The 136,220-nt window shown below is 54.9% G+C and overlaps 4 protein-coding genes and 1 long non-coding RNA gene across 40 annotated transcripts; 1 reads left to right on the top strand and 4 right to left on the bottom strand.

Moving 5' to 3' along the window:
- Window positions 1-1,700: 1,700 nt before the first annotated feature.
- Window positions 1,701-68,191, bottom strand: CACNA1G (calcium voltage-gated channel subunit alpha1 G). Of its 17 annotated transcripts, XM_055387643.2 has the most exons (38): window positions 67,186-68,191; window positions 59,909-60,020; window positions 59,597-59,730; window positions 59,092-59,189; window positions 56,849-57,008; window positions 56,032-56,332; window positions 55,773-55,865; window positions 52,561-53,344; window positions 50,323-50,699; window positions 38,158-38,309; window positions 37,158-37,343; window positions 36,925-37,039; window positions 36,686-36,841; window positions 33,723-33,791; window positions 32,138-32,222; window positions 31,861-32,054; window positions 28,929-29,360; window positions 27,962-28,062; window positions 27,613-27,736; window positions 25,900-25,968; window positions 25,589-25,773; window positions 24,508-24,634; window positions 22,767-22,892; window positions 21,801-21,890; window positions 20,770-20,962; window positions 18,859-18,912; window positions 13,282-13,433; window positions 12,412-12,521; window positions 11,218-11,351; window positions 10,861-10,931; window positions 10,664-10,742; window positions 10,447-10,568; window positions 9,782-10,135; window positions 8,950-9,093; window positions 6,970-7,104; window positions 4,696-4,864; window positions 4,242-4,411; window positions 1,701-2,756 (listed from the first exon to the last, which is right to left on the bottom strand). In XM_055387643.2, the coding sequence occupies exons 1-38, from the start codon at window positions 67,425-67,427 to the stop codon at window positions 2,022-2,024; spliced, it is 7,134 nt and encodes a 2,377-aa protein (XP_055243618.1). In that variant the 5' UTR covers window positions 67,428-68,191; the 3' UTR covers window positions 1,701-2,021. The 17 variants fall into 17 exon arrangements, with proteins under 17 accessions (XP_055243618.1, XP_055243619.1, XP_063562339.1 ...); XM_055387644.2 differs by lacking the exon at window positions 18,859-18,912 and having other exon boundaries at window positions 20,749-20,962; XM_063706269.1 differs by lacking the exon at window positions 6,970-7,104 and having other exon boundaries at window positions 67,186-68,190.
- A 4,873-nt stretch (window positions 68,192-73,064) lies between these two features.
- Window positions 73,065-81,794, bottom strand: SPATA20 (spermatogenesis associated 20). 4 transcript variants are annotated; one of them, XM_055387652.2, is made up of 17 exons: window positions 81,593-81,794; window positions 81,111-81,158; window positions 80,425-80,595; window positions 80,260-80,324; window positions 79,914-80,068; window positions 79,692-79,835; window positions 79,391-79,592; window positions 78,763-78,893; window positions 78,566-78,670; window positions 78,270-78,344; window positions 77,963-78,172; window positions 77,690-77,882; window positions 77,201-77,369; window positions 76,699-76,910; window positions 74,449-74,648; window positions 73,605-73,685; window positions 73,065-73,425 (listed from the first exon to the last, which is right to left on the bottom strand). In XM_055387652.2, the coding sequence occupies exons 1-17, from the start codon at window positions 81,667-81,669 to the stop codon at window positions 73,255-73,257; spliced, it is 2,409 nt and encodes an 802-aa protein (XP_055243627.2). In that variant the 5' UTR covers window positions 81,670-81,794; the 3' UTR covers window positions 73,065-73,254. The 4 variants fall into 4 exon arrangements, with proteins under 4 accessions (XP_055243627.2, XP_063562344.1, XP_055243628.2 ...); XM_063706274.1 differs by having other exon boundaries at window positions 81,111-81,213; window positions 81,593-81,722; XM_055387653.2 differs by lacking the exon at window positions 81,111-81,158 and having other exon boundaries at window positions 81,593-81,779.
- A 4,279-nt stretch (window positions 81,795-86,073) lies between these two features.
- On the bottom strand, window positions 86,074-92,347 carry EPN3 (epsin 3). 2 transcript variants are annotated; one of them, XM_055387660.2, is made up of 9 exons: window positions 91,786-92,347; window positions 90,704-90,822; window positions 89,937-90,017; window positions 89,586-89,714; window positions 88,567-88,654; window positions 87,840-88,109; window positions 87,569-87,673; window positions 87,208-87,438; window positions 86,074-87,058 (listed from the first exon to the last, which is right to left on the bottom strand). In XM_055387660.2, exons 1-9 carry the CDS (start codon window positions 92,345-92,347, stop codon window positions 86,727-86,729), a joined length of 1,917 nt encoding a protein of 638 aa, XP_055243635.2. In that variant the 3' UTR covers window positions 86,074-86,726. The 2 variants fall into 2 exon arrangements, with proteins under 2 accessions (XP_055243635.2, XP_055243636.2); XM_055387661.2 differs by lacking the exon at window positions 89,937-90,017.
- On the top strand, window positions 87,671-94,250 carry LOC129533705 (uncharacterized). Of its 3 annotated transcripts, XR_010133778.1 has the most exons (5): window positions 87,671-87,842; window positions 88,165-88,447; window positions 88,764-88,859; window positions 89,633-90,310; window positions 90,734-94,250. It is a non-coding gene; the product is annotated as an uncharacterized lncRNA (long non-coding RNA). The 3 variants fall into 3 exon arrangements; XR_008680036.2 differs by lacking the exon at window positions 87,671-87,842 and having other exon boundaries at window positions 88,106-88,447; window positions 89,633-90,978; window positions 91,403-94,250; XR_008680035.2 differs by lacking the exon at window positions 87,671-87,842 and having other exon boundaries at window positions 88,106-88,447.
- A 3,110-nt stretch (window positions 94,251-97,360) lies between these two features.
- Window positions 97,361-120,667, bottom strand: MYCBPAP (MYCBP associated protein). Of its 14 annotated transcripts, none has more exons than XM_055387664.2 (20): window positions 120,181-120,517; window positions 114,011-114,115; window positions 112,260-112,387; window positions 111,485-111,644; window positions 111,239-111,342; window positions 110,215-110,398; window positions 109,849-109,964; window positions 109,149-109,296; window positions 107,710-107,825; window positions 107,504-107,619; window positions 106,852-106,960; window positions 105,790-105,979; window positions 105,134-105,321; window positions 103,889-104,035; window positions 102,637-103,023; window positions 101,480-101,601; window positions 100,618-100,733; window positions 100,048-100,193; window positions 99,703-99,870; window positions 97,361-97,535 (listed from the first exon to the last, which is right to left on the bottom strand). In XM_055387664.2, the coding sequence occupies exons 1-20, from the start codon at window positions 120,272-120,274 to the stop codon at window positions 97,434-97,436; spliced, it is 2,946 nt and encodes a 981-aa protein (XP_055243639.2). In that variant the 5' UTR covers window positions 120,275-120,517; the 3' UTR covers window positions 97,361-97,433. The 14 variants fall into 14 exon arrangements, 12 of the variants coding, with proteins under 12 accessions (XP_055243639.2, XP_055243648.2, XP_055243638.2 ...); XM_055387673.2 differs by having other exon boundaries at window positions 99,703-99,873; window positions 111,440-111,644; window positions 120,181-120,373; XM_055387663.2 differs by having other exon boundaries at window positions 99,703-99,873; window positions 120,181-120,366.
- Window positions 120,668-136,220: the final 15,553 nt, after the last annotated feature.

Raw genomic sequence — 136,220 nt, forward strand, 5'->3', positions numbered from 1 at the left:
GAAAAGCTCTCACCCAGCTTAGAAGACAATGCTGGACAACACCTCCAGGTCCACTCGTCCAGCAGCCTGGTGCCCCCAGCTCCCAGTTGACCGGATCAGACGGTTTGTGAGCGAGTGTTGCCACTGAGGTTTCAAAAACCCAATCCAATCCTGGGGTTTGAAGGCCCTGGGGGCGAGGGGAGGGGGCTGTTCAAGGGAGTGGGATTGGGACAGATGTTTGGGAGGTGGCTAGGTGACAGGCTGGCTGGACCCATGGTCACCACCTCTTGGCACCAAGATTTCAGACAAGAGAATATTGTCTGCAGTAGCACCAGACAGGTGGCCTGGGCCATGCCACTCCCCCTCTTCCTGTCTGCCTGCCCCTGGCCACCTTCACACCTCCCTCCTCCACTGGCTCCCGCTAGGCAGGCAGCAGCAGCAGTGCATGTAAACATCTTGAGCGCTCGCTCATCACTGCCCAGGGGGCCAGCTCCCCACTCAGCACCTGGCCTCCGACCCTACCACCTCCGCCAGGAGGTTGCCTCTGGACGCCCAGCCCTGGACTCTCATCCTCAGGAAGCACAGCCCACTCCGTTTACACGGTTTAATTCCATTGCGGGCAGGTGGACGAGGTCCCCATCGGACAGTGCCTGTAATGCCAGTCAGCTAAGCCCGCCCCCAAGGCAGGAGGCTGAAGTCCAGACAGCTCAGGTCACGCATCCAGCCAGAAGTGTGGCAAATCCGTGCTGAAGCTTCAGGAAGGAAAACCCAGAAACACTTCCCCCCTCCCCCACCAACCCACAGATCCAGATCTGCAGCCTCTGAGGCAACCTCCCCCAGCCTCAGTCGGCCCCATTAACCAAAACAGCTTCATTATGCCAATTTCCAGCTTTCAATGTGCGGCTGATAGCTGTCAGCAGAAATAAGAGTTAATCTGGAATTACTCCCATTCACTGAGCTGCCTAGCTAGAGGAAGCTGTAAAGCTTTGATAGCAGCAGAAGAGACCCTGCCTCCCCAGCCTGCACCAGGCGGAGGGGCTTCTCCTCTCCTTCACGGCTGGGGAGGGCAGGCTAGAGGTGCAGCCTTCCAGAGCAAGGGGTTCAGGTTCTCTCACTCTCAGACACACACATCTCTCACACTCATATACACACACGCACTCATATACACAAACACATACACACTCATACACACACAAAGAGGCAGCCCTGAAGCTTCCCTCCCCACCGCCCACTCCCCATCTCCAGGATCTCTCTCTCATCAATGCCATCTGGACATGCCTAACTCTCCATCCCTTTTGCTTTTACTCTGGACCGTGATTAGCTTTTTATTTAGGAAAATTACTTTATTTTTTATATATATATAGATAGATAGATATGTATGTATGTATATATAAAAAGGTTCCATTTCATTTGTAAAATCTCATTTTTTCTTTTTCTTTTTTTTTCCCTACAGAAAATGATGACGAGGTTAAAGGAAAAAATAAGTTACATTACAGTTTCCAAAATGGTTCTCGCTCTCCGCTGAAGATGGGCCACCGTTGGGGCTGCAATGTGCTCGCGGTCCCAGCTTGTGCTTTGCAAGAAGAGGGAATATAACTAGACTGTTATTTTAGGTTAAAATAGCCAAGAGACAGACGCCTTCGCCTCAAAAATATTCTGAGACACATAAAAGTAGAAGGAAACAAGTCTCTTCAGTCACAAAATGTCGTACATCCCGCATATACTAGATTCAATTAATTTAATAAAATAGAATATACATAGAGATTCTGCACAAACGTATTGCTTTCTCCCAACAGCTCCTGGTGTCGGGAACCTCAGCTGCACCGGGCCTCTCCTTCTGCCTGGAGCCAGAGTTGCCAGGGCTGCTGCTTTTAACTCTCTTCGGAAGTTCTGCTTGCAGGTACCCAGAGCCACTGAGGCAGGGAGGAGCGCCTCCGCCTCCTTGGTGTCTATATGGAACTTTTGTCAGGAATATAGCCCAGGAGGAGGAGCTAGGACTTGGCACCCAGTGGAGAAAGGTGAGTGGGAAAGTGGGGCAGGACTCAGGGGTCCAGGTCTGCTGGGTCAGAGGATAAACCGGAGAGACTCAGCACATCTTTCTTTGGGGAGGGCGAGGCAGCCATGCTGTCAGGGGGGCCAGAGGCCAAGGGATCCTTGGAGTCGCTGGACGGAGCCCTCCTCCGGAGGCAGATGCCAGGGCTGGGCGGGGGCCGAGGACCTTGGCTCTCGGGGGGGTCTATGGTGATACTAGGCGGGCTGAGTTTTTTCTTGGGCCGGCTCCCAGGCCCCCCAAGAGGCTGGCCCCCGAGGTTAGAAGGGTCTGTGCCCAGGTGGGGTTGGGAGCCGCTGTCCAGGCAGCTGACGGCAATAGAGTGTCTCCTCTGCTCATCCAGCCAGGACGTGGGCCGGCGCTGGCAGCTCTGGGCCTCCACGCTGTAGCACTTCTTCAGGTCCCGTGGGGATGGGGGCTCCTCCTGGCCGCCAGGGGGCAGGAGGTCTCCTGAAATCCAGCTCAGCTCCGTGTCCAACTCTAAGCTGCTTCTGGTCTCTGGAGGGCCCTTGCCCCAGTTGGGTTCTGGGCCTGGGCAAGGGGCTGGCGGGGTCATGTGCTTGGAGATCTTGCTGTGGCTGCGGGAGTGCTGCTGTGCCTGGGTACTTGACTGGCCCCAGAAAGAGTAGGCCCGGGCCAGGGGCGGGGAGGGCCCACTCACCTCTGCCAGCAGGTCTTCCCGGCTGCCCAGACCCTGAACGTCCAAGGAGTCAGTCCTTATTGCTGCCTATATGGGGTGGGGGAGGGCTCAGCCCAGCAGTCTCCTCTCCAGCATGGACTAGCCCTCCTGTCAAGCTGGCTGTGCCCCCCGCCCACCACCACCAGGCACAGCAGGACTATCCTAAGCAGAGGTCCTGGTAGCCGCTCTTACTAGTAGATAGGGGTCATTGCAGCCTGACCTCTGTTGTCCACCATGCCTCCTCTCTCCCCACTAAACCCTGTCTTCCCTCCCCCACGCTCTGGTCTCCCCTAAGCCTGCAAGAATCGCTCTCTCTGCAGCCCCTGCCTCCTGGGATATGAGAGAAGCCAGGCCATCTCTGCTCACTGAGCTGGCTCCTTCACGCCTCCCCGCCTCTGCCTAGACTTCCCCTTTGGCTCTGAATACCCTTCCTGATTGGCAAGAATCCCTCGATTTTACGGACTCAGGTTCTCTGTGACACAGTGTGTGACAGTCTCCGTCCCCAAGTAAAACCGACCCCTTTTTCTTCTGTGTCCCTGCTGCCCTCCACACATGGGTGTCTGGCAGCTGTGAGCTGAGGCTGCAATGATCTGATGGCAGGTATGTCTCCACTGTTAGACTGTGAGCTTCAGGGGGCAGGGGCTGTGTCCCCGGTGCCTGGCACACAGAGGCTGCTTAGTGACTATTTGCAGAATGAATAAGGACTGTGCCTGCTCCCCCAAGCATGTGGGATTGAGATTCTCATGTGTCCACGCTCATGCCTCAGGACACACACATGGCATGGGCTGTGGCCTTATCACAGGTGGGCTCTGGGGCCGGGCGCGGTGGCTCACGCCTGTAATCCCGGCACTTTGGGTGGCCGAGGCGGCCAGATCATCTGAGGTCGGGAGCTCGAGCTCAGCCTGACCAACATGGAGAAACCCCATCTCTACTAAAAATACAAAATTATCCAGGCATGGTGGCGCATGCCTGTAATCCCAGCTACTCGGGAGGCTGATGCAGGAGAATCGCTTGAACCCAGGAGGCGGAGGTTGCGGGGAGCCGAGATTGTGCCATTGCACTCCAGCCTGGGCAACAAGAGCGAAACTCAAAAAAAAAAAAAAAAAAGAATGGGGGCTCTGGAAGGTGGGCCCTAGGCTTGGCCAAAAGTGAAGACACTTAAAACCTGCCTTGTGCCCCACAGCTCAGTCCAAAGTGGGGAGAAGAATTGGGAGGCAGCTCTGGTTGGTGAGGAAGGAAAGACCAGCGACTGGGGTTCTACCTCCGACCAGATAGGCATGACCCTGGGCAAGCACTACCCCTTCTGGTCTCCAGGCCTCCTCAGTGGAACAAGGAACTGGGTGCAAATTTCAAGAAGGCAGAGACCACTTCTGCTTTGCCCAGTACTGTGTCCCTGGTATCTGCAACTGAGCCTGGCACATCACTGGCACACAATAAATATTTGCTGGAAGAATGAAAGTGTCAACACAGGTCATCACCAGCAGCAAAGGGTCCAGCCCCCAGGCCTGTGCCTGCCTTTCCACATCTGCTCACCTGGCGCCTGAGTGGCCTCTGAGCCAAAGGGGAGCGTCCTGGTGGGGGCAGTTTGGGGATGGTGCCCCAGGTTGGGGCGCTGTGGGGCTGGAGCAGATGAGGTGCATCTTTGGGAAGCTGCAGGATGTAGCTGGTATCTGCTGGCTGGGAGTGAACGGACAAGACAGAGCCTGTGGAGGGAGGGAAGCGGGGGAGGGGTGGGGGGAGAGAATGGAGCTGGAGGGTTCAGGGGAGCAGGTTCTCACCTGAGCCCTCCCTTCCACTCTCTCCCCCTCATCAGGGCCTCTACCCTTACCCCCTGGACTCAAAGCCATTCCCCCAGGCTGGAGGCTCCCCTGAGGTCAGAGAGACCTCTTTGGCTGCCTCAGTTCCCCATCCCCTCAGATCAGGACTGGCTTAGGCCAGGATGGAATCTCCCTGTGTGAGCCAAATTGGCCTGCTCTAGCCCTGGTACCTGACTGAGCTTTGGGGAGCCCCCAGCCCCTGTGTCCCAGGGGCCCCTCGGCAGTGCTCCCATGCCGACACATGTAGCTGTCATTGGGCAGAGAGTGCGTTCGGCTGACCCCAGACTTCCGCACAGTCAGTAAGTCTGGTCCTGGCAGCTCCGTGGGGTGGGGCTGCATCTGCAAAAGGAACAGGGGAGGGAGGTGGAGGAAGAGGGTGTGTCTGGGTTTGGTAACTGAGGCAGCGCTGACAATAGAAAGCAGCAGCGCCCCCCGCCCAGCCCTCACCCCCGTGCCCTCCCAGGACAAGGTAGAGATGGGCATGAGCATGGCTGGGGAGAGGGGCAGACACATGGATGAGCCCTCCACACGCGGGGAGGAAGCAGGTAGGAGGGGGTCTGGGCAGCCGGGAGAGTCTGCAGGCCCTGCCCCCCACCCCCTGCAAAACTGCACACATTGTATCACCTTTAAGCTCCCACTGTGGTGGTGGAGGGGTGGGGAGGTATCCAGAGAAGGGAGAGCAGCCCCCAGCCCCCAGCCCTGCAGGTGGCTCACAAGCTGATTCTAAAGGCCCCATTTAGAGGCTCTGAAGGGAGTCCCGGTGTCCACAGGGATGGGCTGGGGCCCTGACCCAGAGCAGCTCAGGGGAGGATTAAAAGCTAACAGCAGGCCAGGCACAGTGGCTGGTGGCTCAGGCCTGTAATCCCAGCACTTTGGGAGGCCAAGGTGGGCAGATCGCTTGAGCTCAGGAGTTTGAGACCAGCCTGGGCAACATGGCAAAACCCCATTTCCAAAAAAAAAAAAAAAAATTAGCTGGATATGGTGGCGTGGCACCTGTAATCCCAGCTACTCCAGAGGCTGAGGTGGGAGGATTGCTTGAGCCCGGGGGGTCAAAGCTATAGTGAGCTGGGATCATATCACTGCACTCCAGCCTAGGCAACAGAGTGAGACCCTGTCTCAAAAAAAAAAAAAAAAAAAAAAAAAAAAAAGCCAACAGCAGCCCCTACAACCCTGTGCTGTCGGTGGGGGAGGTGAGGGGGAGAGGACCCTCCCAAGGAGCAGGGACCAGGCAGCTCAGGAGAGCTTGCAGGTTGCAGGCTGTTCATCCAGTTCTTACAGCAGCCCCAGGTCCCAGCACAGGGCCTGGGTTGGGTTCAGGTGGGTTGAATGGCAGATGACCACCAGAGGCATGTCACAGCTAGCTCCCTGACCTCCACTTTAACCAATAACTCTGGCAGGTGAGGGTGGAGGCCAAATTCAGCTGCTCCCTTAGTGGACAGACTCGGGGTGGGAGTGGGGTTGTTGCTCTGTTTCAGAGAAGGGAGGTACTCAGCCTTGGACTCCAGCATGAGGGAGCCTAGTTTGTTCTCAAGAGGTTTCTCCATCACTCTGTGACCCCCTTCCCCCTGAACCCTTCACCCCTTGTTCCCAGGGAGGCTGTAGGGGTCCTGTCGCCATGCAGGCCCAGCCAGTTAAATAGCCCCAGCAGGCCTGAGGATGGCTAAGTTGGAGGACAATCTTATTTTGCTTCCCCTCTCAGCCCCAGGCTCCACTACTGCCAGCCACCTAAGACCCCTAGGGACACCCCAGCCGGTGGTCCAGTCCCTGCCTCAGCTGGGCCCTCCTCTGACAACAGGAGGGGAACAGTGGAGAGGAGGGGGCTGCTCACAGTCAGAAGGGACGGGAGCTGGAGAAGGTAAAGGGTAGGGAAGCTATCAGAGCACAGAGAAGCCCCTTTCACCCCACTGAGTTTGGTGAAGACGCAGGGACACACGGGGACAGTGACGGAGGAGACAGGAACAGCGCTCCAAGTGAAGAAGGGCATGGCAGTGGTGGCAGAGATGCGGCTCTCACCCACCACGTGGTGTGAAGGTCTCATGTTGTGGGGGGGTGGGGTGGGGTGGGGAGGAGGGGGCAGGGACAGGGAGGGCTGGCTTGCACAGGGCTCCAAATTCATAGATTGACTCTGATGACACCTGTTTTGGGCCGTGTCACTCCTGGGTGTCTGGATTCACTTTTTCATAATGGCTGCCGCTGCTCCTATACCCTTCAGGGCAAGGCCCCAATTTAAACTTATCTAATCTCTTTGTCCCCAGTGGGGAACCTGAAGACCTTGTGCCAGCAAAGCGTGGGCCACCGAGGTCCTGATAGTTGATGCCTCTGGGTGGAGCCTGGCAGCAAACTGAGAGGAGGCAGCCCCAGGACCCTCCCTGGGCCGATCTGGAGCCCTGCAGCCAGCCCAGCCCAGGGGGTGGCCGGGAGCAGTGAGGGCAGTGTGTATGTACATTGCTCTCCAGGGCACTAAGTAAGAGTGTGTGCATGTCATCAGGCAAAGAGTCATCCGTCAGAGCTAGAGAGCAGGACGGTTCAGACACAATCTCTGACGTCAGAGACAGAGCCTCCATCTCAGCTAGAGGGATCTAGACAGGGAGAGAGATGATCAGGCATGAGAAACCAGGACAGCGCACACGCGCGTGCACACACAGACACGCGCTCTCTCTCAGTCCCCACTTCCCCCTTTTCACGAAGCACGGGGGGGTGGGAAACAAGGCATCCCTTCTCTCTCCCCACCCTTTCCCCAAACAAGCTGACAATGCCTCCCCGCACCCACTTCAACCCCCTGCTCTGATCAGAGAGGCTGCGGCAGGCACTGAAGAGCCAGAGCAAACACTGACAAAGCGAGGAGACACAGAAACGCATTCTAAAGATACCCCAGGAGCCTCCCCAGCCCCTCCCACACTACCACCGCCCAGGGAGGGAGCGGGAGGACCGAGGGCTTTCGACTCTCAAAAAGATGATACCAAAAAAAAAAAAAAAAAAAAAAATGAAGAAAGGCCAGCAAAGCACTGTCTCTCCTCCCGGCACAGACAGAGCGGCACGGGGGGCGCCGGGGACAATGCCGCCAATCTGACGGCTGTTTTCTGCCTATTCTCTCGGCTTCCAACAGCCTGGCAGGACTTGGCCTGCCCCCAGATTCTGGCTTCTCCCCTCGTGGGCCCTCCTCCGCCTGCCTGCAGCCCGCCCGCCCTCTCCAACTTGGGCTCTGGGAGATGTTCTCCTCCCGTTAGCCTGAAGTGGGCGCACTCGGGTGGGCTGCCACACCATCTGGCTGGCTCACCTGGGACCCAGGGGGTGCCTCAGTGCCCACAGGATGCTAGGGGGCAGTTGGACCGTCCCTCCCAGAACCCCATCACCTTCCCATCGTGTCCTCTTCTCCCACAGCCTTTCCCTGTGAGCCTCTTTCAGGAAGGGGAGGCCTCGGAAAGGGACTCACTTTCCCACTGATCATTCTAGGTCATTGCCAGATCTGAGACTGAATCCCAACAAGAGGCAAGGTCCCTTCCCACATGAGGATCACTGTCCATTTTTTTGGGATCAGGCTAAAGGCTTCCTAAGAACCTGCCTGCCCCACCACCCAAAAGGGCCTCTGGAGGACTCGGCTTTTCTATCTGCAGCTGACACCTGTCTCCACTCTGGGTCTGCAGCCTCTCACCTAGGTGGAGGGAGGGTGGGGCCCTCTCTCACATGGTAGTGGGTCGTGGTGAGGCGATCAAGGGGAGGGGAGGAGGGCAGGAACAGCCCAGAAAGCAGAAGACCTGGAATTAAATGGGACTGGGGGAGAGGGCCATGTGGCGCTGTGGGAAGGGGCTGGGCTTGGGCAGGAAGCCAAGTCCTATTTCACACCAAGTTCTCAAAATCCACTCCCAGCTGGAGCCTTCTATCTCTCTCAGGACAGAAATCAGTGGCTCCTGACAGCACTCACCATGCCCAGTGGGCTCCATGGCTTAAAAAGCCACCAAACTGAGGACTGGCAAGTGTGTGCTGGACATGAGCAGATAGAGAGACTGCAGCTTGGCAGCGGGCTCCCTGGCCACCTACACTGTCTCTGGAGGCCTTCCTCCCTGGATCTGATACCTCCTTCCCTCTACCCCGTAAGGTCCCCCTGCTAACTTATCTTCTGCCCCATCCCCCCTTTTCTCTTCCAGATTCTTACAAATCCCGTCTCCCCTCCCCAAGCTCCTCCTCCACACACCCTTCTCATCAGAGGGGCAATCTCAGCAGCCCTGACTTCCAGCTCTTTTCTGGAGGTGATCTCCGTCTAGAAGAACCCGTGACTGCCTCTTGCACTCAACTGAGGCCCCAAGGCTGCACTTTCTACAGATACCCAGTGGGCAGGAACACTCCCAGCTTCCCCAGAAGCATGGCACAGCGTGGCACAGCCCAGCACGGTCAGGGGAGAGGGCACAGCACAGGGGCACAGTAACCTGTGGGTCGGAGCCTCCCAGGCTGGGGGCAGAAGGGAAGGCAGAGGGCTGGCCCCCTGGGCCTGCCAGCTCGTCCATCAGCTTCAGCTCCCACTCCAGGGAGCCCTGGATCAGCAGGGATATGGTGTCAAACAGCTGCCTGTCCTGGGGAGCCAGCCCGTAAGGGGAGCCGGAGAGGCAGGGGAGCAGGGGTCAGAGGGCAGTGATGGGAAGTGTCGTGGAAGGGGATTGACAAGAGACACAGAGGAGAAAGAGGTGATACCCAGACAACACACATGCACATGTGCACACACACAAAAACACACACACACAAACACACACAAACAGCAACAAAGAGACAAAGAGGAGGGGGTGGGGAAGAGGGAAGGCGAAGGAGGAAGGAGAGATGGGAGATGGAAAATGAGTAGAGCCCACGGCGGGGGGAGAGAGAGAGAGCGGTAAAGAGAAGATAAAAGGATGGAGAGATGGAAGAGAATCAGGCAGGTTAAAGGGTGGGTAGGAGAGAGATTTGGCAGTTGGGCAAGGGTAAGAAAGAAACAGGAAGGAAACAGAAAACTTAGCCTTGAACCTATGAGTCAGGAAGGGGAGGCCAGACCAGGCTGGAGGAGCAGGGCATGGCTAAGCTGGCCCGTCTGCTGGGGTGGCCCTGTGGGGTGAGTGTGGGCAGCCATCCCTGGGGAGGGGCAGTGACTGCTCGCTCAGCATCCAGGAGGGCGGGAGGCTCCAGGAGGAGCCTAGGGTTTGCGTGCTGCCCACTTGGCTCCCGCCCACCACCCTCCACACCCTTCTCCTGCCCCAGCTCCTCTCACAGCTGGGGTGGGTGTCTGCTCACCGTGGGGTGCTCCAGGGAAAAGTGGGAGGCTGATCTCGCATGGGCCGCTGGGTGCAGAGCCCCAGGCTTGGGGCTGTCGGGGCTGTCGGGGCCCTCGACCCCAGGCCAGAGGAAGGGGCTGCCCAGTGGCGAGTGGGGCTGGGGGCTGAGGGTCTTCATCTCCAGCTCCAGCTCAGCCTCCAGCTCAGCCTCCTCCTTGGCCTCCTTGTTGCTCTCCTCCAGGTGCTTCATCAGCACGGCGATCACCACGTTGACTAGCACGAACTGGGCCGTCAGCACGAAGGACACAAAGTAGATAGGCGAGATGACCGTGTTGTAGCAGGTGGACTCCTGGTCACAGTCCCGGAGGGTGTCCTGGGGAGGGTGGAATAGAGGGGTGAGGCTGGGGAGGACAGTTGTTGGAGCTGTTGTGGAAAATCAGGTCACTGGTGTCACAGAGCATTGGAGGATGGGAAGGAAGGGGAGGAGGAGGGAGTGTTTGGGGGCAGAGGAGCACTACAAGTGTGAGTCAGAGCATGTTCCTGGGAGAGGGAGTTCCAGAGTGTTCTAGCACGGGGGAGAGAAGGTCACAAGCTTTTATTTGTGGCCAATTCATCTTCCCAAGGAATCCTAGCTCAGGAAGTGGGGCTGCCTCCCTGGAGCCTAGGCCAACCCTGGGCCCTTACCTTCATAATGCCATTCCAATTGTCACCTGTGGAGACTCGGAAGAGGGTTAGGAAGGCCATGCCAAAGTTCCGAAAGGTGGCATGACGGCCCAGGCCCTCACAGGGGTGTGTCTCGTCACACTCTGGGGGAGGAGGGAAAGGGGGAGAGGCCCATGTTAGTCCAGGAGCCCCCTGGTCTCCAGCCCTGGCTCCTCCACCCTCCCCTACCCCAACTCACCCAGGTCTCCAAAGAGCTCCACGCCCAGAGCTGCAAAGATGAAAAACAACAACATGAAGAGAAGTCCCAGGTTCCCCACCTGGAAAAAAGGAGAAGAAATAGAAACGATGCCGCTGGGTCTCCCAGTCAGCTTCTCTGAGCCCCTTCCCTCTGGAAAGCACCTCCCCCTCCCCAGAGGCCCCCCACCTTCCGGCTACCTGGGGCAGGGCCTGCATCACCGTGTCCAGCAGCGCCCGCATGCCCACAGCCATCTTCAGCAGCTTCAGCACTGCAGAACAGGACAACGTCATGAGCTGGCCTCTTTGGGTCCCCGGCCAGACAGCTGGCAGAGTCAGGACCAGGGCTGGGCTGGGGCTGCTGGGATGGCCATCTCCGGGCCAGCCAGGTTGCATCCCCATCCTCAGCCCTGTCTGCAGCTCCCTTGGCAGAAGCTGGGAGAAAGACCCATGGGAACCCACAGCTGCCCAGGCCTTCACCAGCCACAAAGCCGACCCTTGCTCTCTCTCCCTGGGCTGGTCACCCTAGGAGGGCAGGTGCGTGGGCTGGGCACCAACCTCGGGCAATGCGCAGCACCCTCATGATGCGGATGATGGTGGGGTTGATGGGCAGAGAGGCGTTGACCTCAATTTCCTCCAGCGTGATGCCCATGATGGATAGCAGCACAATGGCCAGGTCCAGCTGGTTCCACCTGGAAAGCCCAGAATACAGCTCCCTGAGTTGGGGGAGGGGGTTCCTGAAGGAGGGGGCAGTCGTGGCACAGAAAGACAGGGCTTGAAAGGAGGGCAGACATCAGCGGGTCCAGCCTCCCATCCCACAGAGAAGAGGCGTGCCTTATCTAAGGCCACACAGCCAACTGGTGGCACGAGTAGGACTAGGACTTTAGCTCAAAAGCCTCTGCTTTTCATTTGTATTCGTTTGCTTTTTTTTTTTTAATTTAGCACTTACATGGTGTTCACTATGCACCAGGCACTTTTAAGAGCTTTACAAATAGGAACTCACACCTGCAGTCCCAACATTTTGGGAGTCTGAGGTGGGAAGATCACTTGAGCTCAGGAGTTCGAGAACAGCCTGGGCAACATAGTGAGACCCTGTATCTACTAAAAATAAAAGTAAAAAATAATTAGCTGCGTGTGGCAGTGGGTGCCTGTAGTCCCAGCTACCTGGGAGACTGAGGTGAAAGGACAGCTTGAACTCAGGAGGTCAAGGCTGCTGTGAGCCATGACTGAGCTGCTGCACTCCAGCCTGGGCATCAGAAAACAAAACAAAACAAAACAAAACAAAACAAAAAACACCCTCAAAACCAAATAGGAATTCATAATCTCACAGCTCTGTGATGTGGATACTATTCTTTTCTCTCATTTTACAAATGAGGAAACTGAGGCACAGAGAGGTTAAGTAACTTACCCAAGGCCACCAGCTACTAAGTGGTGAGACCAGGATTCAAATCCAGTTCAGGCAGTCTGGCTCCAGGCTCTGTGCTCTTAAGCCCCAGGCTAGGTCACACTGATTTCTAGCTGCCAGCATCCCCCAGGCCCTGTCTTGTCAAATTCTCTCCATGCCTTCCCATCTCCTGGTCCTGGAGACCATGCCTTCCCATCCCCTAGTCCCCTACGTCAGCCACAGGGTGGGGGCTGAACCTCAGGAATTAAGAAAAGTCTTAGACACTAGGTCTTCCTGGGTATTTCCCCAAGAGACTCATTCCTTTCTATCTCTACGCAAGTCCCCGAGACCCCCCTCTTCTCCGTTACCTGTCCTGGAAGAACCGACGGAAACCAAAGGCCACAAGTTTGAAAACTGACTCCAAGACAAAGATGACAGTGAAGATGTAGTTGCAGATCTTCAGAGCCTCATCTAGAATCTGGCAAGGATGGGGGCAAGATGCAGGGTCCCTTAAGGCCCAGGGCTGGGGCTTGTCCCCCCGCCCCTCCATCATACCGCCCAGGTCTGACAGGCAGGGGAACTCCAAGGAGACCTGTCTTCTCTGTTCCCATCATGATGGCTGGCCATTAGCCACCACCCCAGAAGGGAGTAGGGTACTTATTCACATGAATGAATCAACCTTATGCTAAAGGATCTTTCTCCTTGGGAGATGGTGAGGAGATCACATGAGAATGTACTAGATGACACGGCATGCCAGGACTGGAAGGGGCCTTGTGCATTACAAATTCAACCCCCTCACTGGATGGATGGGGAAACCGAGGGCTGGAAGGCAGCCAAGGGAGGCTGACTGGAGAAGTGGCAAGGTCACAGGTGAGCTTTGGAGCTGGACGTTCGCTAGAATCTCAACTCCAGAAGGGCAGGCATCCATCTGCCTTTTTACCCTCAAAGATCCAGAGCACAGCTCATAGTAGACACTCAACATTTGCTGGTTGAAGAAACCAGGTCCTCCACTCCCTTTCTGTGTGACCTTGGCCACATCAACTAACATCTCTGAGCCTCAGTGTCCTCATCTATAAAACAAAGATGATACCCACCTCCAAGGGGCACAAGAGGAACCCATGTAGTGTGCCTAGCACTTGCTTGGCACAGAGGTACCCTGGCTCAGGCTGTGTTAACCTTGCCCAGAGGTTCCGCAGCTGGAGGTGGGGGGGCCAGATGGCTGGTCCACTCGCTCCTACCTGGGGCTGCTGGTAGTGCTCCATGGCCATGGTGACCACGTTCAGCCCGATGACACCTGTGATGAAGAGATCCAGGTAGTGGCTGGTGCACAAGTGGTGGACGAGGAGCCGGAAGCGGGAGTAGTCGGAGTAGTAAGGTTTGCACTGGGCTTCTGATGGGGCAGGGGGAAGAGCAGAGCAAGTGTCAGGCCCCTGCCCCCCGCACCCCTCCACCCCCAGTCCCTCACAGCCACCAGCCTCTAACGCCAGAACTGAAACATTCCATAATCATCACCATCCTCGCCCTCCCCACGCTGCCCCTTGGTGGGGGCAGCCGTCTGGGCGTGTCCCCCTCCAAGCATCTGTTGTACTGGCTGCAGTTGAGGGCAGGATGGATCAGGACATGCAGAGCCCCCCACCTACATTAGACGCCAGGTGAGCCCCCTCCCCTAGGCAGCCTCCAAAATCCACCAGCCCCTCATAACACCCTCGACTCAGTGTTCCGCAGCAAGGCCAGATCGATACGATGAAAAACAACTGGTCTCCTCAGGCTCAGAGGACGCTCCATCAACGGGGAGGCAAAGGCTTTTGCTCCTTCACCAAGCTCAGCCCCTCGGGGGAGCAGAGGAGATTACACAGAGCTGGGATTTGGAGATAAAACCGGAGATTGGAAATTGGACATCTTCTTGGCTGGCTGCACTGACCCACCCAGAGGGCCTCCAGAAGGCAGGGCCTGGGCCTCCTGTACCCTCATGTCAGTGAGGGCAAGAGGGGAGGCCTTGGGGCTCTGCTCCATCCCAGACTCAAGCTGGGAGGGCCCCACCTGTTGGACTCACCCAGTTTCTAATGAGGCACTGCCCAGCCTGCTCCTGGGTGTTTGGGCAGCCTTAGACTGCAGGCCGGGCTGGAAGCACTGTCTGAGATCTGTCAGAGGCATAATATTTCTCTCGTAATTAGTGAACCACTTAGTTATGAAAATCATGGAGCCAGAAGGTTGGGCTGCCAAGGAGGCAGAATAAATCTGGGGGCAGGAGATTTCAGGGGGGCCCTCTTCCAGGTGCTGAGGAAGGGCCAGGCCAAGTTAGGGCACATGTTCTCGGGAGGAAGTTGACAGATTGGTCTCCCACGAAGCCACAAAGAAGGAAGAGGTTTTTCATGGGGAGGTGTGTGGCAGCCTCAGGTCCCAGACAGCCCTTCCCCATCTCAGGAGGTCTAGGGGGAAGCCAGCCAGTGAGGGCTGCCGCCTCTGAGGCCTGAGCCAGGGGGTAGCTGGCTTAGGGGCAGCAGGAAGCTTTGGGCCCAGGCCAGCTCAGATGTAACTGTCCTTTCCCATGCACAGGACCGTTGAACAGAGAGGTAAACTGAGGCAAGGAGCGGCCTGGGGTGGGCCCCCACCCGAGGCTGAAGGAAGAAGAGCACCCAGATATTGCACATCCAGCCTCATGGGCTGCCATGCTCCGGGCCCACCTGGCCACTCTCCAGCATCGGCCTTGAGGTGTGGATGACCACGGAGCAGACAGTCCCCGGCACTCTGCTGCGCCTTAGGCATGCATGAGGCCATCTTCCTGTTTTCAGAGATCGGCCAGCCAACTGTGGCTCTGTTTGTTCGAGAACAGAGCCCCAAGAGTGTGGGGCTGGAGAGCCTGGGGCAAGGGAGGACAGGAGGCTACGGGTCATCCACACTGCGATGGTGGAGGATGGGCTGGGTGGGCCAGGCCTCTTCCTTCCTTCCTTGAGTACCACAAGAACCAGAGGGCGCTAGTCGCCCTGCATTGCCTGAGCAGCCGAACGTTTTCTCTGCATTAATCTCCATAAATGCCGAGAGCACCCGATCCCATTATGCTAAAATATGAATGGAGAATTAACTAAAATGTTTGAATACAATTAGGTTAGAAAAAGCGGCTCCTTATTAGCCCCATTATTAGCTGAGACAATGTAGAGGAGAGGCTGGGAGAGTTGCCCTCCTCTCCCCGTCACCCCAGCCTGACTCTGTAGGCAGTTCCAGGCCAAATGGAGCAGCTGCTCCCACCAACTCTGGCCTTGCGCTAGGAGTCTATGGGGTGGGTGGGCTTCAGTTCAGCCGGGACCCTCCTCCAAGAGGCCCAGAAGGAAGGCGGGGCAGGAGGACTGAGGCAGGGCATCTGCTTATAGACAGGTCCCGGCCCCTGAGGTCTGTACAAACGCCCCTCCACCCTGGCCCCTACCCCAGACGGCAGGTGCTGAGGCTGCCAGAAATCCCCCATTAGAGCACAGGTCCAAAGAGTACCAGGCCAATCTGATCAGCATCTCCTCGGGCAACCCCTTTGTTTTTCAGAGGGAGAGAATGAAGCCAGGCAAAAAGTGACTCATTCAGCTAGCTACGAGGTATGACCGAGCTGGACCTGAACTTCCAGCCCGAGTCCCTCACCAGTTGCCAGGTGGGTACAGACACAAGGCTTTGAGGCTTTGGCCCAGAGGACACCCCTGGATGGTCTGCCCAAAGGCCTCCAAAGTTGGGGCCTGGCGATGCCACCCTCCTTTGCTGGTCTCTGGACCTCGGCTCTGCAGGCAAGCACCCGGGTGTGGAGAAGAAATAGAAAGCCCCTGGGAGGAGCCTTGGGCAAGCCTGCTGCTTTGAGAGCTCCAACCATAGCCCAGGAGGAGCCCGGACCTGTGGTCACTGATGCATTGGTAGCTGTGGCACCACCTCCCTGCCTCCCACCAGGATGAGCTGCCTTATGTGGAGAAAATACCAGAGTCAGACAGTGGGGGGAAGGGCATATCTAGGGCGGCCCAGGTCCCCAGTTAGGGGCAGGGAGGGAGGAAGGGTGCAGAAGGAGGGCTGCAAGGCAACAGGCACAGTGAGTTAGTAGGAGTCACGGGGAGCCCAAGGCATGGCCAGGGCGGAGGGTTTGCAAAGGGGAGTGGCAATGAGTAGGCGGAAGACAGGGGTCACTCCCAAGGACACAGGCCCCCCACGGCAGAGGCCACACCTTCAGCTGCCGTGGCCAGGCCTGATCACTGGGTCCTGGCCTGGTGGAAGGAAAGAGGGTGAGTGAGTGAAGGTCGATGCCGCAGGTGGCCAAGGAGAGTGGAGCTGGTGTTGGAGGCTTAGCCGTCCCGTGGGGCAGCCTGATGACCCAGCAGCCCCGGTCCCTCCCTCCATCTGGGAAGCCGGGGTGGACCCAGGCTTCTGGTCAGGCCCATTCCCCTGATAATCACAGGCTCCGCTCTTCTGCCTTTCCCCAGGGTCTGGCTCTCCCCCTCCTGCTGGGAGCAGCACCAGGACAGGAGTGCTAGCAGGGAGGTGTGGTGCACGTGTTTGATTCCCAGCAGCCCTGGACTGCGTTTGACTCTGTCCCCATCGCCCTGGTGGGTAGATCAGTGCATCTGCACTGCTGTAGGAGAACCTCTGCGGTAAGTCCCAGGAATCTGTGTTTATGCTTTCCAGGTGATTCTTATGCACATGGAAGTTTGAAAAGCTCTGGCATAGGCCACGCAGAACTCCAGGTCCTAGGAAGTGGGATATGGGATGACCTGAGCCCTTGTTCGGGGTCTCTGAGTCCTCATCAACAGCCAGGGAAGGTAACTGGTGTACATGCCTGCGTGTGCCACCCCAGGATACAGTGGGGTCTATCCACTTCAGGAGCACAGCAGAAGGTACCTGGAATGGGAGTGCAGTGCAAGGGTCACGAGAGTGTTTAGCACTGAGTGGGTGAGTCACGTCTTAGGAGCCATGAGAGTCTGCATGTGTTGATTTCTGGGATAACACCCAAGGTGGAAAAGTCTCTGTGGGCTAGCCCTGTGCTAGGATGTTTTGGGGTGAGTGTGAAAGTGTGCACACTTCAGTCTGCAGACCAGGTGGGCCCGTAAGGGAAAAGCTGAAGGCCACTTCTTCCCTCCCTCCCCTCATCCCCTAACAAGTCAGGAATTTGCAAGACAGCCTGATGCAGAGATGTGGGGACCCTGGCAATCCAGACACAAACCAGCCAGAGACTCCTGAGCCCCAGAGAGGCAGTCTCTCAATGCCAAACACCACTGCTTAGCATCATGGGGCCATAGCGCTGAGGGCCTCAGGGATGACCTACTCAATGGAGGCTCAGGGGTTCTCTCTTGGGTGGGTCCCTGAGGCCCCACAGATCATGACACCCAACATCCTCAGGGCAGCATCTGCCTGATTCTAGCTTCTGGAGGAGTGGGGAAAGTGGAGCCGGTGGTTCCCAGACTGAAGTTCCAAGCCTGCAGCAGCCATGGGGGTCCTTATGTTCTCACTCTCTCTCTCTCTTTTTTTTTTTTTTTTTTAAAAGGAGTCTCGCTCTGTCACCCAGGCTGGAGTGCAGTGGCGTGATCTCGGCTCACTGCAACCTCCGCCTCCCGGGTTGAAGCGATTCTCCTGCCTCAGCCTCCCGAGTAGCTGCGATTACAGGCGTATGCCACCACGCCCGGCTAATTTTTGTATTTTTAGTAGAGACGGGGTTTCACCATGTTGGCCAGGCTGGTCTCAAACTCCTGACCTCATGATCTGCCCGCCTCAGCCTCCCAAAGTGCTGGGATTACAGGTGTGAGCCACCGTGCCCGGCCCTTATGTTTTTTCCAATACTTCAAAAAGCTTGAAAGAAACCCTATACTTTGCCTGTGTTAAGGCCCCACAGACTAATTTAATGACGAAATGATCTTTCTTTGCCATCATTTAGTGCGTAACCTTCTGCAGCTCAGAAGCTGTGATTAGCAATTAGATGCACCTCTGATTAGTAAAAATGATGAAAGAAAGTCATTATTGAAGTGCTCTTAACTTCATAGACGGCCTTCTAAAGTGTGAAGTCTGTTGGAGGAGATGATAACTGGAGGCCTTGGGGATGAACAGCTTGGGAACCACCAGCTGGAGACATAGTGTTATGAGGCCCCACAGCCCTGCCACGGACTCCATGAGCCTCCACACCTCCATCTGGGGGCCAGTGGGGGAGAGGAGAGCAGGGGACCGAGGGACCATGGAGGGTGGGCTGGACCAGGAGGGTCTTCCCAGAGACATGGCTCTTGAAAATAAGGACCCAAGTCACTCCCAAATCTTTGGCTTTTTTTGGAAGAAGCTCGTGGCCAACTCAGGCCTTTGATTCCCAATTCCTGCTGTTTGTAGCGATGACGCAGCCACCGTGATCACTTGACTGTTAATGAGTCTGTTCAATTATTCATTGTTACATTTTTCAAACAAATCCTTCCCCTCTCTGCTCCTCTCATCCTGCTCCCTTGGATCAAAGTCTCCCCTCAGACAAAAGGAGACAGGAGAGATTTGCAGCTCTAATAATCGACCGGTGAGCCACAAGGAGGAGGCACAGGAGGGAAGAGGTGGCGGGAGGTGGGGAGCTTGGCCGGCCAAGGAAGCCCTTGCTGGGAAGGTGGGCTCTCCAAAGGGCGTCGGCAGAGAGGCCTCAGGCCCTCGCCTCCCGTCCAGTTTGGCACAGGCCTGCAGGATGCTGCAGAGCCCAGCGCTTCAGCTCCTGCCCTCTTGGGGGCCCCAGGGACCCTCACCCCTTCACCCCAAGAGGATAGAATCAATGAGCCACGGGGAGGGAGTGAAGAGCATGTCCCCACGCGCATGAGCCCACACCCCAGACGCAGTACCTGACGCAGCGCTGGCTGAGCTGCCGGAAGCAATTACATCGTCCAGCATTAGATCTAAAAGAACGAAACACGACATTGGTCACTGGCCGGACCAGGTGCGCTGGGCAGGGCCCCTCAGGGGCGGCTTCCCCTCAGCTCCCACCTCACTCTGCCTATGGGTGGGGTGCGCTGAGCATGGGTGGCTGGCTCTGAATGTCCAGCCCGAAGCTGGGGGCACAGGGCACTTGAGGAAGACAAGCAATGTGGTTAGCTGGTCAGGGTCACGGGGCAGGGAGGCACCGGGAGGGGCAGGCAGCTGGTCATCAGAACAGATGTCCGCTTCTCCTGCATTGTGGCCTCAGCTGCACCTGAGACAGCTACAGACCCCAGAAGGGGAGCCAGCTGGGCAGGCAGGGGCCACAAGTGCCGCCTGCCAAAAGAATTCCATCTGCCCGACTGTGAGGTGGGGGTGGGGAGGATGGAGCAGGAGTGGGACGGTGGCCACGGGGGACAGTGCACCTGCTCAGCTGCAGATATCCACAGGGAAGCCGAGCCCGGACCCCTACCCTGAGCCGAGCAGAAGGCCTTGGGGGTGCTGATAGTGAGGGTTGGGGACATGGAGAACGGCACCTCCCATTGCTGCCCAGAGGCCAGTGTCTCCCCCACATCCTGGAGCAGCTCCCGCTCTTCACAGGGAACACAGGCCCCCTCCCACCTCCACCCTCGTCTGCAACTCCCACACTGTCCCCTCGCCTCAGAGTGCCACTCCCAGGCCGAGGGAGATAGAGCTGAGGGCAGAGGGGAGGCAGGGGCACGGCAACCCCTCACTCATTTGGTGGTACTCACATGTGAACACACCAAAGGAAAACTCAGGCCACCGCACCCATCTTATCGGCGGAAGGAAGACGATTTGTGAAAAGGTGAAGAGAGCATGGGAAACCCTCACCCCAAACAGAGAGAGACACACAGACAGACACACAAAGGCTTAGAGAAACCCACACACAAAGACACTTAGAGAGACGTGGGCCGTGACTGAGAGAGAGAGAGAGGCGCGGAGATTACGCTGTACCAGGCAGATGGGAGCCCTGGAGCCCGGGAGAGAGGGAGACAGGTGCAGACACATCTGGGGATGCCCCAGAAACAAAGGGGCCTAGGCGCCTGCTGCGTCTCTCACATCCTTCCTGGCCTCTGTCTTCTCACTTAGTCTCGGCCCACCCATGGCATAAGGGCATGAGGACGGATGGATGGGGGCTTCACCCACCCAATGCCAAGAGATGCTGGGGAGCACAGGTGAGGAGGTGAGGGGCTGCAGGGCCCCAGGTTATTCCAGAACTTCCCCAAGCCAAGGGGAGTTTTCTTTTTTTGTTTTCGTTTTTGCTTTTTCTTTTTTTAAGTTTAGCAGAAATATATATATATATATATATATGATGGTAGAAAGTTTTGTTAGAGATAGGGAGGGAGGGGTGTCTGGGTTCTCTTTCACGCTGTTGTCCATTACTGAGATCTGCTGAGGCTTTGCTCGGCAGCTGCAGACACTAGGTGGGTGCAGGGTTGAGACGCTTGCTGCCCACCCTGGGCCTCTGGATGCTGGCATGGGGCAGTGGAGCAGCCAATGAGGCTCCTCTGAGAGTCAAGCTCAGGGAGGCTGGGTGTCAACCTCCATTTGGCATCATCTGGGGAGGATGATGCTGAGGTCCTGGGAGCCCCCAGGGTGGGGACAGCTCCCCCTACCCATGGGACTGAAGTGGTCTGCTTCATGCTCGCTCTAAAGGCAGACATGCTCTTGGGGAGAAGGAGGTGAGGAGGGGGGTGGGAGCCTCTTCTCCCTGCCCCCAGCCCCAGCGCCCAGCCCCCTGCAGTCGCAAGGCCAAGGTCAAGCACGACCCAGAGAGAGGTGGAAAGACTACCGACCAGCCATCTGCTTCTCCTTACTCCTTCTCTTTTTCTCCAGTCTTCGTAGGCGCTTCTCCTCCCGCCGCCGGGCCTCCTCTTCCTCCTGGTGCTGCCGACACTTGTGGAAGTTCTCCACCACCACACCCACAAACATGTTCAGGACAAAGAAGGCCACAATGAGCAGGAACGAGATGAAGTACAGCAGCATCCAGGGGTTGTGGTTCATGATGGGCTGGCGGGGAGCAGGAAGGACAGGCGGAGGCATCAGCCCGAGGGCAAGCTGTCTTAGGAGCTGCCCACAGCCTGGGTTCCTGCAAACCCAAATAGCTACAGCCACCTGACAGGCGATGGAAATGAATGGTGTGGGTTTGATGTGAAGCAGTAGGGAGGGGCGGGGACTGTGGTAAAGGGGAGAGTAGATTCTCCATCCAAAACTGCCTCTTTGTTCTGGCTGACTCCTGCCTTGAGGGAATGCAAGCCCAGTCTTCCCAGATCTTCAGACTTTTCCTGAGTAGACACAAATCTGAATTTCTGTGTAAAACTCACCATTTTTTTTTTCTTTTTTTAGAGACAGGGTCTTGTTCTATTGCTTAGGCTGGAGTGCCATGGTGCGATCACAGCTTATTGCAGCCTCAAACTCCTGGGGTCCAGAGATCCTCCCACCTCAGCTGGGACTCCAGATGATACCACCACACCCGGCTAATTGTTTTTATTTTTTGTAGAGCTGGGGGTCTTGCTATGATGCCCAGGCTGGTCTCCAACTCCTGGCCTCAAGTGATCCTCTTGCCTAGGCCTCCCAATGCACTGGCATTACAGGTGTAAGCCACTGCACACAGCCCAAATTCACCAGTTTAAAAATATTCATCACTAATTCAAAATGTGTTAAACATGTTGTAGACCAATAAAACATGCCCAGATTTGGCCCACAGGCTACCAGCAACAGCCTCTGCTGTAAAATATGATGCTTCTTTCATGGCATTTTGCCACCCTGCCTTGCTCATTCTGTCCTGGAATCAGCCCATGCTGAGTGACCTGAGCCCACAGATGGATCCTGCCCACCTCAGCCCTACCTGCTGGTCCACGCCCACAGCATCCAGCCCATCGTACATGATGTCCACCCAACCATCCTTGGAGGCCAAAACGAACAGGGACATCAGGGCCTGATGGGGAGGAGGAGAAGGAGACATTTGAAGTCTAGGATGTGTGGCTGAATCACCTATCACCTGCCCCCAAAGTGCCTCCTGCATCAGCTCCAAGTACCCCAGCCCTCGAGGGGTCAAGCTGGAGTCACACTCCAGGCTCCAGGAGAGCCCTCCCTCTCAGGGTTCCATAACTGAGCTGCAGCTGGAGGGGCCCTGAGAGATGGTCACACCCTCTGCCCTCCGCCAGGTAGGAGAAGGGACACAAAAACCCTGGAAATCCGGAAACCAAAACCAGAGTGGGTCTGGGAATCAAAACTGAGCGAGCAACTTCATTTTCTGCATTTCTGTTTCTGCAAATATGGAGTGAGGAAAGGAATTATCTTGACAATATACCCGTCCCTTCCACCATGTTAAAGAAATATACACATCATCTCATTGCATCGTTATTGTGACCTCCGAGGAGATTCTATTATGACTCCATTCACCAGTTAATGAAACTGAGGCCCTGGTAAGTCAGCTGCTCCAGGTCATTGAGCTGACAATGGTGGGGTCAGGATTTGCACAGGATTCACATCCAGGGCTGCCTGCCCCCACTGCCACGTGTGCTTCCTGCTCCACCATGTAGCTCTGTGGCCCTGGGCAAGCCCCTTACCCTCTCTGAGCCTCTGTTTCTTCATCTTTAAGGACGGCTAGAGACCCCATGGGCCCACTTTTTGGGGCACGGCGGGATGGACTGGGCTTTGCGACATGCTGGTGGTTAGACAGCAGAGGGTGTGAAGGGCTGATCTCTTCGTGGAGCCCACCTCCACTGGAGTCAGCAGGTATCACTAAGCATGGCCCTGTGCCCCCTCCAGCCTCCTTCACCACAGCCCCACCTCTGAGCCTGGGGCTCACCTGGCCGAGGTTGTCAAAGTTGTACTTGTGCCGGACCCACCGGTAACTGGCCTCGGCACAGTCCGATTTATTGGTGATGTTCCTGGTATCCTCGCCCTGGCACACGAAAAACTTCCCTTTGAAGAGCTGGACACACATTCCCAGAGACAGAGAAAAGTGAGCTGTGACCACAGGAAGCCCAGGACTCCTGAGTCCCACCCCCTCACCAGCCTGGGCACATTTTGAGTGAGTGTGGGGTGCTCTGCTCTGGGGCCAGTCAAGTCAGGGAAACACTGACAAGAGTCTCCCCTGCCGACACCCCCTTCCTTTCCAAGAGTGGGGAGGAAAGGTAATTAGGGCGGGCAGTGGGAAAGGGTGGAGGCGGGTAACAGTCATTCATTTTCCACCAACGGTTAGGCCAGGCGTGTGCCAAGTGGGAGTCCCCAGCATCATCTGGGAACATGCTAGAAACACACCTTCTCAGGTCCAGCCCAGATATGCTGAATCATACACTCTGAGGTGGGGGAGCAGCGATCTTTTAACAAGCCGTTCTGGTGATTCTGACGCAAACTCAAGTTTGAGAACCACTGAGCTAGGCATTTAATTCTCACAGCAGCTCTGGGTGGGGGAGTGGGTATCATCAACCCCACTTTACAGATAAGAACAAAGGAGGCTCAGAGAAGTTAATCCACTCACTAAGGTCCCATAGCCAGCAGGTAGCAGAAAGGGAGCTCGAACCAAGGTCTGTCTGATTGGAAAGCTCACCCTCATTCCATTATAAACCAGGCTATGACTACTAGTGAAAAAAGGAAGGCAGGACCAGGGGGCCTGAGCAAACTGCTCGAAACAGACCTAAATCCACCGGAAGGACTGGGCTCAACAATGCTTCACTCTACTGACCCATGGAGGCTGGGAAGTGAGGAAGGGGAAGGGCACTGGGTGGGAGTAGGGAGGGTGTACAGAGAGGCACCACACAGCTTTGGTAAATGCACCCCAGCCTGTTCCCTAGGGCTAGAGAATTTCTAGGAAGTCAGGAACAGCCCCCGACCCAGGGCAGAGTGGACAGCCCAGGAAGCCAAGGGAACGAGGGGCGGGGAGGGGAGAGTGTAGCCACCCAGGGGCTCCCACGCTGCCTGAACAGCCAGCTGTCTACCCTGCAGCTGAAACAGCTGGAGCCAAGGGCCCTGGAAGACTATGATGGAGGGGCTCCCCGGCCCCCTGAGGCGTCTGCTGAATCCTGCAGGCAGCTCTGGCTCTTTCTCTTCCAAAGCCAAGTCTCCTCCCTGGGCCCAAGGCCAAGTTTCCCCAGCAGCCCCCACTTCCTGCCTCGTCTGGGGTCTGCACCCGCCTGCCTGCCAGCACGCTGCTAACCTGGCCCAGCTGTCTGGGCCCTGGATCCCCAGACCTGGCCTGCAGCCCACTGTGCTCGAGCCGGGAAGGAAGGGAGGGGATCCCAGAGTAGACCGCGGGCCAGCGTCTGTGCTCAGGGAGTGCGTGCAGAGGGCAGGAACAGCAGCCTGCGGCTCCCATGGCCTGAAGCCTCTCTGCAGCCCCGGTCCTCCTTGGGGCCTTCCTCTAGGCTCCCACTTTTCTTCGAAATGCCCAGGAGGTAAAAGGGCCTAGAGCCTGGAGGGAAGCGTCCCTGCTTATTCCTTTCTGGAATGAAGGCAGCAACAGCAGCTTGAGCCATAGGACCCAGGGGCCAAGGGGAAGGGCCCTCTTCAGGCTTTCACCCACAGCTGGCCCCCAGAACCCCACACACCTGCACCCCCAAGATGCCGAAAATGATGAAGAAGGCACAGCAGATGACTACAATGTTGCCGATGGGTTTCAGTGAGGACATCAGCGTCTCCACCACCAGCTTCAGCCCCTGCGCCCGGCTGATCACCCTGGGGAGGGGAGGGAGGGAGGTGATAAGGCTTCCCCCAGCCCAGACCCTCCGTTGTCCCTTGACCCTGCTCCCCACCCCCAACCTTGACCACTGGTCCCTTCCTGGCCTCTGGTGGCAGAACACAGTCCTCTTTTCATGGGACCCCTGCCATCAGGACCCCTATTGTAATCTCTCAAAACAAGTGGCAGAGATCCCCATGCCCCACATCTCCACCTGCATCCCAGGATGTCAAATGTACGACCTGTTTGGGTTGGGAGTGGGGAGGATTCAACTCAAGTGAGGTGTTCCCTAGGGATGCAGTGTATTGTGGGTTGGGGGCACCAGGAGATAAACTTGTAGGGGAGCAGGCAGAGAGGGGAAGGGGCAGAGGGAGATGGACTATCACAGTCAGGGAAGCATCGCCATTAGTCCACATCATCCCCATTTAAAAAAAAAAAAATCTGAGTTGGGGGTGGTGACTGGCTGATTGGAAAGGGATTCCTGAGAGGGTGGATCCCTGGTCAGGAGAAATGTCACCGGGGGGTGGTCACTGGCAGGCGCCTGAAGATGGGGAAAGCCAGCAAGAGGAGTCTGTCACCTCACGGGGAGGGGCTGAGTGTCACCCCTAGAGGCCACACAAGGGAGAGCCGCAGCTGAAGACTGTGAGAGCCCTGCTCGTGGCCCCTTGTGCTGTGTGCTGCACAGGGCTGCAGTCACCTTACATCACATGGTGCAGCGGCCTTGAGGAATATGTCATGTTGAAGAGGAGGAAAGCAGGTGTGCACCTGGAGGGAAATTACTGCGGCCGTAATCTGAGTGTTGTCTGGGGCGGGGACAGGATCGCCTGTGGGGGTCAGACAGGATGCTGGCCTGTGCGGGCTTTTGTTTCGTGGCAGGGAGTGCTGGCGGTGGGAGATGTCCCTGCGGAGGGGGCCACCTCTTGGAGGTGTTCCAGTGCTGGGGAGGGAGTCACCTGAGCGGGCGCAGGGTCCGCAGCAGCCGCAGCACCCTCAGCATGCCCAGGATCTTGGTGCCGCTGTCAGAGACCATGGACACCAGAATGTCGATGACGGAGATGAGCACCAACAGCCCGTCTAGCACGTTCCAACTGCTCCGCAGGTACGCCTGCTCCCCGAAGCACCAGCCCAGTGCCACCACCTGGGGACCACCGGCACGTCATCGGCCGCCCTCCCTGCGCTGCAGCCAACCCTCCCACCCTCAGCCCAAGCTGTCTCCACCCCCACCAGGAACCAGAGGTCCCAAGCCAACACCAGCCCCCATCACCTTCACTGTCATTTCAGCCAGAAAGACTGCGGTGAAGATGTAATTGGAGAGGGTCAGGAAGATGCGTTCCTGCAAGAGAGGGGAGGCAGGGGTTGCCCGCCAGGAAGTCCCCACCCTTGGGCCAGGTCTGCTCTGCATACACAAGTCAAAACCTGCTTCTAACATTTGACTCAGAAAACGACCCCCACCCTCCACAACAATGTAGATCACGCCCCTCTCATACACGCACAGAGCCAGTGCCAGGCCCCCTGACTCCCCTGCAGCTCTGTGGACAGTCACACCCCTGTCGGTGACCAGAGCTCCCCGCCCCCACAGCCACTTAGCCCGAGGGGGAGAGGATCTGCACTGCAGTGCTGTGATCTGCGTCCCACGTCCTAAGCCCTATTCCCTGGTTCCTTTTAAAAACTGGGGCAGGATCTCACTTGATCTCTGACCCTTGCCTGCCATCCCACCCTCTTCACTTGCTTTCCTGCTGTGCGCCCCAGAAATGGAGCAGCAGTGGAAGCTGGGGTCCTGACACAGACTCTGCACCCCCAGGCACAGGCTGGGGCAGGGCAGGGAGGAAGGCCATCTAGTTCCCTGGCATCTGTGGACTGAGTCCCTCCCTGGGTGGCCAGGAGGCAGGCGCAGATCTCTAGAGAGGTGGCGGGCAGGGTGTGAGCACAGAGAGGAGGGAAGGAGAGGAGCAGGTACAGTGACAGAGCTGGAGATGGAGAAGCTGAGTGGGAAGATGGTGAGAGAGACGTGGAGACAGACATGGTGACAGAGAGCTCTACAGCAGGGCCTCAGGCGGGAGGCAGCCAAGGCTGGAGTGCAGCCAGCGCCCCTGCCTTACCCTGTGACTCCGGGTGTGAGGTCCCCAGTGCGGGTGCTCTCTCACCCGCCTAGTCTTGGGCTGCTCCCGCCATTCCTCAGGCTCCCTCCACCCCGACCCTAATAGAAAACAGAAGCCCCAGCAGCGCTGAAATCTAAACAATGGTGTGGGAGATGGCAAAGAGGGATGATCCAGAGGCAAACCCTGGCCACCTCTAAGAAAGTGGTGCAGGATGCCGTGAGGGGAAACACAACCACCCCCCACGCATCCTTCTGGAACCAGAATTGCTGCCGACAGCGAAGGGCTATAATGCCAGGCTGGGAAGAGACAGCTCCCAGGGTGAGCTGGGCCCACCCTGAAGGGGTTCGACCCTGGGGCGGTATGTCCAGGGCCTCTGGCTTTCCTGAGAAGGACTGACAGGTTCGCAGCCAAGCAGAAGTGACCCATGTCCCCACCATGGCCCCTGAAAATCTACTTGTTTTTGACCTGGAAGGACGACCAGGAGCAAAGAACGGCTTCCATGGCCACTCTGCGTGCCCCCGAGGCCCTGAGGCAGACTGGGCAAGATGCCTCCCCATCTGCACACAGCCCCTGCACCGCCCCAGCACTCCCCGACTCACGCGTGTGCCCCACAAGGCTCTGGCTCATGAGAAATAGCCTGGAATGAGACAAAGCACCCAGCTGGGCTGATGTATCATAGAAGGGAAACTGAGGCAGGAGAGGACACAGGGGGCATCCCGGGGACCAGGATCTGGTGAGAGACCTAAAGGAGAGTCCTGGCCCCCTCGTTCCCTGCTGTGTGACTTGCAGGTCAGCAACTGTGGCCTCCTTGCCTCCCTCACTGGTCCTGAGTGCAAACCCCAGGAGAGGCCTTGCCCTGAGCGGGGCTGGTGACTCACAGCGCTGTGGGGGTCAATTTTGGGGCGCTCCATGGCGATGGTGATGCAGTTAAGGAAGATGATGACAAGGACCACGTGGTCGAACATCTTGTGGGTGATGATCCGGTGACACAGGAGGCGGAACCTGCCCAGGCATGGAGGCAACGGCTGAGAGGGGGAGGCAGGGCAGGTGGCAACGAGAGGCACCGCCCGCAGCCCCTACCCCTCCAGAGCCCTCCCAGCTGAGGCCACCCTGCTCACACCCCCAGGCAGGGTGCCACTTCTCAAATCCCTGACAGCATCACCAGGGGTAATTTCCCGTGAGAAGAAGAGGTCGGGACACAGGTCAGACCCCTGCCCTGTCACTTACCTGGACTGAGGAGGGAAGATGTAGGCTGACCAGGAGTCTCGCTCGAGGCAGCAGGCAGGGAGTCGGGCTCGGATCCATGCACGGACCCGTTCCCCTTTGCTCTGCAGAACAAACACTGGAGTATGAGCAGGACCAGGCCTCCAGGTTCCCCGGCTCCTGGCTCCTCAGCAGAGTCACGACCCTCACTCCTTGTCTACCCTCTCCCACCTGGGGCCCAAGCTCTGCCCTGCCTCTCTTCCTTTATTCCTAAAGCCACCTCCTCATCTCCCTGTCAACCTTGCCAGGCCCCCTCCCCATCCCTGAGGACCCCTTGCCTCTCCACCTCCTCCCTCTCCTCCCCTGCATCCCCAACCCCGCTCTCCCCTCTCCCCACCCCTGCCTCCAGCCCAGCCCCCTGCCTGTCCTCCCTGCTGGGCTGGGAAGCAGCATCAGTTATCAGACACTGGCCCCACACAGCTGTCTGTTCAGAGAAACACCTCAGCTGAGGAGACACTGGCCCTGCTCTTCACGTGCTAACCCTGAGGTCACTGCACCCCATCCCCAAGGGGAATGGTGGTGATGAGGGGCTGGGGCAGGGGCACATGGGTATGGATAGAGTGGGAAGTCATGGCTTGTGATGAGGTTGAGATGAGAAAGGGGGATGCGGGGCATCAGTTTGGAGAGATGAGTGATGGGTCTTTCTGAGTCACAGGGGGAGGGCCATGAAAGATTCATACACATCTGTCCAAAATCATTCATATCCACCAAGGGTGGCAGAGCCGCAGCCCCAGGCATAGGCATGACAAGGATCTGGGGCTTGGCAAGGCGGGCAGAGGGAGAAAAGGGATTGTTTGGAGCTCGGTTTCTAGGTGCCCCTTGATATTCCGTAGGCTTGGAATGGTAACTCCCTTATACCCTGCCAGGCCAGGCACAGCTCCCCTCTTTCAAGGTCAGGGGTGAGGGGTCACTGTGCCCACAGGGGCCTCACCAGGTTGCCCTCGTCATCGGCGTCATCCCCATCCAGTGGGGGGTCATCAGGCTGCAGGGCCCGGGCCAGGCGCCCTGAAGCCGACTTGCCATTGCAGTCCTGGTGCTCAGAAGCAGACCCTCGGCCACTGGCAGTGCGATGCAGCCCTGGCACCTGCAGTGTGTCTGGCAGGTCAAAGGAACTCTTGGCCTCCCGCTCCAGGGACCCCCTGTGGCGATGGTCACTGCCCGCAGGGCTGGCCCGCTCCTCTTCTGAGCTCTCCTCTTCATCCTGGCTCTCCTGGCCTTCTCCCGACAACAGGGACCGCCGCTCTCCACTTGGGCTTCTCCGCTTCAGGCTGGGGGCACGGCCGAGGCTGTTCCGGCTGGAGCGCCTGCTGGTCCAGCTGCTTGCAGCGCTCCAGGGGCTGTGCGGGGAGCTGCGGGCGCTGGGCTGTGGGTGAGCAGGGGAGGAGTGGTCTCAGGCAGGGCCCAGCAGCCCTGTCCTCTCATGTGCACCCAGTCTCCTGGGAGCCTCACTGGCATCACATCATGTGTAGGGATGTGAGCAGGAGCTCTGGACTCTGATGCCCGGGTTCAGATCCTGGCTCACCCCAACCAGCTGTGTGACCTGGGGCAAGTTATTAAGCCTCTCTGTGCATCTGTTTCCTCATCTGTAAAACAGATATGACAATAGAGCTCATTCCTCATTTATTTGGTGAGAGAAGTGTTATCATCAGCTGAGTGGCAGTATATATAATGGGGTGAAGAAACACAACTCAACAGCAAAAAATCAACCCAATCTAAAAAATGGGCAAAGGGCCTGAATAGACATTCCTCAAAAGGAGACACAGGGCTGGGCACGGTGGCTCACACCTGTAATCCCAGCACATTGGGAGGCCGAGGCGGGCAGATCACCTGAGGCCAGGAGTTCGAGACCAGCCTGGCCAACGTGGTGAAACCCCATCTCTACTAAAAATACAAAAAATTAGTTGGGCGTGGTGGCGCACGCCTGTAATCCCAGCTACTCAGGAGGCTGAGGCAGGACAATCACTTGAACCTGGAAGGTGGAAGTTGCAGTGAACTGTTGCGCTCCAGGCTGGGTGACAGAGTGAAACTCCATCTCAAAAAAAAGGAGACACAGATGGCCAACAGGTACATGAAGAAATGCTCAGCGTCACTAATCACCAGGGAAATGCAAATTAAAACCACAATGAGTTATCTCACACCTGTTGGATTGGCTACTATGAAAGTGATGAAAGATAACAAGCGCTGGTGAGGATCTGAAGAAAAGGGAACCCTTGTGTCCTGTTGGTGGAAATGTAAATTAATACAGCCATTATGGAAAACGGTATGCAGGTTCCTCAAAAACCTAAAAATAGAGTTGCCATATGACCCAGCAATTCCACCACTGGGTATTTATCCAAAGGATTTGAAATCAGTATGTGGACGAGATATGGGCACTCCCATCTTCATTTCAGCATTATTCACAATAGCCAATATATGGAATCAACCTAAGTATCCATCAATGGATGACTGGATAAAGAAAATATGGGCCAGGTGCAGTGGCTCATGCCTGTAATCCCAGCACTTTGGGAGGCCAAGGCAGGTGGATCACTTGAGGCCAGGTATTTGAGATCAGCCTGGCCAACATGGTGAAACCCCATCTCTACTAAAAATACAAAAAATTAGCCGGACATGGTGGCACATGCCTATAATCTCAGCTAATCAGGTGGCTGAGGCAGGAGAATCACTTGAACCTGGGAGGCAGAGGTTGCATGCAGTGAGTTGAGATCGTGCCACTGCACTCCAGCCTGGGCGACAGAGCAGAAAGGAAAAGAAAGAAAGAAAGAAAATATGGCATACATGCACTGTGGAATAATATTCAGCCCTAAAAAAGAAGACTGTCATTTGTGATAACATGGATGAACTGGAGGATATTATACTAAGTGAAATACACAAGACACAGAAAGACAAATAAACACCATATGATCTCACTTATATGTGAAATCCAAAAAAATTGAACTCATAGAAGTAGAGAGTAGAATGGTGATTAGCAGAGGCTGGGGTTGGGAGAGGTAAGGATGGGACCAATGGGGAAGGCTTAGCCAAAGGATACAAAGTTTCAGTTGGACAGGAGGAATCAATTTTCGAGATTTATTGCACAGCATGATGGCTATAGTCAATAATAACGTAATGCATATTTATTTCAAAATTTCTAAGAGTAGATTTTTAAATGTTCATGCCACAAAAAAATAAGTATGTGAAGTGATGCATATGCTAATTAGCTTGATGTAATCATCCCATAATGTATGCATATATCAAAACATCACATTGTGCCCCATAAATATACACAATTAGTATTTGTCAATTAAAAGCGAAATTTAAAAAAAATAAAAATAAATAAAATCATGAGAGCATGGGCACCAACAGTAGCCTCCTGGATTAAAATGCTGGCTCTGCCATTCCCTTCTGCAATCTGAGGCTCAGGCCCCCTCTGTAAAATGGGGATCATTGTGGTACCTACCTCCCAGGGTTGGTGTGAGGATTAAATGCATTTAGAATGCTTCGGAGTAGTGTTTAGAACAGTGTCTGGCACAGAATCAGTACCTAGATGAGGGTCTGCTATTATTATTATTCAGTCTTGAGGAGGTATGGACACCCCACCTCCATTTTACAGAAGCGGCTCAGAGTGGTGGCGTCTTGCCCGAGGTCACTCAGCTAGGGTACAGAAGAGGTCAGCTTAGGCCCTGTTTTCAGCCCCCAGGCTAGGGCTCCTTCCCTGGTTTGCATCACCAGCGCGGACTCCCCAGGGGCTTGTCCAGGCACACCCAGGCCCCATCCAGCCCATGGGGCAGGGGCTGTGCCCTTGGACCCGCCTGCCTCCATCCTCTCTTCCTCCTGTCCTCCTTGGAATATCTCCCACCATCAGGGTACCCACATGCACCCCCTACCGGTGACTTCATCTCGTGGGCCGCCCCAGGCTCGGCCGACCCGCTGCTGCTGGTGCGGCGCGACGCAGGGCCCAGCGCCTCGCCCAGGCCCGTGCTGGTGCTCTTGGGCAGCGACATGGGTGTGGCGGCCGTGTGGATGATGAGAGGTGGCAGCAGGCTCTTCCGCAGCTCCGGGTGCTCTCCCAGGGACACCACTGCACGGGGAGAGAGGGAGAGATCCCGAGTCCACTCAGGGCTGGCCCAGGGCCAAAGGTCGCACCCCAGGATAGGTACTCACAGGCCAAGCACTTCTTCCTGTCCCCATCACCATCCAGGCTGGGTGAGAAGAAATCGGGCTCTGATTCGGACTTGTTGGCATCTCCCTAGGGCAGGGGAGCAGCAGACCATTAGGGATCCGGCCAGGCTGGGGTGGTTGGGATGGACCGGGCCTCCCTCTCTTCACACACGCACACCACATATAGGCCACAGGAACCAGCAACCACGGCACGAGACATGCACGGCGCAGGCCAGACCCCCCAGGCTTGGGGCCCGAGGCTTCCCAGGGCCCCACCACCTCTGCCTCTCCAGCCCCACCTCAGAAAAGGCCACGGCTTATGTGAGCCCACAGCACAACCAGCCTGGCTGAACGGTCACCAAGGCTGGCTGGGGAGAGAAGGGGTAGCTAGGTGGCAGGTGGCACAGGCCAGAGGGGGCTGGGGACCTGGGGACCTGAGTGAAGTGGTCACTAGAGCCTCTCTTGCAAAAGTTCACTGGAGGCCCTTTGCTTTCTCTCCACGGCTCCCCTCCCCTGAGCCTCAGACTCGAGGACCCTGGAAGGAAATTGAAAGACCCCAGACAGAACAGCTCAGCCCGAGGACACCACTTCAGTCCCTCAGTGTCTTCCCTTCATCTTCCCCAAGTCCCGGCCCCCTCCCTGGCCCCATTTTTACCTCTCTCCCTGTCTCTGGGACAGTTTTTTCTTTCTTCTTAGCAGGTCAGTAGGTTCCCCAGTAATTACACACTTCTCCTTAAGAAGTTATTAAAAAATACTTGATTGCTACTTTTGATAAGGACATAAATATTGGGTAATTGGCATCTCAGGGGATCATTTTCATTAACTCAGTTTACAGCCCTAACGAGGCCTTTAATTATCAAGTGGGATCTCCAGGGGGCTGCTCGGGATATGCAGCACCATGGGGTCCCACAGGAATGCTGGCTTTGCCCCGAATTCTGGTGCTGGGGCAGGGAGCAGCAGAGCACAGGCTCATCGTGGGACCAGAGCGGGAGCCAGCCCTGACAGCACCAGCTGGACCCAACTGGGTGATGAAGGGGCCAAAGGCTCAGAGGTGATTTAAAATATTGGTACATTTTGGCAAGAGCCACATCCCATCCCCACATCCTCCAAGGACTTGTCCTGAGCTGAGACAGCTTGCGGGGTCTCCAACAGGGGCCTGGGGCAAGGGGTGAAGGGGTGGGAGATGGGGGAGTATGGTCTACGGCCAGATCTTGACTCCACTGAAGCCGGACGTCTGGGACTCCTCCGGGACCTCAGCACAGGCACGCACACACGGGGTGCCCCACACACGTGCACACAGAGGATTCTAAGTCCCTTCCTTCTCCGGCCCATCCACCGGTCTGGCAGGGATGGAGATGGTGCCCTTGGTGGGTTGATGGGGGCAGAGGCAAGGAGGTGCCTCCCTTCCGTGTCCTCAAGGGGGAAGGGACTTAAAATCGAAGCAAACCTCACAACACCAATGACCATCACGGCTATGACAGGTTGCACAGCAGCGGAGCGTGAACACGAGCACAGAGACATGGAGGCGGAGTGGAGGGGCACGGGCATGGGGCACGGGAGGCATGCCGGCTCATGATCGCGTACCTACCCCCTGGGAGTCGACAGGCAGCTGAATACAGCTTAACTGTCCACTCGCATCTTCCCGTTTGCTGATTTCCTACAGGGAAAGGGGGAGGCAGGGGAGGGCTGCTGGTCACAGGCGCTCGGGGCCTTCAGATATCGGCAGTGTCGAGAGAGGATGAAGAAAAGGAGGGGCGCAAACCCCACAGCAGGGGAACTGAGAGACACGGGGAATGGGGGGCAGAGAGGGGACAGAACAGCCTTCCAGAATTCAACTACAGGCCTTCAGGCCAGAATGAATCTGAAGGGTGAGTGCAGAGGCCAAAAAGATGGGGACAAGGGCAGGTCCCCCCATAATCCTAATAATAACAGCCACCATTCATTAAGGGTGTGCCCGGCATGGGAAACTGCCTCCTTAACACCAGCTGGCTTCCTTGCAAGGTAGGAAGTGGGTTCCAGGATCGCCATCTTACACAAGAGAAACCCAAGATTTGGAGAAGTTGCGGAAACTGCCCCAAATCATACAGAGTAAGAGGTGGATCTGGGCCTGGAACCCGAGTCTATGGCTCAGAACACCACTCTCCTCTCACCGGTTCGGAGGCAGTGGGCTTGGGGAATGGGTAGGAAGCAAGGAAAGGAATGGACGAGTCAGAGTCAACATGGAGCCAAGTCAGGCCTCATAATGTCTCATGCTCTCAGCTTAAGTCCCTTCAGATCAGAATAGATCCAGCTGCTCCGTTTGAGATGGGATGTGACAAGTAATGCTGAGATGATGGCTCTGATGTTGTTTAGTATCAATTAATGGCCTCACACAGGGCCTGCTGCCTGTTCATTTAATTAAGTGTGTGAATGATAAATACACAGGGATTCAGGGCGCTGCCCCCTGCAGTCAGGAAATCACCAGCCAAGCAGGCTGTGTCCCTGGACCACCCCCTCCTAGCTCTTGGCAAGGTAGCAAGGCCAGCAGGGGGACTACCCTTGAAGCCTCCTGCTGGGGAAGCCCACCAAAATGGGGGCAGCCACTTCCTCTGCCAAGGTGGGTTGTCTTATTTGTCAAAATAAAAGCAAAAATCCCAGGCCATCACAACAGCAAAACCAGACTCCCCTGCCAGACAGTGGGGCTCCCTGAAACCTTACCCAGGAGAGGGCAGGTGCCTTGGAGGTGTCCAGGCCATGGGCATCGAAGGACACTCCCCAGCCCTGCCCACCACATGCAGGACAGGGGAGCAACTGGCCCAGCCCCTCCCATGGGCACTCCGGGGCCACAGTCACTGCCCACTCCCATGGAGAGGGGATGTTCTTAAAGTCCTTTCTCCATCCCACCCCAGGCGTGAAGCATCCCAGCCCAAGACACCGCATCCTGAGTGAGACCCTCCCTGCAAAGGTCCTGATACTGAGAAGGTTGGGGAGGGTGTGGCTGCGTGGGCCTTGTTGAGCCCTCACACTGGGGCAGTCCCAGGCCCCCAGCAGGGCCAGAGTGACCAGGCCGCCCCAGGGCCAGGCTGCGCTCATTCCCACACTCCGGCTTTGCTGTTGCCTAGCAACCAGGCCGCTCAGCTGCACTCAAGTTAACAAGGTGTTTGCTGAAAGGGCTGAGTGCTGGGGAGGGGGCCATCTGTGCTGGGCACCTCCAGACTGCCTTGGCGGCTGAGTGGCAGAGGAGGGGAGGGGAATAGGCCCGCGGTGTTTTCCATTTCCCTCCACAGAGTTGCACAGGAATTTTTCTGAGGGAACCATGGCTGGCAGCTGCCTTCAGAAGGGGCCAGGGGGCCCGGTCCTCACTCAGCTCCTCCTCTTATAGACCCTGAGCAGCAGCAGAGTGAGTCTACTGGCTCTTGTGGGAGTACTGTGGTGCCCCTTAATTCTTCAGGCCTCAGGGAACCCCCAAATTAGTGTCCCATTCCAGGGAGCATACCGGCATCCCTCCCTCCCTCCCTGCAAGAGGCACAGCCATCACCAAAGCCTCCCCCACCAGCTGCCCTGGCTGCCCCACAGCAGGGAGGAAATGCGATAACGGATAACTACAGACTGAAAAGGGTAGCGGGGAGAAAGACCAGTGTTGGACAGATACGCTGCACCCCACCAACCCAGCCGGCCCACAGGGAAAAGCCCTCTCTTGAAAGACTGGGAAAGAGTCAGAAAATAGATTTTTGTTTTTCCACCGTGTGCCAGGTATTTATAGACCAGGCCACAGCGGGAGTTTCCATCCGGGTCACCCAGAGAGAACTGGACCAAGAGCTTCTCCAGACCCAACCTGGAGCGTTTCTAGGTTGGGTCAAACTGCCCTGTTTGAAGCCCCAGCAAGCTGGGGTGGGTCTGGGGGCTCGGGTGGGAAGAGAGGCAGAGCTGAGGGAGAGGAGGGGGTGCAGCCCTCTGGGCAGAGGCTGCTCGCTGACATGGCAAGGGCAGGATCAATGTAAATCAATATTAATTGATGACGCTGCCTGTGACGAAGGTGATGGAGCCTGGGCTGGAAATAGGACGCTCATCTCTGCCATGCCTGTAGCTAATTGGGCTCATTTCTCACCCTGGGCAGCTCAGCCCTGCTCTGGTCTTAGTGGCATCTTCATCTGTTCAGTCAGAGCTCAGATAACTTGCACACAAGCCTCCTGCACCCCTCGGCTCAGAGGGGTCCTCTCCGGGTGTTCCATAGAGCACTGTGCTCAGGAGTCCAGCTGCACCACAGGCAGACACTTATCTGGTCTGCCTCTCTGGGAAAGGGGTCTAGCCAACTCTGAAGGGGATGTCTACTCGGTAGCTAAGCTTTGGTGGAGGGACCCCAAACAACCACCCTGTGTCCCATGTGATGAGGGGCTGCATGAGATCTGGAGCCTCCTTCCCCTGGTCCACCCCGGCTTAGTCTAAGAGGCTCTTCCTGTGGGACTTCCCAGGCCCCCAAAGTTGGCAACAGAGGGAGGAGGCTCAAGACAGGCAGCCAATTGGAAGTGGGACTGCGGTGGGCAGGGTGAGGTGGGCAGGGCAGTGGGTTACCTCCGCCTGGAAGCCCTCCACCAGAATGGCGACCAGCAAATTGAAGAGCACGTAGTTGCCGAAGGTCATGAGGGCAATGAAATAAAGGGCCGCCCAGGATGACGTGGAGGCCATACCATTGTAGAGGACTTTGTTCCAGTCCTCCTGGGTCAGGATCTGCAGGCAGAGGACAGGAATCAGGGCCTATACTAGGGGCACCTGATGGCCCCTGTCCATGCCCTGCCCTGTTACCCTCGCACCTGAAAGACAGTGACGATGGCCCAGAGCAAGGAGTCAAAATTCTTTCGGTCTGGCAGGGTGTCCCCATCCCGCTCAGAGGCAAACTTGCAGCCGAAGAGATGCATGCCCAGGATGCTGTGGGCACAAGGGGGCCACAAGCTAGGGATCAGAGCCCAGTGCTCCTCACCCCTCAGGCCCTCCTGCCCCCAGCCTGGCCGGTCTCTCAGCCGGCAAGGTGCCATGCCGCCCTCACCTGAAGATGAAGATGAAGAGCATGAGCAGCATGCAGAAGGTGGCCACGTTGTCCATGGTCTTCATGAGCACCACCAGCTGCCGCTGCAGCGCCGGCAGGAAGCGCACCAGCTTCAGCACGCGCATCAGGCGGAAGGTCCGCAGCACCGACAGGCCGCCCCCCTGCTGGCCCACGATCTCCCACACGCTGCAAAGGGGGCAGGCAGCCTGAGCCCCCTGCACCTTCACCCTCTCCCCCTACTCCCTCGGAGAGGACTCAGTAGCACCCAAGGGCCTGGCTGGGTGGGCACATCGAGAGAAAATAGGGCACAGGTGGGCCCCCAGACCTCCAAGCAGGAGCCTCCAAGATAGTGAGGATTTGGGTGACAGCCCCAGCCCCCTCTACCCTCTCCTTCCTGCCAGAGATCACATCCTGGCAGCAGACAACCCCCTCCCTAAATCTGGCCAATGCAACTGCATCAAGTTATGGAATATTTGCTTTGTTCTCTTCTAATGAAATCTAAAGCCAATTCCAAAAGCAATAAAGTGGTTCTCCTGGCCCCAGGCCTTGCAGGGACGGAGCACTTTCCCAAGGTCTTGGAAACCCTAAAGCAAGTTGCTGGTGTCTGAGATGATTTCCAAGCACTTTTCGAGCCGGGCAGCTGGCTGGGCCTCATACCTCTTCCAACTCCTCTCTAAAGCCAATCTCCAACCCTCGCCCATCCCAGGCCTGGGTGGGGTCAAGGACAAGAGGTAGAAGTGGAGAGAGGAGACTAAAGAGGGGCCTGGGCAATGAAGAGGTGAGCCCAAGGTCAACAGGAGCAAGGTGGGGCCGAGAGAGATGGAGGGGGCAAGGGGACACAGAGAGCTCCCTACCTAGGAGGAGTGGCAGGTCCTGTGGGGTCAGTGGGGCCTGACTCCAGACCCCTCCACCCCAGGGGAATAGGTGGCATGGCCCCTGGCCCCAAGCCACCCCTGCTAGCATTCCTCAAGTGAGAGTCAGTGCCGGGGGGTAGTCATACCTGATGACCACAATGACACCATCGAAGATGTTGTAGGGATTCTTGATGTAGCCAAAGGGACCATACACAAGCAGCTTCAGCAGCATCTCCAGGGCAAAGAGGCTGGTGAAGACGATGTTGCTGATTTCTAGGGCGTTGGTAAGCTCCTCGGGCTGCAGGGCAGGGTGGGATGTGAGGCAGCTGGCTTATCACTGAGCCCCTCAATCCAGTCCTCCAAACATGGGACACCAGGGAGAGGAGGAGCAGGAACAGCAAGCTTGTGCGGAGGGGTTGCTGGATGCTCAGGCCCATGGGGAGGACCCTGCCCCAAAGGCTCCAGGAGGAAATGCACCCAGGGGCAGGGGCCCCAGGAAAGGGCCACGTGAAACCCATAGCCCCAGCCATTCCCCAGCTCTGGGTCTCAGATTCAGGGGCCACAGACTCAATGGGAGGCCTGTGCTGTGGGTTCCGCCCTATCTCCTGCTGGGAGCTGCATGGCCCATCTTGACCTAGGCTACAATGCAAGCCTAGCGGACCCAGGCCAGCAGCACGACAATGCTGGCGGATGTCAGAGGGTGATCGCCAAGGCCTCACAGGCACACCCGGTCATCAAGCCCCATACAACGTCACATGTATTCCACAATTACTCTGTGGACTTGGCAGCTTTCTCTTGGACAACAGTTGGCTACTCTTGCTTCCTTCCAGACACACACACACACACACATACACACAGAGAGAGAGAGAGAGAAAAATGCACGCATTCCCAGTCACACACATGGTGATAGGCAGAAGGAAGACACGCAGACACCCAGGAAGGGTTGTCACAGTTGAGGAGACACCTGGAGCCTCAGCCTGAGCCCGGGACACCCGGGTTAATTCTCAGCCTATCCTGTCACTCACTCTGTGACCTTCAGCAAGATTCTCAACCTCTCTGGCCAAATGTGAAACACCAGAGGTAATTCCTTTCATGCTCCCTACCCGAGTCTGGGACTGGGACTGAGGATGCACCCTAGAGTCCTCAGAAGGACTAATGACGCACCCTGTCTCATCTGCAATTCCAGCTCATTAGTGACCTCGCTTTCAATATGAAGTGCCTAGCAATGCACCAGGCATTAAAGGAGCTGCAAAAACATGCCAGCCACACGCCCCGCCTCCCAGGAGCTCAGTGTCTGCTAGAAACACGTTGTACACACACAAAACGGCTGAATAACCACAAGAGGCCTTAAATGCTTCAGTGCCAAAATAAATTATCCAGGCAGCAAGTCCGGGAGTTCAGGGGAGAAAAGGTGAGGGGTGAACACACAGAGAAAGGCTTAGTTGGGAGAGAGGCAGCACTTGAATGCCTAAGGGTTTGTGGAGTCTCCCCAGCCAAGGGTCTAGGTGGTGTGGCACGGGGTGGGGGGATCATGAGCAACCTCAGCCTGGTTCTGGTTGAAGAAGGGAGGGGTGTGGCTAGGCAGAGGGCTGGGGAAGCAAGAAGAGATATGGTTGGCTCAATGGACCCCACTGTCCACCTGATGGATGTCTGGACAAACTAGGTGTCTGGCCTGGAGGGCAGAGGCCAAGTCCATAGTAGCTGCTCAAAAAGTATGGGTTAATGAAACATTCAAATGAGGCACTCATTCCATCAGACACCTCTCCTTGCTTCTCACTGCCTCGCTGGCCAGCTGCCCAACCAAGCCTGCAGCCAGGCCTGAGGACACCCAGATGTATCCTAATGGCCCTAGTTTGTGCGGCCAGCTTGGATGGGAGGTGAAAAGACTCGGAACAAGGGGCTTCTGACTAGCAGGTGAGCGGCATTTGGGGGCCTCGGGGACAACAGCTACTCAGAGAGAGATAAACTTTCAGACTGTTCAAAGGCAGGCCTGGGGGCAGAGTCAGGGCCAGCAGGCAGGCAGACAGCCAGCTATGCAGAGGGGGAGTGGCTGTCGTGGGGGCCGGTATGGCATGGAGCCCGTTGCTCCAGCAGATCTCAAGTAAGTCGTAGCTCCGTGGATTGTGAGTGGGGGCACTGCCACCTGACCTGGTTAGCCCGGTCACACAGGGCCATTAGTGTCTCCGGCGTGAGCACAGTACAGGAGGTGGGGCAGGGCCAGGATCAATGCATATAAAGCCCTGGGCTCAGACCCCACCTGGCTAAGTGGATCCCCCCACTCTGTGCTTCCAAGTCTGGTCTGCCAGGGAGCGGGAGTCAGCAAACCCTCCTGCCTGTCACTCTGCCACTCGCCGTGTTTTCGGGCCTTGGATTAGATTAAAATGAACATGGACCGCACAGGTATGTTTTATGGGTTCTCTGGCCCACCATGCACCTCCCCTCATGCCATTCACACAGTAGTCCTGCCATGCTAGTCTCATAGGGGCAAAAGACGCCAAGAGATGGAGGGTGACCAGTTCAAAGTCACAGGGCAGGAAGAGCTGGGGTGGGGCCCAATCCCACATCCCTCTGACTCCAAGAATAGTAGACAGTCAGGATTCAGAACCAAGCCACGGTGATGGTGAGGGGCTTGTGAATCCAGATACACGGTGGACTGGATACACAACGTGTCTTCTAAAATTATATTCAAATCAACAGAGTTCTAGGAATAAAGACCAACTCGATGTGAAGACACAGCCGAGGTACACTTATAATGGGCAAATTTCATGGCATATAAACTATACCCCCAAAAAGCTGCTAAAAATAAAAATTAATGAAATGTTGTTTTAAAAGTTGCTGAAAACACAGTAGCTTTTGATGTCACGTATTTACTCAATCAGTGAATTCTAAAAGTCCGACTACTACTGTGCGTGGAGAAGGAGACTGTTCTCTTCACTCCCCGATGTTATCCACGGGGCTCTCAGGAGTCTGTACTGACGGCTTGTGGACACGTGCACACCTCACTCTCCTGCACACCACCGAGAGGCTTATGGAGAAGGATGATGCCAGGCTCCTGCGATGCCTGCCATCCCATAAGGCTTGCCTCATTGGACCTTGTCAAGGGCTGTGCCAGCAAAGGCTGGAACCCCTGTCTTGCCCAGCCAAGTGACTCCAGGCCTGGAAAAGCAGGGCAGCCTGATGCAGGTGGAAAGGGGCCTGGCGCACTCCCTCGGCCCTGCCTTGCTCTCTCTGGTCTCCCTGCAACACTTAGGGTCAATGCCTCTTCTTCTCCAGGGCCCCGGTATTCCCTCCAGTGAGCCATGGAAAAAGAGCCCTCCTCCCCCAGATAGCCAGGTCTGTCCAAGTTACTAAATTGGAGGCTGGGAACGATCTGCGAATGCAGGACGAGGACATAGAGACACAATCTTAGCAACAAAGTTGCCCCAGGGACAGGAGCTGTAATTATGGCTGAAAAGGGGCAGGGGTGGAGCCAACATCTGGCAGTGCCCACCACAGACCAACTAGGCTAAAGACCTCCTCGTGGGATTTCATTTCCTCCCTGCTCACAACAAACGAGGGAGGGCTGTGAGCCTCCTAGATAGTCTGGGAAACTGAGGCTCCGAGGGGTGTGGTGACTTGATGGAGGTCACATCACCCTCCTGGAGAGGTGCAGAGCCAGGTCCGTTGTGCCTCCCTCTACATCTCTGCCCTTAAGACGTTTTCCACAACATCGCCCCCACCATATACCCAGACAGAGCTCACACAGAGAGCACACGAACTCATCAGGCTGGAGCCAGCCTCCCCTCACTGGCCATCCCCAGCTGTGGAAGTCCCTTCCCAGGTCTAGCCTGCATCCTTCCTGCTGTTCACAGATGTCAAGGCCCAGTGGAGGTTTCTGTGAAATGAGGCCAGGCAGCCTGAGCTTATCCCACCCAGAGGTCCCAGGTCTCTTGTCTGTGCTGATGTTGACTGTAAATCTCCATCTCCCATCTCCTAACACCTCCCCTCCCCTCCCCTCCGGCCGTCACCTTGCAGCAGCGTTAAGCTGCTCAGTACTTCCCAGCACCAGGGCTCCCCAAGCCTCATAGCTGCTCCATCAACTAGCCCTAAAAGTGCCTTCTGTGTGCCAAACACTGGTGTTAGAAAGGTGCCACCAACTCTGAGACTTTCTTCCTATGTGACCTTGGGCAAGTCCCTTTGCCTCTCAGATCCCCAGTGGCCTCTTCTGTTAAACAGGGTAACACTACCTCCTGGGAGGCTGCTCTACAGAACAAAGGAGTGAAAGGCTGTGAGAAACCCCAGCCCAGGGCCAAGCTCACACAAGGCAGGACCGATATCTGCAAGGCTGCAACTAAACACCACACTGGGGGCAAAACCCAGGAGCCACGGGAGCTCAATCCCGGCTGAGGTCAGTGGGCCAGTGGGGAGGACAGCCTGGGAGGATGTCCATGGAGGGTGTCCCCAGCTGGGGACAGCAAGGGAAGGGGTGTGCAGGGCACAGTGCAGAACCAAGAATCAAGTTGTCTGCCCAGATCAGAGGGTGAGAGAGGCTGGTGGGAGAGAAGGCTACGAGGTCGGCAGGGCCAGGTGGAACAGCCTTCCTCTGCTCCCTCTGGACCAGTCTCTGCCTACCACGCTGCCACTGAGGCCCTGGGGGCGGGTGGGAAGGGAGGAAGGAGATGTGCAAAGCAGTGTATTAAGAAGATTAATCTGGCTGCAGTGGTGGCAGCGTGTGGACGGCTTGGAGGGTAGAGACAGAAACCAATTAGGATACTGCAGCAGTCCAGGCAGGAGGCCTGAGAGCCAGCTCTGGCAGACAGTGATGTGCCTCTTGCAGAGAGGGCATGAGGGGCTGGACAGGCCTCGTCAGAGCTGAGCAGAGGCTTGGACCAGTCACTCCTGCTCTGCCCAAGCCCGACCCCAGCCAGCTGCCATAGCCCCAGCTTCCACCTGCTCCACTGACCCTGAAATCTCTGCTCTTCTGTTCAGACTCCTCAGCTCACCTCACCTCTGCTTTTGATGTGCCTGCCTGCTGCTCCCACCCACCCAGGACAGGGGCGCAGACAGGCTGCAGTGAGGCAGTGAGGGTCACTGGGTCAGTGGGAGGCAAGTCTTCAAGGAGGTGTGGGAAGTCAGGGAACACCTCGGTAGCAGGAGGTTTCCTGGAAATCTCACAGGCCTCATCATGTAGATCATGGTCCTGGTCTTCCCCAGCCCCTGGAAGCTCTCCAGTTTGGATCCCCTCTCCTGTGCCCTCCTGCCCACTGGGCACACTGCTAGGTGTCATGGTGCCCCCAGGGCCTCCTAATCAGAGGCAGTGCCAAGGAGAGGCTTTAGTCGCAGTCACTGCCTCTCTGCCCTCAGGGCAACATTCCTCAGAGTTCATTCTAAGCTTATTCCCCCCACCAGCACCCCCACTCCCACCTCTCCCACTGTCATTGGGGTGTAGGCGACATGATATTTCCCAGCTCCCCAAAGCCCTCAAAAGTAAACACACAAGCTAACTAGGCACAGCACACTCACGGTGCCCACTCAGCTTCAGGACAGCTGACCCAAGTCCCCTGCTACTTAAAATTCTGGAGCTATAGCCAGGCATGGTGGCAGGTGCCCGTAGTCCCAGCTAATGGGGAGGCTGGGGTGGGAGGATCGCTTGAGCCCAGAAGTTCCAGGCTGTAGGGGGCCATGATCAAGCCACTGTATTCCAGCCCAAGGGGCAGATCAGGATTCCATCTCTTAAAATAAATAAATAATAAAATGCTGGAGCTGCAGCCCCTGTGCCTTGTCCACCTGGACAGTGTCTAGCCCATGGTGGGCCACAGTAGGCCACATAAAGGCTGCCCTTCTGACGAAGACTTTCAAGAGCTCCTGCCCTGCCCAGCCCCAGCCCAGGTAAGTGCCCTTGCCCTCCTCCTCTCCTCTGCGGCTCTGGAAGTGCTGAGTATAGCCAGAGAGAGGCACGAACATGTGCTGACTGGACAAGTGATTCCCTGTGGGTGGTGGCCCCATGGCTGTTTCATGCCTTTATTCACAGTCCCTGGTTCCTCCCTTCTTAGGTCTCCTCTCTCCCCCAGGAGCTGCCTCAAACCTTCTGGACTCTGCAGCCCCCAGCCCTACTCCCCACCTGGCCCCTCGTTGCAGGCTTACATGGGGGGCTCCACGTCCCTCCTCCAAAGAGCTCTGTGTTGTGCATCCGACTGTCTCTCTTCGTCTCCTGGAAGGGAGCCAGCCGTTCCTCCACCTGCACTTTGATACTTTGATGTGCTCCCCCGCCGCCCCCCTGTCACCCCCCACCCCTGCCCCCGGCTCTCCTGGGCCCTGGCCTATCAGTTATGCCTGCATCCATTACTTCTCCAATCTCCTTCCCCCCTGCCTAAAAGCAGAAAGCTTCTGTGGGACTCCAGACCCATTCAGTTCTGAACTCTGGGCCCCACAGCTCCAGCTCTGTCCAGGGACCCTCTTCCCAGCCCTCCTCTTAGTGGATGCCTCAGCAGCAGCTGAGCCTCCCTTGGCTTCCCCGATCCTGAGCAACCACCTCTTCCCCTTCCCAGTGCTCATTTCACCACCTCTCTTCCCTCAGGCCAGCATTCCTCAGAGTTCAGTCTAAGCCCGCTCCCTCCACCAGTACCCCCACTCCTACCTCTCTGGCTGTCACTGGGGTGTAGACAACACTAAACAATCTCTCCAAGCCCCTGGCTTCTCATCCAGAGATCCAGAGCCTGCCTGATCTCCCTCCTGGGATGGCCCACAGCCATCTCAAACTCAGTGCATCCAAAACAAACCCTCTCACCTCCTCTCCCAAACCTGCTCCTTCCCGGGCGGCGCCATCATGCTCAGGATTCTGCCTTAGAAACTTCGGGTTATCTAGGATTCTTGCCCAGCCTTCATCCCTCTGGACACTAAGGTGCCCCGGCCCAGAGAACCTGCCAGTGAAATTGCGTCCTACCCACACCCCCTTGTTCCCATAGCTATGGCCTTACTTGGGGCCCTCTTTGCCTCTGATCTGAACAACAGAAATAGCCTCTAGGCCCTCCCCCACCAAGCCTGCACCTATGGGAAGCACCGGCTTCCTCGCTGGGCTAACATCAATCACTGCTCAGACACCTCGGGGCCAGGGCAGGGAGGAAAACCTGACTGTCCTTCAGAGCATCGAGTGCCACCCTGTGCATGTGCCTTAATCCCTCCACCTAGATCTCTCTGCTCCTACCCACCCCTCCATCTCCCACCTCCCCCCACCCCCACCACCCAAGCCACTGTCAATTCCATTCATCTTTTGAGGCTCCGTTCAAAAGCCACCACCTTCGTGAAGCCCTTCCGAAGGAGAGCTGGGGATGAGCAGCTCTCCTTTGTCCCCTGAAGCCTCTCTTGCGGCATGTGGCATAATCATCCATGAAACAGAATGACTTTTTCACCAGAACCTACATTTCTTGGGTGTTTCTGGCTCAGCCCCCAACCCCCTGATATTCTAATATTCTATTCTAGTGTGCTGTGCACAGGATATGCTCCCCTTGTTTACGGAACTGGGAGAGCCTGGAGCCAGGGGATGCCTAAAAGAACAAGAGAACACCTTAGCAGACATCTCCAAAACAATGCCCCTCTCCCTCCCACACCAGATAGCCTTTGAATATCTGGGGCCAGTCAGCTGTAAAGGATCATCCCCCAAAGCTCTGCTTGGTCCTCAGCCCTAGCTCTTCAGCCAGGGCTCCTCTATCTGGAGACCAAGGGACTGGCTGGGGTGGGAGGTGTCCATCAACCTTTGCCCTCAAAGGCCACATTTAGGGTGTCCAGGCATATGGGGATTTTCTGGGGAGAGGGTCCCCAGCCTTCAGCAGAACTGAAAAGGAGTCTATGACCTCCTTCAAAGTTCAGACTTACCATATCTGGACCACCTCCCCCTGCCCCACCCCCAGCTTCTCTCGCCTTGAACAGCCAAACTCACTCACTTATAAATAGAAACCCTCTCTGGACATGTATCTGGAGTGACAGGATGGCCCCAGAGTGTGAGCAATGAGCAGAGTCATCACCTGCCCTGTCCTCTCTCAGCCTGCAAGGCCATCTACCCTGGTCCCTCCCCCTCCTCTCCCCGTCTACAGCCCAGGAGACCACTGGGCTACATGTAGCTCCCCTCTCCCCATATGCTCTTGTCCCTCTTCTAGAACATTAGACTAGCACCTGTCCCCCACCCCACCATGACCCAGAGCCAGGAAGGAGATGTTAGGAAGCTCCTGTGTCTCCAAGGCTGCACTCCTGCACTCCCCTCTTCCTGGAGAGGTCTGGCCCCAGTGCAGAGCCAGGCAGGACACAGAAGAGAAGGCAACTTCTTTTCTGAGCTCCAACAGTCTGCTGGATATGGTCAGGATGGCCCGCAGGCACCTTGTATGCAACATGTCTCCCAGCCCACATCTGCTCAAGCCACATTGCTCCCACCCCAGGTAGAAACCTGGGAGTCATCCTTGCTGCCTCCTCTCAACCCATGTTTCCAACTGATTGGGTCCTGCAGATCCAGCTACCAGCCAGCTCTCCCCAGCCCTCTGCTCTCCATTTCCAGGGGTGAAGATGTAGTATGAACTGCCTGGACCACTGCCGGAGCCCTCATACTGTGCCCTGCCCTTCACCTTCACTGGCTATGTCCTACTCTTCCTTCAGACTCAGCCCAGAGGTCACCTCCTACACGGAGCCCTCCCTGAATTCCTTCTCTGGTCTGGGTTAAGGGCTCCTCCTCCACGCATCCCTCTCTGAGCATGTGCCACATCAAGTAAATATGACCGTTTACTTGTTGTGACCTCTTTAAAAAGAAGGACAGTGCCTTGGGCCCAGTGGTGTGCTGGAGCTGTTTCTCACTGGCTTGGGAGAACCAATTGTCCACGTCTCTTCCCAACCCCACATTCGGTGGAATCGTGTTGGTAGCTTAAAACCAGCTATGGTGGGAGCATTTACACCATGGAAATTGGCAAATGCTACAGATCAGGACCTTATTATTTTAGAAGGGCTAGTTGTTAAACATTTACCAGCAAATCACTGCTCAGGCCCAACTCCAGTGCAAAAGGATGAATTGGAAAAAGGTTCTGGACTCCATGTACCGCCCTGAGCAGATGGGGCACACATGTAGGCTGGCCCCATATCAGATCACACTTCGACATCAGGTCATTTTCTTGCTCTCTCCTCAGTCTCCTGGGTTCTTGTCCTCCTCACCAGGCCTCTGGGCAAACCCAATCCTGCCAGTTCTCCTCCAGCTGGTGGTTAAGGGGTGGAGGAAGCAGGAGACAGAGGACAGCATGGGGCCAGCCCCGGGTGGGGTGGGGTATGACATATAGGTGCTTCCTCAGTCAGGAGGATGGTGGGGTAGTGCAGGTTGGGGGGATGGGACAAGCGAATGATGAGTCAGCCAGGGGATGGTGGGAGAGGACAGGGCCTGGGGAGGGCAGCGGTGACGGCCAGGAGGGAGGGCAGGGACTCCTCCTCTGGCGAAGCACCAGCAACACCCTTTCCAGTGCCCGCCCCCCCATCCGATCGATTCCGGGATCAATGGACACAATTGCCTCATTAAGGGCACCGCAGGGAAGCCATGAGCCTCCTCACGCAGCCAGCTCCAGGGGAGTCTCTGTCTCCCCATCCCACCCCGTCTCTGCCCTCATTTGCATCTGGGACTCGGTCTCTGTCTTCAGCTCCCTCTCTGTGTCTCTGTCTCCCTGTGTGTCTCTGTGGCTCCATTTGTCTCTGTCTGTCTCCGCTGTGGCTCATCTCTCCCTCCATATCCTTTCTCCCCTGCCTGCGCGTCTCTCTTCCTGCCCTCCTCCCCCGTCTCCATCTTGCTCTCCGTGCCTCTGTCTCGCCCCCATCAGTCTCCTCTCTGTCTCCCTCTGCGTCCCCATTCCCCCATGTGTCTCTGTCTCCCTCTCTGTGCCCACTCTGTGTCTCTGTCTCAGCCCCCCACATCTCCTTGCTGCCTTCCCTGGCAACCCCCCACTCCCAGCCTGCTCAGGCTCCAGGGCCCAGATGGCGGGACGTTCACGCCGCAGTGCCTGCAAGCACAGGGCCGTGGCAGCTTCTGGGACTTCTTACTCTCCGCACCCCTGAGCCCGCTGGGCAGCTGTCAGTCATCTGCCCAGCCTGCTGGGGACTCCCACTCACCCCCATGGGGCCCTCAGCACCAGGTATGCGGACAAAACCTTCCCTGGAGCAGACACTGCTGTCACTGAGTGAGGCCTCCCTGCTGCTGAGGACTTAGTGGGAGCCCTGGGCTGTCTCCGCCCTTCCTCAGGAGCCTGAGCAAGGAGAAGGTGCAGGCACCCCTGACTGATGGCTGCTGCCTTCTCTCCAAAGGGGCGTCCTTCTTGACATCTAACTGAAAGCCCTCTTGCCAAGGCTTCATCTGCCCTGGGTCTGTGTGACTCAGCTTCTTCCCAGTGCAATCAAAACCTCCACCAGCAGCATCGGCTGGGCAGGGACTGCTGGGTGCTCCCCCCGGCGTAGGGAGGGGGCACTGGGGAGGTGCCCCCTTGGGGAGGGGCACCTGACCATGGCCGGAACAGGGGTGAGGGAAAGGAGGCTGAGGTTCAGGGAGCCTGAGTAATGGGAGGTTAGGGGTTGTCACCACCTGGGTCCCGGAAGCAGAAAATGCTGCCCACCCCCCACTGCCACCAATCTGGCAGAGTGGAGCACCTCTCCCTGGGAGGCTGGCAGAGTTGGCATGTGCACACACACCCACGCCCACGTAGCCCAGACACAACATGCCCACCGTGGTGTCATGTGCGCCCACCCGCTGGCACTGCAGCCAGGGTCCCACTCTCTCTCCACCTCGTGGCTGCTTGGAGGGGGCCCTGTGGAGGTTAGAGGAAGGGACGCCAATGTGTGATGGTGATGGGGAGGGGTGCACCTGGCCAGGTCGAGCAGTCTTGGGTAAAAGCTGGGTGCTCGAAATATTGCAGGTGCAGAGGTCAGTGGGGTGGGGGCGGGCTTCGAATCCCCTGGAAAAGTGAACAGCTCACTGTCTGCTCCAGACCCGGCTTGACCTGTGCCCCTCAGCCTCAACCCAGACCTCCCAGCATGCCTGTACCACCCTGCCTGTACCACCTTTTTGATATGCCCCTTTCACAGAGTGCTGTGCTGGTGTAAGAGCCACTCCACACCACTGGCCCCCTCCACCTCTGCTCCTGATTGGGAGGGTGCAGAGGTGGGGAGGTGCGTGGCCTTCATTCCAAACCAGGGAAGGTTGGGTTCTGATGGCCCAGTGCCTCCGTGCTGCCCCAGGGAGGCCAGAACACCCAGGAGAGCAGAGCTTGGGAGGACTGTGAACTGCAGCACCTGCTTGCTAGCCTCTCTCCTTTTCTAAGAATCAGCCACAGGGGTGACCTGAAAGGCCAGACTGTGGGGAGGGGGAGCGACTTCTGAAAAGAACCCTGTGGAAGAGGGAGCCAAACCCAGTTGTGAGGACCCATGGTGCCTGCTTGGACCCCCAACAAGCGGGTATCTTCAGCTCATGATGGGGGATCAGTGGTGTCCCCCAGGCTACCCTTTCTATCTCTGCATAGCTCTGAGGGTTAGAAAAGCCTCCTCCCCCTCAGCCCAGATCCTATTGCTTGCAGCCATCAGCCCCACAAAACAAGCCTGCTTCCTCTTCCACATGACAGCCCTTCAAATATTTGAAGACAGCTTGCCTGTCCCTGCTGAGCCCTTGCTCCTCCTCACTAAACATCCCGGTTCTTAGAATCATTCCTCAAACGCGATGGCTTCAAGTCCCCTTGCCATGCTGGGCACTCTCATCCACCCTGAGCTGCCCTGGTTCACAGCACGGCTCCCAGACGGGAGGCCAGGAAAGATTGCCTCCCTCCCTGACCCCAACAGGCCTTCATTCCACCCAGGCGCAGGCACCAACCCTCCCCTCTGCACCCCTGTTTACATGGCCCCTCCTGCCTCCAATCAGTCACACCCGGACTTAGTGGGTCAGATGGATGCCACAGGACCGCCAACACCCGCCCTCCGCACTACGCCTTCTCCAAAGACCCAAACGTCTCCCAGTGACACGCCTCTCCCCACATGCTGACGCTCACCACTTGTTCACATCCTTCAAAGCCAGCCTCCTCTGAGCAGCCTTCCTGGGTAGAACATACCCTGTGACCTACCTGAGGCGACCTCCATACTCAGAGACTTTAAGCACTCCCTCTAGAGAATCTCCATGCATTGCTCCATCACCCACCTCCCCTCCTACCTGCCAGGCGGGCTAGCAGCATGGAGAGGAAGCTGAGCTCAGGAGGAGGGGTGCGGAGGGAGGTAGAAGGCCCCAGCCCCAGGCGAAAAGCAGCTGGCAGGAGCCCTGCCTCTGCCCACTCTCCTACCTGCTCGTGGTATTCGATGCCCATGCTGAGTGTGTTGACCAGGATGGCGATCATGATTCCCCGGCCAAAGTACTTGCTGTCCACAATCTTTCGGAAGGTGTCACAGATTAGCCTCCAGAAGGCCAGCACAGAGCTGGGCTCTGCATCTGGGCCCAGGCTCCGTTGCCGCCGGCTGTGGGGGTCCCGGAGGTCGCTGTGCTGGGCATCCTGTGTGAACTCATAAACTGCCTCGCTGTCTGAGTCAGGCATTTCACGGTCGGCGAGCTCGACCTCCCCTGCCCCGGCCCGGGCACAGTAGGGGCAGCTCTCTGGACCACAGGCTCCACTGTCTGCTTTCAAGCAAGGGCTGGAGATCTTGCAAGAGCTTTGGCAGGCACCTGGAACAGGAGAGTAGAGGTGAGAGGCTCCAGAGTCTCATACCTGGGGCTACCCCGCCCTCTGAGCATGTGTAAAATGAGTCAGGGAGTCTGGGGTTGTTACAGCGATGGGGTGCTAGGCACTTAGTGGGCCAGGGGTGCTGAATGTCCGGCAAGGTGGGCAGTCTTGACCCACAAGATGCCCTAATGTCAATAGCACTTCATTGACAGTCACTGCTGAGTGTCCTGGGGCTCAGAGAGGTGGCCTGGATGTCCTCTGAGGTCCTGGACAGCTCCTATATCCTAGGTGCCTTCAGCAAGGAGCCTCGCTCCCCTTCCCCTTCCCAGAAGCCAGGACTACATCAACACTGTTCTGAGCAGCACTTTCCATGGGATCCTTAAGACACGCCCACACACGTGCACTTGCACACACACCCACACCAGACACGTGCACCTGCACACGTGCTCCAGATTCACACACTCGTGTACACATGTATACTATTTGCACACCACCATATGGGCACATATACATGCACATACCAACACATGTGTGCACAAACACATTCACACACGGCACATATGCCAGACATATGCACACATGCACACACACCAAGGAAAGAGCTTCACATCGCACATGCACCTACACACATCAAGCACATGTGCACACATATGCATATGAACACCAGTCACGTGCATGCACACACGCACACACACACATTGGACCCCTTCATGGACATAGACACATACACGCATACTAGATGCACTCGTGCGCACACACTCAGGGACCTAGCCCAAGACATCAGTGTCCCTTTAAATCCAGCTTTGATCACAGAATATGAGAACCTCAGAGAGTACCAGGTAAAGCATGGATGTGGAAGCCCCCCGCTCAGGGCCTGGCCCCAGGTGGGCTCTTAGCGACATTTCTCCCTTGACTGCATCTGCACACAGGAGGGAGTCAGTAAGCACCCACTGACAGTAATTATGGGCCCAGCCTTGCCTTTTACACAGGAGGAAATAAAAACGTGGGTGCATGTGACTGGCCCACGTCCCGTGGCAGGGTAGTGGAGGAGCTGGCATAGAAACCTTTCGCTCTGGGTTCTGTGATAGCACCTTCTGGTCCCAGCCCACATTCCCACGTAACATCCCCACGAATATCCCGCTGCTCCCCACGTGCCACATCCTTCCTGAAACACAGGCCGTGGGCTGCAGCTACAGTGAACCTGTCTGCTGGGGAGAGCCCGACGTCCCTATGTGTCTCACTGCCCCCACGACACTGGGAGTGTCACCCATCAGACAAGCAGCTCCCTGAACTGGGTCTCCCTGTGCGGAGGCAATGAGACTCAGGTTTAGCCAGTGGGGCATGAAGCTGGGCACAGTCACACACCATTTCCTCTCTGAGCCTCACAACAAGGAGTCCTGAGTGCGGGCCCCGAGTCCGCCCCTCACCAATAGCAAAGCCTTGGGCAAGTCATGCAATCCCCTCAAGCCTCCTGGTTCTCATCCACACAATGGGGATGCTAAGAAAGCCTATCACTTAATGGGTAGGGAGGATCCAATGGAATTTTGCCCGCAAAGCATGTGACAGGCACACAGCCATTGCTGTGTGCAACAGTTGCTAGACATCATTGCAAACAGCACGAAGCAGGTGCTTATTACATGATAGTTACTGCTATTACAATGTAGTAATTATGAGTTCCACTTTAGCAGATGAGAAAATTCGAGCTCAAAGCAGGGATGTGACTGGTTGAAGGTGCCTAAGCCATAAGAGGCAGCATGAGAATATAAGCCCCGGTCCCTCTGACTCCAGACCCCCTAGTCCCCTCTGGGACGCCACCCAGTCCCCAGACGAGGGCACCCACATGCCTCCACCCAGAGTTCTCACCTGTACTCTGTGTCTCCAGCAGCTTGTGCATGGAGCTGTAGGGCCCGGGTGGGATGTTGAGGCTGGTGAGGGTTGGGGGCCCAGAGCTGGCAGCCACCTCTACTAGTGCCTTCTCCTTCAGCGTCTCCGGTGGAGGGCTGGTGTGCACGGTGGGATACACCTTCCCACTGCCCACAGTCCTGCCGGATGCCTCAGATGGGGATCTGGGAGGGGGCGCCTGGCAGCGGACTGGCTCTAAGTGGCAGTCGGCATGGTAGAAGCTGTGCACAGACTCTGCGCCACCAGGAGGGGCCCCGGAGAGGGCAGGCGTCGAGGGTGGTGGCAGCATGAGCCGGCGGGACCCATTGGCATCCCTGTCCTGGATCTCCGGGCTGGCCCGGGGGGCCCTGAGCGTCCCATTGCCCAGGTGGTAGTGGTGGTGATGGTGGTGGTGGTGGTGCACGAGGTGGTGGACGGATAGGCGGCGGTGGGAGCGAGAGCAGCTGCTGCTGGGCTGGGTCTCCTGGCCCCCAAGGGGTGCTGGGCTGCTGAGCAGCCCAACCCGCACACCTGCTGCCCGAGAGACCTGAGCCAGCCTGCGGGCTGCCTTACGAAGGATGTACACCAGGTACTTGAGCAGCTCCTCATAGCAGCTGCCGGGCTCAGAGAAGCTAGCCAGGGTGCTGGCGTTGGACAGGAACCGCACACGCTGCTCCCGCATCAGCTGGCTTTCCCGCTGCTTGGTCTCTGAGAACTGCGTGGCAATCACCACCAGGCACAGGTTGATCATGAAGAAGGAGCCCACCTGTAGGGGTGGGGACAGGAAGAGGAGACGTCCTGAAGAAAAGTGAATCACAATGCCAGCCACCACATACAGAGGCATTCCTATGAGCCAGGCGCCACGCTCAGTTATTTTCCAAGCATTATCTCATTTTATTTTTAAGACAGCCTCAGGAGGTGATGCTATTGTAATCTCCATCAGACAGGTAAGGAAACTGAGGTCCACAGAGGTCAAACATTTGCCCAAGATCACTCAGCTAATTCAGAGCAAGGCTAAGACTGGAACCAAGCTCTATGAAATTCCAAGATATTGCTATTGAACATGGTGTTATCCTGCAATCTCTCAAATTCCCTGTCCCTAAACACGCACACCTGCAGAGACACAGCACCCCTTCCACAATTTCCATTAGGAGTAGCGAATGCTGTGGAAATGAATGCAATATTAGGGGCATGGGGTTTTCAAATTATATTGAGCCTTGAGATCTTGACGAAAACATCATTTACAAGACTCCTGCTTCTAGCCCCAATTCTAGCTGTGTGACTTTGGGCGAGAGACCCTTAGCCATGGGACCTCATATCCTCATCTGAAAACAGGGACCATTGGCCTTGTCTGTGCCCATTTCCCTGTGCCCCCCTCCCTCAGATGTGGGAGGGGCTGAACCCTTGACCCTACAGACTAGTCAGGCTGCCACCTGACTTGCTCACACTACCCCAGTCCCCATCTCCACGCCTCAGTTTCCCCAGAACTCTGGAACAGCCATTGCTTGGACAACAATCCCAAATGAAGGAAATGAATATTTATGGTGACAAAGCAGATTTTTTTTTTCTAGATCGTGTCCTAGTAATTATGATAATTAGCTTCACTAGTGTGATTCCAGAGAGCTGTTAGGAAAGATTTTTCAGGGGGTGTGTGGGAGGGTGGAAACTAGGCCCCTTATCTCCCTGTCTGCTTCCTTCCCCCTCTCCCAAGCCAAGGAGGGAAAGGGAGTGGGGGTGGGGGGGCCACATGGTGAGAAGACCCCACTTCCCTGAAGCACTGGCCTCACCCCTTGAGGTGGTGGCCAGGGATGGGAACAGGCCTCCAGTCAGGCTTCGCCCCAAGCCTGCCCACTCTTCCGCACCAGGGGAAGTTACGCAGGCAGGAGGAGGTGGCCTTGGGGACTTGCTCTTTCTCAGGGCCTACCCTCTGTCTCTCACAAGGAGCTGCCTTATTTTGTCTTCATCTCTCTCTGGAGCTAGTCCTAGGTCCTGAGTAGATCTTAATCTTTCTTAATCTCTTTCTCTCAATGTCTGTCCCTCTGTCTGGCTCTGTCGTTGGCCTCTTGGTGACATGGAAGAAAGGCTGAATGTGGAGTCGTTAGCCTGGGACTGAATTCTCAGCCCCAGCCGCTTACTTTCTGTGTGATCTTGGCCCAGTGACCCACCCTCTGGGGCGCCGAATTCTCATTTAAGAGATGGGGACCACAATCCCTGCCCTGGCACCTCACAGGGGACGACGAGGATTAAACAGGCAGCAGATGTTACAGCATACGTCAGCAGTGATGCCCCACTCTTGGAGATTAATACACAGCATAGGCAAAGCATCTGGTAGGGTCAGATAAATGAGGAAATGTCAGTTTCCTCATCTGTAAAATGGAGAGGATCACGGTGAGGATTAAATGCACCAGCACATTGAAAGTGCTTAGATCAGGGGCTGGCGCATAGTAAGTGCTCAATAAATATTAGCTCAAAGTGGTGGCGATGAAGTTATTAACTATGAATGGTAGTGATTAAAACTATTAAATATTGCTGCTTTTGCCTCCGTCTTCTGCCTTCTTAAAGTCTGGCAATTTCTGAACTGGCAGGAATAAGAGATCAGGCAGCATTTAACACCAATTGATCACTGATCAGAATTTTGGGTAGAATAATTCTTTATTTGCAAGCATTTCAGGATGTTTAGCTTCTCTCCCCTCCCCCAGTAACAAATTGCCAATTGCACTCCCCTTGTCCTTACGAAAAAACAGAACTCTGTAAACATGCTTAAAAAACCACTGGATTCATTCAAAGGGATGAACTGAATGATATGTGAGTTATGTCTCAATAAAGCTATTAAAAAAAATCAAAACCAGAATCACCCTTTCCCATTTCCAAATGCCCTCTGGGAGAGGTGGTATCATCTCAGGTTGAGAACCATTCATTTTACCCATGAAGAAACAGAGGCCCAGAGCAGTGCTGGAGGCCTCATGGAGAATGACTTGCCCAAGGTCCCAATAGCAGTTAAGTCCCGCCTTGACCTTGGATTTCCTCCTGACTCTGCATCTGGTGTCCCTCCTACTATATGATGGATGCCCTCTCTACAGGACTTGTCCTGAGAGCTAAAAACTTCAGACAGAGCAAACTATCCCCTCTCTGGACTGCCCCCACAGGTGTCCCCAGGATCACCCATCCCCACGGGGATCTGAGGAGTCACTCACGATGATGAGGAGGATGAAGTAGATGAAATTGTAGAAGGAATGAGCATCCATCACAAAGTACATGATGTCGACCCAGCCCTCCAGCGTGATGACCTAGGGGGTGCAGAGGGGCAGGCTGACTATGGGCCCACCAAATCCTCCTTCAGTCTCCTCCAGAGGCCTTGACCCCCACCCCAACCCTGAGAGCGACCACTCCGATCCTGGGCTGTGTCCTGGGGCTGGTGTTCTGGGGAAGCTCCCGGGGCCCAGGCTGCCCCACCTGGAAGATGGCGATCCAGGCATAGCCAATGTTGTCAAAGTTGATGGCGCCCTTGAAGGGGTTGTGCTCCCCCGCTGAGCAGTTGGTGTAGTACTGGTTCCAGTTGACACAGGTGGTGTTGCTGGAGCTGTTGTAGGCCTCATAGTCCAGACCGCAAGGTGGGCCACCGCCCCCCTCCCCGCGCAGCGTGGGCACGCTTCTGCAGGACCGCATGCCGTTCTCGCGTGGCTGGGAGCAGATGAAGGGGCTCTCATCCTCGTTCTCTGTCTGGTAATAGCGCTCCAGGTCCACGCTCAGGGGGCTGCAGGATGGGAAGGGGAACAGGGGTGAGACTGGGGAGTGGGCTCTCCAGGGAGAGGGCCCAGGAAGGGAGAGATGGCACGAGTGCTCGAGGCATATAGGGTGAGCAGGGCAGAACCAAGAATGGGGAAGGGACTGGGCAGGGCAGGGATTTGTGGGCACCAGGAGCATGAGGCCTGAGTGGGGAAACTCCAGACTCAGGATGTTGGAAGGTCACATCCTGGAATAGTGATTTTCAAATTTCGCTGCAAGTTAGGATCACTGGAGGGGTTGAAAAAATCCTTACATCCAAGCTGAGCCCCAGAGCAATGAAATCAGAATCTCTGGAGGTGGCACCCAGGCATCAGTACTTTTTAAAACTCCCCAGGTGGTTCCAATGGGTAGCCAAGTTTGAGAACCAGATATGTCTCAGATGTTAGAACAGATATGTCAGTAGCAACCGGAAGTGAGGAACTTGGGGGGGTGCCCAGCCCCATAACCACTCCCAGGTCCTCCCTGGACCCTGTCCACCACTCACAGGCTGAAATTCTCAGGTAGGAAGCATCGGTTCCGAAGCAGCCCTGCCCACAGCTGGACGCCGACGATGCCGAAGATGAAGAAGACGAAGAAGCAGAGAAGCAGGACGTTGCCCAGCATGGGCAGCGTATCCAGCAGCAAGGTGACAAGGATGCGCATGCCTGTGGGGGCAGAAGCCACGCTGGGGACACCAGGCTGGCCGGGCTAGGCTGACTGCCACGGCCCGGCAGCACTCCCGGAGGGGCCCCACCACGGACTCTGAGGCTGAGACGGCCCGGCTCAAGCTGGAGGGGAGACCAACAGACACCTCTGACTCCCCAGATAGCCTCTGCAGCCCCTTGCCCCGACCCACTTCCCCTTGTGGCTTGCCCACGGTAATCTGCACAGTACCACCAACAGTGAGCTGGGGAAACTGTGGCCCCTCCTAACTCTCCCAACATCATCACATGTGGATAATATCACTCCCAATTCACAGATGAGAAGTCTGAGGCTTGGAGAAATGACTTGACTCACCCAGTATCACACAGCTGCTAAGTGTAGGTGCCGGAACTCGAACCCAGGCTTTGGTTTCCGAATCCCTCTCCAACACACACCCACACCCGCACACATTCACACGCACACTCCCTACCTACTTCCTTCTCTCAACAGGCACAGTCACTTGACCTTTCTAAGTTATCACCACCAGAGTCATTAGGGAAACTGAGGCAGCGAACTCCAGGAGGAATGACAGCAGGCAGGAATCTCATTTTGAGAGCCAGCTCCTAGGCAGGGGCCAAGATGCCCTGTGCTTCACTATGGCTCTGAGCCCTGCTTCCCTGAAACTATTCCCTGCTTGGTCCAGATCCCCAAATCAGGACCTGAAGAGATACAATACTGTCTTCTCAGAAGTCCATCAATTTACAACCCCCTCCATAGGGAAAGCCACTGAAACCCCCTCCTCAAAAGCCCTGTTAGGGTTACTTCCCTCTCTCCGTACTCCAGGTCTAGAACCCAACCGGCCCAAATGGTCTGAACCAGCCCCCAGTCCGCCAAGCCCTCGTCAAGCAGACAGATCTCTAATGGCTGGCTTCACCCCCAAAGTGCCATCTATGGCCCCCTGGCCCCTCCAGGGCAAAAGCTGCTAAGCAGCAGCTAATTAACCCTCTTGGTGACTGCAACGCCCAGCCTCGCCCCTGCCAGCCCAGTTTTCTCACTCAGTCTCCCTCCCCCGCTCCTACCCCATCCCCCTTCAGCTTCTCTGTGCTCCAACTGAGATCAATTCCTCAGGGTTTGCATTAAGGGAATTACACCGGTGGTTAGACAGAGGCCTATAAATCTGCCAGCCATCACCTGGGGCGGGAGAGGAGGCGAGGCATGCCCCTCTTCTGGAGCTCCTGTTAACATCAACACACCCCGAGCCCCAGAAGACACATTCAACAGCTCTGCCCTCCCAGGGGCAGCAGCAAACACACACACACACACACACACACACACACACGCACACACACACAGAGCACAGGGGGCTGCTGCTACATCAGGTACACAAACAGGCACTGAGCCCCAGAAACATGCATTCCTCGCCAACCACCCCACTCCTAGGACCACAGCAGGGACCATCTGCAGCTTGTGTAGGTTGGGGAGTTGCAAAGGGGGCCTGAGCAAAGGGAGGGGGCAGGATGTAGGGGGAACTAGAGCTGCCAAAGCCTCGCTGGCTCCAGAAACCAATGCAGTTTAATTTAGATAATGGGCCCGGCAGTCACTGCAATGGGTTGGAAGGGGGCGGGAAGGAGGAAGGGGACAGAGGCGGAGGGTGAGACATGGAGTGGCCTTGTCTTGAGAGAAGTCATGTTCAGCGTGGCCAGCGTGTCTCACCAGCAAGAACCAGATTGCACGAGAGGCTGTTCTGGCTAGAAAAGGCCATTAGCACTTTGCATCCACTCCTTGCCTGTCAGCCTCTCCAGTCCCCACACCCCTATCCTCCCGGGGGGAGTTGTCATCTAGCTGAAGGGAGAGGGTCATCTGAGATGTTTCTGAGACTCTGACCTAAAGCCAGGCTAAAATGAGGTGGGGTTTTCCCAGGTAACTGCCATAGTGCCACATTCAGGAGTTCCATTTTGTTCCAGCAACCCCAGCTCCCCACTGAGCCCTTCTCTGACGGGGCCTGTGAGGGGTCAGGTGAGGACACAGTAGTAGAGGTGGGGTCTGAGATTTCCACATTTCCTCCTGGGGCTTTCTTCAGGGGCTGAGGGCTGAGGGGTCACTCACTGGGCACCCGGTTAATGGCCCTGAGCGGTCGCAGCACACGGACTGTCCTGACAGCTGAGAAGCTGACGTTCTGCAGGTCCAGCGAGTACTCCAGCATCCTGCAGGGAGGGGCCCAAAGGGAGGCCCTTTGAGTCTGAGGCCACAGTGGGGTCAAAAGAGGTCAATGAGGAATCCTGCTTTAGGGGCAGCAGGATGACCTCTGACTCCTTCTTCTCCTTCACCAAGGGACCCTGAAGATCCGGCTCTCTGTCTGGGGGGCAAGGCTACGCCGAGACAAGGACAGATTGCCCATCAGAGAAGGGGGCAGAATTAGGAAGAGGGCCTTGGAATTTAGAATATAGGCTACAGTGCTAGAGGCAGGGCAGCCTCAGACCCTCAGGAGATAGCCAGGGAGAAAGTGGTGCTGTAACTGGGCTGGAGCTGAGAGGTCACAGGCCCAGAACCCTGGCCCTGGGGAAGGGACTGATCTGATCCATTGCTCTCCCACCCCAGCCCAGGCCCTCACCCTGCAATGACGATGAAAAAGTCAAGCCGGTTCCAAGTGTCTCCCAGGTAACACTTTTTCCCAAAGATGCCCAAAGCCACCATCTTCACCACCATCTCCACGGCAAAGAAGGCAAAGATGAAGTCATCAAAGGCCTGATGTGGGGACAAGAGGTGGCTGAAACTGAGACGTGGGTGAGGGAATACCCTCTAGTCCCACCCTAGCCCCCACCAGTTGGGTCAGGGCCTCTTGCAGAGGAGTAGAGGGTATTAAGATTAAGAGGGGCCAACCCCCAACACACACACACACACACACACACACACACACACTCACCTGCAGGATCCGGCAGCGCTGGGAGTCACAGGCGATGTCCTCGCACGGCCGGAACATGCCCAGGGTCACGCAGTTGAGAAGGATGACCAACATGCTGATGCGCTCAAACCAGGTACTGGCAGTCAAGGAAACAGCTGGCCAAGGCTGGAGCTGAGGCCGGCGCCCTGACCCCGCCCTAACACCTCCTCCTCGTTTACCTCCTGGCTCCATCTGAGGCTAAGCAGGTGTGGTGCCAGGGCCCTGACATACACGCAGACCAGCCCCCAGCCCCAGACTCCCCATCAGAGAAGGGGAGTCCCACCTTGGTCATCTCACCTCTCTGGACCCAGCTTCCTCATCTGTAAAGGAAGACAAGCCACAAATACCCTGACTATTTGCACAAGCCATTTGGGGAATAAATCGATCATGCCTGTGGAAATGCCAGACACCATGAGTTTGCTGCAGAATCTGAATCCTATTCTCCCTACCTCACAGGGTAGATGTGAGAAGCAAATGAGATACTGTATATGAATGTGTTATACAAACCTAAAGTCGGATTATGCCTGCCTTACAGTTTACCAAGCACTTTCACACAATGCCACAGTTGATGCTCACAACAGCCCTGTGAAATATCTGGGGTAGATCATTTTCTTCCCCAGAACTCGAGGAAGTTGAGGCCCAGAAATGCCGAAGTCATGTGCTGAAGGTCACCCGAGAAGCCAGGATGAGACGGTGGTTTCCACGCTCCTGATCTATGATAGTTTCCTCTGCACACCATAGCTGCTCAGGCAGGCAGAACTGCCTGTCATGACCACCCTGGCACTAGGTGGAAGGCAGATGTCCACAGCTGCAGTCCCCCCTGCTACAGCACCAGAGCCCGGGGCTCCCTCTTCCACCACCAGCCTCCCAACCTCTCAACACCCTCAAATGACCACTAGGCATATTCACACATTTAAATATTGAGGACTCATTATGTGTCAGGCACCATGCTGGGCATAGCTCCCAAGCCGTGCAGAGTGGACAATGTCTACCCCCTCCCCCAAGAGGCCATTGCCGCCATCACACCTGCTTGTGGCTTCCAGCCCAGACCAGCCAAAACAGCAAGCGGGAGAGAGGGGTTCTTTCTAAACCCTGGGTCTTTCCATACAGTGGATTCTATGGAGTGACTCATTTCCAGACCATCAGCAGGAGAATGTACAAAACGGCCTCCGGACCTTAGAAGGTTCCAGGCACTGGACTCGCAGTTAAATGACCAAGTATCCTATTTTCTTTAAGGAAAATATGAGAAGGGTGGGGAAGAGTAAAGAGGCTAGAAAAGATCAGAGAGCAGGAGATTGGGGAAAGGAGACCAGAGACCCCCTGGGAATGGGGATGGGGGAGGTATTGTGGCAGCTCCTGGCATGACCCACCAAGCCAGACTCTGTAGGGCCCAGAGCAGGTGGAATCTTGCTTCTGGAATGAGAAGGCTTTGGCCAGGCATGAAGAGGCCAGCAGGAATGTTCAGGAACCTATGGACCTTCCTCCCAGCTGGTCCCAGCCATAGCCCATCTCTGTTCTGACTCCCAAGCCACATGCCCTCCCCCATAGCCCATGAATCCCTCAAACCCCTGACAGCCCTCCCCTTTCTCTTCTCCACCACCCAGGCCCTTCCTTCTCCCCTAGACTCACATGCCTGCTCGCCACCTGTCCGTGGTACCCCGAGAGTCCTAATGCACTGCAGTTTCCCTAACCCCCACCCCCTCACAAGAATAAGAGGGTTTAAAAAAAAAGTTCTAGGTTTTTGGGGGTAGGCAGATGACAGGGAGGAAATAAAAAGTGCTCTGTTTCCATGGAATTGTTTTTCTGAGTAGAGCCGGAGTGCAGTGGATCTCTCCCCAGAATGGGGGTCAGCCAGGGGTCACCCTGGAAAAAGGGGGACAGGAAGGGAGCCATCATTTGGAAAGGGAAAGACACAGTTACCCTCAAGAACTGGTCGCTTTCCCCATGCAGGTCCCCTCCTCTCCTCTGCAGGGAAAGGGGGGTCTGGAAGGAGCCCCTGTGAGTGAATGTCTCTGTGTGGAGGCAGTAGATCTCTGAGGAAGAGGGGCTCCCAGGACATCTGCTTGGACCCCTCTAATGGCAGAGTTCCACCATGTTAGTAATCTGTGCACTTGTCGACCTCCCCTGCTGAGCTGGGGCTCCTGACAGGCAGGGGCATTCTGATACGTCTTTAGATCCCCTACGGAGCTTGCTGTAGTGCCTGGCATGGAGCAGATGATCAATACCTGGGAAGACTGAATGAATGAATGAACGAATCAACCAATCAATAAGTCTCCCTGCCTAGAAGCCAGATGTGTGTCCTGTGTCCCCATTCAGGTCTTCCTGCCTTGTTTCCCTTGACAGAGGTGAACTGCTTATAACTGGGGGAAGGTACAGAAGTGACCTCACAGAGGAGTTGCCCCTCTTTCTGTCCCCACCTTACCCAGGCTCAGACTGGAGGCCTCTTACAGGCAAAGCCTGCCCCCAAATAACCTCATGCACAGCTCTTGATCATGTCAGCCCCTTCTTAAGGGTCCCTTGGTAATTCAGCCTACTTCCAAGTAACATCCTGCCCACCCTGTACAGCTCTCCTTCCACGACAGGTAAGCATAAACGGACAGGGAAGAGACCAAGGCATACGACAATTTGGGACACTCTGAATAGAGGAATAATTAATGGGGGGGGGGTCTTTCACCCTTCTCAGAGTAGGGCTTGTTTCCTTGGGAACATGGCAGTATGTCACTGTGTGATGTTCTTCTGTTGCCATAACGACAGGAGGATGTGTCACCAGGTGGTGTGGATTTGTTGTCATGGTAATTAAAAAGACCCCTCTCACATGATCTCCCCTGACTGAGGCTGTTGTCTTGTCCTTATGCAGGGGAGGAGAATCAGGGAGACCCACAGGTTATCAGGTTGGGGGAAAACCATGTGACAGATCCCCATGGTAACCAAGGGAACGGGGGACACTGGTTGCCATAGTGACTATGAGAGACCTGTGCAGTCACATGTCTACTGTTGCTATGGTGACTGTCCGGGCTGGAGTGGATCCCAAAGAGGGGGTAGGAGAGGGGAGGATCTTTCTTCTCCCCACAACCCACCATCAAAAGCAGAGAAAAAGGAAACGGCAGAGAGAGGAACCCCACTTCCATCCCTCCTCCTTTCCTCCCTCCTGGGAGAGAGAACTAGAGCATGTTATCTCCACAAATGAGTCCTCTGTGTGGGGCTTTATCTAGATAGAGCCCTTGCTTAGCCTGGTAGCCGCAAGGGTGAGGAAAGTAGGGAGAGGAGGGGGGTGGCTGGGACACCTCTAGGGGCACAGGGGCTCTGGGCATGAGCTGAGAAAGCAAGCAGGCCCTCCAGCTGCCCCATTCCCACCTAGGAGCCTGGAAATGTGAGGCTAAGGAACGTTGAGGAGAAAATGGGCCTGGACCCAGGAGTCCTGGCCTTCTAGTAAATGAGGAGGTAGGGGGATAGGTCCTTGCCTCACCCATCCCACAGAGAGGCTCCTGGTGTCTATCGGATTCGGCAACCCCTAGGGTAACAGGGGATGTAGGGGCTCCGCCCTGCTCCAAAGCTCAAAGGGGGATTCCCCCAGCATAACCCCCCCCCCACCCCACAAGCCTATTTCCCTGTGGTTCCCCCCTCACCACGCTTCAGTGCGTGGGTGTAGGGGGAGAGAGGCTTCCAGCTGAATTGAAAACTGAAGCTCACAGAAAGGCAGCCGGCTCCACCCAGAGACAGAGACATGAGACACAGAGACACAAGAGAGACGGCCCGCTGGAATCTTTGGAAGGGGAAAATAGGCCAGAAATCTGATTCAAACGTCTGTGACTCTGTGTGTGTGTGTGCGCGCGTGCGCATGTCTGCGTGTGAGCAGTTGTGTCTGTCGCCATCCTGGATGAGGCAGGCAGGGCGGGGTGAGTGCTGGGCGGGAGCAGGCGAGGGTGAGGGGGGGCTGTGTGGTGGGGGTAATCCCAGGAATGGCTCCAACTGGCACTACGGGTGATGGGGAGTCCCCCAGCAGAGCGGTGGAGCAGAGCGGGTGGGAAGGAGTGTGTGTGTGATCCAGAAGGAAAGTGGGCCTGGGGCAGAAAGCATGCCAAGGGGTGATCTGACCCCCCCTCAATCCCATTCAATTCTCCAGCCCCAGCCCTTCTCCCCAGAATCTCCTCTGGTGAGCTTAGGGTTTGGAAATTAAATTGGAGGAGGGAATTGATGAAGAGACAGGAAGAACACTCCCCCCACCATTTCCTCTGAGGACAGAAATGGAGAATTCTCCCTAGGTAAGAGAAATAGGCAGACTTGGGGCATTGGGACAGTGTGGCAAGGAAGGCTCCAGAAACTCCTGTGCCCCCACCCCTCTAGAGGGACACACTCAGACACACAGAGTGACGCACAGTCACTCACTCACACTCACTTCTGGAAGCCATTAGGGCTCCTGCCGTTCAGGCCTCCCCCCTCTCCTCCCCCCACTCCTGGCAGGCTCCCCTCTCCCCTTCTGGCCCCCCTCCCACTCCCCCTCTCTCGGCATCCCAAATGCCAGCCTGTGATTTCCAAATGAGAAAAAGCTGTGCTGGGCTCTGAGCTTGGAGAAACTCCTACACAAACTTCCAGATGTGACACAACAGCCAGAGAGGGAATGCGGAGGAACTCCTCCCCGAGAGGGGAGCGCGCTCCCTCACACTTGCAGGAACACATATTGGAAAGGCCAGCATGCTCCCCTCTGATCTGAGGCAGGGGTGACTGTCTGCCAGTACCCCTGCTCTCCACACCAAAGCTTGCACTTCTGAGCCTTTTGCTGTCCTCCCTTGCAACACACACACACACACACACACACACACACACACACACACACACACACACACACTTCCTACCTGGGTCTAGGTCTCCTCTCTAGGAAACCTGGTCTCTTAAAAAGGAGAGGCCAAGAAGCAGAATGTACCAAGAAAAGCCTAACTAGCTTCAGTTAGTTGGGGGTGGAGGGGAGTGTCCTCATGTCCCTCCGGCTCAGAGGCGTAGAGGGACCCTCCTGAAGCCTGTGGGGAGTCACAGATACCACAAAGAGAAAGAGGGAGGCCCTGGAGGCAGTTCAGAGCCCCTCTGGCAGCAAAAATACAGGTGTCTCTTGGTACTTGGGTAGGATGGCAGTGGTGAGGGGCACAGCTTGCCAAAAAATTGTTCTCAACCCATCCTCAGCCAACCCAGGCTTCTCCAGACCTAGTAATGCTGATGCCCCACACTCAACTACCACTCCCCTGGGGGAAGCTGCTCCCCAACTCCCAAGGTGAGTGCTGTCCTCCCACCTCTCCTCCCCCATGCCAGGCCTCAACACTTGCCCCCGTCCAGACCTCTCAGTGAAGGAGTCTGCCTCCAGACCCTCCACTAGCACCTGGAGATAGGGCAGGCGAGAAGAGATGCTAGCCTAGAGGTCTGTTTTCAGGGAGAGGGGAGAGAAGAGCTCTCTCTACCTCCCCTGGGACCCTTGAGAAGGAGGACATAGAGGTTGATGCTTTTTCCCATTCGTGGAAGGGGTAAATGATTAGGGGCAGAGAGGAGAGTTGCCTGGAACCCATCCTTTCCAGCCATATCAGTTCTCCATCTCCATCCCTGCCTGGGAGAAAGGGGCCTGGGGCTGGGGGCTCAAACCTCAAGATTGTGCCTATTCAGCAAGAACACAGACCTCTGAGGCCTGCACCTCTCTTTCTGCAGCTCAGAGAGAAAGGAAGAAAGGGCAGTGGATGAGGAGAGGATGTGATGAGGGGAGCTTCCTAAAGACCCACAAGGTGTAGAAGATGGGGGTGGGGGGGCCACAAGCTCATCCCTGCTTTGCGCACTAGAGGCAGCAGAGCTGCAGAGAGTGAGGGCGGCACCAACCTTCCACCCCCCCTTCCCCAAAGCAGAGTCCCTGCTAGGCTCACAGGGGCTACAAGGGAGACCTGGGGTCTCCCACCCTGGGTCTATAAGAACCTCTGAGCTGGAAGGAAGGAGCCCAGAGAAGCTGTTCAGACCTGAGATGGCAGCAACACCTCCCCTCCACCTTTCCTTCCCCCGGTGGCAGGACCCACCAGGGAGCTTGGGGCCAGGCGTCTGTCAAGTGGCGCTTTGAGCTAGGGTCTGACTGGACTGGGGTCTCCCTTACCACTCCAGCCTGGGCAGACAAGGAGCAGTGCTAAATCCATCTCCCTGGAATGTGGGGCTTGCATTCCCCAAACCTATCTGCGGAGTCTACACTGGGGTGGTGGACCCGAGTCCTCCTTAGTGAACACACTCACAGTATTACTGTCCCCTCAAGACTTTCGCGGGCCTGCAGTCCCCCATACCTGGTCTGCAGGAGCACTCTTTATTTGTGAAAGGGGAGGAGTAACCTGGACCAGCTTAACCCCATCCCCCACTTGCTAAAAAAGCTCTTGACAGTCTTTCCCTCCACAAGAAAAATCCAGCATAAAACTCCCCAACCCAATCTTAAGCACCCTGCATCGAATGGAGATCGGGTAGGAGGCACCCGCGGCACTGGGCTCTAGCGGAAAGGGGCTCCACTCCCAGCTCCGGGGGCAGACAGCTCCCCTCCACCACATCTTGTTCTCATTCTGCGCCCCTGACATCAGCCGCCGCCGGAATCTCCTTGTTGTGCCTCCAACCCGCGAGGTGGGGGGTGAGGTGGGCCAGGACCTGGTCCCCGCCCCCCAACATCTCCCTCTGGGTCAGTAAAAACCTCAGCCTCAAGGACCAGGTGGGGGGATCAGACCCTAGAATCCGCCGCAAACTTTGGGGCGGGGGAAGGAGGGAAACCCAGGAGATTGCGGTCCCCCCTCCTCCGTCCCCGCAGCTTCCTCCCCACCGCCCCCACCCACCCCCCACCAAACTCGGAAACCAAACCCAGCTCGCTAACCGGCGCGGGCAGAGTACAGCTCCCAGGCTCCCGAAGCTTCCCACATCTGGAGGATGACGACCCTCCCCTGACCACATCTGGAGGGCGTCCAGCTGCGAGCCAGCGGGGCACAGCTCTCTTCTCCTGGCCTGGATCCCCACCCCCCCAACCCAGAAGGACTGAGGTGTGTGTACGCAGGTGGGGTAAGCCCGGGTTACCGACGAGACCTGCTCGCGTCTCCGCTCCCACTCTGGTGCCCCCTCCCCTCCCTGGCAGCCCCCCCCCCTCATCCGCCTACCCTCCGGGCTCACTTCGACTCACCTGGCGGTGGGTCTTCTTCCCCCCCGACCCCCGGCGGTGCGGCCCGTCCCCCTTCTGACCCCGCGCCTGGCCGTCGTGCCCCGAAGGATATGGGTTACAGACCGTGCGGAGACACCAGCTCCGCGGGCGGCTGTCCTGGCTCAAGTAGAAGAAAACCACCGGGGCCAGCGCCGGGTACGGCAGCCCCTCCGCCTCGGAGTCCGCGCTGCCCGGGTCCTTTTCTGCTGACCCCGGCCCCGGCCGGCCCCCGGCCCCCGACAGGTCGTTGAGCCGCATGAAGCTCCGGGGCTGTCCCGACTCCTCGGCGCCCGCTCCATCCTCCTCCTCGTCCATCCTCTGGCCAGCCGGGGCCCCGGGCGGTCCGGAGAGGGGCAAGCGGCGCCCCTCCGAGGAGGTGTCCTCACGCAACCCGGGGGCCCCGGCGGGGGCACATCTGGGAGGCTCTAGGGCGCAAGCTGAGCCCCCGGGAGGGCCAGTTCAGCCCAGCTCCCCCTGCCCGCAGGGGCATGCTGCCCGCGGGGCGCCGGGGCGCAGGGAAACCCCGCCCGGCGCGAGTCCCGCTTCCCCTGCGCCCCTGGGGCTCCCTGGGCCAGCCGGCCGGCTCCCCCTCACTTTGTTCCGGCTTCTTCGCTTCGCGCCCAGGCTCCGGCTGCCGGATTCGGCGCTACCTTCGGCGAAGCCGCCCCGAGAGGGCGAGCGAAAAGGGGGGCAGCGGCGGAGGGCCGGGGTCCGGGGAGGGGCGCCCCCTCTTCCCGCGGCGCAGCTGGAGCCGGATCTAAGGGGTCAGCATCGTCCCGGCTCCGCGCCAGGCGGCGGGGGAGGGGAGGAGGGATCTCTTTAGGGGTGGGCTTGGAGGGGGTGGGGGCGGCTCCTTCCCCCGCCCCGCCGCGGGCTCACTGTCCGGGAGGGGCGGGGAGACAGTGGGGGGCAGTCCCGGGCGGGAGTGGAGGCGGAGATGCCGCCGCCGCAGCCGCCGCGGTGGCTGCCGCTGCCGTAGCTGTCGCCGGCGCCACTGCCTCCTCCTCCGGCCGAGACGCGGAGCGAGCGAGCGAAAGCGGCGGCGAGGAGCCCGGCGCACACCACAGCTGGATCCCTCACTTCAACTTCAAGCCTCGGCCCCGCCCCCAGACAGCCCCGCAGCCAATCGCCGGACGCCGCCGGCCCCGAGCCGCGCGCCCATTGGCCGTCCGCCGTGGCAGTGCGGGCGGGAGCGCAGGGAGAGAACCACAGCTGGAATCCCATTCCCACCCCAAAACCCAGGACCGCCCCTCTCCCCTCCCCTTGCCCCTGGGTCCGCTCCCGAAGGCTGGAGCCAATCAGACTGCTGCCCAGACCGAACCCACTTTCCTATTGGCCGTTGGGGTCTTTGGGACTCCCTTGGAAGGAGCCCGAAGAATCAGAGTATTCGGCGCGGGGTCCTGGCGTAGGGCCGCAGGCCCCAGGCATCCTTTGTCCACGACCCCTGATTTGGGCAGCAGCCGGAGGACGGAGCTCAGCTCTGGGCGGGCCTGGGGAAGAAAGGAGACAGGCGGCACGGGGGTGAGGGTTGTGACCAGGGGGTCGCAGAGCGAAATCCCAGGTCTCCACCTGGTTAATCTCCCACCCTGGAGTTGAGCTTGGCTGCGGGACTGGGGAAGGGAAGGAGCGGAGCTGGATGTCCTGGGGGTGGGGCTTCAGGCTGGAGGGGCCCAGTCTTGGAGAAACGGGCGGAGCTCGAGAAAGGCTAGGGTAGGCATGGTCTGGGCGTGGCCTCCACAAATCTCTTGGGCTTATTGGTCATACTCCCGAGTCAATTCTGAGACTTCGACCCTGACCTCGTAACCCTAACCCGCTGGACCTGACCTCACGTTGACGCTCCTGGGCTTCATCCCTTTGCCCCTAGGGACCTTTTGAAGGGCGTGGACTCCACGCAGGGGCTTCGTGCTTGAACACGTGGCCCCAGGCAGGTCGCGCTGGACCGCAGAGCCCGGATCCCCAGGAGGGGCTGCGGAGCAGAGCGAAGACCCCTAAGAAGGAACCTGTGGGGGTCTCGAGTGTGTGGGAGGGGGCGGAAGCACAGAGCTGGGCTTTATCGACTCGACCTTCAAAGTCCCCACCACCGCCACCCCTCAACTTCGTGCCTCAGTTTCTCTTAAGTCCCTATGTGGCTTAGGGAAAGAGTGTCCGCGGAACTGGAACTTCGCGGGTCTGCCGCCTTCACTCACTCACCTTAACCCTACCGGCAGCGGGCCCTCGTGGGTTTGTGATTTCCACGCGTGCACACGCACGCGCAGACCCCGGCCCTTGCCCCGCCTACCTCCCCGAGTTCTGGGGCTCAGTCGGCTCTAGCTCTCTCCTGCCGCCGGCGCCACTCCAGAAAGCTGTGGGTACCCGGGAGCGGAGCGCCGCGGGTGTGCTGGGCGCCGGTGGAGGGGGGAACAGCGAGGATTAGACGCCGGGAAGCACTTCCCCAACATCTGCGAGAGGTAGACACGGCGGAACCTAGTGGGTCAGTCAGTTCCCTCTCCGGAGATTTTGGGGCGCTTGCGCCACTGCGGAGAGGCGGAGGGATGGGCCGGATGACCTCCATCACCACCCCTCACTTTGCTGAGGCCATCACCCCTGGGCGTTGTTCACTCTCCTAAGGCTGCGCCACCCACGCAGCCCCCGCGCACCTCCCGCCACCGCAGAGGGTTGGGGTCGTCTCAGTTCCCGCCCCGGCCGATGGGGGGAGGGGATGGGGGAAGTGGCAGAGTGGCTGCTGCGCCGTCGTCTCCCTGGTTGCCCTTTCGCCGAATCCATGCACCGAGTTGTGTAAATGAGGCCGGGCGGGCTCATTTGCATTTCATGCTAATGAGCAGATCCCCTAAGTGCCTTTTTTTCCTGGCGGGAGTCTCTGCTCTCATTCTGAGTATGCGGCGCCTGAGTCTTGAACCCCGTGCCGTCTTCTGGGAAAGGGGGGCTATTTATGGTTGCTCCGCGCGTCTGACACCTTCTTCCCTCCCGAGAGGCCGCAGTCTGCCGGGTCGGCCTGCCCTTCCCGCCAGGATAGAGGTCCCGGGGCTGGCGCGAGAAGTAGGGACGCCCATCACCCCTTCTTTGCAGAGGGGAAAATGAGGACAGAGAGGCTGGCCCAGCCCAATGATCAGGTCCCCTGGTGGTCAGCAGGCCCCACACCCTCATCCATCATCCCGGCCACCCCTGGGCTCTGGACTGAACTCTGTTCTAGAACATGCCCGAAAGGAGGGCAGGCACAAACGCACCATCTAGATAAATTGAGATCCACATGCACTTCCCTGGGTTCAGGACCTAGGGGAGACCGGCCACGCAAGACAGGATCTGATCCCTGTACTCGGCATGTTGGGGCTGATGGCCAGTCGGAGATGCTTACCCTTAGCCTGAGTGCCAGAGAGGAGGCAGAGGCAGGACCCACAGGGAAGGCAAAGAAGACCTGAAACCATCTTTATTTAACTCCAGCCCTCCAAGCCTCAGCTCTGACATCACCTCCTCAGAGTGGCCTTCTTTCCAGCAAGTATTTCAATGCCACTTAAGTGCCAAGGTGCTTAGGATACAGCACCGAGCCAGACACAAGTCTGGAACTTCACAGCACTTAGCCCAGGCTGGGATTATATGTTTGTGTTTGCAGTAATGAAATGATCATCTCCCTATCTAGGCTCTGTGTTCCCAGAGGGGCTATGTTCATTTTGCTCACTAGGGCCTTGTCTAGTGTCGGGCACAAAGTTGTTAGGTGAATGAATGACCTCAGGTAGGGAAAGGGAAACAAAGGGACAAGAAATTCCTTTCTTTGGGCCTCAGTTTCTCAACAAAGACACTGAGCCTAACTAAGAGCTTTTCTGGGTTTGAGGAAGAACCCCCCCATATATACCCTGCTCAGCCAGCCCCTCCAGCTCCCTCCAGCCCTGCCTTTACCCCTCCCTCACAGCCCATCTGGCTCCCTGCAGAGCTAAGATAATCTTCCCATCTGTGATACCCTTTGCTCAGGGATGATACAACCATTATCCCATTTAGTCACCTTAACAGCCCTGAGAGCTGGGTGGATGGCCCCCCACCTTTCAGATAAGGAAGGGGGGTGCTCAGAATGATGAAGTTACTTAAGTGACTGCCCAGACGGTATGGCCCTGTCTCCAGTGACCCTGGCCCACAGGTGTTCCGCTGGTAGAACCGGGTGCACACTCAAGAGGGACCAGCAAAGGGGAAGGGATGCTATGCAGGAACTCTTATAATCCTGCTTCTGAGTGAGATTCATGTGGGACCCTGCCCCCTTTAGAAATTCAAGCACCCCTGGGAGAACTAACCCTTTAAGGAGGTGACTCCTTCTTCCCAACCCATTTACAGAATCCCATCATCGCGTGCACATCTCATCCCAGGAGGGAGAGAGGAGCTGCCGAGCAGAAAGCAGACTGGCTGCAGGGACAGAAGACACCAACGGCACCCTCCCCCACAGCTGCGCCTGGACCTCCTGCGAGAAGAGGAAGCCTTAGGGGTCTTTATTGTACCCTCAAGACCCCAGAGAGAAACAGAAGTGCTGAGGGGTCGCAGGCAGGTCTCTTACCCTCTCTGAGCCTCGAATATTTATCCATAGGAGGCTGAAGGTAACTGCCTCGCAACTCATTCATGAGGGTCAATAGGACGACAGTGGCAAGAGGGCTTGGCACACTGCCCAGACTGTTCCAAAGCCAGGGCTGGGGCTGCCAAAAAGGCCACCTGTGCTTCACCATGCTCCATCCTCCCTCTCTTCCACCTCCCCAGGCTGGGCTCCACTTGTCCAGCTCTCTGACTTCCTGGCAAGGTTGAGTGGGCTCCAGCTAGGAAGGGGCCAGCTGACCTTGTTGGCCGGAGCACTAATCCCCTCCAGATGGGCTGGTGGCTTGCACTGAGGGCCTGGCTGCCCAGACAGAGCTGACTCTGGTCCCAGTGACCATGTGTGGCTATGTGTGACCGTGTGAAGGGAGCAATTCCATCCAGTCTCCCGGTTCCTTCCTGCTTCACTCCTCCCCACTGCTGACATCCCCCACAAGCAGTGGCCCCATGAAGGCCTTCTTGTCTCTAGTAGCGTCTTTTGGCTCTCTGTGTTGCTTAGCTGGGGGGCTGAGGATGCCTGGCACAGCCGATTCCCAAAGGCCTCAGAGGGACAGCTCCTCCCCCTGCTTCCCCCACCCCCTGTCAGCCCCATCACTCTGCACCTGCCCTTCCCAAAGCATGTGTCCCAGTCCCCATCCCTCAACCCAAGGAAGCTAGACCCAAGGAAGATGTATGTGTCAAGGACAGGACTCAGGAGCATTTCCCAACATTTAGGGGAAAGGATGAGGTCACAGGAAGGCTTTCTCTGCAGCAAGAAGGACTCAGATAGATTTGGGGAAGGACTTCCAACCCAACAGATGTTCCAAACGAAAGAGAACTCTTTCTTTGGACCAGCTTGTATGAAAGCAGATGAATGGACAACATGACCTCCTGCAAGGAGGCCTTGCTTCCATCCTTTCGAGGCTGGGGCTAGATGGATACCCCAAAAGAAATGTCTTAGTCGTGACAATAGTAGCTCCCACAATGCACCAGGGCATATGCAAAGTCACCATTCTGTGAAATATAAAAGTTCATATAAAGCATCTCTGCCCCCTTTCCAGCTCAACACAATGAGACAATGGGGAGGGGAGGGCAGGTTCCCTTCTTAACCTCTTTCTGAGGGCAAGGATTGTGCTTTCTCCCTCCTGGGCCAGTCCACACCCCATGCCCACCCCTGGGCATCTTTACTTGGTTTTAGTCCCCTGACCTCAGTTCAGGGGACTAAATTCATTCAGGCTACAATGACCATGGAAGGGAAAGGGGCAGTCTGCTGACCCCTGGAAGATGAAGGAGAAATGGGAGAAGGCAGAGGGGTCAGGTTGGGGCTGCCAGAGGAAGCGGCCCTGAGCTGCTGGTTCCCAGGCTGAAGCCTGAAGTCCCTCCCTCATAAGCAAAGCTGAGGCCCTCAGGTTACCACGGGACACTGTTAAGTTTATTCTCGGGTGAGTGGGTGCCCAAGGGGGGCAGTGAGTATGGCCGAGGTCACCTGGTGGCAGGGTGCTCAGGGATGGCCACAGGTTCTATAGGGCCCTGCAGGGCCTGAGTCTCTAGTCAGTTGGGATGCTTCACCTTCTGCCCCACCCCAAGGGGGTTGGGGCAGTCATGGATGTAGCAGTTTTCGTAATTCGCAGGGATCAGTGATGGGCATTGAGCAGGCTTGATTCTCACACACATATGCAGTGGCCTGGTCTTCCAACCGTCGGAGGGTACTCAGGAAAGGCAGCTGGCGGGACAGGAAGCTCGAGGGGTCCCCATCAGCCAGAATCAGCACCTAGGGCAGCAGCAGAGCAGGGAGAGTCACCTGCCGGGGTGGGGTCACCTGCCCATTAGAAAGGCCCACTGGGAAGTTCCCTCTTCCCAACATTCTGAGGGGAAGGAGATGTTGAGAAGCTGAGGATGGGAGGGGGCAACTCTGGGGAGGTGGCAGGTTGGGCTCACAGGGATGGATACCTTGTTAGGAATGTAGACAGAGTGGACACACTGCACCAGGGCCTTGGTGTCCTTGGCCTGACGGTCTCCACAGATCACGATCTGACCAGAATAGAAAGGTCACTCCGGTGTGTCAGGGGAGGGAGGGCTGAGCCCTAGACCACCAGGGCTTCCCCATCCTCCCTCCACCCCACCCTATATCTCTAAGAAGGAACAGGGACTCATCTCAGCTGCCAGGATGAGTTAATGCTTGGCAAGTGGGAACACACACACACACTCACACATGAGAATACCGAAGTGGAAATGTCATACATATACACAATGGTACAGATACAAACACGGGGAGACACACACCCAGAAGACCCAGAGCACACAGAGACCCATCCAGACAGACACAGAGTAGTCACACACACACACACACACACACACAGTAGATGCCCACACAGAGGCAGATACCACACACACAAACACCAGACACACACGCGTGCAGGCAGACACAGAGGCAAACCTGCAGATGGGGCATCCACATGCAGACAGACAAACACTCACACCAGCATCCCCCTCAAAGGTAGGTGCACAGACACACACCTCCAGGGTCACACACACCTGGAAGTACACACACACCAGTAACACAGTACGGACAGAAGCAATTACACTGACACCACGACATACAGAGAAACACTTCATCAGCCACCACGGACTCATATTAAGTTCTGCCTCCCTGTCTGACAGGCCACGTGCCTGCACACACACAGACCTGAGCTCTGGGGACAGCCCAGGAACCCCACCCCCTGTTCCCATCTGCCATCGCAGCCCCAACTTCCCTCCTACCCGAGGTCCCAGCCCAGATGCCCTCACCCCCCACCTGCTTGAGGGTCTGCTGCTGGGCTGAGAGGGCGCAGACCATCTCGGGCAACGCCACCGGGACACGGCGCATGCGCTCGGAAAAGGCGGTCAATAGGCACACACACTTGTCCATCCAGTCCTTGTGGCCCGTGAAGCCATGCAGCCGGAGCAGGTTGTGGGCTGACACGGAATTGGCGCTGGGCTCTGCTCCATCCTGGTCTACAGCACACAGGGAGGCAGGGGGTGGGGGTAAGGGCGGGTCACTGAGTCCCAGGACCCTGCCCAGGACTGTATCCAGGGCCACTTGGGGGATGGGACAGAGAAAAGGCCCTGCCCATCCTGCCCCTTCCCCGCTCTGGGTGTGGATGCCACTCCAGCAGTTATCAGTACTTTGCTGTCTTTTTTATGGCACCCTCCACTCTACCTGTCCTAGCCTCAACTGTTGGTCTCCAGGCTCCCTCCTCGCTGCTGATGCCTCTGTCCAGCCACCCAGCTGCTCAAGCTAGAGCGGCATCATCCTGTCCCCTTCCTCTCCCTCTCCCTCCGCTTCTAATCCATCTGTGAGTCTTGCCAGGGCTGTGGCCAGAAGAGATCCAAATCTCACCATGTCTCCCCATCTCATACTTCCACATCCTCTGAGCCTTCACCAATGCCTGCCTGGACTGAACACGAGTAATGGCCTCCTAACTGGTCGCCTGTTTCCCCCACCCCCACTTCTCTCCATCAGTGGTCAGAGTGACCTCCTTAAACCCATACCAGAGCAGATCACAATCCACTTAAAACCTCCTTGCCAGCCAGGCATGGTGGCTCACACCTGTAGTCCCAGCACCTGGGAAGCCGAGGCGGGAGGATCACCTGAGCCCAGGAGTTTGAGACCAGCCTTCTTTTCTTAGGAAAAAAAAAAAAGATGGCTTTCGTGCCCTGCCAGCCTCAGCATTCTCCTCGGTGCCCTCCTGGAACACGCGGGCCCTGCCTGTCCTCCAGGATACAGGCTGCCTGCTCCAGGCCTGTCATGCACTGCTCCCTATGCCTGAACTCTCTCCACAGCTTCTCCATGGCCACATGGCCCCTCTTTCCCTCCAGGCCTTGGTTAAATGACACCTGTCACAGGTGTCCTCTAATCTCTTCCTAGGCTGAGTTGGGCCTCCTCTGTGGTTCTCTCCCAAGGCCCTTTCATTCACTCAGTTAACATTTATTAAGCACTTACAATGTGCCAGAACCACACTAGACCCTGGGGATACAACAGTGGCAGAAAGTCCTGATCTTTGAGGAGCTAAAATTTGAGTTTCGGGAAAGAAACCTTTAACCACAGACAAGGCACATGGGTGATAGGGAGCAGGTACACATAGAGCGTCCTACTTCTTCATGGCACTCACCACAATTTTAACTGCACATTTGTGCATGTGTTTTTGCATCATTACTGCATATTCACTGTCTCCCCTACCATACTGTAAGCTTCATGAGGGCAGAGACCAAGTGAGCCTTGGTCAATATCTGAATCCATGGGTGTCAGTTACTGTGCTAAGCATGTTTACAGAACAGCTAAATTCATCTTTACATCAACCCTGTAAGGTAGTACCAATGTTAGCTCCATTTTACTTATTAAGAAACAGGCCAGGCATGGTGGCTCTCGCCTGTAATCCCAGCACTTTGGGAGGCCGAGGTGGGCAGATCACTTGAGCCCAGTAGTTTCAGACCAGCCTGGGCAACATGGAGAAATCCCATCTCTACAAAAAATTAGCCAGGCATGGTGGTGCTTGCCTATAGTCCTAGCTACTCAGGAGGCTGAGGTGGGAGAATTGATTCAGCCCCGGAGGCAGAGGTTGCTGTGAGCCAAGATCATGCCACTGCATTCCAGCCTGGGTGACAGTGAGACCCTGTCTCAAAAAAAAAAAAAAAAAAAGAGAAAGAAAGAGAGAAAGAAAAGAAAGGAAGAAAGGAAAGAGAAAGAAAGAGAAAGGAAAGAAAAGAAAGAAACAAAACACGCTGAGTGTAGTGGTTCATGCCTGTAATCCCAGCACTTTGGGAGGCCGAGGTGGGAGGATCACTTGAGCCCAGGAGTTCAAGATCAGCCTGGGCAACATAGCAAGACTCTGTCTCTATTTAAAAAAAAGAAATTGAGACACAGAAATATTACAGCAGCCAAAAATCACACCATTAATAAGTAGCAGAGACACAAAGCCAGGAGGGCTCCTGCCCACACCAGCTCTTCACCCACGCTGCACTTACACCTCCCAGGACCCCAGACTAGCCCTGCACCCCCACTGACCGTCCTTCAGACGCAGGGGCAGGCCAGCCCCCAGCTCAGCCTCACTGCAGAAGTAGCCACCACCCTGGGAGTCCCAGAAGAGCCTGTCCTGTGTGTCCTGCAGCCGCAGAGCCCACTCGAGCCACGCACTCTCCTGTGAGGCCTCATACAGGTCCAGCAGGCCCCGCACCACGAAGGCGTAGTCCTCCAGGAAGCCCCAGCAGGGTGGGTTGCTAGGGGGACAGGCATTAGGGGAGGGGCTGGGGAGAGCCCCAGGAGAGAGGGCCTTTCCCAGAGGAGGCCCTTTCACGCATTTCTTCACTTAACCCTCCAGATGAACCCTCTTGGGCAGGTGCCATCAGCCCACTTCCCAGATGAGTAAATGGGCCCAGGGAGGCTACAAACTCACAGCAAGCACCTGGCAGAGCCAGGACTGGAGTCCACATGGAGGGGAGAAGTAGGGCAGAGGTAGGCTGGGGATGCGTGGGGGAGACGAGCCCTCCCGGTCTACCCAGCCCCCAACCTGTGATCCACAGTCCCTCCAGGGCTGGTGTAGCAGGTCCGCATCAGGCGGCCACTGGCCACATCAAACATGTGCCGCTTCAGGAACTTGGCACCATTGGTGGCATAGTTGATCAGCCTGTCTTGGCCCAGGACAGCCCCAGTCACAGCATAGCCTGACACCATCAAGCCTGGAGCCAGGAGAGACAAGTAGTGGTAAGAAGCTGGCCAGGACCCTCCAGGCATGTCCACCCTATCACCTTAGGCCCCAACACCTCCCTGGAGCCATGGGTGATCCCTAAGATCTTGGGCTCCAAAGCCACACATGGCGGGGTTCCCAGCCCTTGTGCGTGACCTTGGGCGGGTCACTCAAGCTCCTTAAGCCTCTTTTGTCAACGGAGAATAATAACGCTAATCAAGGGAGAGTGAGCATTTAGCAGGTGCCGGAAAGACAGGGGCTTTGTGAAGGGGGATCCTACAGACAGGCTCGGTCTCAGGTGTGCTGCCCCACCATTCCAGGCAGCCAGCATCTTGCTGTCCAGGTGCGGCTTGGGCCGATGCTTCCGGGCCTGAAAGAGCTTCTCCAGCCCCGTATTGAGCAAGGTCCGCACGGCCTCCACATCCAAGCCAAAGCGGGCAGCAGTCAGCTCCAGCGAGTACCGGACGGTCAGCACATTCTGGCCCTGCAGCTCCCCCTTGGGGTCCTGAGGAGAATGGCCTTTGTCTGCGAGCTCATACGCCTGGCAGGCACCAGGGCCCGTCAGGTGACCCCAGAAGTCCTCACCTGACTGGGGCTGATGTTACCAGCCTCTGTGAGGCCGTAGTGCTTCATGAGGAGCTGGCCTGAGGTCAGCGGCTCGGTGGCACCCAGCACAGGCTCCGGGAGGAGCTGCTGAACCTCTTTGACCGTCCACACATAGTAGGCGCCCTCTTTGGGCCGCAGGCCCCGCTCTGGGGGCGAGTCTGCATCCTCTGCGCTATAGAAGCCTCCGGACTGTGGGGAGGGGAGAGTTGGCTGGCCCCGGCCCACAGGGCAGTGGAGGCCCCAACCCCTCCCACAGCCAGGCCTGCCTGCCACCATGGACACACACCCGGTGGCTCAGGCTCCGAGCCACGTACTGCAGGATGCCTTTGGCCACGTCAGAGTAGAATTCATCACCAGAGATCTAAGAAAGGGAAGAAAGGAGACTGTGAACAGAGGTCACTGGGGAGGCCCAGGTGGAAGGTGGCAACATTCTCTGAGGCAGGTGGGGGAGGGAAGCCTAGGTAGTGGGTACGTGGGAGGGAACAGGGGATTCAGATTAAGAGAAGCCACAGTCACCAGGAAGGCCTTGGGAGGGGCAGCCAGAGTGAGATGCCTGTTCTCTGGGCTGGGGTCAGGGGTCACCTGGAAGGCCTGCGAATAGGCCACAGCGAGCTGTGCCTGGTCATAGAGCATCTTCTCAAAGTGAGGGATGTGCCACTGGCGGTCTGTGGAGTAGCGGTGAAAGCCCTGTGCGGATACAAAGCTGGAGGCCAGTCCCAGCTTCTGCCCCACCCCACAGCCCCCTGCTGCCCCTCCAGGGAACACCCAGTGCCCGTCACCTGCCCCACATGGTCCCGGATGCCCCCGTTAGCCATCATTTTCAGGGTATGCAAGGCCATCTGCTGGGCCCGAGAGCCATCCTGAGTCAGTCGATGGCTGAGCCAGTAGGAGAACAGGAAGCTCAGGATCACTGTGGGGGCACCAAGGACATGCAGGTGAGAGAATGGGAAAGTGGGGACAGAGATCAGGGTGGTCAGGAGGCCTTGGGCCAGGCAGAGGCTGGGAGTTCACTCAACAGGCAGTCTCTGGACAGGCTGTGAGGTCAAGAGTCAACCCACAGGACAGAAGGTAATAGCCTAAGCCAGAGGTCAGAATATCATTGGTTCACAGAGGACCAGTAAGTTACTTGTCCCCCTAGAGCCCAGAATGTCATTAGCCAAGTCAGGGTCACTGGGTCACTGACCAAGTCAGGGGACAGAAGGTCATCATCTAGGTTAAGGTGAGAGGGTCACTGCTGACACCAGCAGTCGGGTCTTCACCAATAGCTACCGACAGGCTAGGGGCAAGGAGGTCACTGCCAGTCAGGAGGACAGGAAGCTATGGGTGAGGCCAGGAGCCAGTAGGTCCCTGACCAGCATAGGAATCAGAAGGCCAAAGCCTGGGCTAAGGCGGGCGTGGGGCACTGACCCGGCGTGGGAAACTTGGGGGCCTCAGCGAAGCCACCGTATTCCTCATCATAGCCCTCATCCAGCTGCTGGAAGCAGCGATTGCTCACGGTGGCGGCAGAGGGCGGCAGCTGGCGGTCACCCACGCTGATCTCTGATCGGGCCAGCAGGGCAGTGGTGACACGCTGGCTATTTTCTAGCAGGGTGTTCTTGTTCTGTTTCCACTGCAGGAGGTGGGGGCACACCTGGAGGTCAGCTAGGGGGAGGGGCTCTTGTTTCCTAGTCCCCCACCCTGGTCCCCCAACTCCCGGAGGCACACCCACCTGTTCTCGTATTCTCAGCAACACTGTGCGGAAGCCGACTCGGGTCAAGCCATCCTCAGGAGGGAAATAGGTGCCCCCGACAAAGGGCTGGAGGTTGGGAGTCAGCCACACATTCATGGGCCAGCCCCCGCCGCTGCTGGTGGCCTGGCGGAGAGAGGGCGAGGGTGAGGGGAGCTGCTCTGAGCCCATGTGGTGCATACACTCCCGAGGAGGGCTGCTCACCTGCACGAACGTCATGTACACCTTGTCCACGTCAGGCCGCTCCTCACGGTCTACCTTCACACTCACAAAGTCCTCACTGAGCAGGCGGCCGATCTCCTCATTCTGGAAGGACTCCTCTTCCATCATGTGGCACCAGTGGCAGGTGGAGTACCCGACTGAACAGGGCCATGGGGAGAGGTCAGGGGGCCAGCAACGGGTCAGAGGGAGGCTGGCCAAGTGGCCCTGGCTACATGGAACACGTCCTGGCCTCTAGTCTCCTGGAAGACCCGCCAGGCCAAGAGGACCCTCCCCAATCCACTGCCACTCCCTGCCCACACCCCCGTATCAGGGAAGGTGGGAGCATTACCTGAGAGGAAAATCGGCTTGTTTTCCTTCCTGGCCTTGTCGAAGGCTTCCTGTCCCCAGGGGTACCTAGACCCAGCAGGGTGGGGCATCACTCAGTAGCCCAGGGGGTCTGGGAGGGGCCCAGGACCCCAGCGATTCCAGGCAGGGCCCCAGGAGAGGTGCTCACCAGTCCACAGGATTGTAGGCATGTTGTAGGAGGTATGGTGACTTCTCGTGGATCAGGCGGTTGGGGACCCTCTGGGGTGTAGATGAAGGATGGCTTCCCTTCCCTCCAGCAGGCATGGGCACTGAACTACTGACCGTCGCACTTCGGTCCTTGTCCCGGGAGGAGCTACCCCTGGCGAGGACTGGTGCGTCAGGCAAGCCAGGGGCCTCCACCCACCTTCTCCCAGGCCCCCCAGCACCTGCTCCATTTCACTCAGCACCCCAGTAGGACCCCTGCTCCCAGCCCAACCCACCTTTCTGAACCATGGGGGAGACTGTGGCCTTTGTGCTCCCCCTTATGTTTTTTGGGGGGTGAGGAGAGGTGGCTCATTGGGGGCTCCTTGCCAGGTTAGTCTCCCCCAACCTCCTGGGCCTGGCGGTGGGAAGGATGGCTGTGAGGTCAGGGAGGGTCACAATGGGCAGAATGGTTCTTGGGGCTCCATTCTTACCCCTCCCCAGGCCCCTCCCCCGGCCCTTCCTGGAGCAGCTGCTTGGAGGCATCTCTCTGGCAGGCCTGGGTGTGGCCCCACTGGAAGGCAGCCTACTGTTGGTGGCTGGACAGGCCAAGATCAGGAGGGTCTGGGACTGGACCAGGTGAGGGACAAACAGAGGAAACCAGACATGGGGACTCCCTCACTCAACGCCCACCTGCTGGGACTCCTGTGGGGCCAGGTCCTGGGCCAGACTCCAGGACACCTAGGGAATCAGAGACCTCAGGGAGTTCAGCCTGGAAGTGGGACTGCAGGCAGACCTAAATAACGAAAGGTCCATGCAGCAATAAAGGACTGTGACAGGGCACAGGGTACTATTGGAGAAAGGCCCTTGACCCAGCATCCAGCACTGGGGTGCAAGGAAGGCTTCCTGGAAGCAGTGTCAGAACAGTCCCTGAGGAGCTGGCACTGCACTGGAAGGAAGGGGAGAGGAGGGAAGGGATGAGGACGGGAGAGGAGGGGAGGAGGGCCTTACAGCCAGGGCCAGGTCTCAGGAGCAGACCGGAGGTGGGGTGGGGGAAGGGCCAGGCATGCAGGGGTGGTCCAGACTGGCACTGGGGACCGGTGTCCGGAAGACCCTCCACTGGGCCCGCAGGCAGGCGCAGGGAGTGCCCTAGGGGCCCGCTCGCCCGCCCGTACCTGCGGCTCGCGGCGAGGCCTGCACCGGCGCGGGGCAGCAGAAGGACGCGGCCCAACCAGGCCCGCGCGCCCAGCATGGCTGCTCGAGGCCGTGGGCCCGGCCGCTGAGGACAGGAAGGGAAGGCAGGAAGCTGCGAGGGGCGGGCCGGGCACCTACAGAGCCGCGGGCGGGTCTTCGCCGGGACTCGGGACAGTGTGGCTGGTCTCCGAGCGTCGCCCTGCGGCGGAGCGCAGAATTGCAGATCAGGCACCCGGGCCTTGGGAGGACCCATTCTGTGCATAAAACTGGGCTCTGCCCCTGCCTGGGGAAGACAGCCCTTCTCAAGGGAATAGGGAGAGTTGTGGGATCTAGGGCTGGGAGATGCTAGGGCCATGGGATGCCAGAGCTTCAGCTCATTTTGTCCAACCCCTGCCCATTTTACAAATGAGAAATGAGATCCAAGGCGAAGGCGTACCTTGGCCAGGTCCACCAGCTAACAAGCTTTGCTTTTTGCAGCCTCCTCGTCTCTAGGTCCTACTCAAATCCTACCCACTCCAGGAAGCCTCCCTTAAATAATACTGATGAGCCCATTTTATGTCTCATAGGTTACACATGGCCTCATTGGCTACATTCAGCCAATATTTATTAAGTGCCTGCCGCCTGCCACTCTGCAAGGCACTGAGTATACAATGGTGGGCAGAGAGAAACAAGGCTCCTGCCCTCACATGGCTCACAGTCTGTTGAGAGCGGCAGATGCTAATTCGACAGCCATACCGATAAACACCCACGTGACAAGTCCGTGAGGGTATAACGTAACAAGTGACCTGATCTGGTGGAAGGGGCAAAGGATGAAGGCTTCCCTGAGGAAATCACATTTGTGAAGCCATGGAGAACGAGAGGAAGGAACTTGGAGGGTGCTCAGGGGGAGTGCTGGGGAAGGAGGCAGAGGTACAGTTTGTGCAAAGGCCCCGTGGCTTGTCAGTGAGTCAGGGCTGAGCAACTGCAGAAAGAGGGAAGACAGGCAGTAGATGAGGACAGAGGCAAGATCTTGGAGACACTCGTGAACTGTAAGAAGGGGATTTTTATTTTTTGAGACAGAGTCTCACTCTGTCACCCAGGCTGGAGTGCAGTGGTGTGATTTCGGCTCACTGCAACCTCCGCATCCTGGGTTCAAGGCTGGTCTCGAACTCCTGACCTCAGGTGATCCATCTGCCTCGGCCTCCCAAAGTGCTGGGATTACAGGCATGAGCCACCATACCCGACCCAATTTTTTTTTAGTCAGAGTCTCACTCTGTTGCCCAGGCTGGAGTGCAGTGGATCTTGGCTCTCTGCAACCTCCACCTCCTAGGTTCAAGCGATTCTTGTGCCTCAGCCTTCCAAGTAGCTGGGACTACAGGAGCACGCCACCATGCCCAGCTAACTTTTGTATTTTTAGTAGAGACGGGGTTTTGCCATGTTGCCTAGGCTGGTCTCAAACTCCTGACCTCAAGTGATCCATCTGCCTCAGCCTCCCAAGTGCTGGGATTACAGGTGTGAGCCACCGTGCCTGGCCAGAGAAGGGGATTTTTGATGACAGTAGAAGCAAGCTATTGAAAGGCTTTAGTCAGGAGGGTTACCCAGTTGGATCTGCGTTTTGGAAAGATCCCACCAGCTTCCCAGTGGAGAATGAACTGGAAAGGGGCAAGAGTGAAAGCAGGGGCAGATAGGAGGCTATAGCAGCACCCAGGGGGAGATGGGGGAGCAGAGATGCAGAGAAAGGGATGGGCTGGAGGTCGGTCAAGGAGGAAACGTCGTCAGGACGGGCAGCGACAAAGAAGGCGGTGTCCAGGGTGACTTGCAAGGTGGGGCCATTCCCTCAAGAGAGGGCATGGGGTGGGGGTGGGGGGACAACTCATGGGGTTCATTGTGGGACCTGGGGGTTTGAGATGTGCACATGGAGGCAGAGATGACACTGCTTGGAGGACAGAGGAGAGGCTTCAGGAGAGAGGATTGGGGGTCTTGACTGTTGAGACCATGTGGGTGTGGAGCTGATCCAGGGAGACCATGCAGCGGAGCAGAGAAGAGGGCTCAGGTCCAGGCTTAAGTGAGCCTGTGAAAGACACAGATGGAGGCAGGGCGTGGTGGCTCACGCCTGTAATCCCAGCACTTTGGGAGGCCGAGGAGGGTGGATCACCTGAGGTCAGGAGTTTTAGATCAACCTGACCAACATGGAGAAACCCCCATCTCTACTAAAAATACAAAATTAGCCGGGCATGGTGGCGCATGCCTGTAATCCTTGCTACTCGGGAGGCTGAGGCAGGAGAATCGCTTGAACCCGGGAGGCGGAGGTTGCGGTGAGCTGAGATTTCACGATTGCACCCCAGCCTGGGCAACAAGAGTGAACTCTGTCTCAAAAAAAGAAAGAAAGAAAGAACGAAAGAAAGACACAGAAGGGAAGCAGCCAGGGTGCAAAGGACAGCACCCCAGAGATGAAGGACAGAGTGCCTACATGTCAGACTCCTGAGGGGCCAGCCTGGCTGGGACAGAAAAATGTCCACTGGCTTCAGCAACATGGAGGCCATTGGTGTGCTTAGTGGGCGTCCTTCTAGTGAAGTCAGGCTGAGAGCAGAAGTCGCCGAGTCGGCTGAGGAGGAAGAGGAAAGGGAGGGGAGACAGAGAGAGATGATGGGTGCTTGACATGAGAGGATAGATGGGAAGACACTGTCAAGATGGATGGAGCTAATTAAGACACATTTCGATGGGAAGGATTCGTTTGAGAGAAAGTGGTGGACGCCATCAAGGATAGAAAAGATGGTGGTCCTGGGTGACTCTGAGAATGTGGGGTGTGGCGGGTTGTTGGAAGGGTTGGCTAGCCGGAGGGTCCAGTGGGTGCTCCAAAGAACATGTTCTGGCTAGAAGGAATGAGGTTAAGCTCAGAGAGCCAGAAGCCTGCCTTGAATGTAGAGGAATCTGGGGTGATGACAAACCTCCAAGTGTGACCATGGTGAGGGTCATTGAGAGGTCAAGGGGCCATAAGGTCCTTGGATAATGGAGCGACTTGAAATTGAGGTAAGAGCTGGATGAGAAGACCATGAGCCAAGATCGAAGCATCCCAAAAATGAGGTGGAGTGGCAGCCCCAGGCAGGGAGGAGACAGAATGACTTATGGCACCAACCTCCTAGCAGGAGGGGTCTGGTAAGGAGGGAGGCAGGAAGCAAGGCTGCCAACTTCTTTGTGGGAAACAAAACAGCTCCCCTTGGGAGTCCTCGGGGGGATCCAGTTTAGAAGAAGAGAGCCTGGGTGGCAGGGCCACAAAGGGTGGGTCAGGGACCAAGAAGGATGGAACATCCCAGGTTTGGGTGCAGCAGAAGATATTAATAGATGGATGCTGGACTCTGGGTATTGCCTGGCAAAACCAGGAGTGAAAGCCATGATGGGTTCGTGCCTCATGGTCAGTCTTTGAAGAGGGTGGACTCTGAGCTGAATGGACACGCCTGGGGACATCCACATAGTAACCTCACAAGGAAGAAACTTCTGATCCCATTTGACAAGTAAGGAAACGCAGGCACAGAGACATGGAGAGGGTAAGTAATTTACTCAAGGTCACAGAGCATAACCACTTATTACTAAGTGATTCTTGTTAGGGTCAAACCTTGGAGCAGAACTTTGAACCCTGTAAGTCTGACTCCTGAGCAGGTGTTCTTGTCCATCCTGTTTGTAACTGCAGCGTGGGACTCCCTTCCTCTACCCCCACCTCAGGAAGGGGAGTGGCATTGTGCCTCTCCACTCACCGACTCTGGTGGAAGGCCATTTGTCCCTGAAAGGGGGATGGGGGCTGGCTGCAGGCTGCCTGCAGAGCCAGACCCCAAGCACTGAGGACACATCAGTGTCCAGTGGTCCAGTGATCAGGGAGCATTGAGAAGAAAAATAGGCGAGGGTGGTCATAGGGGCCCCTCCTGGATTGAGTACCAGGCCTCACCCCACCCTTGGTTTCCCAGACTCCACATAAACCCCCAGAAGGGGTCCGATTCCTCCTGTGTGGCTAAGACTGAGTTTCTCGCCAGCCTTGGCGAAGCAAGGGAGAGGGCAGAGTTACATTTAAGGTGACTCAGTAAAACAAAGGAGCCTGGGAGCTCCTGCACTTGGCTTCTGCCACAGCCGCATCACGTGCCCCTGGCTTGTCTACCCTGCTGCGCTCGAGCTCCTGGAGGTTGGATCCCTCCAAGGTGAGCCCAGCACTTTGTCCACAGCAGTCAGTCAATATTTGCTGAATTAAATCTGGGGCCCAGCCTGGGAGCTCCAGGCCTTGGAGCCAGACTGTCTGACTCTTGAGTTCCAGTCCCGCCCCATGCCAGCTTTGTGACTTTGAGCATGCCATTCAACCTCTCTGAGCCACGGTTTCCTTGCCTGAAAAATGGGAGTAGTGCCGGCTGCAAGGTGAGAGACCTGTGCAATCGCACTGCAGTGGGCTTTGCGCTTGGTTTCATGCTCTGTTGTCCCTGTTTTGAAATTCTTCATACGATTTTGAACAAGGAGCCCCTACATTTTTATTTTGTATTGAGCCCCACAGATTATGTAGACGGGATCCTGAACGGAATTAACAATATTTTCCACCTCAGAGAGTCGTTGCAAGCATTAAATAAACTGATCTGCTTAGCACATAAGCAGTACCCAATAAATAGGAACAAAGGCCTATTGTCTCTCGCTGTTAGCCCAACCCCAGTGCCCATGTGTGATAAATGAGTGAAGTGACCGAATTGAGTGACAGCCTGGCAGCATCTGGAAGCGAAGGTGCCTGGGTGACGGGGGATGGAGGTGAGGGTTGAGAAGAGCTGTAAAGGAAGCGGGGCAGTTTTGCACCCCACGTTGTGCAGCTGCAGTTTCCTAAACAGCCGGTGATCCACGCTGTGGTCGAGACCCGGCCGCCACACCCCGCAAAAAGTCCACTTGGTGAGAGCTGAGAACGAGGGTTCCAGTCTTTATTATGCGGGCGTTCACTTTCTAGCTCCCGGGCCGTGGTCCGCGTCCAGCTTCCAGAGCCGTTGCGGGATCCCAGCCGCCACTGGCTCGGCGTTCCACTAGCAGCGGCGCCCCGCCCAGCCCCGGGTCCGAAGGCGGGGCCGCGGGGCGTCGGGCGCAGGCGCAGGCGCAGGCCGGTATGGGACGGGGCGCTGCTCAGAGGAAGGGGTTGGTGCCGGTCTGCGGGGGCGGGAGCCGCGGCCCGGCTGAGCTCGGCGTGGGCAGCAGCGGCTGCGGCAGGCCAGCTGGGGGAGGTGCGAAGGCTCCGGCCTGCGGAAAGACGCTAACCGAGGCGGGGAGGGTCAAGCCAGCTGGCACGCTGCTGAGCGGGAGGGGCAGAGAGGCGCTGTAGGTCATGGAGCCCAGGGGCGCCCCCACAGGCCCGCCTGCCAGGCCCAGCGCCGGCGACCCGGTGCGCATCTGGTTTAGCGTCGGCCTGCCCGGCTCGCCCGCGCCGAACGGGTTGGTGGGGGACGGAGCGCTGAGACCTGCAGAACGAGAGTGGCTTTGAGTGACCCGGGGTTCAGAGCCCTACACCGGGAGGTCTTGGAAGTTGGGAAGAAGAGTGGGCTCCTCCGGCGGAGGCTAGGCTCTGAAAGCAGGAGCCCCTGGGTTGAGGGACAAGGGCATGTCTTACCTGTCAGGAAGGGGTTCCGGGTCTTTGCAACCTGGGGTGCCTTGACCAACGAGTCAAGGTTGACCAAGGAGGAAGCTGAGGGGCCCAGGAAGGACTCGGGAGTCCGGCAAGCTCGGGCCTCTTTGCTTGGCTGGGTTAGTGCTTCCGCTAGTATGCCCAGGTCCAGGGCATCTGGCTCCTTCGTGCCATTTTGCTTGGAACTGGGGCTGGTGTCTCCAAACAGGTCCAGCTCTGGAATAGAAACGCTAGAGCTAATTGGTGGGGAAAGGGATTGGCGCCCGACGTGGGAGGAAGAGGACAGAGGCTGCTCGGGGTGGGCCCCTCATCCCCCAGAGCCTCACCATCCCCTTGCCCTGCTCACCCACAGGGCTGCTGGGCTTCCCAGAGGGCAGGGCCTGCTCCAGCCCCTCCTTGGTCTCTGTGGATTCTGGAGGTTTGGCAAATGGGTCAAAGGTCGAGGCACCACCTCGGAAGAGAGAGAGGAAGAGGAGATGGGTTGACAAAAAGGGCAGGTGTTGGTCTGACCCCTTTCCAGAGAAGCTGTCCTCCTAACACAAACAGTATCTGCTGCCCCTTGGCCCTGCCTGGAAGTCCCCCAGCCCCTCACTCACACTCTCTGGCCCTCTTCTTACCAGGTGTGTCGGAGGTCTCCAGGGAGGCTCCCCAAGGGTCAGCCCCAGTGCTGGGGAGTTTGTGGTGGGGAGAGTTCAGGGCCCAGGGGTCTGTGGTGGGGGGCCCAGCAGGCAGCACTGGGGTCCTGCCCCAGGGCTCAGAGGAGGAGAGCATGGGAGTCAGATCCCAGGGCTGGCTTCGGGACAGGACGGTTCCTGAGGGGATCGGAGACCAGGGGTCTGCAGAAGGCCCCCAGGAGGAGCCACTGGCCTCTGTGTTCGGCCTAAAACCTGAAATGGGAACAGCATAGACATGATCCCAGGCCCACCCTTATCCCTCGCCCAGGGCCCTTCCCAGTTACCCAGCCCAAGTTGGGAGGCAGAAGATCCATGTCACAGATGGCCTGCGGCCTCAGGACCACCCAGCAGGCTGGAGCCCCTATTTGGCAAGTGACCCCAGGAACTGGGACCTGCAGGTGTGGGCGACTCAGGCCACCTTCCCAGGCGTGCTGAGCAAGTGAGTGCAGCGAGAGAACATTTGCTGCGTTTCCTAGGAGCTGGGCCCTTCAGACATTCTCCATAGCCCTCACTACAAAAGCCTGTCCCACAGGCGGTGGAGGCTCAAGGTGGTGAGTGACTTGCCCGGTGACACTCAGATGTTGGGAGGAGGTGCTTGGCCCAGCAAGTGGCTGGGAGGGAGGAGGCTCTTGGGCCAGCCTAGAAGTCTCTTGCAGCCCTGCATGCCCACCTGGGATGTCCCATGGGTCAGCAGAGCAGTGTGTGGAGGGCGGGGCCAGGGCAGGTACGAAGATGTCAGCCAAGTCCAGGATGGAGGACTGTGGAGGGGAGAGGCAGCCGCGGCTCAGAAGTGGGCGGGGCCTGGAGGGAGGGCAGGCCCTGACCTGTCAGGCTAATGCCAGTTCATTCTCTTTATTCATTCCACAGATACCTATTCATGATCCCTCACCTCTGCACAGTGCTTTACAGTTTATAATGTTTCTTCATCCACAGAGTACCTGATTTTCATAACAACCCTGTGAGGTAGGTAGGGCAGGTGATGTACCCATTTTATGGATAAGCCAGCCAGCGCACAGAGGGTGGAATGGGTTTGCCTGAAGTCACACAGCCAGGGAGAGGCAGAGCTGGGATAGAATCCAGGCCAGCAGAAAGGGGCAGGAAGGCCAAAGGCAGATGTTTTTCAACCAGCCTACCTCCCTAGGTCAGTGTCCAAGAGAAACTGGCCACAATGAACATGGACGGAAAGGAGACCACAGCACCCGGGCGTGGTTTGGGTAGCTTTGGAGGGCAGCCTTGCACTCAGCAGCTGCCCACTCCCCATGCGGAGAAAATATGTCCGTGAGCCCGAGGTGTTTTCAGCACCATATGCTTGGGCCAACCCTAGTCTTGATCGACAGTATCACATAATCCTAGCATGTCAGAGCTGGAACTATCCAATAAGCGCACTGTGCAGAAGGGGAAACTGAGGCCATGACAGTGACATGCCCCAAGTCATAGAGTAAGTGGCAGCAAATCCAGAACCCGAATCCGGGGGTCTCCAATCAGGATCCTTTTGCATCCCACTTTGCTGTTAACTCAGTCACCAGCCCATGCAATGTGGGACTAGGGCTGCAACACCCCCACCCCTATTTCATCGAATAAACACATCAGTGCTTACTATATGCCAGGCACTGCTCTGCTCTCTCTTTACAAATACTCAGTCCATCTCTTAGGCCCTGTCCATCCCACGCACCGCAGCCCACTCCCTACCTGGCTGGTTTTTAGCTTCTCCTCCTCCTTTCTCTCTTCTCTCTCAGGCTCTCTGTCCCGCTGATGGTGGACCACGGCCCCTGCACCATTGGCCATGGGGGAGCCATCACCCCGCCAGGACCTCACCTCCTGCAGAAGGCACAGAAAGAGTTAGGAGCATGAGCAGCTCAGGCGGGAATCCGGGGACCTGTGCACCGGAGGCTGGAGTCGAGAGAGTGCAGGGTGGGAGGCAGCTGAGAGGTTAGGAGCAGCAGGGCCACCGGGTACAGCGGGAGGAGCCTGTTAGTGCCCTGAAGCACCTCCACCAGCAGCAGCAGCAGCACCGGCAGCCCAGCGGGCTCGGCCCACTACCTTCTCATGCTCCTGCCGGCTCAGGCGCAGAGCCAGCTGCAGCTGCAGGTCCTCGTCCCTGTGGGAGGCTGGGGGGACAGGCTGCGGAGGAAGAGAGGGGTAAACTTGGCCCTGTACCCCCACCTTGGGACCAGAAGGGCAGTATAGGCCTGCCTGGGTCATGGGGATGGAGACACTAATGCCCACCCTCAGTGTGCATGGGCCATTTGCCCCTCGGTCAGCAGGGTGGGCGTGGCCTTCTCCCTGCCTGCATCTGAAATGCAGTTTAAAGATCAGGAAGACTGATCTTTCGCTTCTGAATCCTCTGAGAGTTCCTCAGGCCCTCCTGTGTGAGACCCAGCTGCCTCCTGCCTGGTCTTCCTGGATCCACAGAGGTAACGGCAAAGATGATGATATCGGGGGCCTGTCCTTGTCTCCCCAAAAGGATAGCTGGTGGGCGGGGGTGGGAAGCATATCCCAGAGTCTCCTAGGAATATGTCTGAGCAAACTCACCCACTCCACCATGAGGTGGTAGCAGGCACCCCAAGACATAGCATGTGCCCGTAATTGTACACTCGCCACCCTTTCCAGGCCCAGTGGAGAGGACTGGAGGCAGGGAGGCAGTCCCTGCCTGCGACAAACCGACAGAGATAGTGGGTCTTGTGCTGTCTTTGGGCACAGGACTGGGGCTTTGGGTGACAGAGCCTGAATCAAGGCCAAGGGGCTCCCAGGCACTCTCTCCCTCTAGCCCATCCCCTCCCCACCACAGTGGGGCTGCATGGCCTCACCTTCTCTGCCTCCTCGCGGCTCATGGCTAGGGCCAGCTGCAGCTGCAGTTCCTCTTCCCCTGACGTCTGAGGCCGGGCCTGCTCCAGGTCGGAGGTATAGCGGGGTGACGAAGAGGAGGCTGCAATGACCATCATGTCTCTGTGACCACACGATTACCCATCGGCTCCCACACCCCTCTGCCTGCCAGGAAGCTGAGGCTCAAAGAAGAGAACTGAGAGGAGGGGAACAACGGCCGTTGAGGCCCCCGTGGGCCAAGCAGTGTGCCAGGCACTCTGTAAGTTCCCCATCCCAACCCATCCCGGATGGAAGGACGGCTCCAGTCCCTCCTTAGCAGATGCACAGGCGGCACTTAGGGCCCCTGACCAGGTTCCTGAAGCAGGGCTTGAACCCAGGTGCCCTGACTCCAGCTCTTGGACTTCCAGATGGACTCCGTCCTGCTTGGGGGCAAGGGAAGTGCAAGGATAGGAGGTTCTAGTCCAACGAGGTCACAACCTCAAAGCCCTCAGCAAACTGTCAAGGGCTTTATGGAAGGCGGGCCATTCTGAGTATTCCTCAGATCCTGGAAGCCCCCATGACTGGGGGCAGGAGAGTCAGGGACTGTCTAGCCGCTGCCCTCAGGTAGGGGGATGAAGGGGAACACCATGTGTCTGGGTGCAGGGTAGAGGACGTTCCTGAACCTGGTCTCATTTCATTCTCAGATCAAACAATGGAGGTAGGTGAGCTTATCCCCACTGTACAGATGAGGAAACTGAGGTTCAGAGAACTGGCTGCCCAGGTCACACAGCTTGGAGGAAGCAGAATATAGAATGCTATCTGACTCCAAACCCATGCTTCCACTATCGCGCCATCCTATCAGGCAGCTAACGAATGATAATGAATCTATAACAACATTATTATCTGAGCTAACTTGTTGAGCACCTCCTATGTGCCGGGTGTTGTGCCTTGCGTGTTACATTCCTTATGTCTGAATCTTCATAACACCCCTCGGAGGTAGGTATTATGAACCATGGCTTGGATTGCAGAGCCAGGAATGGAAGTCGGGCCATCTCCCCATCCCAGCCACACACCGGGGCTTACTCACAGTTGTAGGAGGACGGGGAGCCCCGGGAGCGGCTGTAGTCCTCGCCGTAGCGGCGGCTGAAGCCCAGCTGCCCACTGCCAATGCCGATGCCCTCCAGTGCCATGCGCTCCTTGGTCTTGAGAGCATGGGTTCGCTCCTGCCGCAGCCGCTCCTCATCCTTGAGCAGGGCCATCACCTGCTTGACCTTCTCGCGCACGTTGACGCCCTGGTCCTTGCCGTCGCGGTCGATGTACTGGAAGTCCTTGAGTGTCTGGATGGTGTAGAGGTTCTCGCGGCACTGGTGGGCCACCCGCTCGGAGCCCGTCTTGAGCAGGTAGTCCAGCAATGTTAGAGCCTTGTACACGTGCCGCCAGTTCTTGCCGCTGTCATTGAGCCGCCGCCACAGCATGCCCATGACCTCGGTGAAGGCCACTGTGTTGAAGGTCAGGTCAGCGATCTCGGACATGAGCGAACTAGGGGGGCCCCAGGGGTCATTGCTGGTGGCCTCGCGCACCTTGATTTCTGCCTCGGAGTAGTTGTGCACGATGTTCTTCACCTGGCGCCGGAGTGCGGAGGTCGTCATGGCTGGAGACTTGGAGGTGGGTGGCCCTCGCCCCCGCCGGAGGTGGAGGGCTGAGGGCCACTGTGGCGAGGTCACGGTCTCGAAGGATGGGCTGCCGTGTTAGCAGAGCAGCTGCGTCCTTGGGTTCCACATGGGGCTGAGGAAGAGAGGGCCAGGAACTCAGGGGCAGAGGCCTACCTCATGGGTCACTCAGCCACTGACCAACTAAATGAGGCCTGGCCAGAGTGTCCCTGCCTCCAGGGACAGCCTTCAGCGGCACATGTTCTTATTTCACTTACAATTCAGCAGGCACTTGGAGCTTTGCATGCTCATCTATCTATCTTCACAGTCACACCACAAAGATGCTATTATCATTATCTCCATCCACAGATGGGAAAGGTGGGGCTCAGAGTATTAAATGGGCCCGGTGCAGTGGCTCACGCCTATAATTCCAGGACTTCAGGAGGCCAAGGCAAGAGGATCACTTGAGGCCAGTAGTTGGAGGCTGCAGTGAGCCATGATCATGCCATTGGGCAACAGAGCGAGACCCTGTAATATTAAGTGACTTGTCCGAGATCACAGAGCTGCTACATGGGGGAACCAAGATGACCCCAGGAAGCCCCACCTAAGAGTGCATGGCCTCATGGGGGAACGCTAACAGGATTCCAGGAATGCCCGCTTGCCTTGCTTCTGCTCGGCCACTGCCTCTGTTTCTGCTGAGATCTAGCTTAAGACCTATCCTTCCTAGCTCCTCAGCTCACTTTTCTCATATTGTTAATTTTTGTAGTTTGATGCATTCAACACCTATTTCCTGGAGGCCTTTTCTGAGCCAGGCACCATGCCAGGCACAGAACACACGCCTTGGTCCACCCACGTTCAGTTGAGAGGGTGCAGAAAATCACAGTCCAGTGTGGGAGTGCAGAGCCACACAGGAAGACCCAAGCCAGGAAAATCAGGGGAGACTTCCTAGAGGAGGTGGTGGCAGAGCTGAGATCCAAGATCCAAGGGAAGAGTGAGGAGGAGTGAACCAGCAAGTCAGGGGAGGGCAGCTCAGAAGAAATGCTATGACCTGGGCCAGAAGGCAAGAGAGCAAGTATCGTTTGAGGAAGACTGCCTCTCAGAGTTCTGGCCACTGCCAACACTCCTGCGTGCCACCCCCATGTACACATGGAAGTGTTGAGGCCAGAGAGGGGATGGGACCTGCCTGCATCATATGGCATGTAAGTGGCAGGGCCTGGACTACCATCCAGGACTCCAGAAGACTAATCCAATCCTTATTGTCAGTGTTACCTAGTTTGGTCATTATTTCATCGGATTGCTTTACTGTCTCAGTCCCACCTTCTCAGCTAGAATGGAAGCTCCCTGAGAGTAGGAACAGTCTGGGTTCTCCAAAGCCCCAAAACGCTGGACACATGGTGGACCTCTGGTACCCCAGCAGGGAGAAGAGCTGGGCCAGCCCAATTCCCCCCAATAGCAACAGGTCCAGGCTGTCTGCTGAATACAACCGCAGGCCCAAGGTCCTCCCAAAGGCCCTTTCAGAAACCAAAAGAGGAATTCCCTGACCACCACCATTCCTCCCACGCTAGCACTGGTGTGTGCATGCACACACACACTGTCTGGGCCTGCAGAGCCTCCACTTCACCCGTGAACTGTCCCCCACCCACCAAACACCTTTCGGCTCCACGCTCCATCCCAGCCCGTGCCCCAACTGGTCCCCAGGCTGCCAGAAGCAGGAATCTGAAGGAGACTGTCCTCCCGCACCCGATTCCACGCTCCTTCCACCCCAGCCCCGCCAGTGCTGGGCTCAGTTCAAAGCAGCCCCACGCTTTGAAAACATGCCTTGGCAGGTTTTGTCGGGGGCCCAGAGAATAAGATACCGTGGGAGTGGGCGAGGTGGAGAGTGCCTGGCCCACAGCACAGCCTACCTTTTGTCTGCTGTCTCTTTCCTTCCAGCGGGTGGTGGGCCTTCTGTGGGAATGCGACGGCCACAACTTGTTTAACTCCTGCCCTCCCCCTTGCTAGTGACTCAGACCTGTCTTCACCTCCCCAACCCGTGGCTGGGGGTGGCAGAGTCAAGATGGGAAATAATGTGCACCAAAGCCCGCCCAGCACACGCCCCTACCGGCTGGCTGCTGGAACTAGCAGAACCAGTCGGGCACTGTGACTGCACCAGAGCCCTACCTGGACCTGGCTGCCCTGGCCCTCTGGCCTGGCCTGTGTGGGGGCACCAGCCTCTGGGAGGGGACTCTCAGTGTGGGCCCAGCGGCCCTGCCTGGACCTTTCCTCACAGAAGGTGGGCATTCTCTGCACACCCCTGCAGGGGCTGGGGGGAAGGGCGGGGCCAGAAACATGGGGAGGCACCTTGATTTTCCTTCTCTGGAGTTTGAGGGGACAAGGTGAGGCTGCCCAAGCACAGAGAAGGGAGGAGGCAAGGAATAAGGCTGCCCAAGCGCAGAGAAAGGAGGAGGAAAGGAAGGAACACGGGAACGCGGGAGGGAGCAGCTGGGAGCACTGCCAACAGTGTTACAAGCAAAGGGTTTTATCGAACACGATATGCCCAGAAATAAAAGGGAGTGTAACAGAAACCCAGCGGCCGATAAGGCGGTGGCGGTAGCAGCAGCAGCCCTGGGCAGCTGGGTATGGAATTACTGCAGTGACCTTGAGCCAGACCCTGTCAGGTGGAGGGAAGGGCACAGAGAGGGCAGGGCCTGAGAATTCAGAGACAACGAAAGGGCAGAGGAGGGAGGAGGCTGAGGGGATGGGAGCAGGGCCAGCAGGCGGTGGGATGGGCCACGGGGCACGGAGTATCAGCTCTCTCCTGCATACAGGGTCCCAAGGAGAACTGCGCAGTAGGGAGGGGCTGCTCTTCTCAGGGCCTGCAGGATGGGGGGATCTGGAGAGTTTCCCAAAAGTCAGGACCGAAAAATGCAGATCGCTCATCCCCAGCAAGGGGTTCAGAGAGACGGAGAGAACCCAGATCTGTCCAGTCACACGTGCATGAGCTTGCGTAAAGTCTGTGCACCCACCAGCCCAGCCCACACCCCCTTCCCGTCCTCTGCTAAGGTGGGCTCCAGCCGCTGCCTCCAAGTCAGATCCAGCCTGAGCAGTGGGGAATGACAGTGCCCTTCTTGATGCTGTAGGGACAGGGGGTGAGCTTGAACTCTAAGCTTCTGGCTACTGTAATAGCTGCATCCCGGGAGCACAGAAGATGGAGGGGGGACTGCCCTGAGGCTAGAGGTGTGCATGAGGGGCTGAAGAAGAGGAAACAGCAGAGGTGTGCAGAAGGAGTCTGTGGGGAATGCCACCAAAGATGCTAAGATGCCACCAAAGATGCTAAGTCCCAGGATGGATGGGGAGGGGGCCCTGAGTCCCTTTTTGGGGGCGGCAGGGAGGGAGGGGTGGCAGGAAAGAAGCCTTTAGGTCCTCTACAGCTCAGCCTTCTCCCTCGCACCTGGAAAAGAGACTAAGCCCCAGAACCACTGTTTGCTCCCCACCAACCCCCGCCTTCCATGCCGCCACTGCCAGGGAGGGGGCCAGGGAGGAAGCTTACCTCCAGTGCGGGCTCCCTTGGCCCCAGCCCCGGCCCGAGTAGCCTCTGCGGTGACCCTCCGACCTGTGCAGCAGGGGGATGGCACAGCCTCGGGAGCGTCTCCAGAGCCATCCACCATGGACCCTCGTCCCAGAGACCCACCTGCTCCCAGGAGGTGCAGACCCCTCAGAGGGGCAGCGGCAGGGTCCCTGGAATGGGTAGCAGCTCTTCCCGCGTGCGTTTGCCTCCTAGCCAGCGCCAGGCAGCACTCCGAGGAAAGTTGCTCAGCTGGCCCGGCAGGTCTGCCTCAGCAGTAACAGGACACAGGAGGAAGCGCAGGGCAGGTTAACCCCTTCCTGCTGGCCAGGCAAGTGGTGCATTGAGAGGTGGGGGGCCTGCCTGTTGGCCACCCCCAGGAAGTGCACATCTGGAGCCAGTGCTGGCGACCTGATCCCCTCTGCTTTGAGTTAACCCTTCCCCTGCCTCTTCAACAGGAAAGGAGGGGGGCTCCAACACCCCCACCACACCCCTCCCCTTCCTCCTCTGGGCCGGGAGGACATTAAAGGAGAGGGCAGGGACATTCCCTGGGGCTGGCTCTTTGGTGGAGCCCCTGTCTTCTCGTCTTCTCAGGGAGGAGAGCATCAGGACTCCAGCGCAGCCCCCTCCCTGCCTTTCCCACACGGAGTCAGATCCTTCTGTCCATCCTCCCCCTCCTGCATCTCAGCTGGAGGATGCCTGAGGCCCACTTAAGGATGCCCACCCACCCAAAAACCAAAGTTGTTCTTCAAACTCTGGGAGCCTGGAGTGCTGTTCACACAGGGAGCCCAGCCCCAAATGGTTATGACTGACAGAAGACAATGAGGGGCCTGAGTTTGAGCTGACAGTACCTTTTTTTCTGAGAGCCATTTCTAGCCTGTGTCATGTTCCCCTGAGCAAGGGAGGTAGCATGAAGATCAGCAGCTGTTTTTAAGGCAGAAAGATGGCTCAAGGCCAGATAGTTTGAGATAAGGAGGGGGATAAGGCAGACTAGACCCCGAAATAACAAGGTGATGTGGCCTCTAGAGCTGAAGAGGTGTGGTGAGCATGATCTTCAGGGACGGAATTGGGGCCCTGGGACCCAGCTGAAGAGGGGAGATGGCAGGGAGCCAGGTCCCATGGGTCTAGTTCTACTCCTTATCTCACACTTTGTCATACTTGGTGATGACACTTCGGGAAGACCTGGCTCCAGGAAGCACGACCCTGAAAGTGTGGGCCAAGGAAGCCAGAGGCAGGGACTACCAGAGGTGACACACTGTCCTGTCACCTGACTCCTTGTCTTGCTACCAACCTGCTCCTCTGCTTGGCATCCCACACATCACTTCCCCAGCTATGTCTGTCTGTCCTCCTGCAGGAGGGCTCTGGCAGCTGGCAGGAGGGGATCTGAGGGCAGGTGGAACATGGGAGGACCTGGATCAGGAGCTGACCTAGCCAAGATCCATCATGGAAGACACAGAGGCACACGGAAGTAGTAGAAATTTGAAGGTTCTTTATTGATTTATTTATTAACCCGTTTTCCAGAAGGTTGCTTGGGCCTGAGAGTCACCTGCAGAGGCGCAAAGCCTCCTCGACATTCTTTATGGGGCTGAGCTCATCAGCCAGGACCATCAGGTCGGTCACCAGGGTGTCCAGCAGCCCACGGACCTGGAAGAACGGGACAACATCACAGGCAGAGTTTACTCTGTGGGAAGCACCTATATATGAACTGTGCTGTGAGAGAATAGCTGGAGAGGGGAAAGAAACCAGTTGTTTGTGAAAGAATTTCACAAGTTCAAAGTTCTTGTGAAATAATTTTTGGTTTTGCAGATTTTTTTTTTTTTTTTTGACAGGATCTCTCTTGTCACCCAGGCTGGAGTCCAGTGGTGTGATCATGGCTCACTGCAGCCTTGACTTCCCTGGCTCAGGTGATTCTCCCATCTCAGCCTCCCAAGTAGCTGGGACTACAGGCGTGCACCACCACACCTGGCTACTTTTTTCTATTTTTTGTAGAGATGGGGTTTCACCACATTGCCCAGCCTAGTCTCGAACTCCTGGGCTCAAGCAATCCACCTGCTTTTGCAGTTTTACTTTTCAAACCAGTCTGGGGAGGTGGCCCTGCACTGGTACCTTTGACATATGGAGATACTAGAGCTAAGATGTTAAAGGGGCAACTCCAGGGAGCCCATGGAGCGGTGCTCATTTAGCCGTTTGGGGTGGGCCTGGGCTCAGCCCCAGTTCTACTCTGGCCTCCTGGAGGCCAATTTTCCTTCCTGTATCATAACAGATCCACAGACTGAAAGGTCTCTGGGACTGACCCCTCCAATGGGGTTGGATCATACAAGCCCAGACAAGTTGATTCTTTTTTTTTTCTGCAGAGATGGGGTCTCCCTGTGTTGTCTAGGCTGATGTCGAACTCCTGGGCTCAAGCAATCCACCTGCCTCAGCCTTCCAAAGTGCTAGGATTACAGGTGTGAGCCACTGGTGCCTGGCCAGCAAGTTGATTCTTTTTTTTTTTTTTTTTTTTTTTTGGAGATAAGAGTCTCACTCTTGTCACCCAAGCTGGAGTGAAATGGCGTGATCTCGGCTCACTGCAACCTCCACTTCCCGGGTTCAAGCGATTATTGTGCCTCAGCCACCCAAGTAGCTGGGACTACAGGTGAGTGTCACCATGCCTGGCTAATTTTTTGAATTTTTAGTAGAAACGGGATCTCACCATGTTGCCCAGGCTGGTCTTGAACTCCTGAGCTCAGGCAATCTGCCCACCTTGGCCTCCCAAAGTGCTGGGATTACAGGCACGAGCCACCGCACCTGGTCTGCAAGTTGATTCTTAATATCAAAGAGCCATGGAAGGGTTGACCCCCATGGGTCCTCAGAGCCCTTTAATTACTTTCTAGACCCCATCAACCATCTGATATCTTAGTGATGTTACCAGTGGCAAATGGAACTTTTGATCAAATGAGATCCAGAGTGTGACCACAATACATGATGTAATCCCAGCTCCCCAGCTATCCACATTAGAGGAAGGCAAGGCGTCACCAATAGACATACTGACATATTGAAAATGGCTTTGTGGACCTCCCCTCCAAAACAAACAACAACAGTAACAAACAAAACGGAAAACCTGGGTGAATTTCTAAGGACCTGCTACTTAAGAACAGATTAGGATGAAGTCTCTCTAGTCCTTCAAAACTCTTACAGTTGATGGGAATGCACCCTGCAGGGTGTTCTCCCAAGGAACGCATCTGCCAGGATGCACCTAACGGGGAGTAAGAAAGAGAAGGGCTTCCTTCCTCTCTGTTCCCCTAGAGTCTGTTCTCCAAAGGGCGGCCAGAGCCATCTTCTAAAGCCTATCAGACCCTATCGCGTTTCTATTCAAAACCTTGTATGACTTCTCATTTCACTCCGAAAAATCCCAAGTCTTCACAATAGCCTGCAAACCATCCCCCACCCCTATGACCTGCTCCCCACTACTGCCCTCTCCCTTCTGGCCCCTCCCTCCTATGGCAGTTGCTCCCCATGCCTGGAGCACTCTTTACTGGACCTCCACTTGGCCACCCTTCCCCTCCCTTCAAATCTTTGTGGGTTGTCACCTCCTCACTGAGGCCTCTGTGCCTCCATTCCCTGCCTGGTCTATCTTCTCTCCCATCGTACTCATCACCTAACATGCTAGGCGCATTCCTTATTCATGAGGCCTGTCTCACACACGAGGATGCCCTTCTTGAAGCAGCTCTGCTTCCACCATGATGGAGTGGGCACTTATTGTCTGCAGACTGAACGGAATGAATAAGGCAGGTGGGAGGCAGGGGAATGGCTGCTGGGCGCTTCCCTTCACCTCACTGTGCAGCCTCTGGGTGTATTTCTCCATGACCAGGGGGTCTATGGGTTCTTGAGAAGGGAGGATGTCAGGGGTAGGGTCTTCCAAAGAAAACCTGTCCCGACTTGCAGATTTTATGACTTTCTTGTCATCCTTTGCCTTGTGCTTCTTGCTGTTGGGACGGTCCTGCTGGGAGAGGGAGACACACATAGCCTTCAGGAGCTCCAGAGGTAGGCCAAGGATGTCCTCAACAGTAGCTCACTGGGAGAGCCTGGGCACATGCCCACCTCCACAGCCCCCACCTCCGCAGCCCCTCCAATCCCCTCCCCAGCCCCACCTGGCCCAGACCACGCCCCAGCATGCCTCTTTCCCGAGCAGCTTGGCTCCTTTCTTGTCTTCTTTGTCTTTGATCCCCAGTTGCTTCTTTTCCTGGGCTGCTCCTTTCCGCTCCTCCTTCCCAGCTTTCCCCACAGGTACCTTCACTTCCATGATAGGAGGTGATTTTTGATCTAAGGGAGGTGGGTGGAAGAAAATATGGCAGGCCCCCAACAGCCTAGTGGATGCTGCAGGTACGTGAGGAGGCTTGAGGGGAGGTGGAAAAGCAAAGGGCGATAGCCTTGAGCCCTGGTAGGCGCGTGGCTTCATGAAACAGGACTGTGGTGCCTGTGTTCTGGTCCCAGCTCTGCCATGCCATGAATGGCCATGGATAAGTCATTTAACTTTGCTGGGATTACTAAACCAAGGTGGTCACTAAGGTAGCTTCTGGGTACCACATCCTGGCAGCCAATAGAAAGGGGTAAGGGGCCTACTCCATGGGCTCAACCTAGCAGAGCTTCCACCAAAGGAGTATGACTGGCCCAGGCACTGCTGCTTGTCCATTCAGAGAGATGAGGAGGGCTATGCAGAGGTGTGGTTGGTTGCACAAGATCTGACCTTGCTCTTCAGGCACATTCAAATAGATGGTCTCCTTCTCAGGCAGGCCCAGCACAGACCTCAGCCACATGGAATGGCCCACCAGGCTGTCAATCACATCTCGCCACAGCTGCAAACTAGAGGGCAAGACATAGTGGAGAAATGCCATCACTCCTCATTTGTCCTTGAACCTGCAGAGGCTTGGGTCCCTCCCTTCAAAGACCCTGGTGCCACGAGCTGCTGTGGAAATGCCACACCCCTGAACAGCCAGCATCCTCACTGTTCCCCGCCAGGGCAAGTGCTTGGAGGGGGTTCTGGCTTGCCTTGGGTGGCAACCAAGAAAAAAATGGCCCAGGACTAGAGTTAGGAGGCCTGCATGAATTCAGTCCTACTTCAGAGGGCTTGAGGCCAGGGCCAGACTTGGGTCCAGTCGCACTGGAGGGGCTGAACCTTGCATGAGACTTCCAGCATAAGGCCCCTGGGGCTTGTCCTGAGGGCCTTAAAAATGACCCCACGCCTATACAAGCAAGTTCCAAACAGGTACAGGGGAGGGTGACAACAGAGAAATGAAGCTTTTATTGGAATCTGCCCCCACTCTTCTTTCTGCCCTCTGGCTTCTCCTTTTTCCATTCCCCTGCTCACTGAGAAGGAACAAGGAAAAAAGGGGAAGAAAAAAAAGATAAGGTGTTTGATCTGCTGTGACTGCTCTCCAGTGAGCAGCAGGCACTGCAGGGTTCCAGAACGTGGAATGTTTGCGGCATGCTCTAGCAACCTGAGCTCAACGGAAGCTCAGACCCCTGGAGTCCCAGGACTGCCTGCCCAGGACCCCTGCAGATGCCACAAAGGGAAGGAGATGGGGCGGCTCTCCTGGCAGGGCACCTACCACATCTGGTGCAGGAGGTTGGACTGCAATGGCCTTGGCTTCTGGCACAGCTCCAGGGCTGCTTTGTTGAGCCTCATCAACGCATCCTCTCTCTGGTTCTCATCAGGGAGCACCATCACTGCCTGGCAGGGTCATGGGCACCATTCTGCACCAGGACACCAAGGCTCTCTGTGTCCTCTAGTGAAGGGCATGGTGATGTGGGGATGGGTGGCAGGGGACCAGGAACCAGGAGGGGATACAGCTATAGAGAGCTGTCTGGGTGCCTTTGGTGGGAGCCAGGGACCCCCCTCAGAAATCTGTACCTATGAACCCCTTCTCCAAGATTTGCCAGGGTCAGAGAGTAGGCCCCCCTCCTGGAATATAGCAGCTTGGGCACCCCAGACAAAAACAGGTAACCCAGCTGGGCACAGTGGCTCACGCCTATAATCCTAGCACTTTGGGAGGCTGAGGTGGGTGGATCACCTGAGGTCAGGTGTTCGAGACCAGCTTGACCAACATGGTGAAACCCCGTCTCTACTAAAAATACAAAATTGGCCTGGCATAGTGGCTCATGCCTGTAACACCAGCACTTTGGGAGGCCAAGGTGGGTGGATCACGAGGTCAGGAGTTTGAGACCAGCCTGGCCAACATAGCGAAACCCCATCTCTACAAAAATACAAAAACTAGCTGGATGTGGTGGCGCATGCCTGTAGTCCCAGCTGCTCGGGAAGGCTGAGGCAGGAGAATCACTTGAACCTGGGAGGCAGAGGTTGCAGTGAGCCAAAATTGCACCACTGCACTCCAGCCTGGGCAACACAGCAAGATTCCATCAAAAAAAAAAATTAGCCAGGTGTGGTGGCACATGCCAGTAATCTCAGCTACCTGGGAGGCTGAGGCAGGAGAATCGCTTGAACCTGGGAGGTGGAGGTTGCAGTGAGCCGAGATTGTGCTATTGCACTCCCGCCTGGGCAACAAGAGCAAAACTTCGTCTCAAAAATAAATAAATAAATAAATAAATAGATAGATAGATAGATAGGTAGATAACCCAAGAGATCACTTTCTCTGGGCTCTCAGGTTTTGTTTCTTTGCCCATAGAGCAAGAGGGGCTGCTGGGGCCTCCCTTGTTGGTTCGAGGCAGGAATATTCTCTACCAATGCCTTCCAGGGTCTTGGAAGCACCTTTCTGAAGTCCTCCAAGAAGAGGTTCCACTCCAGCAGGGGAAGGCCATCCGGCTCCCAGGGGCTCTTGGTGCTGTCCACATCTGGGCTTTGCTCCACCAGGATCTCCTCCATGATGCTCTTCCTCTGAGGACTCTTGGTCCCCACTCTGGCCTTCTGGGACCCGGATTCCCTGAGGGCCTCGTTCTCAGGCCGGGGCACTTGAGTTTTGGAGATGGGGCTCCTAAAGCGTGGTAACAGCTCAGCATTCACAGAGGCCTTCTCTGTGGCTATGGGGCTGACGTGCTCCTTGTCACCTGGCCTGGCCTCCTCAGCCTTGGCGGGCAGGGTCATGTACTGGCGCCACAGTTGGTGCAGGCTTTGCACCACTTGGTGCTCGTAATGCAGCTGCAGCAGAGGATGGGAAGGTATGTGAGGGGGAGGCTGGGGTGCAGGCCTCAGTTTCTTCAATGTAAATAAGGATATAAATAGTACAAGGGCCAGGCACAGTGGCTCAAGCCTGCAATCCCAGTGCTTTGGGAAGCCACGGTAGGAAGATCACTTGAACTCAGGAGTTCAAGACTGGCCTGTATGACATAGAGTGATCCTATCTCTACCAAAAAAAAAAAAAAAGAGAAATTAGCTGAGCATGGTGATGTATGCCTGTAGTCCTAGCTACTTAGGAGGCTGAGGTGGGAGGATCACCTGAGCCAGGGAGTTTGAGGTCACAATGAGCTATGAGTGGGACACTGTACTCTGGCCTGGAGTGTGACAGTATGACATGCTATTTCTTAAAAAAATAAACAAATAAAAATAAGTAGTACCCATCTCATAGGACTGCTGTGAAGAGAGGTGAGTTACTCATGGAAGATGCGCAGAACAGAGCTTGGCACATAAAAGAGTTTGCTATTACTGTCACCTAGGGCAGCAGTCCCCAACCTTTTTGGCACCAGGGACTGGTTTCGTGGAAGACAATTTTTCCACGGATGGCAGGGAGTGGGGGAATGGTTTCAGGATGAAACTTCCACCTCAGATCATCAGGCATTAGTTAGATTCTCATAAGGAGTGTACAATTTCCATCCCTCGCATGCGCAGTTCACAATGGGATTCGTGCTCCTATGAGAATCTAATGCCACCGCTGATCTGACAGGAGGCAGAGCTCAGGCAGTAATGCTGGCTCACCCACTGCTCACCTGCCGCTGTGCGGCCTGCGGGTTGGGGACCCTTGACGCAGGGCACACATGAGGGGGCAGGGGCTGGCGCTGGGCCTCACCTGAGGATTCCTGTGCTGGAACAAGTCTTCCTCGGTGAGATAGGCATCCACAGGTGATGGTGTGCGCTCCGGGGTCAAGACCCCCATCAGCAGCTCCTGCAGCACTTCGCGAACGACGGTGACTGCCTCATGGGCAGTCAGCTTGCTCTGCAAAAGGGAAGGTGGCAGAGGATGGCAGCCCAGGCTATCAAAACCAATGCATCCTTCAGGAAGTTGGAGCCCCCAGGACTTTGTGCCTTCCTAGGGTCTGAGTTCCTGCCATTGTCTCTCTCTCTCTCTCACACACACACACACACACACACACACACACACACACGCCTGTTCTAAGACCTGAAAACCTCTGAGTCTCTCCAGACATCCTTGTTCCCTAAAAATGGATGAAAAGGATCCAGAGGAGGGCCAGTTCCAGTGACAGCTGCTGCTGCCTGGGGCCTGGTGGTCACACAGTTAGCATGTCACCAGATTAGGAAGAAGGGGCAGGGCACATAGTAGGGGTGCTTCTGAGGATGGTGGTGAACCTTCATCAGGCTTCAGTGAGTGTCACAGAAACACGGGAGGGGCGCCTTGTGTGAGACATGGGTCCTACGGTCAATGAGTAAAGCAAGCATGACATTGTCAAAATTACCTCTGATCACCACTGGCTGAGCCCCAAATGAAGGAGCCGGCCTTGTGACTGGGGGCCACAATAAATAAAAAAGCACAGCTTTCCACCAAATCCCAGGATGCATGGCTCAAATGGCCACACTGTGAAACTCACTGCGGACGACAGATTCCAAGCTCCCACCTCACACTCACTCGAGTTGTCAGCTGATTGAGTGGGACGGTGGGCAGACTCATGCTGCTATGTATTAATTAATTATTCTCCCTGGTTTTTTGAAGTCTTGTCGCTTAAATGCAACTCCACTGTGTAGTACCAGACAGCGATGAACAAAACACAGACCAGTGCATAGGGCCACACATTGTACTTTACAGTCTGCCTCTTAAGGCTCAGTCTAATTTCTTTCTAACTCAGTGGGGCCATGCATGGCATTGCTGCAAGCTGCTCCTCGCCTGCCTAGCCAGCGCACACATCTTTTAAATCACAAGCCCTGGGAAGTGTTTGTGGAGCAAGAGTAGTTACCTGTTTGCTAAAAATCCAATTCTCCTCTTAGGCTGGGAGAAATATGATCCCTTCAGTCACTGCCAGGAAGAACACCAGGATACCCTACCTGATGTCCACAGGGGCCATGGTCCTGGGTCCCTTACCTCCAGTACTTTCCTCTCATCCTCAAAAACGTCCTGGGTCAGGGAGACCGCGTGGAGATTGACCTGCAGTATAGCACCTCCTAATAGAGTAGGATGGGTTCGAAACTCCCAAAATTCCCTGAAGACCCCAGCAGTCAAAGACTTGAAGAAGAAGGTAAATGTTTTAATTTCTCCAGGCAGAATCACACCTGAGAGGGACAGAGACCCAAGGTTTTCAACATGCAGGAGCTGGCTGAGCCCCAGGCCTACATGCTCTAACATGCAGTTAACTGAGTCCCAGGCCAGGTGGCTGGCCAACCATCCCAGTTTGCCCAGGGCTGAGAGGTTTCCTGGAATGTGGGAATTTGAGTGCTAAAGTCCCAGGCAAACAGAGACAGCTGGCCATCCTAGCCCCAGGCCTGTGCACCTAGATAACTGAACCCCTAGAACGCTTCTGCTCCCTCGTGGCTCACCTCCCCAGGTTCTCAAGTTCCATCAGTCTCTCAATAGACATGAGTAGTCAGGCCACACATTTCACAGAAGGAATGAGAGGGACAAGGCAGGGAAGCGGGGCTCAAACTTACAGGAGCTGGGCCATAACTAAACTTTGATGTCTCACGGAGGACAAAACCAGCCCCAGACAGGAGCTAGCACATAGGGTGGCTTCTCCCGAGTACCTTCCCGGTTGTCAAAGTAAAATCGCTGCATCCTGTTTTTCTTAAGGTCTTGGAAAGTGTCCGGCTGGTGCTGCCGTCGCCAGTCATACCAAATGGCCACGGTGCCATTATTGACCACAGTCAGTTCTGAGGAGGTTTTCTCACCTTCTAGGGTTTCAAAGGTCAAGTGAGCAGCAATCCCAACCTGCCTCTGGAAGGAGGAGGGACAAGAAATGTCTTTGCTGGAAACCCTGGCCTAGAGTGAACAACTCATCTGGTCTGCCCAGGACTTTTCTGGCTTTAGCACTGCAAGTCTCGTGTCCCAGGCCTCCAGGGCTTGGCCACTGTCACACAGAGTGGTATCCTACTCCAGCGTGGTTGTCTCTGAGGTTACCCTCAACAGCAAGAAGAGAAGATAAAACAAATATATATATATATGTATATATATATATATTTTTTTTTTTTTTTTGAGACAGAGTTTCACTCTTGTCACCTAGGTTGGAGTGCAATGGCGTGATCTCAGCTCACTGCAACCCCCGCCTCCCGGGTTCAAGCGATTCTCCTGCCTCAGCTTTCCAAGTAGCAGGGATTACAGGTGCCCACCACCATGCCCTGCTATTTTGTATTTTTAGTAGAGATGGGGTTTCACCATGCTGGCCAGGGCTGGTCTTGAACTCCTGATGTCAGGTGATCCACCCATGTCAGCCTCCCAAAGTGCTGGGATTACAGGCGTGAGCCTCTGCGCCTGGCCAGATAAAATATATTTTATATCCAATGAACACTTCTATTCCTTAGCATCTGAAGAATATTTTGGAACCTTCTTAGAGCCATACCTACTTGAGTTTGCTTGTTTACATGCTTGGGGGCTGGGTATAAGCCCCAAGTGGCTTATGACACTCTGCAGCCTTGTGATTTTATTCTTGCTCAAGTCAGTGTTGCTGTCACCATTTTCAGACGTGCTGAATGCACGACCAGATAAAAACCCAAACAGGAGACTGTGCAGGCTGCTGGTAACTGCCAGTCACCTCAGGGCTGCACCCCTGAGGGAGGCTCTCCCAGCAGGTGTGGTGGAGGCAGTTTTACCTTGTCCTGTGGATTACTGCCTCTGATCCAGCAAGCTGGCTTCCCACAGAACAGCAGAGAAGGGCCGAGAATAGGCATGGAGACATCAGAGGAACTGGCCAATGTGCCTCTGTAAGAAAAGCCAATGACTTATTTTCTCTTAGGCTGCCACAGTCATGCCATGTGGAACCCCACAGAAACGGTCACCAGGAAGCCTAGAAACACAACCAGCTCCACCCTGCAATGGAGTATGATCAACTCCACTCCCGCGCAGCTTCCTCGTGACCCATTGCTGTAGATGGGAGGTTCTTAGAAACACACAGACTCTTTAAGCCCTCTTGCCAGAGCCATTCACAGTACACAGAAATACATAGACTCTCCATGCCAGAGGCATTCAAGATGCATAGCAGTGGGAGGGTCTAGAGAGAGCCCTCACTTGACCAGCAAGGGAATGTCTGGGAAATCACCATTAGGAGTTGGTTGTTGGAAAGGAGCAGATGGCAATAGGAAAGCCAGCACAGCTGCTGGAATGGGTTCAAGGAGTGGGTGGCAACCACTGGACAGAAGCTAGGCTAGAGGCACCCTGATCTCAGGGAGGGAAGCCCGCTCTTTAATACTGGTAGGTGCTGGAGAACTCTTCAGCCTCTCTCCCTAGGGTTCAGGCTGCACTCACAAGTATGTTGTGTCTTCAGAGGAGCTTCCCTGACTTCTTTCAAACACTGTGTAGTCTTCCACAGTAACAGCCGAGAAGGGCCGCCCTTTGCCCACCACCTCCAGGCCATCAATATCCTCCGAGAGATGGAGAAAGGTAAGATGAGCTGACTGAAGACAGGCACCGCCCCAAGGGGCTTCTGACTGGGGCATGGAGGCCATACCAACCTGCTGGCTGAAATCCAGCTCTTCCATGATTCTCTGCAGCTCCTTGCGTCGGTAGATCAGAAACAGACTCCGATCCCAGGTGTAGCGGTATGAAGCGTCCCTCTGGGCTGGTAATCCTAGCATGAGGTCCAAGGACCCTCAGCACAGGCTGCTGCCATGTCCCCTTGCTCACCCACTTCTCAAGGGCTCTGAGAGTGCCTATCCCAACACCATTTCTAGGAAGGACGAAAAATACAGCTTCCCTGCGGCAGCTAGACTCCCGTTCTCCTGTCCTATACCTCCTCAGCAGCCCTACACAAGACTCCTGCAAAATTAGCTTCCAAATAGCCAAATCTTTGGATTATAATAAAAATAATAACAGCAGCTACCTTTTATTGAGTGCTTAACAATGAGCCAGAACCTCTTAATACATTTCATATCTCATTTAGCCCTATCGCAACCCTGTGCATATTTTACAGATGAGGAAACTACAGGCCAAAGGGGTTCAACCACTCTGGGGTTCACTAACATGACACAGCTGGGACCTGAACCCAGGCAGCCTGGCAGGCTCTAAAGCAGTGCTGCTCAAGAGAGACAGAATGCAAACCACAAACACAAGCCACACGTGTCACTGAAAGTTTTCTAGATGCGACACTGAAAAAGGAAAAAAGAAACAGGTAGGATTCATTTTAGTAATATAGTTTGTTTGTTTATTTATTTATTTATTTATTTATTTATTTTAAGACAGAGTTTTGCTCTTGTTGCCCAGGCTGGAGTGCAATGGCATGATCTTGGCTCACTGCAACCTCCACCTCCCAGATTCAAGCAATTCTCCTGCCTCAGCCTCCCAAGTAGTTGGGATTATAGGCGCACACCACCATGCCCAGCTAATTTTTGTATTTTTAGTAGAGACGGGGTTTCACCATGTTGGCCAGGCTGGTTTTGAACTTCTGACCTCAAGTGATCTATCTGCCGTAGCCTCCCAAAGTGCTGGGATTATAGGCATGAGCCACTGTGCCCGGCCTCATTTTAGTAATATAGTTTATTTAATTCAGTATATCAAAAATATTGTCATTTTGACATGTAATCAATATAAAAATGATTAATAAAATATATTGTTTTCACACTAAAGCCAGTGTCCAGTTGACAGTGACAGCACTTCTCAAGGCAGGGCAGCCACGATCCAGGCGCTCACCAGCGGCATGCGGCTCAAGGCTCCACACTGGACGGCAGCTCTACGGCCACACTCCAGTTTCCTGGCTCTCTCACCATTTTACTGAAGAAAAGCAAGAGGGAGCCAGACTTCAGGAAGACTCTGGGACTTGCCTAAGACCACAGAGAACCACAGAGAAACAGACCCTGGGCCTGTTTCACTGTAGAGCTATGACTGGCCACTTCCACACTACCCTGCCTCCGGGCCAGGCACAAGATGCTAGCTGGCTTATAGCCCTGCGCCTCACCTGTCTCCACCCGGATGGAGTGGGGCTTCCTGATGTGAGTGATGGGCTCCATGAGGCCACGCTGAGTTTTTGTCTTGGTCATGACCAGACCTGTCATCTCATCTCCCAAGTATTCCAGTCGACTCCAGAACCCACTGTTCTCCCAGCTCTGGCAAGGAAGGAAAGGTGAGTCAGATTACCAGGACACCTCAGCCAGATGCTGGTGGAGATGTGGGAAGACAAGAGCACCACCACAGGCTACAGATGCTTCCTCTGGGGAATTCATTGCTGCCGTGATTGCAGAACAGAAGCATCCACTGCCGTGTTTTCTGGACACCCTGTTGTCATCTTTACCTGCCCCCAGCCAGATGGTGTGGGTTGGCACAGGTACTGCACTGGTCTACCAGAAAAAAAGGTGGGGGACTCTTCAACCTCTCTCCTTAGGGTGTAGGCTCCACTCAGCCTAAGCTCCTAGGAGACAAACACTAAGACTACTCTAATAACTTGCTACCTGTGTGGCCACCACAGGCTGAATAACTTTACTGACTAATCATATAATTTAGCAAAGGCCTTGAGGGCTTAATGATGTTTTGCAATGGATAGGTTTTTTCTCCCCAGCTGTGCCACCTGAGATCAGCATCCCTGTGTCCAGACACCTGCCCCTGCCCCCCTCCTCCGTGGACCCCCCCTGCCCCCGGGCACTTAGGACAGGTGGCCTCACTTTCCTATCACGCCGGGTTGGAAGTGTGCAGTCAATGAGCTCCCGCTCCTCCTGGATCCGTCTGTAGGTCTCCCCAGTGTGCATGAGCAGCTCACTCACTGGCTTCTTTAGGTGTTCTAGAGAGAGAGGCAAGATTGCCGCCACTCTGCCGAACCAGAACAAACAGGGGCCTTGGCAGTCTGCATCAGGCAGCCTCCCTCACAGGGCTGATTTCAGGATCCACTGAAGCTTCAGAGTGAGACACTCTTGGGAGTGAACAGCACAAATGTGGTCAGCCCAAGGCCAGGCTCTGGAGGAGAGCAAACAACCCAGCAGAGCCTTGCTGCCAGATGGAGGCCGGGCGGGAGCCCTGTCTGCTCTGCTCACCGCTGAGGGCTTCCTGCTGCTTCTTCCGCAGGGCTGTGTTACGCTGCCAGTTTTTCAGAAAGTTGTGCTGAGGAGGTGGGGCCCAGGGAGGTCTCTTCTCTTCTTTTGGGGCTTTTTGCTTTGACTCTCCTTCAGCAGAGATGAGGGTCATCAGACAGGGTGAGGTAGGTATCCGCTCAGCCAGCTGAAAAGTACAACATAGGTATGTGGAGGGCAGTGAGAAGGCTCTGGGTGGGGCTGAGCACACATTTCCCGAGGCCTAAACCCGTGCTGTTATCCCACTGCGCTGAGTCCCTCCTCTTCAGGACTCCAGAGTAGCCAGTGACAGAAAATAAATCCCAGAACCAGGGGGCCCTGAAAGCAGCTGTCAGTCCACTCTCCCCCAGAAAGGGAACTTCTGTTTCAAGATTGGGGTCAACATCTAGTGTATTTGTCCTCACAACTGATGTTGATTGACACCTTCACCCATGTGTAAATGGAAGCATTCTTACAGGGCCCCAGGCCCCTTAGCGCCTGACCAATCAGAGTCAGCCTGGAACCAGGGAAGCAAGGGGAAGAGACAGGTGAAGCACTGCATGATGGGAAGGCTGGAAAGATACAGAATCTTCCCGTGGCCCAGGAAGCAGTGGGAAGCCACCTTCCTCCACCACGTGGACTGAGGAGGGCAGGCCAGTCTCCAGAGAAGGGAAAATCAAGACAGTGCACAGAGCAGAGGGAAATGAGGCATGTGGGCCCTGAGTCCTGATGCCTTTTTGGGTGCAGTCTACCCAGACCCAGGTACTCCCGCCTTTGGGTTCCATGAGGCAATCTCTGGAATCCTTACAGTAAATCCCTGACTTCACTGAAGCCAGCTTCAGCTGCCTGAAGTGTCCAACTATTCTGGGAGAGGGTCCCTTATCAACTCAGACTCAAAACCTACAGACTAGACTGTCTCTTTAACCCCAGCCCTGCTTGACTGTGTCAGGTGGAAGACCGAAATGACTTCAGTGACTGCTCTCATCCGGGTAGTTCTGTGCAAACAAACCTGGGTGTTCCCTCGAGCAAGTGCAATTCTCTTAAAATCCTGGAGACTCCCCAAGATGTGGTGGGGCAGGATCTGGTCACTGCCATCGAAGCTGTCACCGGGACCTGGGAGGATAAAAGAAGAAGGGGGAACGAAGCTGTGGGTGGACAACTTTCAAGAGGGCAACTTTCTGATGGAGACTGGGTTTCTCTTGAGGCTGACCCATGAGTTGAAAGACAGTGAAGCCAGGGCTGAGACTGGGTGTACCAGAGTAGTCCAGAGGCTTTGTGGCTTCATCAGGATTCGCAGGACGTGCTACAAGGTGGCAGACCTTCCTCCTAGGATCCATGGGTTTGAGTTTACGGATGATAAATTTCTGGGTGATGACACGTTTATCTTCCTTTTCAGTAAGGCGAGGAATGTGTTGCTAAAAAGAAATAAAACAAAGGAGAATTCCACCTGTGGTGGCAGGAGGAAGAGCACCACCCATCTCTTCTGTTCTAGTTCTGGGTGGAGTTCCTGAAGGCTGACAGATCTGTTTCTTCAGCTCTGTCCATATGTTCTGTCAAGGAAATGCCTGTGTAACAGATATGTGACTTAGTAATATCCTGGAGGGAAAAAAAAGAACATCTTATGCCTCCAGACAGTTTGGGTGAGAGGTGGCTGACTCTCCCAGGTAAAACATGGGGTTAGGGTTTAGGAGCTTTACCCAGAGCTGTACCTTGGCTCCTTAAACTCATCCTCCGGTCTGTGAAATGGGAATGATGGCACCTACCTCTATGGGAAGCAAGATACCTCATCATCTCATTTCCCCTGTGGTTCTATATGAATCTCAGAAATGTTAAAACAGACAACACAGTGAATTCCTTAAGGTGGTAAAGTGAAAAGAATCTGTGTTCAGTGGGTTTTTCCATGGAGTTAGACAGTCCCCAAGAGTAGGGAGACGGTGGGAAGACAGTGGACATGGCTGGTGTTCTAGACCACTCAGGCTGCTGGCAGGGAAACGTTTCTATGGTAAGGGAAGCTTGGGCTTCATCCTCACCTCCTTCAAGTCTTCCTTCTTAATGGCCAAGGCAAGAATGTCATCTCCTTGTAGGACATTGCTAACAGGTTCAGGCTCTTCCTGAATTGTGGGTGTGGGTTGTTCAGGTCCCTTTGCCCGCTTCTTTTCTGAAGAGAAGCAGAAAGTTATTAAGTCCTTAAAGAGCTCCTTCTGTATATATCAATATATACATACAAAAATAAAAGTAAAAATATATACTAGACTCCATGGTGGGGGGCAGAGCTGACCAGCTGGATAGATAGCAGAGGCTGCCAAGGTGGCCTGGGTAGCACTTTGCTGGGGCAATGGGAGTTCTCTCTGGAGGGTCCCCCTACCCACAGCCCCTGGCTCACCACAGTGACTAAGAGTTCTGTAGCCAGAATTGAGATCAGAAGATGTTTCGTTTCAGGCCAGGTGTGGTGGCTCATGCCTGTAATCCCAGCACTTTAGGAGGCTGACACAGGAGGATCACTTGAGGCCAGGAGTTCAAGACCAACCTGGCCAACATGGTGAAACCCCGTCCCTACTAAAAATACAAAAATTAGCCAGGTGTGGTGGCCCATGCCTGCAGTCCCAGCTACTCGGGCGGCTGAGGCAGGAGAATCACTTGAGCCCGGGAGGTAGAGGTTGCAGTGAGCTGAGATCGTGTGACTGCACTCTAACCTGGGCAACAGAGCGAGACTCTGTCTCAAAAACAAAACAAAACAAAACAAAAAGATGTTTCATTTCGGGTGCTGTGGTGCAAGCTTGTAATCCCAACACTTTGAGAAGCCAAGGCAGGAGGATTGCTTGGGCCCAGGAGTTCAAGACTAGCCTGGGCAACATAGTTGAGACTCTATCTGTACAAAAAAGATTATTTTTAATATACAAAAAAGATGTTCCATTTCAGGCTATGCTATTTATAAGCTGGACAGTCTTGGGTACACATCACTTAACCTCTCTAGGCCTCAGGCTTTCCATGTGTAGAAAGAGTCAGTTGGACTAAATCAGTGGTTCCCAAGTTATTAGTCCAATGTCTGCCTCAGAATCTTTGGGGGAGTTTTATGAATACAGCTTCCTGACTACTGCATGGAGCCAGGGCCTAGGGAGCTGTACTTTTTTCAACTCCCTAGGTAATTCTGATGCACAGTGGTTTGGGACAACTGAACTAGATGTTTTGCCAGCCTCCTCCAGTGCTGGCACTGATCCATGCTTCTGGGTGAAGGCACTGGGTTTCACAAGACACTGGTTAAAATGCAGAATCTCTGTGGGGGAAGCAGAACATTCACCACTGGCCATTTATTGCATACTATTTCATTTAATAAAGATTGTTTAAGCAGCTTCTACATGCCAGGCACTGTGCTAGGTTCTAGGGATATATGCCAGAGCTTGTCTTTAAAGAGCACATGCCCAATGGGAAACAAGACCGTGAAACAGACTGAGCCAGAGTAACTACAGGAACATGGTGGGGGGAACACCCAGCCCTGAGTCGGCGGGCGTGGGAGGTGGGGGGGTCAGGGAGGGCTTCCTAAGGAAGGGATGTTTAAATAGAGCTGAAGAAGTTGGAGAAAGGAAAGGGCCCTGGGGAACAGGCATTCCAAAGAAAATAACATAAAGAGGCATAGAGGCAAAGAATGGAGCACATCCCTGGAACTCAAAGCATGTGTTTTTAAATAGCTGGAGTGTGGTGAGGTGGGAGGGAAGAGGCAGAGCCCAGAGACAGCAGCAGCAGCCATATCGTGAAGAGCTCAGTGAGCCATGTGAAGGCTTACCCCATGGGCAATGGCATGCCAAGGAATGGATTAAGAGTTGCAAGATCTTGGGAGGCCAAGGCAGGCAGATCGCTTGAGCCCAGGAGTTCAAGACCAGTCTGGGCTCTATAAAAAAAATAAAAAAATTAACCAGGCATGGTAGTACATGCCTGTAGTCCCAACCACTTGGGAGGCTGAGGGGAAGGATAAACTGAGCCCAGGAAGTGAAGGCTGCAGTGAGCCAAGATTGTGCCACTGCACTCCAGCCTGGGTGACAGAACAAGACCCTGTCTCTAAGAAAAAAAAAAAACCTGCAAGACTGAGGATGAGTGTATGAATGTATTTAAGAGTCTGTTGCGGCAGCCACAGCATGACATTGACAACACCCGGGGCAGAAGGGGGTCACAGGTCACTCTCCAGCGAGGACACACTCCCTGCCTTCCTTTCACAGAGGTGGCTTAACAGGATCAAACACATCTCATTTCTCTGGCTGGTCAACCCTGTCATTTTCCCTCTGGTTCAGAATGGTTTGATATAAGGCCCTACATAAAACAATCAAAAGAAAACCTAAGTCCTGAGGCCTTTACGGAGTTTAAAACAAAATTTGGTTTTATCCACTGCTTCTTACAGCACCGTAATCTTTTTAAGAGGCAATACCACGAAAACATAAAGGCAGGTGTTTTGGTTAACAAAATCAAACTTTTTTTTAGGAAATTTCCATAGAGTTGGTGGCCAAAAAAACTCACACCAAAATCATTCCAAACATAGTTCTAAATTCAGCCTGTTGGCCAGGTGCAGTGGCTTACGCTTGTAATCCCAACACTTTGAGAGGCCGAGATGGGAGGATTGCTTGAGGCCAGGAGTTCAAAACCAGCCTGGGCAACACAGGAGAACCTATCCTTAAAAATAATTTTTGTTTTTCTATTAGAAAAAATAATAAATTCAGCCTATCATCCAAGTCTGTTTCTGTAATGGGGTCAGCAGAGGTTTGGAAGTATCTGTCTGTTAAATGCGTGGCTCTGTGCACACACACACACATGCAGGGCTGCCGGCTGAACCCCGAGTTCCAGTCTCATCTGCCGCCATGTGTGGGGATGCAGCCTTGGGCTTTGATTTCTACCTCCCCTCTCCCTTCTACACAAACTCACCAAAGTGGGTGGCACCCTATGAGAATTGAGATCAGCTGAAGGTCTGTTTTTGTAAATATTTTGGTATTATCTGTACTTTCTAGGACATTTGCTTCCTTTATCCATAACCTTGGCTGGGTTGACATCTTTCCAAGTGATTAAACGTCTCCAGATGTGTGTTTTTTACTGGTGGGTGCACAATTACCACGTGTCAATAGAAACTTTCAACACTGCCGAAGATTTTTGGGGGCCAAAGCTCCCATCCCTTCAGTGATAGAGAAGCTAATCTTTCATGTTTGGTTTAGATTGAAATAGTAAAACTCTGGTCTAAGGTTATTCTGAGAAAGTTATCTTTAATGTAGTCCAATAAATGCTCTGTTACTGCATACAGTCAGGGAGTGGTATGTTCTAGTTATTAAAATATTCATTAAAATGATATATACATCTTTTTTTTTTTTTTTTCTTGAGATGGAGTCTCACTCTGTCCCCCAGGCTGGAGTGCAGTGGCGCGATCTCAGCTCACTGCAACCTCCGCCTCCCGGGCTCAAGTGATTCTCCTGCCTCGGCCTCCCGAGTAGCTGGGAATACAAGCATGCGCCACCATGCCCAGCTTTTTTTTTTTTTTTTTTTTTTGAGATGGAGTTTCACTCTTGTTGCCCAGGCTAGAGTATAATGGCGTGATCTTGGCTCACTGCAATCTCTGCCTCCCAGGTTCAAGCGATTCTCCTGCCTCAGCCTCCCAAGTAGCTGGGATTACAGGCATGCACCAACATGCCTGGCTAATTTTTTGTATTTTTAGTAGAGGCTGGGTTTCACCATGTTGGCTAGGCTGGTCTTGAACTCCTGACCTCATATGATCCACCTGCCTCAGCCTCCCAAAGTCCTGGGATTACAGGCATGAGCCACTGCACCCCGCCGCCCAACTATTTTTTGTATGTTTTGTAGAGACAGGGTTTCACCATGTTGGCCAGGCTGGTCTCAAACTCCTGACCTCAGGTGATCTGCCCACCTCGGCCTCCCAAAGTGCTGGGATTACAGGCATGAGCCAGTGCACCCAGGGATATATATGTATCTTAAAGTTAAATTGCTCCTAGAGAGTGCTTACCAAGCCCCTTCTATGTGCTATAAACTACAAAGATGGTATAAAAGGTTAAGATATGGCTCCTTCTCTTGAGGTACTGAAAAATGTGACAGGAACACACACCAATCATAGCTAGAGGAGTTCCTACATTTGCGGTACAGGCAATAGGTTTGGTTAGACATCAAAAAAGGAACAGATCCATGTGGATTACACAGTTCAGGGCTCTGAAGAAGGGTTCAGAGGAACAGCTGCAGAGGTGGCTCCACAGGCTGAGGCAGGCCACGAAGGAGAGGCAAGCTTTGCACAGGTACAGCGGCAAACCAAGATGCTCCAGGTGAAGTCAAAGTCCAAGCAAAGCAAGGGGCAGGGCTGAGCATGGCACGTGAGTGGCACGATAACACAGAAAACTTGCTGGGGGGCCGGGCGCGGTGGCTCACGCCTGTAATCCCAGCACTTTGGGAGGCCGAGGCAGGTGGATCACGAAGTCAGGAGATCGAGACCATCCTGGCTAACACAGTGAAACCCCGTCTCTACTAAAAATACAAAAATATTAGCCAGGCGTGGTGGCAGTCACCTGTAGTCCCAGCTACTCGGGAGGCTGAGGCAGGAGAATGGCGTGAACACGGGAGGCAGAGCTTGCAGTGAGCCGAGTTTGCACCACTGCACTCCAGAGCCTGGGTGACAGAGCAAGACCCCGTCTCAAAAAAAAAAAAAAGAAAACTTGCTGGGGAGGTGGAGAGGTGGTGATGTTGGGGATGAGAGGGAAACCAGGGCATGACAGCTTTGTAAAGCATGGCTCAGGCATCTGATCTTTGGTCCAGGGGAGTGAGTTGATGACAGGTGCATTTCAGAATGATTCATCAGATGAAGAGAGCCAGATGGACCGGAGACGCAGAGGCAAGCTGGGGAGACCAGGGAAGGAAAAGCCCCAGGGATCATTTTAGGACCTGCAGGAAGACTCCACAGGGCTGAGGTATGTCTGACTACTGAGCCTGTACAGGCCCAGCTCTTTCTGGTTCTTTGGTCTGGAATCCCAAGCTGATAGGGCTCCTAGTGAGCCACCCAGCTGACATTTCTCCCTTGATGCTGACAGTGAGGGGTAAAAGAGACCACCCCACTTGCACGGGGTAATCAGTCTCTTGTCGGAGCTGGACCAGAGGGCTGGAAGCAAGGTGCTCAGGTGGGGGTAGGAAGCGAGATGTGGAGCGGGGAAACTATGGAGGGAGAAGAAACCCGGACTCTATTTTTTCTGCTTCTTGTTTTATCTAAGTATTATTCGTTTTTAGTGTTGATTAAAGTCTTTGGGAAATTCTGACCTTAGGGTTGGGCTGGGGGAACCATGGAGGGGCTGTCCCTACTAGGGCAGAGCTTTAATTGGTTGGGGAGGGGAATCTAATATTGCTGGGAGGGTTCTTGGTTTCTTAGCAACAAGACAGCGGTGGGGAGGTGGCGCATAGCAGGAAGGGAGGGTACTAGGACTCAAAAGGGCTCTCAGGTCCCGAGAAACAGGTTTAAGTCACTATTTTTGCTTTCCTTTTTGCTTATGAGTCAGAGACTTTGGAGAAACATCGCACAAGGTTACAAAATGACACTGGGTCGTTAGCTGCCTTGTATGGGGGCTGGGGGAGAGTACTGCTCTACAACATTAGAGGCTCCCGAGATATTTTTAAAAAGATATCTTGCATGCTAAACACTTCATTTTTTTTTCCCTCCTCACTATGGTGCATGTTCTTAACTCAAGGGTTAATTAACAAACTAAATTTTCTGCTTATTAAAAATAAATATGCAGTGAAAAATCTTTCCTTGATTTGTTTACAGCAGTTCAAATCTGATACGATCTCCCAGAAACTATGTGAGCAGGAGGCAGTGGCTGGGAAAGCCCTTGACTGCCCTTGTGAAAGGAGACCAGATATTCCCTCTCTCTCAACTATTAAAAAGTATGTCATGGGCCAGGCACGGTGGCTCATGCCTGTAATCCCAGCACTTTGGGAGGCCAAGGTGGGAGGATCGCTTGAGCCCAGGAGTTTAAGACCAGCCTGGGCAACTTGTCTCTACAAAAAAAAAAAAAAAATTTGCTGGGCATGGTGGTGTGCACCTGTAATACTAGCAACTTGGGAGGCTGAGGCAGGGAGGTTCGCTTGAGCCCAGAAGTTCAAGACTATAGTGACCTATGACTGTACCACGGCACTCCATCCCGGGTGACAGAGCGAGGCCCTGTCTCAAAATACATACATATATATATATATATATATACACACACACACACACATATACATAATATATATAAAATACATACATATATTATATATATAGTATGTCATAAAACAGCATTGGACTTTTTTTTTTTAATAATGGGGGTCTCACTGTGTTGCCCAGTCTGGAATGCAGTGGCTATTCACAGGTGTGATCATAAACTCCTGGCCTGGAACAATCCTCCTGCCACAGCCTCCTGAGCAGCTGAGACTGCAGATGTGCACCACCATGCCCGGCTCAACGTTGGACTTTTATACGTGAAGAAACATAAAGCCATACTGAAAAGCGACTAAGCTCCTGTTAGTTTTCTGAGGGTCCCCTCTCCTCACAATGAGCTTTCACAACTCTGAGGCTGGGTCTCCCCAGGGCCTGCAAGAGCACATCCAAGCTTTCTGACCTAGTACATAAAGCCCTTTCATGGTCTGGCTCCTGACCTACCCACCTGTGCAGTCTCTTCTGGTTCCCACATTTACAGTTCCATAAACTCATGCTGCTTCCCAGACCTAGAGAAGCAAACCTCTCCTTTTTTTTCTTGTCTGCCATAGATGTCACCTTCTTCAGAAGATGTACCCCTACAACCATCCCTGGTCTGGCTCAGGTGCTCTGAGCCCCCTTAAGCCCGATGGGCACCTACATCACAGCATTTGTATTTCTACCTTTGTCAGGTGTTCTACCTTTGTCACCTCCAGGTGTTCATTAGACTGAGTTTCTTGAGGACCAGGGTCACACAGTTAATACCGATACCCTTCTGGTGAGCCACAGTACCACACAAAATCAGCTCTCAGTAAACAAAAATAGGCTGGGCGCAGTGGTCCATGCCTGGAATCCCAGCAGTCTATGAGGCCGGGGCAGGAGGATCGCTTGAGGCCAAGAATTTGACACTAGCTGGGGCAACACAGCGAGAGCCCTGTTTCCACTCACACACACACACACACACACACAAAGAAAAAAAAAGCTAAAAATTAAATTTAAAAATAAATAAATGGAAACAGCCAAAAAAGATCAAAAGGGGGTGGGTTGCAAGTCAGAACATGTCCATGGAAGTCAGTCCGCTATCAGACGCCCTGTGGCTCTCCCAGGTGCAACCAGAAGAAAGCTGTAGAGGGTAGGAAGCAGTCATATCTAGCGATTCTTTCCAGGCTAAAGGAGCTGGATAAGTGTCATCCAGCTGGAAAGTGCACGTGGTAGGAAAAGGCAGTCAAAAAGAGAACTAGCCAAGCAAGGCCTTTCTTCTGGGTTTTTCCAGCAGGAATCCTAAGAGACGCCTGCCCCGCTCCCCCACCCTCCTCTACCAAATAATCCCATCAAGGTGGCTGGTTTCAACACTTCATTCTTTCCTCTTCCCAAGGACCCCAATTCCTGGCCCTTCTACCCTTAAACTCTTTCCTGGCTCTTCTGCACTTCATCCAGTCCGGGGATCCTGCCTCCTGCATGCCACCCTAAGATATGGTTAGAGGTAGCGCAAGGCCATCTCCCCAGCCAGTGGTCCCTGAGGCCCCTCTGTCAGTCTCCCACTTCCTATGTCCCCATCCCCAAGGCCCAGTGCGCTGTAGGCTCTTCCTGCCTTGCCCCCCATCCCTAAGGGTCCTATGCCCAGTACCCCACTTCCCCGTGATCTTTCCTCCATCCCTGGTGCCATCCCCACCCTCCAGGCCCCGTGTCCTGAACTCTTTCCGGGGACCGCTTCCCCTCTCGGGTTCTCCCGAGCGCCCAAGGCAGCCAGCGCCAACCTTTGACATTCTCTGAGGCCTCTAATAATCTGGTCGGAGTTATTCTGAGGCGGGAATCCTTCTTTAGAGACTTCATGGTGCCGCCCGGCACCATGAAACGTTGCCCTGCACCGCCGGCCCAGAGACACCGAGGCTGCGCCGCACCCGCCAGCCAACGGCCGCCACTGCGTCCACAGCAACCGGTGCCCCGCGCGGGGGCGCGCACCCACCGATCAACTTGGGCGGAGACGGCTTGGAAACCTCTTTCTTCATCGGGCCGCGCACGCGCCCGCCGCCGGCGGCTTCAAGAGCGACGGACCCCTAGAAAGCCCTGCGGGCCCGGCCGGTGACGCCACAGGCGGCGCCGACGAGCGCCGTGACGTCACCAGCCGGGCGGGGCGGGGCGGGGCGGGGGACCCGGGCGAGGACCCCCGCCGAGTTGCGGGAGCCGAGGGCTGGGTGGGAGTGGCTGGCTGGTAGGGGTGCATGACCCGCCTCGCCCCGCCCTGCTGCTAGGCCACGGGGGGCGGGTGGGGCGTCGGGGGTGCCAGCCCCTGCTTCCCGCCTTCCTCGACTAAGGCCACGTCCTGTCGAGGGACCTCCCTCTGCCCCCCTCACAGCGGTTCGGGGGGGATCGGGCCTTTCAGGACGTGCTGAAACCCCTTCGTGGCGTACCGTAGGTTTTAGGTGTCCCTGCCTGCCCTCCCCAACTCGCACCAACGCGCCTGGAGACCTCCCGGGTCCACGCTCGCTGCAGCCACTTTGGCCTTTCATCACTTCCCAAACCAGCCAAAACTTTTGCCCTGACTTGGGGCATTCTCACAGTCCTTGGAGATGCTGCCTCTGATTATTTTAAGTTTATAAACGCACCCGCTTTTTTCGCCTTCCCCTGGAGCCCTGACGCATTCTGGGATTATTTTGGTTTTTTGTGTAGTTGCCTATTGTCAAACTGGCTCTCGGAATGTATGAGAGCAGGAGCTGCCTCAGGCCCTGCCCCCAACCCAAAGTTTAGCACTAGTAGTCAGGCAGTAAATTGTACCTCAAATAGTGAAGGGGTTCTAGAGCCAGACAATTGGGTTCTAATCCCAGCTATGTCGGCTTGTTAGCTGTGTGTTCTTGAGCCAATGCCTTGACCTAGAGAGCCAGTTTTCTCTGCTGGGCACAGTGGTTCAGGCCTACAATCCTAGTGCTTTAGAAGGCTGAGGCAGGAGGATTGGTTGAGGCCAGGAGTTCAAAATTGACCTGAGCAACGTAGGGAGACTCCATTCTAAAAAAAAAAAATTTTTTTTTTTTTTTTGAGACGGAGTCTTGCTCTGTGCCCAAGCTGGAGTGCAGTGGTGCTATCTCGGCTCACTGCAACCTCTGCCTCCCAGGTTCAAGCGATTCTCCTGCCTCAGCCTCCTGAGTAGCTGGGATTACAGACGAGTGCCACCATGCCTGGCTAAGTTTTGTATTTTTAGTAGAGATGGGGTTTCACCAGTTGGTCAGGCTGGTCTCGAACTCCTGACCTCGTGATCTGCCCGCCTCGGCCTCCCAAAGTGCTAGGATTACAGGCGTGAGCCACCGTGCCTAGCCTAAAAAAAATTTTTTTTAATTAGCTGGCTTTGGTGGCCCACACCTGTAGTCTTAGCTACTCTGGAGGCTAAGGCAGGAAGATTGCTTGAGCCCAGGAGGTCCAGGCTGCAGTGAGCTCTGATTGCACCACTGTACTCCAGCCTGGGCAACAAAATGAGAGCCCCATCTCATACATCCATCCATACATATATACATACATAAAATGGAGGTCATAATGCTGCTCTCACAAGGCCACTGCAAGGGTTAAATGAATATTATGTATTTCTTTTTCTTAGTGAGTATCTCACTCTGTTGCCCAGGTTGGAGTGCAGTGGCACAATCATAGCTCACTGCAGCTTCAAACTCCTGAGCTTAAATGATCCTGCTGCCTCAGCCTTCCGAGTAGCTGGGACTACAGGCATGTGCCACTGCACCCAGCTAATTATTAAATTTTTTGTAGAGACAGGGTCTTGCTATGTTGTTCAGGCTGGTCTTGAACTCGTGGGCTTAAGCGATCCTCCCGCCTTGGCCTCTCAAAGTGTTGGGATTACAAGCATGAGCCACCTCACCTGGCCTGAGTGTGCATTTAAACTACGAAACAGGGTGCCCTCCATAAACTGTAGTATCTTCTCAGTCAATTCTCAAAATCATGCTGGGGTTGAAGGGAGGGGACACATTATAAGCCCATTTTACGAATGGAGAAACTGAGCTCCAGAGAGAAGGGTGTAATGTCACCTGACTAGCGGGAAGCACAAATTGAACCTGGTTTTCTAAAGTCCAAGGCCAGGGCTCTTTGAACCCTGTCTCCTGGGACATTTCTGAGTTTGCAAGAGCTGCCCCAGACAGCGGAGGAGCTAGAGACAATGCCAGCAGTGCTGGTGAATCCCTGAGTTCCCTGTGTGTTGCCCATTGCTGGGTCCTGCCCCAGGGCCATGGCCCCTTCTTCACACTGCTCTAGACCTTGCTCTCCTTATGACTGAGGCATCCTCCACGGACAGCCCCTCTCCTGCTCTCCGAGGCCCAGGCTCTGGCTTCCCTCTACCCTCTAGAGAATCCCCAGTTCCGTTTACTTCACGACTGAGCACTTATGATCCAGCAGGCTAGGTGCTGTGCCATGTGGGTCCTCCAGGAAGCAAGCACTGAGATGAACATAGGACCGCAAGAGGTTTATTGCGGGGAGAGGGGGTAGTGGCAAGGCCAGTGAGGGAGAGGAAGCAGGAAAGGGCTGGGAGAGCCTCAGACTGTGCTGCAGATCTAACAAAGTCTTGGCCAACCCAGCATGTCCTCTGGGCAAAGAATGTTTGTTAGAAGTTGTCAGCTAACTGCCCTCCTTGAGGGTGAATAGCAAGTTCTTTCTTGAAGGGAGACAGGAATGGCTCACCTCCGTGGCTGTCCCAGAAGCTCTGTAAGATATGGAGGAAAATAAGAAACATTTCCTCTTGCCCTCTAGGAGCTCAGAGTCCACTCTAGAGCAAAAGACAAACGCTCATGAAACTCTAATCCGTGCACCCAGTTTCAGGAAGAAGGCCTTTTAACTTTGGGAAGTTACACAGCTTGTGGGTGGCATGGCTGGGAGCAGGACAGAGGCTTGGGGATTGTGACGGGAGGGTTTGGTGATCAAAGGACAAGGGAAGAAGCAGGTAGGGGAGTATGTGGTCGGGCAGGCATGCAACCTGGCTGGGCTCTGCCACCAGCCCCTGAGTGACCTTGGACAGGTCTCACCCCCTGTCTGTGTCCCAGTATCACCATCTGCATCATGAAGGGGTCCAGACCAGATCAGAGCTGCTTCACCTTTTGAGAAGCCAAGCAAACCTAGGAATCTTCTCCTGAGAAATGTGCATTTGACTTTTTTTTAAAACTGTAGTAAAATACACATAACATAAAAGTCACCATTTTAATATATTCAATTGAGTGACATTTAGTACATACACAATGTAGTGCCACCATCACCACTACCTACACTATCTACATCCAGAATGTTTTCATCATCCCCAAAGGAAACCCTCTACCAGTCATTCCCCAGCCCCGACCCCCATCCCCTAACAATCGCTAAGCTCCTTTCTGTCTTTACTGATTTGCCTATTCTTGATACTTCATATCAATGGAATCATACAATATTTGGCCTTTTCTGTCTGTTTTTTTTTTTTTTTTCACTTAACACGTATCAGTGACTCCATTCCTTTTCGTGGCTGAATAATATTTCGTTTATGGGTATACTGTATTTTGTTTATCCATACATTTGCACATTTGATTTTGCACATGACTTTGTATTCAATTCCAGAGATTCCCTGAAGCTCATTGATGTGCGACTGGGGTGGGGGTAGAAGAAGGTCAGAGTGCTTTAGACACAAAGTGGGGTCATTTGAAAGTAGATTTCCAACTCTAATGTGTGAGCTCATGGGGTAGTCATTAGCTGCAATTTAGGAACCACAGACTGGATATGAGGGGGGCCTTCTTAGAGGAGGCGGGCCACTAAATAAAGAGTTCAATGGGTAGTTCAGGGGGCAGGTGCTCCAGGTGAGGACACAGAAGGTACAAAGGCCTGGAGGGGGCTAGGCATGATGGCTTGTGCCTATAATCCCAACACTTCGGGAGGCTGAGGCAGGAGGATCACTTGAGCCCAGGAGTTTGAGACCAGCCCGGGCAACACAGTGAGACCCCGTCTCTACAAAAAAATTTCTAAAAATTAGCCAGATGTGGTGCCACGCCCTTGTGGTCCTAGCTACTCAAGAGAGTGAGGTGGATGCATTGCTTGAGCCTGGGAGGTCGAGGCTGCAGTGAGCTGTGATTGCGCCACTGCACTTCAGCCTAGGGTGACAGAGCAAGACTCTGTCTCAAAAAAAAAAAAAAAAAAAAAAAGCCCAGTGTGTGTAAAGCACAAGCTCAGATGACAGCATCGCTTCACCAGCATAGCTCCCGCAGTCTCATCCCAGCGCCACAACTCTGAGCAACTTCCTGGAGCCCAGGGAGGAGGAGGTGGTGGCTAGGTTGACAGAGGACACGGCATAAATTATTGCTTCATGTCTCTGTTTATTTCCACCCATCCAGGTGCTGGGCATGTCGTCAGCTACTCCTAAACAGCCTCCCTAAATAGAAAGCGCATTTCCTCCACAGACCGCATCATCCATTTCCCAGGGACAGCCACCCTCCTAAAGACTGAGGCTCGGGGTCATCTATTCTCCAGCCCCTCACATCTGATCCCCCTCCCGGTTCATCCTGCCACTCTGTCTCACTTTCGCATACCCACCTGGCCTGCTCCCCTATTGTTTCCATTGTGCCCCCCCAACCAGGTCTGACCACCCCCACACATAGCTGGCTGATGCCCCTCACATCTGCCCTCACCCACTCACATCTGGCAGCTGCACCCCTTAAACAATGCATCACATCACTGCCCTCCTTACTACAACCTTGCTGAGCTCACACTCAGCAGGAATCTCACATTCTTCTTAGCCCCAAACACAGGACGCAGCTGGACTCTGCTCCCAGAATGGACTGACTTCAGCTTCAGGGATGACACAGAGACTCTGGGACGCTTCTTAGGAAGGACACAAGGAGGGATTTTCAGAGGCTTTGGAGTACAGTGTGTGTTTGCTTCTCAACTTTGCCACCACTTGGGCTGTCTGCTTTAGAGTGGGGACAGTGAACTAGGCATGGTGGCTCACACATGCAATCCCAGCACTTTGGAAGGTCAAAGCAGAAGGATCACTTGAGCCCAGGAGCTTGACACCAGCCTGGGCCACATAGTAAGACCCCGTCTGTACTAAAAATAAACATTTTAAAAATTAGCCGGGTGTGGTGTTCGTGTGTGTCTGGAGTCCTAGTTACTCAGGAGGCTGAAGCAGGGGGCTTGCTTGGAGCCCAGGAGATCAAGGCTGCAGTAAGCTATGATTGCACCACTGCACTCCAGCCTGAGTGACAGAACGAGACCCTGCTTCAAAAAAACCCAAAGAAACAAAAATAGAGTGATAGACTGGGGACAGTGCCTGTCTCACAAGGTCACGGTCACCTTCTATTGCCTCATCCTTTTTGTCATCCTCAGAACTCCTACACATACACTGCTGTGGGATCTGTCTGCCCCGCTAAAGCACAAGTTCCAGAGGTGCAGGAGCCTGTCTGTCGGCTTCATGGCTGTGTCCCCCATTCCTGGCTGGCACATGTGGGCCATCCTAATGGATGGGTGTGGGGAGCCTGCAGGAGCATCAGTGAGCCTATGGTCGCTGCCTTCCATGATCTGTGGGGCAGGGAGAGAGCTGGCTCCTCCCATGCAGCAGCACCCAGGGGCAGAACCACAAACCACAGCGACATACTCCTAAGAAGACTGCTATGAGAAGACAGTTCTAAGAATCAGGGCTCCCTCTGAGCATGCAGGAGTTCCTGCGCCGGTCCAGTCAGCCTGGGCTGCTGGGGAGGACACGCCCAAGATGGATGGACATTGAGTTCTGGGCTCTATCCCGTGGACCTCCACCAAAAAAATGGTTCTCTGCCTGCACCCCTCCATCCTTGCTCTGGGCAGAAGGCCACCTTCTGAGGGCAGATTCAGGGCTGAGGGAGCTGGTTCACCTTGGGGACTTCTTCCTAAATTGTGGGGGTAGCTGAGGAATTGTCCTGCTCCATCAGTGAGAATAGTGTTCTAGTGATGCATGGCTGGGAACTGAGGGGGCAGATGCTGAATCAAAAGCCCTGGGCCTGAGTCTCTTTTTAGCTGTGTCACCCAGCACGAGGCCTCCGCTCTGAGTTTCATCTTCCTCCCTCACAGAATGGGCTCAGCACAGCCTTCATCTACTTTCCAGGATGGATGCAAGGTGGAAAAAAGAATGTGTGTGAAAGCTATACAGATGAAAGGGATTATAGTTAAGGCCTGGGACACTCAAGTCAACTAGATCATTTCTCTCTTAGTGTGATAGGCAGAATAACCTCTCCACCACAGATGTCCACCTCCTAATCGCCGGAAGCTGTAAATATGTTACCTTACAAGGCAAAAAGGATTTTGCAGATGTGATTACGGATCTTGAGATTCAGAGATGATCCAGGATTATCTGGTGGGCCCCATGTAATCACAAGCGTCGTTACAAGAGGGCAGCAGAAGGGTCAGCCTCAGAGAGGGAGATGTGCTAATGGAAGCGGAGGTCAGAGTGTGTGGCTCCGATCCAAGACATGCCGCAAGCCTTAAGAAGCTGGAAAAGGCAAGAGGCAGATTCTCTCCTAGAGCCTCCACAAGGAACACAGCTCTGCAGACACCTGGACCATTTCAGACTTCTGACCTCCAGAGGCTGCAAGATAAATTTGTGTTAAGCCACTAAATATGTGGTCATTCGTTAAGGCAGAAACAGGAAACTCACACAGACAGGGTCATAGAAACACTTTGAAATCGAATTCTCTAACTCCTATTCAAAAGTCCGTCTCAGTCCATGAAAGCTTCTGTTCTTACCAAGTTAGCTCATGGCTCCCAGGCTATCATTAAGTAGGTCACTGCCAGGCCAGGTGCAGTGGTTCACGCCTGTAATCCCAGCACTTTGGGAGGCTGAGGCGGGTGGATCACGAGGTCAGGAGTTCAAGACCAGCCTGGCCAAATAGTGAAACCCCGTCTCTACTAAAACTACAAAAATTAGCCAGGCGCAGTGGCAGGCTCCTGTAATCCTAGCTACTCATGAGGCTGAGGCAGGAGAATCGCTTGAACCTGGGCGGCAGAAGTTGCAGTGAGCCGAGATCGTGCCACTGCCCTCACTCTAGCCTGGCCTCAGAGTGAGACTCTGTCTCAAAAAAAAAAAAAAAAAAGTAGGTTGCTGCATATCTGTCTTGAGTTCCAGTAGCAGAGCATGCTACAGTTGACGCACCCAAGTTCAAATCCCAGCTCAATAATTTTCTAGCTCGATGACCTTGGGCTAAGTCACTTAACCTCTCCGAGTCAGTCTCTTTCATGACAAAAATGGGAAAGGGCAGCAGGGGGCGTTGTGAGAATTAAATATGATTCCCTTGAAAACTCTCACAGATAAATTAAATTTTAATTTCATATAAAATAATTTTTTTAGTATAAGTATTTCCCATATAATATTTGGGATATGTTTACACAAAAAATATATTCATTGTTTATCTGGTCATTATTTAATATCATTGTTTTTCATTAATATATCGTTAAACAATATATCATTAAACAAAATCATTAAACAATATACATTGTTTATCTGAAATTCAAATGTAACTGGGTGTCTGTATTTTTGTTTGCTAAAACTGACAACCTTAGTCTTGTCCCAGGTCACATAGCTTGTAAGCAATGGAGCTAAGCCTCCGTCTCAGGCTTTCAGCCCAAGGTCAATGAGCATCCTGCTGTTTCACAGGCCTGACCATAAGCGGATTCTCTGAGCTACATGGCAGTCCTAGACTCAATCCAGTTGAGACTTCAAAAACAAATGCGATTTAAGCCTTGGACACACCTCAAAAATATCAAAAGTGATAAAAGTGATCATGAAAATACAATTTAAAAACAATATGCTAATAAATGCTTATATATATTATATATGTATATATATAAAGCATGTCAAATCAAGACGGAGTATGAAATGAGAGAAGAAACTACATGCAAATAAATGCTTTAATGTGTATTAAGTATGCAAATTCAATCTTTTTTTTTTTTTTTTTTGAGATGGAGTCTCGTTCTGTCACCCAGGCTGGAGTGCAATGGGGCGATCTCGGCTCACTGCAACCTCCGCTTCCTGGGTTCAAGCGATTCTCCTGCCTCAGCCTCCCGAGTAGCTGGGACTACAGGCGCGTGCCACCATGCCCGGCTAATTTTTTGTATGTTTAGTAGAGACGGGGTTTTACTGTGTTAACCTGGATGGTCTCAATCTCTTGACCTCATGATCTGCCTGCCTCAGCTTCCCAAAGTGCTGGGACTACAGGCATGAGCCACCGCGGCAGGCCATGAATTCGATTTCTAAAGGTGATGTTCCTTTTATGTTTTCCTTCGGAAATCTGGACCAACCCATAAATTCAGTGGAGTTTATAAACTAAATGGCAACTAACTGAAGGCTTATCATGGCCTGCATAGCCTTCTAAGCATTTTATGTGTAGTAATTCCTTTTTGAATAAAATTCAGATAATTTACATAAAAATTTTATATAACATAAAATTCACCATTTTAAGGATAAAATTCAGTGGTTTTTTTTTTTTAGTATATTCACAAGGTTGTACAACCATTACCACTGTTCAATTCCAGAACATTTCCATCATCCCAAAAGAAACCCTGTACCCATTAGTCACTCCCCATTCTTCCCTACCCGCTAATCCCTGGAAACCACTAATCTACTTTCCGTCTCTATGAATTTGCCTATTCTGGACATTTCATATACATTAAATCATACAGTATAGACCTACTTTGTGTCTTTTTTTTTCACTTAGCATAATGTTTTCATGTATTCATTTCATTGCTGAATAATATTTCATTGTATGAAGATGCCATATTTTATTTATCCATTCATCAATTGATGGGCATTGGGCTGTTTCCACTTTGTGGCTATTATGAATACTGCTGCTATGAACATCTGTGCATAAGTTTTTGTATGACTACATGTCTTTAATTCTCTTGGGCATATACCTAGGAGTGGAGTTGCTGGATCATATGGTGACACTAAGTTTAACTTTTTTAGGAACTGCAAGACTGTTTTCCACAGAAGCTGCACCATTTTGCATCCCCACCAGCAGTGTATAAGGGTTCTGATTTCTCCACATATTCACCAACACTTGTTATTATTATTATTTCTATTATAACCATCCTAGTGGGTGTTGGGGGGGGGTCATATCATAGTTTTGTTGTCCATTTTCTTAATGGCTAATGATGTTGAGCATCTTTTCATGTGCTTATTAGCCACTTGTGTATTTTATTTAGAGAAACATCTTTTCAAATCCTTTGCCTATGTTTATTTTATTTATTTTTTGAGAGAAAGTCTCACTCTGTTGCCCAGGCTGGAGTGCAGTGGTGTAATCTTGGCTCACTGCAACCTCCACCTCCCAGGTTCAAGCAATTCTTGTGCCTTAGCCTCTTGAGTAGCTGGGATTACAGGTGTGCACCACCACACCTGGCCCATTTTTGTCTTTTTAGTAGAGACAGGGTTTCACCATGTTGGCCAGGCTGGTCTCAAACTCCTGGCCTCAAGTGATCTGCCCACCTTGGCCTTCCAAAGTGTTAGGATTACAGGTGTGAGCCACTGCGTCTGACCTTTTGCCCATTTTTAAATTGGGTTGTCTTTTCATTGTTGAGCTGTAGGAGTTCTTTATAAATTGAGGATATTAAACTCTTACCAGATACATAATTTGTAAATATTTTCCCCCATTCTGTGGGTTTTCTTTTTACTTTCTTAATAGTGCCCTTTGATGTACAACATTTTTAAAGTTTTGATGAAATCCAATGTATCTATTTTTCTTTGGTGTTTTAGTTATGGGTGCTAACTTCCTGAACATTTACAACCATGTGAGGTAGAGAATATCATTAGCATTCCCATTTTACAGATGAGGAAACTGAGGCAGAGAAGGGCTAAGTGCCCCACCCAGGATTAAGCAGTGAATGGGCAGCAGAGCTGGAATCGGAACACAGCATGCACACTCCAGGGACCCAGGTGGGAGCCATTCAGGGCTCCTGTGCTCAAACTAGGGTGTGTGAGCAGGATCCTTAAATTGTCCTGTGACCTTTGAACTTCGCTCAAGCTGAGGATTGCCAGCCTGATGGTTTTTACAGCTCATCTTATTATTGTTAGTAGATTAATCTGAAGGGTCCATGCTTGGTGGGGACTGGGAGGAGGGGCACATTTCCTCAGCAACTTCCCTGAAGATCTAAAGCAGCCTCCCTAAGCCGAGGCCCTGCCTGCAGGGAGGGCTCCAGGAGAGGCCTAATCTAGAGTGAGGGCAGAGGGAAGGCAACCTCTGGGGTGTCCCGGGTGTCAGGGATCTGGGAGGCAGGTGGGGCAGTCCCTGCCTGGATTAGTCAGCCACTTGAGGAATGGGGCCGCTCCTGCCTGACCTGCTGAGAGAAGGCAGGGAGCACTGGTAGGAGGAGTTACATAGTGTGGGTGCCCACTGCCTGGAGGCTGCCAGTGGGCCTCATGGTGCACAGCCTCCCAGCCACCCAGGAGATGACAAATTCTATGCTGAGCCAGAGGGAAAAATTTCCAGGAGTCAGGGCTGTCTACTGAAGTTTCAGCAGCACAGGGAAATGACAGGTCTCTCTCTGTCTTGTCAGGCACCAGGAATTCCTGTTCAAGACCTGTGTTCTCTAGAGCCAGCATGCCCAGGGCACTGTGGAGTTAAGAACATGCTACCCTAAAATCTGCTGCTCTGGCTTATTGACTATTTTGAGTTAAAGGCATTTGAAAAATAGCAGGTGCAAGAAGATCATGTGAACCTTCCTTCTGCTTTTTTATTTTTTTTCTTAAGACAGGGTCTCACTCTGTCACCCGGGCTAGAGTGCAGTGGCACGATCATAGCTCACTGCAATCTTGACCTTCCCAGGCTCAATCGATCCTCCCACTTCAGCCTCCTGAGTAGCTAGGACCACAGCTGCACCACCACACTCAGCTATTTAAAAAATTTTTTATAGTGATGAATGTCTCACCATGTTGCTCAGGCTGGTCTCAAACCTCTGACTCAAGCAATCCTCCTTCCTCAGCTTCCCAAAGTGCTGGGATTACAGGTGTAAGCCACCATGCCTGGCCCCTTCTGCTTCTTTTTTTTTTTTTTTTTTTTTTTTTGAGACAGAGTCTCGCTCTGTTGTCCAGGCTGAAGTGCATTGGTGCAATCTTGGGTCACTGCAAACTCCGCCTCCCCAGTTCAAGCGATTTTCCTGCCTCAGCCTCCTGAGTAGCTGGGACTACAGGCACATGACACCACGCCAGCTAATTTTTTGTATTTTTAGTAGAGACAGGGTTTCACTGTATTAGGATGGTCTTGATCTCCTGACCTTGTGATCCGCCCGCCTCAGCCTCCCAACCTTCTGCTTCTTAAAAGCAGTAGATGGCCAGGCGCGGTGGCTCATGCCTGTTATCCCAGCACCTTGGGAGGCCAAGGTGGGTGGATTACCTGAGATCAGGAGTTCGAGACCAGCCTGACTAACATGGTGAAACTCTGTCTCTACTAAAAATACAAAAATTAGCCTGGTGTGGTGGTGCATGCCTGTAATCCCAGCTACTTGGGAGGCTGAGGCAGGAGAATCGCTTGAACCCGGGAAGCGAAGGTTGCAGTGAGCCGAGGTCGTGCCACTGCACTCCAGCCTGGGTGACAAGAGCAAAACTGTGTCTCAAAAAAAAAAAAAAAAAAAAGCAGTAGATGAAATTCCCATGTAAAAGACATCCCCTCGATACCAGAGGAAAACATCATTCTTATTATCAAGGATGGGAATTTGAGGCTGAGGTAAATCTATACAAACCAACCTCCTTAAACTAACCATTATCTTCCTAGTCACTTTTCTACCCAATTAACTACCCTACCCCAAGCACAACAGCCTGCTCAGATTTTCATAATTTACTACCCTTTGTCCAAGTCAGTCTTTGAGTGTTCAACTGTATACTTTTTTTTTTTTTTTGAGATAGTCTCACTGTGTTGCCCAGGCTGGAGTTCAGTGTTGCAATCTCTGCTCACTGCAACCTCTGCCTCCCGGGCTCAAGTGATTCTCCTGTCTCAGCCTCCCGAGTAGCTGGGACTACAGGTGCGCACCACAATGCCTGGCTAATTTTTGTATTTTTTTTTTTTTTTTTTAGTAGAGACGGGGGTTTCACATCACCATTTTGGTCAGGCTGGTCTTGAACTTCTGACCTCAAGTGATCTGCCTGCCTTGGCCTCCCAAAGTGCTGGGATTACAGGTGTGAGCCACCGCGCCTAGCTGAGTGTTCAATTCTAACTGCATCTTTCGGTCTTCATTTCCTTATGAAGTCTCCTGTGCCACATAAAAACTGTATTAAATAAATTTGAATGTTTTTCTCCTGTTAGTCTGTCTTATGTCAGTTTAATTCTGAGTCCCAGCCAAAAAACCCCAAGATGGTAGGGGATAAAATTTTGCCTCCCTTACAACTGTAAATTCCAACGAAAACACTAATAGTGGCTGGGTGCGGTGACTCACACTTGCAATCCTTGCACTTTAGGAGGCCGAGGCAGGCGAGACGGGTGGATCGCTTGAGGTCAACAGTTCAAGACCAGCCTGGCCAACATGGTGAAACCCCACATCTACCAAAAATACAAAAATTAGCCAGGCGTGCTGGTGAGCACTTGTAGTCCCAGCTACTCGGGAGACTGAGGCGGGAAAATCTCTTGAACCCAGAAGGTGGAGCTGAGATCGTGTCACTGCACTCCAGCTTCGGCGACAGAACGACTCTGTCTCAAAAAAAAAAAAAAAAAAGAAAGCACTAATAGTAACATCTACCACATTTGTCAAATGCACATTTTGTGGCAGGAACTGCTCGAGACTTTTGCCATCCACCCATCATCGCAGACCTTAGGACTGCCTTGCAAGGAAGGCATGGTCTCAGTCCTGCTGTCAGAGCTGAAGAGGTGGAGATTCACAGGGTGAGAGGCTTCACTAAGGGAAGCCAGCCAGTAGGGAACACTGGCCCCTCCTAGGGGCATTGCCGTGGCAGCCCCACAACCCCACTCACACTGCAGGATCCTGATCACCCTTTCACCCCCAGCCCCAGCCCCAGCCCTGAGAAAGCAGGGAGAATGGGCTGCGGCTCAGGTTGGATGTGAAATGGGAGCTCTGACCCAAGAGGACAAGGCAGGGCCAACTGGCTTCGGGGGACACAGTGGCCAAGGGCCACAACCCTCATCTCACTCACCCACTGCACAGAGAGCCTGGTGTAGGAGGCACTCTCAGACACTGGCTGGTGCGGCGATTCTGGAACATGTCTGAATGTCAGGCTCAGGAGAGCATTTTAAAAAATACAAACTCCTGGATACAGCGATTCGGGTTCTGTAGATCTGAGCTGAGGTGTGGAGGTGGAGGGGCAGGAATGTGCAATTTGGAGCCTCTGACGGTTCTGATGCACACAGACAAGTTTAAGAACCTGGGGTTGATCCAACCCCCTCACCAACAGTCAAGAAAACTAGAACTTAGATGACAGATGTGTTCTTCCTAGTTGTATAGTAGGAAGTGACAGTCAAGATTCAAATTAGAACCCAGGTGGGCCTAGCCACCAACATTAGACTGTCCCTCTTGGGAGGAGAAGGCCAACTTCAACACCAACCATATCTCTGGAGGTGGGACTAACGTCTGAGCCTGGGACTAACAAAAAGCCCCAAGGCAAAAGATGGACTTAAATATATAGATGTAGTTGAAATTTCTGGAAAACTCACTTCCAAAAAAATTAAAATCCATGAAAAATAAAAAGGATAGCATATTAGAAGCATTTGCAGCAAGTAATACAAAGAGTTAATATACCTATCATCTATTCATCTATTTGTTATCTCTCTCTCTCTTTTTTTTTGAGATGGAGTCTTGCTCTGTTGCCCAGGCTGGAGTGCAGTGGCATGATCTCGGCAACCTGCGACTCCCTGGTTCATGCGATTCTCCTGCCTCAGCCTCTCGAGTAGCTGGGATTACAGGCAGGCACACACCACCACACCCAGCTAATTTTTGTATTTTTAGTAGAGACAGGGTTTCACCATGTTGGCCAGGATGGTCTCGATCTCCTGACCTCATGATCCACCCACCTTGGCCTCCCAAAGTGCTGGGATTACAGGTGTGAGCCACTGAGACTGCCTCTATCTCTTTACCTTGATAGTCCATTCAACTGGATCAAGATATCTTCCAGGTTTTAATTGGCTAAATAAGCAAAGAGCTTAACTGTGCACACAACACAATAATTAGTAAACAAATATTTAATGGAGAATGTTTAATCTGGTCAGTAAGGCTTTAAAATGTAAATTAAAACAATGTACCATTTAAAACTATGTTATTATATATGTACATATTGTCAAAGTCAAAATAAAAATGTAGAGATGAATCTCTAAATTTAACATTTTATCTCAGAAGCAACAATTGCAATTTGGGGCATACACACAGACTGGGTGGTCTTTAGTACAGCCAATGAACAAAGAGATGCTTGGGGGTTTTATGAAATGGAGAATTGTTTTGAAAGATAGTTCATTGGTGCCAGGAAGGTTTTGGGGATGGCAAGTGCTGACTGGTGAGTGAAGGTGGTGGGTAAAGCCAGTCTTAGAGTTGCAGCAGGTTGTTTCAGTAGCCATCAGATAAAACTAGTTTCAGGTTACAAGAGGCAGTTTCAGCAGCCAAGCTCGTGGAAAATGTACTTCTTGGAGCGAAGTTATGTGTCCCAAGTGCTTTTTCCCCCAACCCATTGACTCTGATTTAGTTGAGTATGGCAAGAATGACCCAATTTGTACAATCAACTTTCACAATATATACATATATAAATTTGTAAGAAAGGATTGGGAAGGATATACATGGTGGCAGAATTGTCTAATTTTCTTTTAATATCCATTCTTTCCCCCTTAAAAAAAGTTAACCAAGCACTTGTATTATGGGGGGAGCTGGGATTGGAGAAGCTGCAAAATGCTCAGTTTAAAAACTACACTGCACAGTCTCCCTGTGGATAGGGGTGGCCAATTAGAAATAAACTGATATCAGGCCGGGTGCAGTGGCTCACGCCTGTAATCCCAGCACTTTGGGAGGCTGAGGTGGGCGGAGCACCTGAGGTCAGGAGTTCGAGACCAGCCTGGCCAACATGGTGAAACTCTGTCTCTACTAAAAATACAGAAATTAGCTGTGCGTGGTGGTGCACGTCTGTATTCCCAGCTACTTGGGAGGCTGAGGCAGGAGAATCACTAGAACCGGGAGGTGGAGGCTGCAGTGAACCAAGATTGTGCCACTGCACTCCAGCCTGGGCAACAGAGTGAGACCCCATCTCAAAAAAATAAAAAAAAAATTTTTAGAAAAGAAATAAAGCGATATCATAGGGTAGGGGGACTTTAGGGAAAGCTCTTTAGAGAGAGGCTGATTCATCTGGGAAAAACCATGGCATTGCTCCTCCAGCCTTCTCCTTGTTGCCTAGAATGCAGGCATGATGGCTGGAGCTCCAGGGACAATATTAGTCCACGTGGAGACCTTAGGGAGGAAGCCATAAACTGAAAATGGGTTCTTCATGACTAATGAGCATGGGCCCACCATGCTAGCCCTGAAATGCTATGTGCAGACTTCTTTTATGTGAAGAAAACAAATCCTATCTTGTTTAAGCCTATGCTATTTTGGTTTTCTGTTACATGCAATTGAACCTAAACTTAACTGATACACACACCAAACCTCTGTGGAAGTGTAAATGGGACTTTCACACTTTAGTTTCTTTTTTTTTTGAGACAGAGTCTCGATCTGTCACCTAGGCTGGAGTGCAGTGGCGCCATCTCCGCTCACTGCAAGCTCCGCCTCCTGGGTTAATACCATTCTCCTGCCTCAGCCCCCACCAGTAGCTGGGACTACAGGCGCCCGCCACCACACCTGGCTAATTTTTTGTATT

Source organism: Gorilla gorilla, chromosome 4 (assembly GCF_029281585.2).
Source record: "Gorilla gorilla gorilla isolate KB3781 chromosome 4, NHGRI_mGorGor1-v2.1_pri, whole genome shotgun sequence".
NCBI lineage: Eukaryota > Metazoa > Chordata > Mammalia > Primates > Hominidae > Gorilla > Gorilla gorilla.

Excerpts from the sequence above, each read along its gene's own strand:
- CACNA1G (XM_055387643.2), bottom strand. The coding sequence starts at position 67,427 with ATGGACGAGGAGGAGGATGGAGCGGGCGCCGAGGAGTCGGGACAGCCC. Across the intron at positions 25,774-25,899 it reads TGGCTGAAATGACAGTGAAG|GTGGTGGCACTGGGCTGGTG; the intron begins GTGATGGGGGCT and ends GGTGGTCCCCAG. Across the intron at positions 21,891-22,766 it reads ACTTTGACAACCTCGGCCAG|GCCCTGATGTCCCTGTTCGT; the intron begins GTGAGCCCCAGG and ends CCTCCCCATCAG.
- SPATA20 (XM_055387652.2), bottom strand. The coding sequence starts at position 81,669 with ATGCTGGGCGCGCGGGCCTGGTTGGGCCGCGTCCTTCTGCTGCCCCGC. Across the intron at positions 80,596-81,110 it reads CCCCACAGGAGTCCCAGCAG|GGGTAGCTCCTCCCGGGACA; the intron begins GTGGGCGTTGAG and ends AGTCCTCGCCAG. Across the intron at positions 80,069-80,259 it reads CAAGCCGATTTTCCTCTCAG|TCGGGTACTCCACCTGCCAC; the intron begins GTAATGCTCCCA and ends GGCCCTGTTCAG.
- EPN3 (XM_055387660.2), bottom strand. The coding sequence starts at position 92,347 with ATGACGACCTCCGCACTCCGGCGCCAGGTGAAGAACATCGTGCACAAC. Across the intron at positions 88,655-89,585 it reads AGAAGCTAAAAACCAGCCAG|TCCTCCATCCTGGACTTGGC; the intron begins GTAGGGAGTGGG and ends TCCCCTCCACAG. Across the intron at positions 87,674-87,839 it reads GGAGACCTCCGACACACCTG|GTGGTGCCTCGACCTTTGAC; the intron begins GTAAGAAGAGGG and ends CTCTCTTCCGAG.
- MYCBPAP (XM_055387673.2), bottom strand. The coding sequence starts at position 120,274 with ATGGTGCCGGGCGGCACCATGAAGTCTCTAAAGAAGGATTCCCGCCTC. Across the intron at positions 110,399-111,238 it reads TTGCTCGAGGGAACACCCAG|CTGGCTGAGCGGATACCTAC; the intron begins GTTTGTTTGCAC and ends TGTACTTTTCAG. Across the intron at positions 105,322-105,789 it reads TTACTTTGACAACCGGGAAG|GTGTGATTCTGCCTGGAGAA; the intron begins GTACTCGGGAGA and ends TGTCCCTCTCAG.